The sequence below is a fragment of the Leptodactylus fuscus genome, chromosome 1 (assembly GCF_031893055.1).
Source record: "Leptodactylus fuscus isolate aLepFus1 chromosome 1, aLepFus1.hap2, whole genome shotgun sequence".
Classification (NCBI taxonomy): domain Eukaryota; kingdom Metazoa; phylum Chordata; class Amphibia; order Anura; family Leptodactylidae; genus Leptodactylus; species Leptodactylus fuscus.
Window position 1 is genome coordinate 198,097,080 of NC_134265.1, and position 132,827 is coordinate 198,229,906.

Consider the following 132,827-nt stretch of genomic DNA (forward strand, 5'->3'; position numbering starts at 1 on the left):
ACCTCTGGGCCTCCCTAGTGACATACCTCTGGGCCTCCCTAGTGACATACTTCTGGGCCTCCCTAGTGACATACTTCCGGGCCTACCTAGTGACATACTTCTGGGCCTCCCTAGTGACATACTTCTGGGCCTCCCTAGTGACATACCTCTGGGTCTCCCTAGTGACATACCTCTGGGCCTCCCTAGTGACATACCTCTGGTCCTTCCTAGTGACATACTTCCGGGCCCTCCTAGTGACATATCTCTGGGCCTCCCTAGTGACATACCTCTGGGCCTCCCTAGTGACATACTTCCGGGCCTTCCTAGTGACATACCTCTGGGCCTCCCTAGTGACATACCTCTGGGCCTCCCTAGTGACATACTTCTGGGCCCTCCTAGTGACATACCTCTGGGCCTCCCTAGTGACATACTTCCGGGCCTTCCTAGTGACATACCTCTGGGCCTCCCTAGTGACATACCTCTGGGCCTCCCTAGTGACATACCTCTGGGCCTCCCTAGTGACATACCTCTGGGCCTCCCTAGTGACATACTTCTGGGCCTCCCTAGTGACATACTTCTGGGCCTCCCTAGTGACATACCTCTGGGCCTCCCTAGTGACATACTTCCGGGCCCTCCTAGTGACATACCTCTGGGCCTTCCTAGTGACATACCTCTGGGCCCTCCTAGTGACATACCTCTGGGCCTCCCTAGTGACATACTTCCGGGCCTTCCTAGTGACATACCTCTGGGCCTCCCTAGTGACATACCTCTGGGCCTCCCTAGTGACATACCTCTGGGCCTCCCTAGTGACATACTTCTGGGCCCTCCTAGTGACATACCTCTGGGCCTCCCTAGTGACATACTTCCGGGCCTTCCTAGTGACATACCTCTGGGCCTCCCTAGTGACATACCTCTGGGCCTCCCTAGTGACATACCTCTGGGCCTCCCTAGTGACATACTTCTGGGCCTCCCTAGTGACATACTTCTGGGCCTCCCTAGTGACATACCTCTGGGCCTCCCTAGTGACATACCTCTGGGCCTCCTTAGTGACATACCTCTGGGCCTCCCTAGTGACATACCTCTGGGCCTCCCTAGTGACATACTTCTGGGCCTCCCTAGTGACATACTTCTGGGCCTCCCTAGTGACATACTTCTGGGCCTCCCTAGTGACATACTTCCGGGCCTTCCTAGTGACATACCTCTGGGCCTCCCTAGTGACATACCTCTGGGCCTCCCTAGTGACATACCTCTGGGCCTCCCTAGTGACATACTTCTGGGCCCTCCTAGTGACATACTTCTGGGCCTCCCTAGTGACATACTTCTGGGCCTCCCTAGTGACATACTTCTGGGCCTCCCTAGTGACATACCTCTGGGCCTCCCTAGTGACATACCTCTGGGCCTCCCTAGTGACATACTTCTGGGCCTCCCTAGTGACATACTTCTGGGCCTCCCTAGTGACATACCTCTGGGCCTCCCTAGTGACATACCTCTGGGCCTCCCTAGTGACATACTTCTGGGCCTTCCTAGTGACATACTTCCGGGCCTTCCTAGTGACATACTTCTGGGCCTCCCTAGTGACATACTTCTGGGCCTTCCTAGTGACATACCTCTGGGTCTCCCTAGTGACATACTTCTGGGCCTCCCTAGTGACATACTTCTGGGCCTCCTTAGTGACATACTTCTGGGCCTTCCTAGTGACATACTTCCGGGCCTTCCTAGTGACATACTTCTGGGCCTCCTTAGTGACATACTTCCTTTAAAAGATAATAAAACTGAATGTTTAATTGTTCCTTATACTTTGCACACAACAATAGTGCATTCCAGTATTTCATTATCCGCGGTGACATTTCTGGTTCCGCTAGCTATTCAGGGGTACATGTGAACTATCTGGACCAGCAGTTGTGCCCGGCCTGCGTGTCACCTAAGACCTTTGTACCACCGCTGCACTTTTCTCAGGGCTACACTGTAAATCTTTCTCAATTCTTTTGTTTCATCCAGTATTCCCATAAATCCATGTTAAATCCTCTGCAATCCATTTTAGTAAACCTAACATAACATTACTAATGCAGCCAAAGGATTAGGCTCTCCAGCCCAAAATCCAGGCCAGTGAGCTCACTCCCCCTCCCAATCACTTCCTCCCTGCTCGCACTCCGTTACATGGTTCCACTGACCATACTCATCTAAACCCCGCCCTCTACAATACCACGCCCACTGGACGGATTTGTACGGGTGTGCCCCGCCCCTTTTATTCATAAGCTCCGCCCTTCCAAGCTTTCTGCAGTCTACTCTGTTGCTCTTACTACAGTCAGCCAATCCCGCCCCTTCATGCTGTCACCTTTCGCTGCTCATTGGTTCGCTAGATTTGTTCCCCGCCCCCAGGACTCGACGTCCTATCAGGACTGTTCTGGTAGAGCAGGCTCTCGGTTCAGGCTCAGTCGCTTATTGGTCACCATACCATAGCCGTGAAGCTTTGCGATGGACTGGCATATTTCAGCCATCCGGACGCCTTCGTAGCGTTCATTGGCGTTTAGGACTAATACCCGCCCACTCAAGCCGCCATTGGCTTAGGGTTTAGGTATGACACGCCCACTGGAGTTCCCCCGCCCCGCGGTCCCTCCCTCTGCTCACTCCGCAGGTCCCCGCTGCCATGGACGGGCGGGGAGGCGGCAGCGGCGGCGGTAGTAGTGCTGCGGTGATGAGGGGAGTGGAGGCGGCTGTGACACCCGATGAGCAGCAGCCCCGGACTGCGGGCAGAAGAGGCACTCGCAGCCCATGTAGCTCGGCGGGTACTCCGGGCACCGGGAAGGGCAGCCCGAATGGAGAGTGCAGGCGGGAGCTTTCCGAGGCGCCGCCCCGGGAACACAAGGTGTCCTTCTCTACCGAGCCTCCGCGGGGGTCTTCACCGGGCAAGGACACCGAAGATGGGGAGGCTGGGGAAGACGAGCCCCGCTCCGGGTTCATGCACCGCCAACTCTCTGCCATGCTCCAACCTGGGGTCAACAAGTTCTCTCTCCGGATGTTCGGTAGCCAGAAGGCGGTGGAGAGGGAGCAGGAGAGGGTGAAATCCGCGGGGGCCTGGATCATACACCCCTACAGTGACTTCAGGTAGGGTGCCCGGGGTGGGGGGTGGCACTGAGAGGGTCAGCCCTGCCGTAACAGTGTGCTGTGAGTACTCCTGGCACCGGCATGGAGCGGCTGCCACTCTTACTAGCAAGCACTTCCTTACTCGGGCAGTAATGGTGGTTGGAGTGCGGGTCTGCAGCTTGTACCGCCAAGGATGTACGGGGACACCGGAAGGTCATTGGGCTTGTCTCCTTTGTGTGGGACATGGAGATGCTAGGATTGTACAGTGTGATTGGGATCCTTGTCATGAGCTGGCCTAGATGGCACGGCATGCCTACATTGCATGCCTCATGCCAACTTCCTTCCTAGCATTACTGTCCTTGCCTGCAGATGCTTCTGTTATCATTGCTGAAACATGCCACTAGGCACAGGAGCAAGTTCCCCTACATGAGATTAAATCCTGCCATCACTAAGCAAAGTCATATGCAAGGCAACATCAGTGGGCACAATATGGGCAGTAAAGCCATTGTCTACAGCAGTAACACCTGCTAAAGCAGAGGACAGAGAGGGGTCTGATGAGACATTTAAGGGGTGTGCATCCACCAGGTTCTCTGCTGCAGATAAGGCCTCCTCTACAGGTCTCTCCAGCAGTGAATGGGTTAGCAGCTCTCTCCTCCCTCTCCTGCTGCTGTTCAAGGTTGCAATGTACTTGATGTTTGTGTAGGCTTCAGCCATGTATCACCTGGTCTCCATGCTCCATCCCTTGCTACATCTGCTGATGACCCTTTTGTCATGATAACATTAAACTAATATAGGTTAGTAGGTGGCAGGCTCCTTCATGCCCAAGTCTTTGTAGTGTATGCCAGCACAACAGACACATTATTCTGGGTAGCTTCTCTCAACAGATGACAGCTATATAATCTTGCAGTCAAATTGAGTGAGGTGCTATTGCAATGTGCCTTCTGTTTGCCCCAGTATCCTTGCATTGTATGTTAAATTTGTGTATTACTTATGGGGAGAATTTCACATGCAGTAAGTACAATAAAAATGGGCGCCAGTTACGTTTGTTTGGTTTGGGTAGCATTAGTCATCATTAGGATAATCTTGTGCATGTTGATGCTCAGACATCGTATACAACTACCGGATCTTAATACAAGCACCTTGTAGGAGTGCAGCTAATACTTGCATTAGTGTTCTAGTATTTGATATCCCGTTTCACCCAATATAATGGCTTGTATGTAATGAGGTCCCATGTAACAGGACTGTGCTGCTAATCCCTAGATTCCCAGTAGGTGTAAACAAGTATACATGTATGGGAGCTGTCCATGGTGCTGATGGAAGTTTTACTCCAGAGGTCAACAGCTGAACTTGTCATGTGTGGCCTCCAGGTTTATGAAGAACTATCCATGGTGCTGAAGTGACAGCTTGGTGGAGCCACTTGATATGATATATAGGTGCCCTTAGGGTCCTCTTCCACCCAGGTTAAACCTGTAGCCTTCATATCCATTAGAATAGCACCCATGGCCATATTTATGTCATCATTTAGGTCACTCTCTGTGAATGAAAGAGTAAATATGGTTCCAACCAAAAGACTACTAGTTACGTATAAGCCCCCCCCCCCATACTAAACTCATTTTAAAGATGTTGGCCCACAATCTATTTTGCACCATCTTTGAATTTTTATTTATTTAAATTTTATTTATGTATTTACTTAATACCGTGGTTATAGACTTGCTTAGGTGCCTTTTGGTTCTTTTTATTCTCTCCCAAAATGTCCACCTCATGTTTTCAGCGTTGGTCAGAATTGACATCCAATGCACTGATTGTTAGGGCCCGGTGTGCACAGTAGCAGAAATAACTCCATCACTTGTGTACAACAAAGTCTCTGCATGGAGGGACTGAGCTTGTGAACCAATATACCCACTATCATTAGACTCATTGGGAGGGCGTTCTGAGAGGAAACCAAAAGAACAGCAGGTGACAGAAGACACATTTTATGTAAATAACTGTGATAGAAAAGCGTTATCATTCCTGAGATCTAACAGAATACATATTAATTTGTGGGATATTCCCTTTAATTAGTTTTAGGGCTCTGTGGATCGCCAAGGTGACTATTGATGGATTTCAGTAAGTCTGTAAACATGGATAACACATAACTAGAATTTAGAATTAGCTTCAGTTATGAATGTAAGCAAAAAAAAAACCTACTGCAAGCAAAACATGTAGCCAATAGAAATGACATGTTTCTGATATCACGTATACTTAACAGTACTGCAGAGTGAACGAGCGAATTCTTAAGATGGTCATATACTTTGGATTTATGTTGATAGAACGGCTGATTTTGGTGAGACTGACCATCAAATGTGTATTGAGGCGTCCCAACTCTCCTGGTGACAGATGTTGAGCGAGAAGGGGATTGGGTAGTTGGATTTTAACATCATAACCCTTTTGTTCTCAGGAAGAATTATTCCTCTATTTAGAACAAATACAGACAAGATGAGTATACACGTGTATGGGATTTTGGGAGGAATACCTGTTGGTCAAATGAGCATTTCACTGAACGTTATTGAAGGTATATAGGCGTCTTGAGCCTCCAAAGTGGTCCATGTTAAAAATGTCCTATTATATCTTTTTTATGTATCTTTATGTCACAGCTAGTAACATTTATGTTATATAGATCAATTGTTGATCTAATGTAACTAGTTCATGAGTTCTCGTGACAATGGTAAACCATACACGGTATAGATATACTATGTGCGGTATTACACTTTATTTTTCATGGTTTTTAAGGCTGGCACACAAAGAAATCATGTCAAGGATGACAGGTTGGTAGGCTTATGATGTTTAATGGAGCAATGTGTGCATGAGTCTTCAGTCATCCAGATCTAGGGGACAGCTGCGTGTTACAGTGAGAAAACTGTCTGCTGTGTTTTTACTGTTCGGCCTTAAGGACATATTGTGTGGTAAAGAACGTAAACAGAATCATTCTTTATGTTGAAGGGAGTGTGTGAAGGATATATTACGTCTATCTGTGTGGGGGTGTTTGTCCAGCTATGTGTCAGTCTGACGTAGTGTTACGTATATCTGTCTCTATGTTATACATGTAATGGTTTGTATATTTCTACAGCCATCTGCATCACACTGAGTGACAGTATATTGCTCGATTTCCCATGTCTCACAATTTTTTTCCTTGTGTAATATCAGTTGAATATGTTCTTTCTATGGATGATTGAGCTTATCTGTTATTGACAGTTTTTTTGCAGTGTTTTAATCCTAATATTTTATCGTAAAGGACCACTTGGACCCCAACAGATCACTAACCCTGGGATTCTGTGAAGCAGCTTTAGGCTTGCTTGACTGCTGTTCTGTAATAACTCCTCCTCACCTTGTGTCTTCTAAGAAGGAGAGAGACTCAGTACTGTCTGTACCAGAGATTGGTGTGGTTCCTAGTGGTCATGGTGGTTGACTGTAGGAAAAAGCTCATTATTACTGCTATATCTAAAGAGGTTTTCCCAAATGGGCTCTCCTCCAAAGGGTTGGAACCTTTTTACTGGAAACCATTCACCATTATAACTTTTGCCAGTTTTCTGAGAGTTGAGGTTGGTACTTACTGTAATTGGTAGTTTCTAGTTCGTTTACTTGTTTCAATAGGACATGTTCGCTGAGATTTGAGAGGGCAGTGTACAGGATATTCATGAGGCTTCTACATTATGTAGATTGGTCGGTCAGGTATAGAAGCACAGATCCAAGAATATTTAATCATATTACTGCCTTATTTGACAGTTTGTGGGCCACATTTGGTTCCTAGATAGTTGAATATATCTATCTACATGTGACCAAAAATATCAATACCTAAATGTTGTAGAAATTAATCTACTTTCTGCAGAAATAATCCATTCAGATGTATGGAATTTCTGTAACAAATCTGCAACTATAATCATACCATTATATGGTTCACCTCCTTTGCTGCTTTAGCAAGTTTCTCTGTTACGGGAAGAGCTTCCACCCTAGACGTCCACTCAAATTAGCCATATGTTATTAAATCAGCAGATACAGTCCTATGAAAAAGTTTGGGCCCCCCAATTAATCTTAATCATTTTTAGTTCTAAATATTTTGGTGTTTGCAACAGCCATTTCAGTTTGATATATCTAATAACTGATGGACACAGTAATATTTCAGGATTGAAATGAGGTTTATTGTACTAACAGAAAATGCGCAATATGCATTACACCAAAATTTGACCGGTGCAAAAATATGGGCACCTCAACAGAAAAGTGACATTAATATTTAGTACATCCTCCTTTTGCAAAGATAACAGCCTCCAGTCGCTTCCTGTAGCTTTTAATCAGTTCCTGGATCCTGGATGAAGGTATTTTGGACCATTCCTCTTTACAAAACAATTCAAGTTCAGTTAAGTTAGATGGTCGCCGAACATGGACAGCCCGCTCTCAAATGATCTGAAAACAAAGATTGTTCAACATAGTTGTTCAGGGGAAGGATACAAAATGTTGTCTCAGAGATTTAACCTGTCAGTTTCCACTGTGAGGAACATAGTAAGGAAATGGAAGACCACAGGGACAGTTCTTGTTAAGCCCAGAAGTGGCAGGCCAAGAAAAATATCAGAAAGGCAGAGAAGAAGAATGGTGAGAACAGTCAAGGACAATCCACAGACCACCTCCAAAGAGCTGCAGCATCATCTTGCTGCAGATGGTGTCACTGTGCATCAGTAAGCAATACAGCGCACTTTGCACAAGGAGAAGCTGTATGGGAGAGTGATGAGAAAGAAGCCGTTTCTGCATGTACGCCACAAATAGAGTTGCCTGAGGTATGCAAAAGCACATTTGGAGAAGCCAACTTCATTTTGGAAACAAAGATTGAGTTGTTTGGTTATAAAAAAAGGCGTTATGCATGGCGTCCAAAAAGAAACAGCATTCCAAGAAAAACACTTGCTACCCACTGTAAAATTTGGTGGAGGTTCCATCATGCTTTGGGGCTGTGTGGCCAATGCCGGCATCGGGAATCTTGTTAAAGTTGAGAGTCGCATGGATTCCACTCAGTATCAGCAGATTCTTGAGAATAATGTTCAAGAATCAGTGACGAAGTTGAAGTTACGCCGGGGATGGATATTTCAGCAAGACAATGATCCAAAACACTGCTCCAAATCAACTCAGGCATTCATGCAGAGGAACAATTACAATGTTCTGGAATGGCCATCCCAGTCCCCAGACCTGAATATCATTGAACATCTGTGGGATGATTTGAAGCGGGCTGTCCATGCTCGGGGACCATCTAACTTAACTGAACTTGAATTGTTTGTCCAAAATACCTTTATCCAGGATCCAGGAACTGATTAAAAGCTACAGGAAGCGACTAGAGGCTGTTATCTTTGCAAAAGGAGGATCTATTAAATATTAATGTCACTTTTCTGTTGAGGTGCCCATACTTTTGCACCGGTCAAATCTTGGTTTAATGCATATTGCACATTTTCTGTTAGTACAATAAACCTCATTTCAATCCTGAAATATTACTGTGTCCATCAGTTATTAGATATATCAAACTGAAATGGCTGCTGCAAACACCAAAATATTTAGAACTAAAAATGATTAAGATTAATAGGGGTGCCCAAACTTTTTCATAGGACTGTATATCAAAAGTTTATACCTGATATACCATCTTGGTATATCAGTATGATCAGTCAAAAGGAAAGATCACAAAAATACACATAAGACAACTGACTAGTGCATTTAGCTCAGTAAATCTTTAGATATTGCTCTAGCATCAGATTATCTCTGTATGACCTATTTTATCTTTTCCCTGTTAATTTCAATTTTTACGTTTTTTTTTTTTGTTCTCATTTTCCGTGTTCCATATATAGTTATAAAAAGAAAATTTCCTGAATTCTTTTCCACTGGGACATGACAATTGTAACTCTCTTAAATGGTGGTGGTCCAGCAGATTTTATAACATGTGCATATACATCTGCTTCTAACCCTAGCCCATTCCATCCATGGATCCTGTTCCAGGAGTTTGATGAGTTTGCCAATTACTATCCTAGATGATCCTTGGTGGAGGGGCACTTTAGTTCCCACCCCATTTCTCTCTCCAGTCTGATGGTATCTTCCTTTCCCATTCTTCCCCTTCTTCCTCTCCATCCCTATCCCTACCATTCCCCAGTGTCCCTCCTTATTCCTCCTTTTGTCCCATTGTTTCTCTTCCCTGTAGTGCCTCATTTTCTTGGTCCCTTGGTATCATGATTGTGGCTGGCGAGTGGCTCTCACCATACTTGTTCGCTGGGACTAGGTTTCAGGAACTCCCCTCCAAGGTCTGTTATAGGATTTTTCTACTCCATAGACTATTCCCTGGCTGTGTTCTTTGGTGTTTTGGATCCCAGGGAGTCACTCAATTTAATTTTTTTTTGTTTTACCTTTTTTCTTTCCTGTTTTTGTAACCTTGTCTTTAAAAAAAAAAAAAAAAAAAAAAAACAACCTGATTAAAAATATCCCTCACCCACTCTAGAAATCTCATTTGGGGAGATCCAGATTTCAAAACAAACAATTCTGGGATGTTCTCAATAATTAAAGAACTGGGTTCCCAGTTTCACAATAAAAATTCAGATTTGTTCTCCCAGAGTGGCAGTATCTGTGGCTATCTGCCCAACTCAAAGGGCCTCATCTCTGTATTCTATAAATATCTGCTTGAGAATCCAAAACCACTTACCCATTTTTATATGAATAAATGGCACCAAGACCTAGGTCAGAAATTGAAATGGCTGATTGATGCTCCATCTGGGAGAACTATTTCCCTGCTCAATAAATAGTATGACTTTATAGTCAGTATATAAACTGTTGATGTGGTGGTATATTGTCCCTAACTGGATTGCACGGGCAGTTCCAAATTACCCAGTGGTTTGCTCCTCCTGAGGAGATATCTATCATATATGGTGAACCAGTGTTAAATTTGCTTGGTTTTGGTGCAATTTTTTCAGCTTGATCCACAGCCTGTTTGGAGTGACTACACTGTCTACCAATAAGTATTTGGACACCCATGCAAATGAGGATACAGTATCTGTGGTCATGATGTACGTCACGCCTTCCGCCGTTAAATATCGTGTAGGAAACCGCATTGGCATTAGTCGTATGCAAGATGCCATGAAGTGCAGAGTTGTCTGATTTCGAGAAAGGGGTAATTATCGGGTACCACAGAAATGGTCGATCCTTAAGGGACATAGCAAGCAAATTACCTAAAATTGACAGTGGCCTATATGATTACGAAGTGGAAGGTAAACGGTGATTGTCGGAATGTGCCCCAAATCAGCAGACCCTCAAAACTGGGAGATAGAGATTGACGGGTGCTGGCCAGAGAAATTCAGAAGAACCGCACCCAACCGATGGCTCACATACACCAGGGGTTTCAACAGGCATCCGGGAGTATATATAGATATATATTTTCTTTAATGTAGATTGTGATCCCCATATAAGGATCACAATGTACTGTAGAAAATTACTGTGAAACATACACATTAGGTATCCCTGTATCTGAAAGTGCCCGGTCTACTGAATATAGGGTATCTGCAGTGCTCCTATTCCGTCGGGAAGGGGTTAATAGGAGCACTGCAAATAGCCTATATTCAGCCAGGTTGAGTTCCAAGTAAGGGGAAAAAGCCAGCAAAAAGTAAAGAATATCCAGCGTCTCCAGAAGGTAAAAATTAACTTTTATTTCCGCATTAAAAAAATATAAGCATCACAGGTAAGTACACCCAGCGTACAGAGATTGTTTAAGCTACGCGTTTCAGAACCTTGCTGCTTCCTTCATCATGGCTTACTGCTAGTTTACACACAAGTTCCTTATAAAACAGTCAAAAATAAAATTATTGTATTTTTGACTGTTTTATAAGGAACTTGTGTGTAAGCTAGCAGTAAGCCATGATGAAGGAACCAGCAAGGTTCTGAAACGCGTAGCTTAAACAATCTCTGTACACTGGGTGTACTTACCTGTGATGCTTATATTTTTTTAATGCGGAAATAAAAGTTAATTTTTACCTTCTGGAGACGCTGGATATTCTTTACTTTTTGCTGGCTTTACAAGTGGAACAAGGTCCATCCACATCCGTGCGGCCCAGGATCAGGTGTTCATGATTAAGGGGTGAGCTGAATATACATTGTTTTTTGCTAAGGGGAAAAAGCCCCAGTCCTCAAGCACAGGGAAGAGGCAGCCAGACAACCAAAACAATGCCCTTCCCCAGCATCTACTGCACCCAAAGATTCTGGCCGTTTTAATTTTTGAAATTTTCCAATATCTGCTGCATTTCCCACCCCCTAGGCTTATACTCGAGTCAATAAGTTTTCTCAGTTTTTTGTGGTAAAATTAGGGGTCTCGGCTTATATTCGGGTCGGCTTATACTCCAGTATATATGGTATTTCATGTTATTTGCTGTTCTATCATTGTGTTAATGTAAAAAAAATTATTAAATAAAAATTGAAGGGTTCTACAACTTTTGACCAGTAGTGTATATTCAGTCATTATATAAGGTCTCATGTTAAAGGAGTATTCTGGTCACAACACATGTTCTCCTATTCACAGGATAGGGGGTAATTTGCTGATAAGTGAGGGCTGACCGCTGGGACACATGTTCTGTACTCCAGTTTAAATGAAGAGATGGTTGGAATACAAGGTATCACACTGCTGTACAGGCACTGGCCATTCACACAGAAAGTAATCTGGACAGGAAGAAGACAGGTAAGTATAATGGGATAGGGCTGTGGGCTGAGTTAGTTGGGAAGAGATCCGTTCAGCAGAAGGACCTGAATGTGCCAGGAGGATTCTGAAGCATCAGAGACAGGGGAGTATTTTTTATTTTTTTTCATTGCCCCCGGTTGATTTAAAAGTTAAAGCGGTTATCCATTTTTGCTAGGACAATCCCTTTAACATTTACTTTTTTGTATGTCTCCTTCTATTGCTTGTTTAAAGGGATTCTACCGCTAAAACACTGTTTTGTGTGCTTTAGACATCGGAATAGCCTTTAGAAAGGATATTCGTCTCTTACCTTTAGATGTGGTCTCCGCCACGCCGTTCCTTAGAAATACCAGTTTTTACTGGTAATGAGTTCTCCACAGCAATGAGGGTGGGCCCCAGCGCACAAACGGCGATGGGGGCGTCTCCACTGCTGCCCTAGAACCCGCTCCAGCGACGCCTTCTTTTTCAGCTGCATCCTCCCCTTCTCTGTCTTTTTCCTTCTTCGTCAGCTCTGATGCGTTCGCAGTCTTGCCCTGCGGCCTCAAAAATATGGCCGCCGGCATGCGCAGTCTGCTCTACCAGTGTCTCGCTGGCAGAGCCGACTGCACAGGCGTCACAAATGACGAAGAAGGAAGACGACAGAAAAGGGGAGGATGCAGGTGAAGAAGAAGTCGTCGCTGGAGCGGATTCTCGGGCAGCAGTGGGGACGCCCCCATCGCTGTTTGAGCGCTGGGGCCCGCCCTCATTGCTGCGGAGAACTCATTAGCATACCGGTAAAAAACGGTATTTCTAAGGAACCGCGCGGCGGAGACCACGTCTAAAGGTAAGAGACGAATAGCCTTTCTAAAGGCTATTTCGACGTCTAAAGCACACAAAACAGTGTTTTAGTGGTAGAATCCCTTTAAAAGCCATCTCTTTTACACAGGTTTTAACCACTACTAGACCAAGAATAGTGGTTACTCTGAAGCAAAGTGGCTGTACTAGCTTTTGCTCTGTGCTGTTTCATACAGAAGTACTTGTCTGTGATCAGAGATGACTTTAACCAGGGGCATTTAACCACTCAGATGCGGCTATTTCATCTGAGTGGTTACTTTAACTTTCCCTATCATGTTCAGTAATGGGCAGTGGCGTAACTAGGAATGGCGGGGCCCCGTGGCGAACTTTTGACATGGCCCACCCCTTCCTCACCGACACCAAGACCTCGACCGACCAACCCCCCACCCCCTGCATTCCTGCGCGCTCTATTATGCCCCATAGTGGCCCCTGTACACAGTATTATGCCCCATAGTGGCCCCAGTACACAGTATTATGCCCCATAGTGGCCCAAGTACACAGCATTATGCCCCATAGTGGCCCCAGTACACAGTATTATGCCTCATAGTGGCCCAAGTACACAGCATTATGCCCCATAGTGGCCCCAGTACACAGTATTGTGCCCCGTAATAGTGCTTATGGGGCCCGCGGCATTACTTACCGATCCCGGCCCCTGCCAGGGATGGTAAGCAAATAGGGCCCATTACCGTCTGGAGTTACTCCAGCCAGTAACGGCCTATTAAGAAAAAAAACCCACAAAGGTAGCGGCTGTTGCTGGGCCCGTAATGTCCCGGGCCCTGTGGCAGATGCTACCCCGGTAGTTATGTAATGGGGCACCGCCCTCCACGAGAGCCATCCCAGTTACCATGGCAGCCAGGAGCTTTCTGAAAGCTTCCAGCCCTGCCATAGTTTTGTAACTACTGAAGCCTGCCTGCAGCAAACTTCAATAGTTACATAGTGACTTTGCTATAGGACCATTAAATAAAATAAAAAAAAGTTTTAAAAAATATATATAAAAAATAAAAGTTTAATTCACCCCCCTTTCTTTAGATCACATGTGAATATAAATAAATACAAAGTATACATAATCACATTAGACATTACTACGTCCAAAAATGCCCAAACTATTCAAATAAAAAAACATTTGTCCCATATGATAAATGCCATAGCGGGGGAAAAAATGACGGATTTGATATTTTTTCGCCAATTTGCCTGTCTAACATCAAAAAGTGATCAAATGATCATGCATTCACCAACATGGTATCAATAAAAACTACAAATTGTCTGGCAAAAAAAGACACCTTGAACAGCTCCATAAACTGAAATATAAAAAAGTTACAGGTGTCAATGTGGTGATTCAAAGAAATTTTTTTTTTTCTTAAAACTTTAGAAGTTTTGTAAAGTTTTTAAAACATAAAAAAACAACAATATATATTTGGTATCACAGTCATTGTGTTGACCTGGAGAATAAAGCTAACACAGCAAAGTGGAAGCTGTAAAAACAAAACCTCTAAGAAAATGTTAGTATTGCATTTTTTTCTTAATTCCACCTCATTGTGAATCTTTTGCTCCACTTTGAAGTCATAGCTGATATTTTTTTTATTGAAGCCCTTGCTGCTCAAGTTTAGTTTGGTGATCAACAAGTTGGTGGAGCTTAAAGGGGTTGATCACATTTATACCAATATATAGAAACTAATGTTTATATAATAATAATAAAAAAAAAATTCTTCATCAATTCCTCACATTTTCCTAGGTCTCTGTATGTGGTCATTCATTCATTCTGCTTACTTCCAGTGGATGAAAATCAGTGTATGATCATACAATATACTGTATGTGTATCAGATAATGTAGCATAAGTAAATCCTGTGTGTTGTATATCAACAGTAGCCTATAATTCAGTACAACACAGATCATGTAACAATGAACAACTGCTGTGTTCAACTATACAAATAAGAAAGTAAATTTAAAGTTTAAAAGAGAAAGGAGCGGGTACATGAGACAGAAGGAAGTGGGGGAAGGGGGCACCTCTGCCTGTACATCAGATTATGAGTAATGACTGAAAGTGTGGGTAAAAATATTGGATACATGCCCGCCACATCTTTTCAAATTTAGTATTTCTATCAAGTAGTAGGCAAGTGGATAAATGTTATCCAAAAATGGTTTGACTTCTCAAATTAGGACAATGCTTTTTTCCAGGAATGTGCTATAGCGATTTTAGTTTCAAGAATGACATATCAAGAAGCAATCGTGCAGAGGTCTAAGATGCAGAGGGGCTATTTGCGGGTCCTTGCATATACACGGTCTACTTATAAATATTTGGACACCTATGGTAGAATAGAAAAACAACATTTATTCATATTCAATAGTTGGTAGAACCCAGCAGATGCTTCCTTACAGATGGTATTGATCGACACAATACTCCCAGATGCTTAAGGGGCACCATGGTGGCCCAGTGGTTAGCACTGCAGCCTTGCAGCGCTGGAGTCCTGGGTTTGAATCCTGCCAGGAACAACATCTGCAAGGAGTTTGTATGTTCTCCCCGTGTTTGTGTGTATTTCCTCTCATTCTACAAAGATATACTGATAGGAAAAAAAAAGTACAGCACTTTGAGGGCAGGTTCACAATAGCGCCCGATCTCCATTATACAGGTTTCCATTTCCTGCCTGAGAAACTGGGCAGGAGACGGAAATCGGCAGGCAGTTTTCAAACCCATTCATGGGTTTGAAAAGTGTCCGCCGGTTAGCGTCTTCTGCTCTCCGCGGCGAAACGTTTTTTTTTTTTTTTAACCGGATACAAAGTCGGACATGCAGGATTTTGTGTCCGGTAAAAGAAAAAAACGGTTTCGCCACGGAGAGCAGAAGACACTCACCGACGGACAATGAATGTCGGTTTCTGTCTTCTGCCGACAGAAAACGGAGACCTGCATAAGAGAGATCGGGTGCTGGTGTGAACCAGCCCTTATATGTATTCTAGGGAAAGGGGTGACTTAGAACTTTTATTTATTATATTTTTAAAAACTTTTTTTTTTCACTATTTTATTAGCCCCCCCCAATACAAGTGTATTGCCGTCTATGGGAGATTCTCTACATTACTATTACGGATGGTCATAGACCAGCCGCAATAGTAATAGTAATATAGTATATGTAATATAGCGATAGTATAGTATAGTAATATAGCGATGACAGGCCTGGGAGGCTCCTGGCTGTCATCAAAACAGGTTGGCTCCTGCGATCTCGTCGTGCAGGAGCTGACCTGCAACTTTAAAGGTATGGGGCCGTTGGGAATTGGCCCCGGAGCTAATTTAAATCTTGGAGGGGGGGGGGGCATCTCCAGAGGGCACCTCCGCTGTAACTCTTACAGCGGAGATGCCAAAGCAGCTTCGGCATTACCCACTGTAAGAGCTTATAGCAGAGGTGCCGGTTTCTATGGCGACCTCTCTGCAGCGGTGCTATTAAACTTATGCCCAGTTCACACATACTGATGTGTTCCGTCCGTAAGGTTCCACATGAGGACCCCTACAGACGGAACACAAGCGCAACTGCAAACGCTGTGCAGTTAAAGCGCACGTGCCCCATAGACTATAATGGGGTCTGTGGACTTGCCGCGCACTGCCCGCACAAACCCTTTATAGTCTGTGGGGCCCGTATGCTTGAACTTCAAAGCGCTTGCAGTTGCGCTTGTATTCCATCCGGGAGGGTCCTCATGCGGGCTCCTTATGGACGGAACACATCAGCAAGTGTGAACCGGCCCTTACAGACCCGGCATCCGGACCCGGCATACAGACACCGGGGCGGGTGTCGGGGGCCCACAGCATCACCACGCTCCTGCCAGGAGCGCGGCGATGCTGTACATTTCAATCTGCAGAAGTACTTACGGTACTTCTGCTAGCACACCAGGAAGCAGACACACGCCGGGTGCGGGCCTGAGCTTACGTGGCCACGTCAGTCGGCGTGCGATGGAGCAATGGGGGGGCGGGGTCTGCGTTCCTGGCCTGCTAGCAGAAAATTACCGTAATGACTCTAGTATAAGCAGAGGAGCACTTTTTCAGCACAAAAACTGTGCTAAAAAACTCGGCTTATACTCGAGTATATATGGTAGTTAATAACATAAAAATAACAGAAATTATTAATCTCAAAGGTCCTGAGAGTCAACGGTTTTTGATCGACACCTCACAGCACGAAATTTTCAAGTACAGCGTGATGCAGGAAAAAAATAGTTCTAGTTTAACTGTGAAGAGAAGACATCTGCAGGTTTGACAGGTCGAGTATCAGGAAGAAAGCCACCCCTAAGATTGCAGAAAAAAAAATACCTGGGCTAAGGATTGCCTCTAGAGGGCTACAGAACACGAAGGGTATTTGTATGTCACTGAGTAGGTGAAAGTATGGTTACTCAGTGTGTCATACTAAATGTCAAATATGGAGGTGATGGTCTAGGGCTCTTTTGCTGGTTCCAGAGTTGTCAGCTTGCACAGGGTGACTGTTACGCCACAGCATTTTAATGTGCCATGCCCTCTTATTTATGCCTATTTGGTCAGGGGTTCATATTACAGCAAGATAATGCTCCAAAACATACTTCTAGGTTATGGCAGAAATGCCAAAGACAACCCGAAGAAACTGGAGAGAATTGATGTGAGAATAGAATGGCCTGTGCAGTCTCCCATTGTGTTTGTATGGGATGAACTGGACAGAAAGGTGAAACCTACAACTGCAGCACATTTGTGGGATGTTCTGTAACAATGTTGGGCCGAAATTTCTGAACGATATCTGAAAGCAATTGTAGAAGGAATACTGCAATTATTATTTACTAGCTATAACCCGCGACTTTGGCGGCGGCCCCCTGATGCCTGTGCAAACCACCTGCAGCGCGGGCCGTGGGCCCCAACGCCCCTCTACTTGTGGCCAGAGCGGGCCTGCCCCCAGTATCTTGTCGCCCCCCCCCCATCTCTGCCCCCAGTATCTTGTCCCCCCATCTCAGCCCCCAGTATGTTGTCCCCCCATCTCTGCCCCCAGTTTCTTCCCCCATCTCTGCCCCCAGTTTCTTCCCCCCAGCTTCATGTCCCCCCCATGTCTTCCCCCAGATTCATGTCCCCCCCATGTCTTCCCCCAGATTCATGTCCCCACCATGTCTTCCCCCAGATTCATGTCCCCCCATCTCTGCCCCCAGTATCTTGTCCCCCCCATCTCTGCCCCAGTATCTTGTCTCCCCCATCTCTGCCCCCAGTATCTTGTCTCCCCCATCTCTGCCCCCAGTATCTTGTCTCCCCCATCTCTGCCCCCAGTATCTTGTCCCCCCCATCTCTGCTCCCAGTTTCTTCACCCCCATCTCTGCCCCCAGCTTCATGTCCCCCCTTCTCTGCCCCCAGTTCACTTCATGTGCCCCCAGTGTCTTGCCCCCCCATCTCTGCCCCCCAGTCTCATGTTCCCCCATCCCTGCCCCCACCCCCTACATCGTCCCCCGTGTAGTAGCTCTCACCTTTGTCTCTCTCCTCTGCTCCTGTGTCTGCTGGCTGCCTGCACACACTTCTCGTGCTGCTCCCTGTGGCGTTTATGTAGCAGAGCAGGCCTGGCGTCTTAGCAACCTGACGCTGTGCTTCATACAGGACACAGATAGCAGCACGAGAAGTGTGTGGAGCGGAGGAGACACAGGAGCGGAGGAGAGAGCCAAAGGTGAGAGCTACTACATGGGGGCCAATGTAGGGGGGGGGACTGAAGCTGGGGACACCTCCTCCCCCCCGGGACACCCCCTCCCCCCCGCTGCACTGACCTGTATGTGTAGTGTGGGGTGCAGCAGCCTCCTCCGCGATGTGTGTAGGCAGTGTGGTATAGCTGCGGCTCCAGGACCCTGTGGGCGGCCGCCATCTTCCTCACTGTGTCCCTGATGAATCGGCATGCCCACATTGAGCCCCCAACCTATGGTGCCGCAGTCCTGGCTCTATAGCCCGCCCACAGCCTGTCATGCACCAATAGGAAGAGCGTGGACAGACCAGCGCTGGCAGAATGCCAGCTTCTACAGCCGAGCCTGGAGGGGTGTTTGGAGGGTGACGGTGGCGATTTGGGGTGAGTGACCCACATTTAAAGTAGCCTATTGCACTTTTGTGGGGAATATGTAGGTGTGTGTGAAATTTCCTCAAAATCCATTCAGCCGTTTGGCTGTGATTGAGGAACAAACATACAAACACACAAACCCACAAACTCACAAACATTCACCTTTATAATATTAATAGGATGTAAAGCTGGTATGTCCGCTAGAGATGGCCACAGTGAAAAATGTACATTTCATTTGTGGATACGAAGTTAACCCATTATTTTAATTCCTCTTATTTATTTATTTCTTCTACTCTTTCATTTTAAGGTACATCTGAGACATTAAACTGTAAATCTCAATAAAAATTGGAAAAAAACCCCTTTTCACTGGTAGTGTAATAGGAACATTTGTAGTTCACAGTGAACAGAGTTATATGCGGAAAGTGAGTGTGATTGAGGGTAAGGTCTCACGTAGTGGGACATCAAAAAAAAAACCCTGTGGATACGCATTGCAGTTTTTCTCTGCAGACTTTCTGCTTCCATTATACCTATAGGGAAATCGCCCACGTTTCCGTAGGTGTAATGAACATGCTTCAATTTACAAAACCGCAACAGTTTTGGAAATTGCAGCATTTCCACTGCGCAGATTTTTCATCAATGTGTGGATGGGATATGGTAGAATTCCATCGACTTTGCAGTGACTATAAAATGGTTTCTGCCATGGCCAAACTGCGGCGTTTGCACCACGTGGAGCCCCAGCCATAGCCTACTTTCAGATGATTGAGAGTGAAAACAGATATGAAAAAGGTCTATTTTTCACAGCCACTTTGCACCTAAGATGCACCTATTTTCTTAGATCCCTTATACCTTGCAGTGTATGGAGGGATCCATAAAAATGGACAAAAATAGAAAACTGACCATTAAAATATTGGTCGTGTGATTAGCGTTGATTCAATAATTACATGATATTCACGTGTGAACATAGGGTAACAGTTCCATGAGAGTCCCACAGTTCTATTCATAACAGAAAGTACATTTTTACAACCTCCCTTTACAGAACTACATCTGTTGGCTGTCCTATTTCATATTTGGTTTTGTATACCGTATTTTCCGGACTATAAGCCGCACATAAAAACCTACGATTTCCTCAGAAATCGTAAGTGCGGCTTATAGTCCGTTGTGGCTTATATATGGATGGAAGCGGCGGCAAAGACTGCGTGCCGCTTCCATACATACATAAAAGGCACCGTAAGGGTGCATTCACACTACCGAACGCAGGCGTGTATCACAGCCGTACACGCCGGCGTTACAGCAGGGCTGCCGGACACTTCCTATTCATTTCTATGGGAGCAGGCATGCGAGCGCTCCCCATAGAAATGAATGGACAGACACTTCCCATTCATTTCTATGGGAGCCGGCATGCGAGCGCTCCCTATAGAGATGAATGGAAAAAAGCAGTCCATTCATTTCTATGGGGAGCGCTCGCATGTCGGCTCCCATAGAAATGAATAGGAAGTGTCCGGCAGCCCTGCTGTCACGCCGGCCTGAAACAGAACGTGAAACTTACCCAGCGGTGCAGGGCGGGCGGGCATTCAGGCCTCCTCTGCTTCCGATGTTCCGTCCTTCTCCTCCGGCGCTCGCTGATAATGGCCGGGGCGCATGCGCAATATCATAATGCTTCTACTGCGCATGTGCCCTGGCCATTATCAGCTTGCGAGCGCCGGAGGAGGACGGAACATCGGAGGAAGAGGAGGCCTGAATGCCCGCCCACCCTGCACCGCTCGGTAAGTTTCACATTCTGTTTCAGGCTTTTATTTTAAAACGGGGGGGGGGGGGGGGGGGTAGTTTAACCTAGCGGCTGGCACGCGGGGGGTTAAGCGGCCGCTGGCAAAGTCTGCCTGCCGCCGCTTTCAATAAGATATAATGCGCACCGGACTGCGGCTTATAGTCTGGTGCGCCTTATATATGAACCGAGACGGACTATAAGGCGCTCATGGGCAATGCGGCTTATAGTCCAGTGCGCCTTATAGTCCGTAAAATACGGTATTTATTTTATCAGGCATGAAGTAGGCTAGGGTAATATACTGTATATGATGCATATTTAATATATATCTGATGAACTGGAGGTTTTATGTCATGATATGGATTTTATTGTGTTTTAGGCTGAGATCACACAATTTTTCTGCATTTTTTTTGAGCCAAAGGAAAGAATGGCTACAATAGAAATGGGAAATATATATGAAGTAGTCATACCTCCACCTTCTGCTCAATCTGTTCTAGGCCTTCGCTCAAAAAACCACAGCAAAATCTGCAACAAAAAAGCTGTGTTTCTGCAACGAGGGGCTTCAGCCTAATGATTTTTGAGCAAAGTATTTGCAAGTGGTTTGTTCTTTTGTTCACTTGTATAAGCTTAATTCTCAATGGAGACTTTCAGCGCTAGTTAATACTTTATTTTATACTTTTGTTTCCCTGTAGGATTGTGTAGGGCTATCACACTTGACCTATTGTTGGTTGAGAACTCTAAAATACACGTATTTATTTATAAATGTTTGCCCAGTTTTCCTCCTGTAGAAAACCTATATCTCTACCTCATGCTCCAAGAGTTGTGAAAAATAGTTTACTTGAAAGTGCCTGCTTAGAGGTCTTTACACTACCGTTGTCAATGTCTGTTGCTGTCTTCCATTATAGGATGATACGATGACAGCAATGGACATTAAACTGTCACAGACTGTGTCCGCTCCTATTGACCCTAATGTAAATAAGAGAAGCCTACTTCTGTCATGTTTGTTTACCTTTATAACAAAAGATAAAGTCTTTATCTACCAGTAAAAAAATGAAAAGAACCTAACCTCTGTTTTTTCTATTTTCTGTTTTATAAAAATTTTATCAACAAGCAATGAAAACATCAGAAATTACCCAAAATTGCATAAATATAAAGCAAAACTGGCCCCACAAAAAAAGATGCCTTATGCAGTCCTGTATGCAGAAATAGAAATATAAAAAAAGTTCCAGGTGTCAAAATATGGCCACATCAAGAATTTTTTATTTTTTTTTACAGGTGTTAAAATGTAAGAAAAACTGTATGTTTGGTAGTGCTAAAAACGAAAATTGAATGCTTACTTGTTTTCGGCCCTGTATCAAATCATTGGTTATAATTTGGATTAGTTTAAAGATTTTTGTATAATGTTGGGATCTGAAATATATGGTAAGGTATACTTCATCTATACTTGTTTTGCAGACAAGCTGAGCTAGTAGTATAATCTTAATCTTGATCTCTATTCTGCGTGCTTTGGATAGTGGTAACTTAAAGTTCTATCATTAGATTTTCCGGTTTTTAGATAAACATATGCCTGAATAGCCTTAAAAAGTTAAAATGTATATGCAAGTCAGTCCTGCCATGCACGGAGGGCGTTCCATGCACCCGTTCCCCCCCCACACACACACACACACACACACATCTTAGCTTGTTCACGCCCTTCCCTCTTCTTTGACTTCCTCTTCCTTGCGATTCACCGCCTCCTGCCCAGCAGTTCCGATCGAAATCTCACGCATGCGCAGTAGCTGTCCCTCCAAAGCGCACGCTCCAGTGCCATTTTGCTGTAGAGAACATCGTGACTGTACCGCGCATGCGCAGCACGCTCGTGTAGTTCTCAGGGGAACTGAGCAGTTCTCTACACAAAAATGGTGCAGTAGCATGCGCGAGATTTCAATCAAAACCGCCGGGATGGAGGTGGTGAATTGCAAGGAGGAGGAAGTCAAAGAAGAGAGGAGGGCGTTAACAAGCCATGACGCGGGGGGGGGGGGGAGGGGGGTGTGCATGGAATGCCCACCGTGCATGGTAGGACTGATTTGCATATACGTTTTAACTGTAATTCAGAAAACCGGGGTGGGGAGGTTTTAAAACAATTAGCAGCACCTGAATAGCCTTAAAGGCTATTCAGGCATATGTTTATATAAGAACCGGAAAATCTAATGATAGAGCCCCTTTAACCCAGACAGCTACCTTACCTCTAATACCTCAATTTCAGTGACATCACTGAAGGGGTTATCACGGCTAAAATATTGGTGTTCTCCTTGGTCCAACTGCATTTTATCAAATAACATACACAAACTGTGTACCTGCTGCTAGGGATAAATCCATTCTGATATGGATGAACAAAAAAGATTCTAACTTTTCAGAGCTTCAAAGACTGGGCTTTAGCCTAAATCTTAACATTGTTTTATTGTTTATGATCAGCTTATCTGTTACATTCCTCTGTTTCTCCATATGACTGACTCTACAAATTATTGAGTCTCTTAAGTTTGGATTAGAAGTCTTTGTATAAGAGAGTGTACTTTCCTTTATATATGTATATTGAGATTTTATTTTTAGGCCCTACTTTCACATAAGAAATATGTTAAGTTGGGAAGGATGTATAATTAATCAATTCAGCTTTAAAGGGGTATTCCCATCTACATAATTTTTACATTTGTAGATAATTAAAAGTTAAACATTTTTGCAAATATAAGTAATTAAAAATTCTGCAAAGTTTTAAAGATTTTCTCTAACTTTCTTAGTGGTGACAGTCTGTTGTCTTGATTGGTTGCCATGGATACGACCACTAATGCAGAAACTTCCTAAGGTCAGAAAATAAGCCATGATGTCCTTATTGTGGCCGGGATATCTTCTGATACATGTAGTGTCCCTGTCTGATAACCCAGCGACGATAAGAAAATCATATTGGTAATAAAAAATGGAGGTCCAGCGTGTCTTGAAAATTTCTCTTTTACTTTATTAAATGGCACATAGCCACATTAAAAAGGCATTCCACAGACATAGATGGTATAGAACAAAAAAACTAAAAACCAGCACTAAGCCTGACTGACGCGTTTCGAAAGCATAGCTTTCTTAGTCATAGTCATCTAGCTGACTGAACATGGAGTTTAAATACGTGAGCCATTAGTACTTGTTACAGCTGTGCTTAATAAAATACAATTACAAACAACAAACATACATTCAAGAATAAAAACACTGCTAGCAAAAGCAAATTGCTGGGAAAAGATGTTCACATAACAATCTCGCAACAATAATATACTGATACACATATATGATAAACACAACCATTAGTACAACAACATCATGAATACAAACAGAAAAGAAAACAGATCCCAAAATCCACATCAAATGCAAAGTCCTTATAATGACGACTTCTTACGTATGGATATCCGTGTGTCATAAGTTGATCAGTGATTCAGTCCAAATATTTCTATTTCAACCATTCTGGTATAAAGAAAAAGCAAGAGTTAACAAAAAATATGTAAAAATGTCAAATTCTACAGGTAAGTACCAAAAGAGTATATGACCATTGTATCCAACACGTAGATGTATTAGCTACATCCAACTCGCATCATGAATGCGACGCTTTAACGATTTAATAATGCGTCACATAAAAACTTATTTTGGACAACGATATATACAAATTATGTGGCAACCTCAATGCCCTTACTAAATATGGTGCCCATGTACTCAGGAGCATTGATGCGCATGTGTTAATTGCTAGACTACTTGCATCGAAGCGCACGCGCGACACGTAAGCTCTCACGAATCAGTTGCCCATATTAACTATGGTTCCCGTGCACTCCAAAATGCTAATGCGCATGCGTTTTTCTTTATACCAGAATGGTTGAAATAGAAATATTTGGACTGAATCACTGATCAACTTATGACACACGGATATCCATACGTAAGAAGTCGTCATTATAAGGACTTTGCATTTGATGTGGATTTTGGGATCTGTTTTCTTTTCTGTTTGTATTCATGATGTTGTTGTACTAATGGTTGTGTTTATCATATATGTGTATCAGTATATTATTGTTGCGAGATTGTTATGTGAACATCTTTTCCCAGCAATTTGCTTTTGCTAGCAGTGTTTTTATTCTTGAATGTATGTTTGTTGTTTGTAATTGTATTTTATTAAGCACAGCTGTAACAAGTACTAATGGCTCACGTATTTAAACTCCATGTTCAGTCAGCTAGATGACTATGACTAAGAAAGCTATGCTTTCGAAACGCGTCAGTCAGGCTTGGTGCTGGTTTTTAGTTTTTTTGTTCTATACCATCTATGTCTGTGGAATGCCTTTTTAATGTGGCTATGTGCCATTTAATAAAGTAAAAGAGAAATTTTCAAGACACGCTGGACCTCAATTTTTTATTACCAATATTGTATACAACAGCTTCTTACCGGAGGAGCGGAAAGTCCGTGCGCTAGGTCTGCAAGCATCGGGACACCTTCAGACGGGTCAGTGATTTGATGTCATATATCACAGTAAGAAACTCAATTTTGAAAAATCTGATTCAAGCGAGTTTTATTAATGCATGTAGTTTCATGACAATGACTGTTGGGAGGCTGTGTATCCATATTCCCCTTTCCCCAGTGTGAACAAAATAAGAAAATCATAGCTGGGTTCCTGACAAGTCCCAGACCATAGAAAGGTTCTGCATTAGTGGTCGTAACCATTGGCAACCGATCAAGATAAAAGATTGTCACCACTAAGAAAGTTCGAGAAAATCTTTAAAACTTTGCAGAATTTTTAATTAGTTATATTTGCAAAAATGTTTAACTTTTAATTATCTACAAATATAGATATGATTATGTACATAGGAATACCCCTTTAAGGCTAAGGCTCCACGTGGCGTCCCACAGCAAAAAAGCACTGCGGGAAAAGCTGCGGTGGCAATGCATGATGGTTCTTCTTGCAATGCTTTGCACAGAACGTTTGCAGAGGTTTCCTCTGCTGACTTTCTGCTTCAATTATATCTATAGGGAAACCACCGGTGTTTCCGTAGATATAATTGACATGCTGCGATTTCCAAAACCGTAACCGTTTTGGAAATCGTCGAGTGTCCGCATCGCATATTTTACTGCAAAGTGGGCATGGAATTCGCTAGAATCCCATCCACTTTGCTATGACTGTAAAATGCCGCGTTTTCTGCAGTATTTGCTCTATGTCGGCCCTCAGCCTAAAGGCAGACATAAAGGCCAAATGGGACGCTGAAAGGGTGACACCCTGTGAAAGTCACTTTTAGAGGAGAAGAATCTTGAATTCTATGTCGCTCCGTCATCTATCCAGTTTGGTACACACAGCAGTCATGGTTGTATTATCCTTTTCTCCAAGACAGAATCCTGCAACTCTCATTGTATTCTCTTGAGTTTTGCAGAGATTTTTTAACTTAGATAACTAATTAATAAGAAGCTAATCCAGGCAAATGATTGTAAAATTCAATTAAATCAAGGAAGCCGCAATGAAAGCTAAGGTTGTTTCTCATTGCACTGTATTCTGTTTGCTTTCAATGGAAGACTATTTGGTATACAGTAGTTTGGGTATAATGGTGGAGGCAGTCATACTGTACTTGGTAATGTTAGTATACTCCTAGTCAAATATTCTTTTCTGATCAGCTCAGAAAATGAATGTTGGCAGAAAGCAGTTCAAATCAAAATCGCATGCTCCGGACTGCCTGCCCTATTAAAGTGAATTGCCCTCTCTCTGTGTATGTTTCATTGCCGTTTTGGGGCATTTAAATCTATACTCTCAGCAAGAAGCCCTAGCTGAGGAAAAACTGTGAAGTCCTATTAATAAGTATACTCCTATACTTTTGGTGAAAGGCAGAGGCAGTTACATTGCAGATACACAGCTTTTTTGTTGCATATTTTGCTGTGGGTTTTTTTTTGAGCCAGGAGTGGATTGAGCAGAAGGTAGAAGTATAAGAACTTCCTTTATATTTCCCATTCCTTTTGTAGCCATTCTTGGCATAGGCTCAAAAAACCGCATCAAAATCTCCAAAAAAAAACCTGTTTCCACAAACATGGGGCCTCAATCTTACAGTATGTCAGACAGGGTCAACATTAACACCATCCTGCCATTTGAGGGCTTATTATTTGCAGGACAAATTGTGCTTTGTAATGTTGCCGTTTATATGATGTACTGGGAAGCTGGAACAAAATCATAATGGGTTGGAATTAGAAAAAACGACATCTGCGCTATTTTCTTATGTGTTTAAAGCATTCGCTGTGTAGTGAATGTTATCTATATTCTCTGACGCAGTACAGCCACAGAGATAACAAATTAATGGAGTTTGTTATATAAATTTCTTTGGGTCTTCATATTCTGACACTTGTAACCTTTTTTAAAATATTTTTATGTACAGAGCTGCGTTTTTTCCCCTCTATGGCATTCACTGTATGGCATAAATGTGTTTAGGTAATATGTAGTATTGGCCATTGTCAAATGAAGCTTTTAGACCAGGGCCCGGTGATACGTGATATATGATTTGTGTATACAATACACAAGGAGTCTGAAACTGTCCCCTTAAAGGGGCTCTATCACTAGGAAAAGTCATTTTTAACTAATCACACCTTTGCATAGCCTTTAGAAAGTCTATTTCACACCTACCTATAGTATGTAGATTGCCTCAGTGGTTTCTGAATAAGTCCGTTTTTATTCATATGCTAATTAGACTGGTGCACGATAGATCCGTGCACACCTCTCCTATTGTTTTCTATGGGAGACTGCTGCTGATGATGACTCAGCTTCCTGTTTGCCTCACACACATAGGAGATAATAGCAGAGAGGAGGCTGCTGGGAACTTCCTGTGCTGGCTGGAGGCTCATTAGCATATGAATAAAAAGGGACTTATTCAGAAACCACTGAGGCAATCTACATACTAAAGGTAGGTGTGGAATAGACTTTCTAAAGCCTATGCAAGCATGTGTTTAGATAAAAATGACTTTTCCCAGTGATAGAGCCCCTTTAAGCTCTGTTTAACCAGATGTCAGCTGCCTATTGACTATATGTCTGAGTTGTCGGTATCTAACTCTGCAAGGATGTACCGGTAGCAGATACAAGTGGGTAGATTGTTGGTCATTAGAGATGAGCGAGTAGTATTCGATGCGCTTAACCCCTTGGTGTTCGGCCACTTTCACAAATACCTATGGCGGGGAGGTATTCGATCGAATACTACTCGCTCATCTCTAATGGTTATAGTTCTGGTTATTTAACCCCATCCCACGGCAACCATTTTTCAATTTTTTCATTTATTTCCTGCCTTCCAAGAACCAAAGCTATTTTTCTGTTCACAGAGCCGTATGAGGGATTAATTATTGCCGGACAAATTAAACTTAATATCATTTAATATTCCACACAATGTACTGAGAAGGCGGAAACAAAATTCAGAATGAGGTGGAATTAGAGAAAAACTGGATTTGTGCCATTTTCTGAAGGGTTTTGTTTATAAGGAACTCCCTGTTCAGCCAAATTGTCAGGTTACCTGTATTCTGCCTAATGTTACGATGACATAGATACCGAATTAGTATAGAATTTTTATGTTTTAACACCTTTAAAAAAAAAATCTTTTATTGTGGGGCCAGATGTGATTTCTATTTGTACCATTTTAGAGATGTTTTCATCACTTTTTGTTCAATTTTCTTTGAGAGTCAAAGTGACGTAAAAACAACGGTTTGGCTTTTTCTAGTTTTTTTTTACTTGCTACAGCATTCACTGTTTAGGGACAATATTTTTTAAGTTTGTTCTTCGGGCGTTTTCGGACACGGTAATACCTTATGTGTTACGTGTTTTGTATTTTACTTTATACATAGTGTATTGTTAGACTGTCTAGTCTAATTATATTGCACGTATTAATTTTTATTTCAGGTAGAAAAGACACCAAAATTTTGGTGCATTTTTTGGGAATTCTTAAAGGGATTCTACCATTAAAATAAATTTTTTTCTTGTTGACAAGTAGGAATAGCCTTAAGAAAGGCTATTCTTCTCCTACCTTTAGATGTCTTCTCTGCGTCGCCGTTCGGTATAAATCCCGGTTTCTGTCTGTATGCAAATGAGCTCCCTCACAGCACTGGGGGCGGGCCCCAGCGCTCAAACAGCACTGGGGATGTCCCCAGTGCTGCAAGAGAACTCTCCAGCGCCGCCTCCATCTTCTTCAGGAACGACCACTTCATGTGTCTTCTGGCGCTGGGGGTCAAACTTCTAGGCCTCGGGCAGAGCCAACTGCACATTCCCACAGGCCACAAGAAAATGGCTGCTTACTTACTGTGTAAGCGAGCATTCTTCTTGTGGCCGCTGGCCTGCGCAGTCGGCTCTGTCCGAGGCCTAGAAGTTTGACCGCCCGCGCCGGGAAAAGACGCATGAAGAGGACGCTTCTGAAGAAGTTGGAGGCGGCGCTGGAGAGTTCTCTCGCAGCATTGGGGACGCCCCCAGTGCTGCAAGAGACCTCATTTGCATACCAACAAAAAACGGGATTTATACCGAACAGCGGTGCAGAGAAGACATTTAAAGGTAGGAGAAGAATAGCCTTTCTTAAGGCTATTCCTACGTGTCAACAAGAAAAAATTCAATTGGTAGAATCCCTTTAAGCTTCATCCATTTTTCGGAGAAGCAACACTTATTTTTCATAGAAGTCGTACAAGTGTCTAAATTGCTTCTGGCCCAGTTTCTCCCTCAAAGTGTAAATAATATTACAACATTAGTCACCTCTGTTTTGACCTCTTAGCAGACACAGTATTAGCAGTTGCTTTCTTGTCTGCTGTTGAGTTTTTGACATTTTCCACAGATAAACTGTCAGAGTATATGACAATACAAAAAGCCTATATTTCTTCTTATCATCTCATCTGTTTGTAGGTTTTACTGGGACTTCACAATGCTGCTCTTCATGGTGGGGAACCTCATAATCATCCCTGTGGGAATCACTTTCTTCAAAGATGAGACAACTACGCCATGGATCGTATTTAATGTGGTGTCAGACACCTTCTTTCTTATGGACCTGGTCCTGAACTTCCGCACAGGTATTGTGATTGAGGACAACACTGAAATCATCCTGGATCCACAAAAGATCAAGCGCAAGTATTTGCGCACATGGTTTGTGGTAGACTTTGTATCCTCCATTCCTGTGGACTACATATTTCTCATTGTAGAAAAAGGTATTGACTCTGAAGTCTACAAGACTGCCCGTGCTTTACGAATTGTGAGATTTACTAAAATCCTCAGTCTACTTAGGTTGCTTCGACTTTCCAGGCTTATCCGGTACATTCATCAATGGGAAGAGGTAAGTGCTGTTGGTCTGGTGCTCTGAACACCAGTAAGTTAAAGTAGTAAGGATGGTCTTTGCTTTGGTTTTGTTATGAAGACTGTAGTTCAGTAATATTATTTTTGATGTAGGAATCATCTAATTTGCCTATGGTAGTGTCGTGCTCACATTGTCATATGTAGAATCCTGCGCTCACTGACCACCTTTAAGGGAAAACCATTTTATGTATTTTATATAGATGTAAGCCTGTAAAACAGAAATAATCTCATTGAACTTTTGTTTTAAATCTTGAAGCTTCTTTTATTTTTAGAAAGTTTCCCCAGGGCAGCCATGTTGGAATAAAACATAAACTTCCTATATTGTTTGACTAGAATAGAAGCGGTGAATGTGTACATCAGAAGGTTTGCAAAGAATAAGACTCCATTACCAGAGAAATATTATACCATTATATTGTCCAGGAATTGATGGCGTGCCGATCTACTTAAAGAGACCAAGGAATCTTAGGGAAGATGCACATAGAGACTTATCTGTGTATATTGTGCTGCATTTTTGCCTTATCTAGTTCCCCAGGAGTATACCAGAGCTGTCATTATTCCCTCATTACATGATATTGAGATGGCTCTGCTTATCATGTCCCAAGCTACATAACTTAGGAAACCGCAAGCAACCTTTTGTGACTGTGTTAGTAACTAATATGAAAACTGAAATATTTCTTGTTAATGTTAACAATTTTTTCAAGTATATGTATAATAAAATCTTGATTTGAAGAGGACCTGTCACCACTGAGATGCAGATGCTTACTAAATATATTCACCATGAAATGACAATTCTGGAGTATATTTGCTTATAATGCCATCTTGTTCCTCTGTTACTTCCACTAAAATTTCTGCTCCTTACACTCACTAAACCATTACTCACACTCCAGAATCTGTTTGCTATCCCCTTACATTTTGCAGAACTATCTGGCTATAAACTTAATGCGTCTAAATCTGAAGTTATGGACTGAAATGTCCCTATTGCTACTAAAAATGTATTGCTTTGAATTTTGGTTTTCAAACTCTGACAAATACATTTCATATTTAGGTATTAAACTATGTAAGTTTCTTCTGTATTATTTATGGACTCTGCCAACTCTGCCAGTCAACCATTTGGCATTTGCATTTATTAGACCCACTAGAGGTCTTGAACCCCAGGGGGTTTGATCACTAATGCAATGTATTACAATGCTAATGCACTGAAATGCTTTGCAAAATATCATAACTTCTATTGTAGGCTGCATAGACCATCCTACAATAGAAGGTAATGCCAGGCAAGCCTGGTTTCTTTAAATAGGCTCCCATCTGTCATGGTAACAGGACGTCATCCCTGGAGCTCGCTCCGAGCTATCCCCGGCAAAAGGATTCCTTGGGGAGCTTTGACCGAGGCGCCAGGGGCTTTAGCGCTCGCAATCAGTACGGGTCACTGATCGTAGGCATTAGCGCTGGGTTTCTGCTGTATAATCCTACTAATATTATAAATGTGAAAGTATGTGTGTTTGGATGTTTGTGTGTTTGGATGTTCGCCGCAACGGCCGAACACATTTCACTCAAATTTCGCACATACCTAGAATGGCACCAGGAATAGACAATAGGCGCCTCACAATCACCATATATAGCCGCGTTTGGTCACCGCGAGCACTGAATTTACAGGCAGTGTAGGCAGCAGGACCTGAGATGATGTCACGACCACATACGGCAGAGAATAGAAGCTGGAGGCAGAGATGGAGGGGACATGAAGCTGGGGTCAGACAAGGGGGGTCAAGAAGCTGCATGCAGAGATGGGGGGGACATTAAGCTGGGGTCAGAGATGGGGGGACAAGAAGCTGGAGGCAGAGATAGAGGGGACATGAAGCTGGGGTCAGACATGGGGGGGTCAAGAAGCTGCACGCAGACATGGGGGGACATGAAGCTGGGGCCACAGATGGGGGGACAAGAGGCTGCACGCAGAGATAGGGGGGACAAGAAGCTGGGGGCAGAGATGGGGGGTCAAGAAGCTGCATGCAGAGATGGGGGAAAAGAAGCTGGGAGTAGAGATGGGGGGACAACACATATAAGCGGTTCAGCGCCACCGCCAACCCGCAGACGAAGTTGCGGATAACTGCTAGTCCATCATAAATTGTACAAGAGCGTTGCAATATAAGTTAAAAATAAGCAGTATTAATAATAAGCAATATAGCCAGTGGCTTCTCTCCATCTCCATCTGTGTCATAGAATGGATTTTTTGCTGTCTTCTGGTTCTGTGTGTTTCCAGTTGTTGGGTTATCCAATTGGTGTTGACAGTGCTAGGCTGTGTACATACACCTGGAAACACATCATAAATGTATTCATGAATTTGTAGGAAGGGTAACAGAGAAGCAGAACAATGCAGCAATATAAGATGCCCCAGAATTGTTGTTTAATGGGAAATGTAAATATGTACTAAAACAGGCATGTCAGCTTTGGTGCCAGGTCCTCTTTAAATACTGTATGTTATTTTCCGATGATACATTCACTTAAAAGGCTGCCAAAAGCAGAAAACAAATCTGTCCCATGATGTTTGGCTGTGTGATGAGATGCAGAATATCGTGCTGCATTTCCATTACAGAGGAGTTTTTGCTGTATTGAACTGTAGGGAGCAGAGTTCCGAATAGCTGTCTGCATTCTGATGTATGTATGTGATTCTCCACCAACATTATGCCACTGAATACAACTGATGAGGTTTCCCATTTCTGTAGTAACACTGAGCTGGCAGGCAGTACTATGTTTTAAAGCACCTGCCCAATTTTGTAGGTTTTTTAATGTTATTTTTTGTAGGCCTTTTTTCACACTTTGATTTGTGAAAGTCATAATTGTCACAATACATTTTCCATATATATTTTAACATGGCTTAGGGTCAGAATAACAAGTAATACTGATAATAACATAGGACCAGTAATCCCAACACACAGTCAGATGACAAGACTATTCAATAATGGTCCCCCTGGCAGACCCTTGATTTAGTCTATCAGTGTGATACATTGGGCCCCAAGGTGCCTGCTAGGATGTGTCAGCCAGGACTCTGCAGGGATCTGCAGCATTCAAGTATTTCCTTGAACAAAGCACTTAAAGGGATTCTACCACTAAAACACATTTTTTTCTAGTTAACACGTCGAAATAGCCTTTATAAAGGCTATTCGTCTCCTACCTTTAGAAGTGCTTTCCGCCGCGCCATTCGTTCAAAATACCGGTTTGTACCGGTATGCTAATGAGTTCTCTTGCAGCGATGGGGGCGTCCCCCATCGCAGGAGCAGCGATGGGGGCGTCCCCATTGCAGCTCGAAAACCGACCGCAGCGCCGCCTCTATGGTCTTGCGTATCCTCCCCTTGCTTATTCAGCGTCCTGTCGCACGCCTGCGCAGTACGCTCTGTTCCGCGAAGATTGCCGAACGTACTGCGCATGCGCAAAATTGCAGTGCCCGCACTATGGCTGGGATCACAATTTTGCGCATGCGCAGTACGTTCGGCAATCTTCGCCGAACAGAGCATACTGCGCAGGCGTGCGACAGGATGCTGAAGAAGCAAGGGGAGGATACGCAAGACCATAGAGGCGGCGCTGTGGTCGGTTTTCGAGCTGCAATGGGGACGCCCCCATCGCTGCGAGAGAACTCATTAGCATACCGGTACAAACCGGTATTTTGAACGAACGGCGCGGCGGAGAGCACTTCTAAAGGTAGGAGACGAATAGCCTTTCTAAAGGCTATTCCGACATGTTAACTAGAAAAAAAATGTGTTTTAGTGGTAGAATCCCTTTAATCTGAATCCATTTACTTTTCCTGTAATAAGTTTGTATGGAATTATAAATGGTGAAAAACTTTAATGGACAATATCTAGTCAATACTAAAGTGTCTTTCCACTGATATCTGTACATTCATAGTAGATGAGGTTGGATGAAGACAACAGTCCATCAAGTCCAACCCAAAGGAAGGCAAAAACCCCATGAGGCTGATGCCAATTGCCCCCTGTCAGGGGAAAAAAATTCCTCCTGACTCCAGTCTGGCAATTGGTATAAAACCCTGGATCAACTTGTCTTTAACAAATTCTAGAACCCATAACTTGTATATTTTTCTGTTCAAGAAAGTCATCCAGGCCATCTCTGAACTTGTTTAATGAATCCGCCATCACCACTTCCTGGGGCAGAGAGTTCCAGAGCCGTGTTGTTCTTACTGTGAAGAATCCCCTTCTATGTTGCTGCTGAAACCTTCTCTCCTTCAGACGTAGAGGATGTCCTCTTGTCACTGTCACTGGCCTAGGAGTAAAAAGATCCTTAGAAAGTTCTTTGCATTGTCCCTTCATGTATTTGTACATTGTTATTAGATCTCCCCGTAGACATCTTTTCTCTAAACTGAATAACCCCAAGTTTATCAATCTATTGTTGTACTCCAGTCCACCCATTCCCCTAATAATTTCAGTTGCCCGTCTTTGCACTCTCTCTACTTCAGTTATGTCTTCCTTGTATACTGGGGCCCAAAACTGCACACAATAGTCTAGGTGTGGTCGTATAGAGACATAACTATGTCCTTGTCATGAGAATCTATACCTGTTTTGATGCATCCCATAATTTTATTTGCCTTGGCAGCAGCTGCCTGACACTGGTCACTAAAGGTAAGCTTGCTGTCCAGTAATTTACTATTAAGTAATAATAATAATAATAATAAATTTTATTTCTATAGCGCCAACATATTCCGCAGCGCTGTACAATTTGTAGGGTTCAAATACAGACAGAACGATACATTACAAAGAAAATCATTTCACACAATGGGACTGAGGGCCCTGCTCGCAAAAGCTTACAATCTATGAGGTAGAGGGGATGACACGAGGTAGCAGGGGCGGTATTGCTTATACAGAGGTCAGACACTTTTGTAATAGAGGTGACTGTCATTGCATAAACATAAGACTTTATGAGCCGTCGACAGTCGTGTCCTGTAACATGTGGATGGAGCTTGGACCTATGCAGTTAGCATGAGATGACATCATATCATGTGGGGAAATGTGGGAGCGGGGACAGAGGAGGGTTAAGGGTTTACGTTAGACATTGTGATAGGCCTGTCTGAACAGATGCGTCTTTAGTTTGCGTTTGAAACTGTAGAAATTGGGAGTTAATCTGATTGTCCGGGGTAGAGCATTCCAGAGAAGTGGTGCAACTCGGGAGAAGTCTTGTATACGAGCGTGGGAGGTTCTGATAATAGAGGATGTAAGTGTTAGGTCATTGAGTGAGCGGAGAACACGGGTTGGGCGGTAGACAGAGATGAGGGAGGAAATGTAGGGAGGTGCAGCATTATGGAGAGCCTTGTGGATGAGAGTGATAACTTTATATTTTATTCTATAATGAATAGGCAGCCAGTGTAGTGACCGGCACAGACCAGAGGCATCGCTATAGCGTGTAGACTGATAGATGAGCCTGGCTGCTGCATTCAGAATAGATTGTAGAGGGGAGAGTTTAGTGAGGGGAAGACCGATTAGTAAGGAGTTACAGTAGTCAAGGCGAGAATGAATCAGAGAGACAATAAGTGTCTTTAGTGTATCTCTGGTAAGGAAAGGTCGTATTCTGGAGATGTTTTTGAGGTGGAGGTGACATGAACGTTCGAGTGATTCAATATGAGGGGTGAAGGAAAGGTCTGCGTCAAACGTGACCCCGAGGCAGCGGGCCTGCTGCCTAGGAGTTATAGTAAGGCCTGAGACTGCAATGGATATATCAGGGACAGATCTATTAGATGGTGGAAACAGTAGTAGTTCAGTCTTAGAGAGATTTAGTTTCAGATAGAGCGAGGACATGATATTTGAGACAGCAGAGAGACAGTTGCTGGTGTTCTGTATGAGTGCAGGGGTGATGTCCCGGGAAGATGTGTATAATTGGGTGTCATCAGCATAAAGATGGTACCTGAAGCCAAATCTGGCGATGGTTTGTCCAATGGGGGCTGTGTAGAGAGAAAAGAGCAGGGGGCCTAGGACTGAGCCCTGAGGAACCCCAACAGCAAGGGAAAGCGGGGAGGAAATAGAGCCCGCAAATGATACACTGAAAGTGCGGTCTGAGAGATAAGAGGAGAACCAGGAGAGCGCAGTGTCCTTGAGGCCGACTGAGCGGAGCATAGTGAGGAGGAGTTGATGGTCAACAGTGTCAAAAGCTGCAGAGAGGTCCAGAAGAATAAGGAGAGAGAAGTCACCATTGGATTTAGCCATTAGGAGATCATTGGAGACTTTTGTGAGAGCCGTTTCAGTAGAGTGCAGAGCGCGGAAACCAGATTGTAAGGGGTCAAGCAGAGAGATAGCGGATGAAACGAGAATAGACCAGGCGTTCCAAGAGTTTAGAGATGAAGGGGAGGTTAGAGACGGGTCGATAGTTAGCAGCACAGGATGGGTCCAGGGAGGGTTTTTTCAATAGCGGAGTTATAACAGCATGTTTGAAGGAGGATGGGAAGATTCCAGAAGAGAGAGAGAGGTTAAATATTTTAGTAAGGTAAGTTGTGACAGCAGGGGACAGAGATTGGAGAAGGTGTGAGGGGAAGGGGTCACTACTGCAGGTTGTAGGGCGAGATGAAGAAAGTAGTTGGCAGACTTCCTCTTCTGTAACAGGTTCAAAAGAGAAGAATGGACAGGCTGAAGTGTGGTTGGTGAGGAGATCAATGCCACCTGGGGCTTGGGCAGTAATTTCCTGACAGATCTTATCAATTTTATCATGGAAATACGTGGCCAGGTCATCGGCACTAAGGTCTGTGAATGGCGTCTGCACCTTTGGTGTGAGTAAGGAGTGAAAAGTTTCAAAAAGCCTTTTAGGGTTGCTGGAGAGAGAAGAGATGAGGGCAGTGAAATAGTCTTGTTTGGCAAGGTAAAGGGCAGAACTATATGTTTTAAGCATAAATTTGAAGTGGAGGAAATCTGCAGGTGAACGTGATTTTCTCCAGAGACGTTCGGCAGACCTAGAGCACCGCTGAAGAAATCGTGTCTGTGGCGTGTGCCAGGGTTGCTGCCTCCTATGTGGGACTTTATGAGTGGAGGGGGGAGCCATCTCATCCAATGCATTTTTAAGGGTTTCATTATAGTGACTGGTGGCCAGATTGGGACAGGAGATTGAAGAGATGGGGGACAGAGAGGACTGTAGAGTATCTGAAAGGTGCTGGGTGTCGATAGCACGTAAGTTCCTATATGTGTGTTGGGTAGGTGTATCTTGTGAAGGGGAGAGGGCACTGATGGTGAGAGACAGAAGATTATGATCAGAGAGGGGCAGAGCAGAGTTAGTAAATTTAGAAACTGTGAGGAGTCGATGGAAGACAAGATCAATCGTGTTTCCACCTACATTTTATTACGTCGACCAAAGTGCATTACAAGTGTCAACATTAAACTTCATTTGCCAAGTCTCTGCCCATGCTTCCAGTTTCCTTAGATCCCCTTGTAATATTCTACTATCCTCCTCATTATTGATTACCCTACAAAGTTTAGTATCATCTGCAAATATGGACACCCTGCTTTGTAAACCCTCTACCAAGTCATTAATAAAGATATTAAAGAGGAAAGGACCTAATACTGACCCCTGTGGCACCCCACTGGTGACTGTGGCCCAGTCTGAATATTTACCATTAATAAGTACCCTCTGTTTCCTATCAGTGAGCCAGTTGCTACCCAAATGCATATGTTTTCCCCCAGTCCCAACATTCTCATTTTGCATACCAACTGTTTATGTGGAACAGTATCAGAAGCCTTTGAAAAGTCCATGTACACCACGTCTACTGCATTACTCATGTTCAGATACACCACGTCTACTGCATTACCCATGTCCAGATACACCATGTCTACTGCATTACCCATGTCCAGATACACCACGTCTACTGCATTACCCATGTCCAGATACACCACGTCTACTGCATTACCCATGTCCAGATACACCACGTCTACTGCATTACCCATGTCCAGATACTCAACGTCTACTGCATTACCCATGTCCAGATAACCACGTCTACTGCATCACCCATGTCCAGATACACCACGTCTACTGCATTATCCATGTCCAGATACACCACGTCTACTGCATTACCCATGTCCAGGTACACCACGTCTACTGCATCACCCATGTTCAGATACACCACGTCTACTGCATTACCCATGTCCAGATACACCACGTCTACTGCATTACCCATGTCCAGATACACCACGTCTACTGCATCACCCATGTCCAGATAACCACGTCTACTGCATTACCCATGTCCAGATACTCAACGTCTACTGCATTACCCATGTCCAGATAACCACGTCTACTGCATCACCCATGTCCAGATACACCACGTCTACTGCATTACCCATGTCCAGGTACACCACGTCTACTGCATTACCCATGTCCAGATACACAACGTCTACTGCATTACCCATGTCCAGATACACAACGTCTACTGCATTACCCATGTCCAGATACACCACGTCTACTGCATTACCCATGTCCAGATACACAACGTCTACTGCATTACCCATGTCCAGGTACACCACGTCTACTGCATTACCCATGTCCAGATACACAACGTCTACTGCATTACCCATGTCCAGATACACAACGTCTACTGCATTACCCATGTCCAGATACACCACGTCTACTGCATTACCCATGTCCAGATACACAACGTCTACTGCATTACCCATGTCTAGTCTTGAACTGACCTCTTCATAGAAGCTGATCTGATTAGTCTGACAGGACCGATTAGTCATAAAGTTTATTTACATTGAAATACTCATATAATTTATTTTTCTCCTTATAGTTTTTAATGCTGTCACTACTTTCTTGTTTTAGTAATTTAGATGCTTCCTTTCTATCCCTCATTGCATTCTGTACTGTTTTAGTTAGCCATATCAGTTTTCTATGATTTCTGGCCCACTTTTTCCATAAGGTATGTGTTTTCTAGTGCTCTTATTTAGAATGTTTTTGAAGATATCCCATTTAGTTTGTGTTCCCGTCACGTTGAGGACATTTTCCCAGTTTATGCTGCTGAGCTCCTCTCTCAGCTGGTTAAAATTGGCCTTCCTGAAGTTTAGTGTTTTTGTACCCCCTCTACTGAACATCTTTTTAATGTATATGTTACCGGCAATGTAGGAAAAGCAGGCAATGTATGAAATGTGGCGTTTTTAGGCAATGTATGAAATGTGAGAATCATTACATGCTTTCCCTAGGCACTCTATACAAAACCTAGGCATTCTATAGAATCACAAAAAAAAAAAATATAATTATAAAGATAACTTCCTTCGAAGAGTCGCTGGTTTTTTCAGTTTTCTATATACAATTCTATAGAATGACTAATGCAATTTAGACAAAGTATGAAAAGCTAAAATAAAATGAGTACCTTTCTGCTGGTGTGTATTTTTGCTGGTAAGATGGTTCCCAAAGGTGGATGTACAATTCAATATGATGACATGTAACAGTGTCTTTTGTATTTGGTTGAAAGTTCTTTCAACGTTCTATCATCACTTCCTCCTCCTCCGTGTCCAGTAGCCAATATCATGACATGTAACGTTTTTGTGTTTGGTTGAAAGTTCTTTCAACATTTTAGCACGTCCTCCGTGTCCAATAGCCAAATGAGCTTCATAAAGTATGTGAAATACCTCTGAGTCCGTGACGTAATACCGGATAGTACTGACACGTTCTTTAACAGGATAAATGAGTTCACTTTGTTTTCTACTATCATCACAGTGATCACATCACAAACATCATAGTGATTCAGCAGCCAATAGTCCCTGGGTCCCTTCTTAGTAGTCATTTTGTCTTTTTGGACATCATTGATTAACTTCTGATAAGTAGTTTTGCTTAAGAAAATACTGTTTTTGGCAGCAATCCCTCAAATTTTGGACAGGTCAACGTCGAATCGTTGTTTCATGTCCTTCTCCTACTCTACAGCTTGCGCCTCCTCCCCCATTTTCAAGGACACTTACGAACAACCAACTAATTCTAAGCCTGAGACAGTATGCTCGGGTTCAAAGTCTAAGTCTTTCTCTAAGCTTGTGGCAGCAGTGACTGTCGTGTATTGCGCAGGGGCAGTGGGTTCAAAGTCACGTGCCTTGCTTGCTGGAACGAAACGCAACCGGAGATGCTAGTGCCTTGCTGGGACGAATGAAGCGATTAGAGATGCTAGTGCCTTCCTGGAACGAAGTGATCGGAGAGGCTAGTGCCTTGCCGGAATGAATGAAGTGATCCTCGGAGATTTCACCTATTTCATACTTTGCCGCTTTCTCATTTGGCATTGTATAGAATGCTGGATTTCATACATTGCTGGTAACATATACAACAAAACTTATGTTGTGCTCACCCCCAACCATCATTTTCGACCAGGTTCATTTGCTAAAATTAGTTGAAATCCCCCATAGTAATGACTTTATTATGCTTTGTGGCCTCATCAATTGTTTTTTATATATATATATATATATATATATATATATATATATATATATATATATATTTTCAGCTTCTTCCATTATATTTGGGGATTTAGAACAAATCTCCATCAGTATTTTATTATTCCTTGTTCCTTCCTTACTTTTCACCCATAAAGACTCCACATATTAATTTTTTCCCCAGATGTCCTCTCGCAGGACTTGCTTAAGTCAGGATTTCACTTATATGCCAACCCCTCCTCCTTTACTATTGTTACGCTCCTTTCTGAACATACAGTACCCCTGAATATAAACAGCCCAGTCATAGCTAGAGTCCAGCCATGTCTCACTTATCCGACTCCACTCCCAGTTAAGTTATTAAGCCCTTACAAGCTCACACACACGCGCTTTATAACTTAGCTTTTATAGCTGTTCTCAGATGCACAGAACGCTGCAACTGATTCCTCTGGCTGCAAATTCACAGTAGTTTCTTTGCGTTCCAAATAGATGAAAAACTAAGTCGTAAAGTCAAACAGAAAAATAAGGGTAACATTTTGGCACAGTTCACAGCTGTATTGGAGGCCTTTACCACAGATTCCATCATATTTGTCAGTAAAATAGAGCTGCAGACAGCACAACATTTGCTGTCAAAGCCAGACGTCACACCAGAAGCTGGATTTTATTAGTCAGTACGGTCCCTTGGGCACTTGTGGTTTCTGTCACACAAGCGATCTGGCAGAAGAATTTAGTTTTTATCATGACTAGAGGCCGCAAAAGAAGTGTGACATAATCCTAAATCACCTTGCTGGTATTTGGCCACCAACGCTGTAGTGATGTACAGTTTTATGATGAAGTGCTGTATCTATTGGAATTTGAGCTTTGTCTGCAGTTTTTTTTTTTTTTTCAGTGTTGTGCAGTGTTGTGTCAAACTTTTTAAAGTTTTTGAGACCTTGCACTTTAGGTTGTACTACAGATTGACAGATGGTTGACTTGATAATTGTATTGTTTCCTATACAGAGTGGGGCAGATAAACACTTTTTATTTTATGCTTACTTCTATACCGACCATTACATTCTGCAGCATTATACAAATATTATTAGTCACTGTCCCATACAGGGGTCACAATCTACATTCCCTATCAGTATGTCTTTGGAGTGTGGGAGGAAAACGGAGTACCTGGATGAAACCCATGCAAACACAGGGAGAACATACAAACTCCTTGCAAATGGCAGGATTCAAACCCAGGACTCCAGTGCTGCAAAGCTTCAATGCTAACCACTGAGCCACCGTGTTGCCATAGACTAATAAATATTCTCCAGAATTCTGGCGTAATTTGTGCCAAAAAACTGATGTACATGTTTTCCCCTTCATTTTCTATGTGTTTTAGAAACAGTTTGTGCGTCTCATACGGCATGTGGGTGGGGCTTATTGAAAAGAGGGTGCAGTTTAATATGCTAAACTATGAGCCAGAAATTGCTCCACAATTTCGAGAGCTGTAACAAAATTTCAGAATAAATGGTATAAAGTCAGATTTTCATGCAGCATTGGATACTTAGGGCTCGTTCACACAGGGCAAAAGGGGGCGGATTTTGGCGCTGAATCCACGTCATAATCCACCCCCTCACAATAGAGGTCTATGTAGACCGCTAGCTTACTTTTCTCCGTGAGTGGCATGTTGCCGCTCACAGAAAAAATAATTGATCTGTCCTTTCTTCAGGCGAATTCCATGGCTAATTCAGCCCCGGCGTCTGCCTCACGGCAGCACCATCCGGCCTGGGACCATTCATTTGAGTCTACTTCGGAGCGGGAAGCAGCGACTATTGAAAGCTGCGACAGTCGTGGCAGGCCCATTTGGCCCTATTCTGACGCGGCTTCCCACGTCACAATCAGGACCAAAATACGCCATACTGCGCCCCATGTGAACTAGCCCTTAGTCTTAAACTGTAGCAGATTTTCCGCTCTAATCTAACTCTGCACTGTCTAAAAGGTACACATTTTTTATTTGCCCAAGTTTTCTTATATATTCATATAGTTTTAGCATATAAAAAGCTGTTTTAATGCTGCTAGGACTCCTAGAGAAAGTGAGTCCTGCTTTTGCTGCCCACACAGTGATTGACAGAGCTCCCTGCATAAGGCCCCTTGCAGCCGTATAATTAAATGGCACGGCTGGTGGACGTGAATGTCTCCTTCAATGAATAGGAGTTTCAGAAACCAGACAAGAATAGGACCTGTCCTGAGTTTTGCGGCCCAGACTGTCGGCCCCATTGAAATGAATGGGTGTGCTATAAGTATAAGAGCTTCCTAAATATTTCCCATTTCTTTTGCAGCCGCTCCTGAGTTCAGCTGCAAAAACCATAGAAAAATCTGCAAAAACAAAAATGCAGCTTTTCTGTAATATGGGGCCTCAGGCTAAGGCTGGTGCCCTATATACTGTAAATGCTGCAATTTTGTATGATGGGAATGCCATGGCAAAAACCACTGTGTTTTACTGTACCTGCAAAGTGGAGGCAATACCACACATTGCAGAAAAATATCTGCAGCAGGCATTCTGACATTTGAAAAACACAGCGTGTCAATTATCCCTACAGAAACACGGGTGCTTTCTGTATGTAATTGAGGCAGAATGTCCGCAGAGGAAAATTTTGTAGACTTTCTGTGAAAAACACTATGGGAAAAACTGCAATGTGTTTCTGCCGTAAAAAACACTTTTGCACTTTGGCTTGCAACATGGGACCTTTAGCCTTACAGTGTGAAGTGAGAATGCCTTTATTATTCAGGACTCTTCCCTCCTTTCTATGAGCAATTGTCGCCTACAGCTATTATAGTAACTATGTATTTAACTTGTCCAAAAGTACTGCACTTAATGTTTCCACCCTGATCCTCTGGTTTTCACACTTCACTCTTCCTTCTCTCTCCTGGTCGGCCAAGGTGATTAAGTACCTGGGAGTCAGGGGCGGATCCAGGGCCGGGCAACCGCCCGGGGCCCCGCGGCCCGGCCCTAATAAAATGGTCCCGGTAAGCCTCGGCATAGTCGGGCAAGTGCCGGGGCCCCCAGAGCCTCTGGGGGCCCCCCGGCACTTGCCTGTCACGATTTCATCTCATCGGCGTCCGTCCGCCGATGAGCTGAATACATACGCGATGCAGGAGCTGTGAGGAGGAGCTCCTGCTTTAAAGCTCCGGCCCGGCTTGCGTGTGTAGGCGCGATGACGTCATCACATCACGCTTACACACGCAAGCCGGGCCGCAGCTAAGCAGGAGCTGAGGCCACAGCTCCTGCATCGCGTATGTGACTGGAGTGAGAGAGAGGAGCGTCGGGGGAACGATGGAAGGTGAGTGATAGAAGGTGAGTGTAAGTGTTTGTTTTGTATTAAATATTAAGGTGGAACATAATGAAGGGGGCCCATGAAACTGGGGAGCAAATGAAGGGGAGGGGGGGAACGGCATGAAACTGGGGACAAAGATGGAAGGGGCCCAAAGAAACTGGGGGGCAAATGAAGGGGAGGGGGGAACAGAATGACACTGGGGCAGATAGAGGGGGGAGAACGGCATGACACTGGGGCAGATGGAGGGGGGAGAATGGCATGACACTGGGGCAGATGAAGGGGGGGATGGCATGACACTGGGGCAGATGAAGGGGGGGAGAATGGCATGACACTGGGGCAGATGAAGGGGGGGGAGAATGGCATGACACTGGGGCAGATGAAGGGGGGGATGGCATGACACTGGGGCAGATGAAGGGGGGGAGAATGGCATGACACTGGGGCAGATGAAGGGGGGGAGAATGGCATGACACTGGGGCAGATGAAGGGGGGGATGGCATGACACTGGGGCAGATGAAGGGGGGGAGAATGGCATGACATTGGGGCAGATGAAGGGGGGAGAACGGCATGACACTGGGGCAGAGACGGGGGGGGGGACATGAAACTGTGGGCAGATAAAGGGGGAGAATGGCATGAAACTGGGGACAGAGATAGAGGGGGGGACATGAAACTAGGGGTAGATGAAGGGTGTATATGAAAATGGGGAGAGATGGAGGGGGGACATATAATTTACGGGTGACTGTAGGAGGATTATACTGTGTGGAATCACATGAAAAATGAATGAGAATGGGCGGAGTCAACATAAAAGTGGGCGGGGCCTAATTTGCTGCGGCGCGCTGCGCGTAGGGCCCCGCCAAAGTCAATTGCCCAGGGCCCCGCAAACCCTGGATCCGCCACTGCTGGGAGTGCTCCTTGCCAGCTCTCTGTCTGACATATACGCACTAAACTTCCTCCAGATCTTGTGTGCAGTTCAGTCTGACCTGTCTAAATGGGACATCAAGAAGCTCTCATGACTGGACTGTATCAACCTGCTGAAAAATTAATATCCTCCCCCGATTACTCTGTCTCTTTCAGACAGTTCCTACAGTACTTCCAAGGGAATTTTTTTCCTCCATCCAGAAAACCTTCAATAAATTCATCTGGGCCTCTAAAACCACCAAGAATTGCCAGACATGTTCTTTACCAAACCCAAGCTGTTAGGCAGCCTAGCATTCCCTGATTGCACCTACTCTACTACTTCTAAGCTCTGGGTTGCCCTTGAAAGCTCTTTGAGGCCTGTGCCTCTCACCTCCCTTTCATGACTCCATAGACATCACTGGTTGAGTGAGAGTTCCTTGGACCTTATACATTGCTCAGCAAGTTCTCAGTGTGTGTTGCACATACCATACCATAGCTCATAACTTTATCAATGTTGGCCGACTGACTCCTGTCTCGAGCAACCCAGGCTTTCCTATAGATTTACTCTCTCCCTTTCACGCTCACCCCACCAACCAATCACCTCTTACATTTTCCAACCTCCTTACTGTCCATCAGAAAGTATGGCTACAGTGGTATTCTTTCTACTATTCCACCTTCCATTCCTCATTTTATGCTCCTTCTCTTGGAGCTCCCTCCAGCCTCGGTGATCTTGTCTTGTTCCTGTATCTCGCATTCTTGTATCGATTTTGTTCTGATATACTTTGGCTTACTGTATGTTGCTCTGTATCAGGAGCATTTTCCCTCTCCACCCTTTGTTTTCTCCCCTTGCCTTGTTTCTCCTCCTTCTCCCCCTTTTTCCAGATGTTACAGTAATTGTTTGCTCTATTTTCTTTTACGTTTTATATTTGTACTGTTAACTTTTTGAAAATCTTATTAAAACTTTTTGATGGAAACAAATTGTTCTCATAGAATATAAACTTTCTAGAGCTGGGAGTGGGGAAGCCGTGTGGAGTCCCTGGGACACTTCTCGTTCACCACGACTCATTTTTAATAGTTTTCTCTGAAACACTGCAGCATTTAACAGTAAATTGTAGCTGTTTGTGAGGAGAAGGCCGGATGGTTCAGGCAGCAAGAACCCCCTGATAGGTTCCTTAATATAACTATTCATTATAAATGAGGAGTTCATCAGAAAATGTCACTGTTAAGGAGTAGTCTAGGTGAGAAGTTTATATGGAGATCTAAGGTTTCTATGGCGGGACTAGTCACTCAGTCTATAAACAATGTGAATATACAACTTCCTCTTCGTGTAAATGGAGACAGTCTTTACATAGTTTTCCATCAGGCATGCCTCTGCACTCCTCCACTAACCGGAATCCTATAACTTTTGCTGATGTTTAAATTCACCCCCACACGTGTTTACAGGCAGGAAATTGTAACCTGATTGTCCAAATCATCTTTGAATATTACCATAAATATGTATTGCATTTATTATTTGATTTTATGGTTATGCATCAGGTTGGGGGGGGGTTAAGTATTCTGTATATATACAGTGAAGGAAATAAGTATTTGATCCCTTGATGATTTTGTAAGTTTGCCCACTGACAAAGACATGAACAGTCTATAATTTTAAGGGTAGGTTAATTTTAACAGTGAGAGATAGAATATCAAAAATAAAATCCAGAAAATCGCATTGTATAAATTTATTTGCATTTTGCATAGAGAAATAAGTATTTGGCAAACAAGACTTAATGCTTGATGGGAAAACCCTTGTTGGCGCACAGAGCAGTCTGGTGTTTTGTAGTTGATGGTGAGGATTGTGCACTTGTCAGGAGGAATTTTGGTCCACTCCTCATTGCAGATTATCTCTAAATCATTAGGATTTTGATGCTGTTTCTTGGCAACTTGGAGGTTCAGCTTGCTCCATAAGTTTTCAATGGGATTAAGGTCTGTAGACTGGCTAGGCCACTCCATGATCAGGGTCAATGTCCTGCTGGAAATCCCACCCATGACCCATTTTTAATGTCCTGGCAGAGGGAAGGAGGTTGTCATGGCTCTATCCATTCTCCCATTGATGCGGTGAAGTAGTCCTGTGCCCTTAGCAGAGAAACACCACCAAAACATAATGTTTCCACTTCCATGCTTGACAATGGGCACGGTATTCTTTGGGTCATAGGCAGCATTTCTCTTCCTCCAAACACAGGTTGAGTTAATGCCAAAGAGCAAAATTTTGGTCTCATCTGACCAATCTGGATGATTCTGAGAGTGATTGGGAAATGGTGCAGTGTGTTCAGATGAGACCAGATTTGAGCTCTGTGGCATTAACTCAACTCGCTTTGGAGGAAGAGAAATGCTGCCGATGACCCAAAGAACACCATCCCCACTGTAAAAATGGGTCATGGGTAGGACTTCCAGCTGGACATTGACCCTCAACATACAGCCAAGGCAACAAAGGAGATGGTTCAAAAAGAAGCATATTAAAGTCATGGAGTGGCCTGGACAGTCTTGAACCCTTAATCCCATTGAACATTTATGGAGGGAGCTGAAGCTCCAAGTTGCCAAGGGACAGCCTCAAAATCTTAATGATTTAGAGATGATCTGCAAAGAGGAGTGGACCAAAATTCCTCCTGACGTGTGCAAACCTCATCGTCAACTACAAAAACGTCTGACTGATGTGCTTGCCAAGAATGGTTTTGCCACCAAGTATTAAGTCTTGTATTCCAGAGGGATCAAATACTTATTTATCTGTGCAAAATGCAAATTTATAAAATTTATACAATGTGATTTTCTGGATTTTATTTTTGATACTCTATCTCTCACTGTTAAAATTAACCTACCCTTAAAATTACAGACTGTTCATGTCTTTGTCAGTGGGCAAACTTACAAAATCAGCAAGGGATCAAATAATTATTTCCTTCACTGTACTTTTGCGTATATGTGATTGATCTCTCTCAAAAAAAAATAAAAATAAAATATATACCGTATTTTCCGGACTATAAGGTGCACATAAAAACCTACGATTTCCTCAGAAATCATAAGTGCGGCTTATAGTCCGGTGCGCCTTATATATGGATGGAAGCGGCGGCAAAGTCTGCGTGCCGCTTCCATACATACATAAAAGGCACCGTAAGGGTGCATTCACACTATGGAACGCCGGCGTGTATCACAGCCGTACACGCCGGCGTTACAGCAGGGCTGCCGGTCACTTCCCATTCATTTCTATGGGAGCCGGCATGCGAGCGCTCCCCATAGAAATGAATGGAAAAAAGCAGTCCATTCATTTCTATGGGGAGCGCTCGCATGCCGGCTCCCATAGAAATGAATGGGAAGTGTCCGGCAGCCCTGCTGTCACGCCGGCCTGAAACAGAACGTGAAACTTACCAAGCGGTGCAGGGCGGGCGGGCATTCAGGCCTCCTCTTCCTCCGATGTCCTGACCACTTCCTCCGGCGCTCGCGAACTAATGGCCTGGGCGCATGCGCAATATCATAATGCTTCTACTACTGCGCATGCGCCCAGGCCATTATCAGCGAGCGGCGGAGGAGGAGGACGGAACATCGGAGGAAGAGGAGGCCTGAATGCCCGCCCACCCTGCACCGCTCGGTAAGTTTCACATTCTGTTTCAGGCTTTTATTTTAAAACGGGGGGGGGGTTGTTTAATCTAACTTTTACGGTTGGGCTCTATCAGCATGATTTTGCTGATAGAGCCCCTCCTCGCCTGCCGAGCGCTTCCAATAGCGTCTGGCACGCGGGGGGTTAAGCGGCCGCTGGCAAAGTCTGCCTGCCGCCGCTTTCAGTAACATATAATGCGCACCGGACTGCGGCTTATAGTCCGGTGCGCCTTATATATGAACCGAGACGAACTATAAGGCGCTCATGGGCAATGCGGCTTATAGTCCAGTGCGCCTTATAGTCCGTAAAATACGGTATATGTATATATATTTATATTATATGTACAGTGTGTACATTTTCTGTTATTTCTATATTTATTCATGCACTCCTGTGAACTAGTCCAGCCATTTGTCACAATCTGAGCTGATCATATACAGTAAGATCCAGCAGAATTTCTTGATGACAGATCACATTTCTATGTATTCACTGCTAGCAATAGAGGGGACAGCATTGCTACTGTCTATAGCAGGGAATATAAACTAAGAAAGGAGCTATTAAAACCCTTTTGTCCATTGCTATAAAACCCTTTACCTCTAATAGGCAGCTTCACCCTTATCTTGGGAAAGGTTGTATTCACGGTGTGCAAGGTATATAGTTTTTATATGGTATAAGTATATCTTTCATATATGTGTGTATATATATATCGTCTTTAAAGGTAGTTTTCCTTTAATTCCAATCTTATTTTCTATGGACAGTCTAGCGGATGCTACATAAAACCAAAACTGCATTCTGTAAACTGATACATCTGCATATTTTATACTGTCAAGCTGTTTGTACGTGTTCTTGCTCATCTTAATGTGTCTGACAACTGTTAGTCTATGTGTGACACTTTTTCTACTATGTTTGCAGATTTTCCATATGACCTATGACCTGGCTAGTGCAGTGATGCGAATTTTTAACTTGATTGCCATGATGCTCTTGTTATGCCACTGGGATGGATGCCTTCAGTTCCTTGTCCCAATGCTTCAAGAATTCCCCAGTAATTGTTGGGTGTCCATTAACAAGATGGTTGTAAGTAGCCAATCCAAATCAAGATGTATTTGTGCGTTTCTGACTGGACCACTATTTCTGTCATGATTGTAATTCCTAATGACAATGGGCGACAGATGGTACACTGATGACTTGTCTCAGAAATATGGTCTTCAGGTTCTTTTACTATTCTTTAAAGAATCCTGGTGTACTTCGTCGGCTGTTGAACTATAAGACTAAGGCCCCACGTGGAAAGCCACTGCAAAAAAGAACGCGGCAGAAATGAACCACCGTTTTTTTTTTCTGCAGCGCGTTTCACAGAAAGTCTGTAGAGTTTTTCTCTGCGGAATTACTGCCCCTATTAGGGTGCATTCACACGGAGGAAAATGGTGAGGAATTTGGTGTGGAATTTCAGCGCTGAAAAAAAGCCTCCCATTGACTTCAAGAGATTCCTTTTGCTGCTAGCAGAAAAACAGAACCCATTGAAGTCAATGGGAGGCTTTTTCTTCAGGGCTGAATCTGATGTGGATTCCACACCAAATTCAGCACCATTTTCCTCCGTGTGAATGCACCCTTATAACTATATGTAAAATACCATGTTTACAAATTGAATTTGGCATTTCCACTGCGGCTGTTTTTCTGCAATGTGTGGATGGGATTAGCCACAATTCCCTCCACTTTACAGATATTGTTAAACACCACAGGTTTTGCCACTGCGTTTTCGCAACGTGGGGCCCTGGCCTAAGTCACACTTCTTACTACTACATATACTTATTAAAAGGAAGGAATTTTGCAAACAGTCTTGAAAAACATTCTAGCATTTTTTGTATACAGTTCCTATGTAAATTTTTGACCCTCTCATGGCTGATATTGGGTGCCCATCCGGGATTCAACGACTGAATGGCATTTCTCAGCACTGTGTACTTCTCCTGCATTGTTATGTTATTGGTGACTGATGCAGGAAGCTACCTATAGCAATTGGCAATTGGCCACTTCTGTTAAAGTGATTATCCAAGAAAAATATAAGATCCTGATACCAGGGGATGTCATAGTGGGAAAACATGTGGCTATACCCACTCCTTCATTGCAGAGCGGCAGCTCTGGTTGTCCTCGCTGGCCGCTGTTGTCAGCGCAACGTGATGACGTCACTGACTTTAGCTTCAACCAATCATATAACTCATTGACAGGTTGAAATTGTAGTCTGTGATGATATTTTGCAAAGCCAGCAAAACGCGCCGGCAAGAAATACAGGGTCATCTTTTTGCAATGGAGTAGTAATAAGGGGCGCAAATAACCAGAGGCGTAGATACAAGCTCCTGGGCCTTATTGCAAAATCTGTAACGCTGCCCTTCTTTATCTAGTGACATTAGAATAATGGCATATTTTATGTGTCATGGGGTCCCCTCAGTGCCCAGGGCCTGGTATCAACTGCAACCACAGCACCCCCTATAGCTATGCCTCTATGTATAGCCTTATTTTTGATTATTTTGACTACCCCAGGCACTAAAATACTTTGATTTTCCCTAAATAGTCCCTTTAATGATTATTAAAGAGGAGGAGCTGGTGTGAGTGTTGTTTCTGTGGTACTAGCTGGGAAGGGTTACAATGACTTCTGGTGTAGGCTGGGGAATTAGATAGGAAACCATTTCTCATCATGGGGATACTATGACTCACTACTAGAGATGAGACAACTCCTTAAATGACATGTAAGGTTTAGCTTGCACATCTTTAACTGCAGTGTGTACTTGACCCTACAATGCTGGCTCATAGACCAGGCTAAGGTATGACTCCGTGGTTTCATGGTACATACAAAATGTGTTTAGTCTGATCCTACAGCCATGTGTTACTCAACTCCACGGAATAACATGACTTCAGGAGAAGACTGTACATACAATTTGCATTGTGGTGAATATATGGAGACACAGGCTTGCATAGAAACTGTATACACAAAAGAATTGGATGTTTTTATCAAGATTACCTGAAAAGTTTATTTTATTTTAGAGCAATAAAATGGTTTCAAATGTGTACATAACTTTTATATATGCTGCTCTTGTGGTATATACCCAGGTCTTGTGGTATATACCCAGCTCTTGTGGAATATACCCAGCTCTTTCATCATTTATCACAGGGTTAATCCAATGGCACAACTCCATTATTAATACTGTATATATTTAGGTTCTTATTTCTCATGAAGGGTTAGATCATTTATCATTAACAAATTAGTACAAGGGGTTAAGTCCTTGAAGCTTTCTCTGTAACTCTGCTTGGCACAGAAGGTTGGTGCCAGTTGGCCGCAAAGTGGCACAAGAGAAACCACAGAGGGGCAGGAGAGAGGGATCAGTGACTTGTTTTGTGTGTCAGCTGGAATCGCATGGCTCAGCACAGGAATAATAATAGATTTTTCTCTCTTCTGTCTCTCTGCACTTCACCTCCTTGTTGTGTCCTTTCTGCTGTTATATGTTTCTGTCTCCTATTACTGGACGTTATCTGATTGTATTCCATTTTCTTCCCATTTCTTTCTCATTATAAGATATGCTTGTGTTCCCTTGAGCTTCCATTCCAGACGTCTCTTGTTTCTTTAATTTTAATTTTCCATCCCTGCACCGTTTTATGTTATGTAGTTTTATACTATATTAAATATATATATATATATATATATATATATATATATATATATATATATATATTTTCCATGTTCACCACTATGTCAGATCCTGTTCATCCTCGCATGATCTGCTTACCTCCATCTCACGGTCTCTACTTTCTCTGGCTCTCTCTTCTTTCAGCCCAAGTGAGGGTTCTTCGTTCTGCTACTTGGGGTAAAGTGTATTCTAAGCAGTGTCTGTAGTTGGATCTTTTGGTCTGAATGTGTTTTAGAGGGTTGTTTATGGGACACGGCTTAGAAATGCAATGTAATGGTGCATGAATATGTAGCACAGTGTTTGCACACGTGCGTGGGTGCACTTTATTGATGCTCGCTCCTTGATGGTTGCAGCATGCATCGTTACATGGTTACTTAGGGACATGAAGCTCATGTTCTTGCACAAAACATATATGTACACATCTGTGGCATGCCTCATCCATGCCACCTTTAAGCACGGGCACGAAACAATTGAGATATGCACTGTTACTTTAATTATAAGATGGGGTTTGAAATGCCATATAAAGGCTCATTTTCTGCCTGGTTAGCAGGATGGGGATGGGCAGCACTTAAGAGAGTGTTTAATTTTGCTTTTTATGCTCTTGCACAGAATGACTCGTGGAGTGAGTTGTACTCCTTCGCCCTTTTCAAGGCCATGAGCCACATGCTGTGCATCGGTTATGGGCGCCAGGCTCCAGAAAGCATGTCTGATATCTGGCTCACTATGCTGAGCATGATTGTAGGTGCCACGTGCTATGCCATGTTCATTGGACATGCCACTGCTCTTATCCAGTCACTGGACTCCTCTCGCAGACAATATCAGGAAAAGGTGAGTCTTTCTGTACGGTTTACAAGCGCACACTTCTACATGAATCATTTTGGTATGATGACTTCATTCTTTAAACCTCTATTCTGTGTAAATTCCCACTTCCGTATTTCCAGTGTGCAGTGGAATATAAAGTCTTACTGTTTATTGAACTTTGCCATAGTACAGATTGTCTCTCAGCCATCGCATTTTTCACAGGATCAAATGGAATGGGGTTTCAGTTATTGTACTCCAAAATGGGCGCTTGTAGGAGGTAAATTAAAGACAGGGCATAAGATATCCTGTGAATAGTGTATTAGGGTGAAAGGCTCTATGGATGGACTCACCCGTAGGTCACACTGAAATCACGAAGTTACTTCAGCTTTAATAAAGTCATAAGACAAGAATTAGAAGAAGTCGCAAGAATTCTGGAATGGATACATTTTTGCAATATTTACAAGTATCCTATGACTTTTTTTCCCTAAGCATACAGTTTGCATATGCTGTAGTGAAAACCATGACTCGCAGAAGCCCCCTTATTGCTGTGAATTCCTAGCCTAAGTCCAATTTCAGATGATCCTATTGCAAAGCATGTTACATGCATGTGTCCTTGCCCCAGCTTGGTCTCCAGATAACATTATAGATCCCTGTGACGTTGTGGGTTTGGATCACTACACCCACAAACACTTGTCTGTAATATGCATGCAATACGCTCCTCTTTTTATTGCTATGTTTGCCACTATGACTGACTATTATGGCTGAGTAATTTCATACTAAGCATCCATTGTTACCGCTTCCATTTTCCTGTATTTGTTTGTTATATCTGCATTGTTATGTTGTATTCTGTAATCTGTGAATGGCATGTTACATATTCTTTTATACTAATAAGTTCCTAGCCAGGGCACAGCGCCACGCCAAATGTTCTCTCTTCTCCTGTGCATGATTCTAATAGCATGTACCTTTCTTCTCTTTTTATGTGAGTCTAACAAAGTAAAGTTTAGAATAGGTTGCTGTTCATACAGATCTTTAATATATAAGTAGATTCACCATCTTCACTTAGAGCTGAATGTATACAAATGTTGCTAGAGGACTTTATCCCGTTTAGATAAGATTAGTGAGTCTTTTACATAATTTATAGTCTGAGTCAGGGCCATTCATACTTTTCGGATTCCTATAATCCTGGTGTCTCCTGCTAGCTCTCTAAGGTCAGAGTTGTTGAGTGTTTGATAATCCTCTGACAATACAATAACTGGGAACATGGCCAACTGGAAATAACAATGGGTGGGGACATAATGCTATAAATGGGTCAAACACATTGAATATCATTGCATATGGGGGGCAAAAGATGCCGCAGATACTGACTCCGCAAATGACCACTAAACCCAGAATCCAAGCAAACAAACAAAAAATAATTTCCTAGATGACACCTCACATCATCTCCTGACATTTCTTGTTCTTCTTTTCTCCTATATCATAATTAACAAAGCATGAAAATAAATCAGATAAACAATATATTTTTCTCTATGGCAGCAGCCATGGCTTTGTTTTTTGTCGTTTTTTTTTTTTTTTTTTTGCACAAAGTAGATTAACACTTTCACCGCCAGGGGTTTTCGTATACTTTGCTCCTCTGGTAGCCAGGGCAATTTTCACAGTTTTAAGATGGTCAAATAAAACCTAAATTGCAACATTAAAATTTATACTAATCTAGCATACCTACATATTTTCTGATAATAGACACTTGCAACACTGTCAAAATGGTATCAGGTACTGTATATGGACAGACACTTTCATGTAATTTTGATTTAGGCTAAAACCTAATTCAGCTTTTTTTTATTGCAGATTTTACTGTGGATTTTTCAGCCAAAGCCAAAAGTGGATTGAGCACAAGGTAGACGTATAAGAGCTTCCTAGATAATCCCCATTTCTTATGTAGCCATTCTTGGCTTTGGCTCAAAAAAAAAAAAAAAAAGCAACAAAATCTGCAACAAAAAAACTGTTTCTACAATGTGGTGCCCTTAGCCTTAAAGTATGTTTTATTTAAAAAAAAAAAAAAATGCAAAAAAATTCATAATAGTTGCTAAAAGTGGAAACCAAACAAAAAGTTATATGCAACAAACCTATAATAAGAGTTCAACATGTGCAAAGTGCATTCATATCACTATGGCCTGAACCTGCATGCACATGTCTTCAGATTTTTGTTCCTTCCAGTTCTGGTGTTTTTCTGATTTGAAGCTGGAAATGTTTAAAAAGAATCATCCTATAAAATGTAGGGATTACACACCGTGAAAAGCAAGTGAACCCCTAAACCCTATATATTCCTTGAAAGTAGACAACCTGAAGATTATATGTGTCTCAATGGTTTTTCATTAGCCATGTCCATCTTTTTAAGTAAGTTTGTGACAAACACTATTTTTTTTTTGCACTACACATATATTTGCCCCAAGACTCCTATTCAATCTTACATTTCCTAACAAAACACACATAAAATAATAGAGCCAGGTTTACACAAGTTATATGTACTGCAAGCGTCAACTACAACAAGAGCTCATACTCTGAAAATCACTAATACAGAAGACAAGCAGGATTTTGTTGTTATTTACTAACATGTTAAAAATCTACAAATACATAAGGGTTTACATAAGAATATAATTTTCTACCCCCTTATAAAAATAGTAACTCTAATGAGTTATTGTAAGCTCTATACATAACTAATGAGATAACTAGAGCCGGTTTCAGACTGGCATAACATGGCCGCTTTATTGCTCATATATTATGGATGCAACTTCTGAACTTCGTGTGGTTCATCATTATTGGTGGTAGAGAGTCATAATTCTAGATCCGATGACCTACTGGAAGTCCAAGTGTTTTGTTTGTACTGTGGGTGCAAAAAACCCAGCTATTTTACTCATTTGAAAACTGCCAATATCTGCCTGTGACAGGTGTGTTATACATTCATCTCTAGTGAATCGTTATTGTTATTATTTTAGTGAGAGGCAGTATGCATATTTTACACTGTAAAGATTAGTTATGGACAGGATAATGACAGGGTCAAATGTAAACTTTATTGGTGACTTTGTGTATGTATTGTATAAGTGTTTGGTGCAACTCTTTGGCGCTGTGACCTGCACAATGGTAAACGTCTGGGTCACAGTGCCAATAAACTTACCGGTTATGTTCAAAGGGGTAATACAGAAAAAAATGCTTGTCATTAGGCTCAGAGGGGTATTACATTATCCCTCTATGTGACAATTAGAGAACAAAATATATGCTGTATGATTGATAGGAGAAGGGATAACATGGACAGAAGTCACATACAGGTTATGCACAGACAATGATGATTTATCACGGTCTCTGCAGTCTGCAGCTCTGCTCCTTCCCATCCACACTGCTCCGAGATGCTGCTTGAGGTTGAAGGGGAAGAACACTTTAGAGCCACATATCTCAAGATTCGTTAGGGCTATGAAGATGACATTGGATCCATTTTAAAGATCAGAATCATCATGAGAGCCATTACAGATTCGGAGCGATTCGCTGTTAACCCCTTCCCGACATGCGCCGTAATAGTACGGCGCATGTCGGGTCTGTAACTATGGCGACCGCCCGGGAGCCGCCATAGCCGCCAGGTGTCTACTGCTTTAAGTAGTAGACAACCGGCTCATTAAACCCTCCAGCGCCACGGTCAAAGGTGCCGGAGCCGCCATTTTTCCGGTGATCACCGGCTCCTGGAGCATGCTCCAGGGTCGACGTCACGTTGGCATGACAGCCGGGAGTCTTTACAAGGCTCCCAGGCTTGTCTGCAAATTCTCTCTTTTGCAGGCTGGTCTATGCAGCCTGCAAAAGAAAGGATGATTTTTTACAATGCATTGCAATGAATTAGCATTAGTGATCAGACCCCCTGGGGTTCAACACCCCTAGGGGTCTAATAAATGCAAAAAAAAATTTAAAAAAGTAAATAAATAAATAAAAAGTATTAAAAATTCAAATCACCCCTCTTTCCCTAGAACATATATAAAAGTAGTTAAAAACTGTGAAACACATACATGTTAGGTATCCCCGCGTCCGAAATCACCCGCTCTACAAATCTATAAAAATATTTTTCCTGTTCGGTAAACGCTGTAGCGGGAAAAATAGTCAAAAGTGCCAAACCGCCGTTTTTTCACTGTTTTGATTCTGATAAGAATTTGAATAAAAAGTGATCAAAGCAATAACATTTCCCGAAAATGGTAGAACTAAAAAGTACACCCGGCCCCGCAAAAAACGACGCCCTATGCATCCCCGTACACGAAAGTATAAAAAAGTTACGGCTGTCGGAATATGGCGACTTTTAGAAAAAAAAATTTTTAACACCGTTTTGGATTTTTTTTAAGGGGTCAAAATGTAAATAAAACCATATAAATTTGGTATCCCTGGAACCGTACCGAAACACAGAATACAGGGGACATGTCATTTTGGTTGCACAGTGAACGCCGTAAAACCAAAGCCCATAAGAAAGGCGCAGAAATGCATTTTTTCTTCAAATCCACCCCATTCTGAATTTTTTTCCGGCTTCCCAGTACATTATATAGAATAATTAATGGTGGCATCATGAAGAAAAATTTGTCCCGCAAAAATTAAGACCTCATATGGCTCTGGGAGCGAAGAAATAAAAAAGTTATGGGGTTTAGAAGGAGGGGAGTCAAAAACGAAGTAAAAAGACTGTTGGGAATTGAGACCTGCAGATCTCCATTCTGAACTTCATTTTCACCAACGAATTGCTTTTCATCTGTAAGGTTCTCAGGATGATCTTGGTATCATTTTAAATATGAAATTCTCATGAGATGAGAATCCAAGATCAGCTTCATAGCCGTACCGGATCCTGAGAAATCTGTATTAGTAGCAAAGACGCTCTACATACGTCCTCTGCTATTGAAGTTCCACCCTGTCCAGATGTATAAATACGTGGCTGGCAGGGAAAGCGTTAAAACCAAACATATGTAATCTTCTCTCTGTGCACTGGAATTGCCTTCTTCATTACAATCAATAACACTCCATTGCATCATTAGACTGAATGGGAGCTAAACCTTGCCCACTCTAATCTTCCAGTGATGTTATGCTAGTGTTTGTAGCTGGTCATCAGCTGGTAATGGGACGGTTGAGGCTTGAATGGATTGGTGTAAATCAGGTGTTGCGAATCCCAAGGCCTCAGCATTTTTAGTATTTCATTTATGCCTCTCCTATATGCAACCCTAACCCACCTCATTTGACATGGATACAGCAGGTTGTGCCTTATACTAACAGTCACCGGAGGTAGCGTCACCTACTGGATCCATGACATTGCAGGTAGTACCTGATTTTACTCATTAGCATTTACCGTAATGGGCACTGTACAAAGGCAGGAAGACTGGGCAGTCTGCAAGGTTTTGCTAAACTGCTCAGAGCTGCAGTTTAATAATTACTCCTACAGACAGAGCTAAAGATGAACTATATCATGCATATCTTATTTTATACTTTAGCATCCCTTTAAGTAACTAGCCAATGACTCTAGAAGGATGTTGGAGGTGAAGGTTGTGCTTTAATGACTGCTTTTTTCCCCAGTGTCCCCTATATGATATTGTATCTGATCATATTCACAGTACAAGCAAGTAGAACAGTACATGTCCTTCCATAAACTGCCTGCAGATTTTCGCCAAAGGATACATGATTATTATGAGCACCGATACCAAGGGAAGATGTTTGATGAAGATAGCATCTTGGAGGAACTGAATGAACCGTTAAGAGAGGTGAGAAACTAAAAGGAGAAGGTGATTTTCATAAATGAGGATATGACTCTATACAAAAGTGGAATCCATGTCTATATACCAATTGCATTAGAATATTACCTGCTAGCCAAGACAAATTTTCACATTGTACTTCTTTTGCATACCTGAACTGTGTAAAAAAAAAAAAATATATATATAATATATGTATTATCCCTTAGTCTTATATTTAAAGGGGCTCTATCATTGGGAGAAGTCATTTTTAACTAATCACATCCTTGCATAGCCTTTAGAAAGGCTATTCCACACCTACCTTTTGTATGTAAATCGCCTCAGTAGTTTTTGAGTGAGCCTGTTTTTATTGATATGCTAATTAGCCTCTCGGTGCACCCTGGAAGTCTCATCATGCACTCCTCTCTGCTATTCTTTCCCATGTATGTATACAGCACAGGCTGCTGCTGCTGATGACTTCCTGTTTGACACACAGACAGGAAAGAATAGTAAAGAGGAGGCTGCTGGGAACTTTCTGTGCTGGCTGAAAGCTAATATTAGCATATGAATAAAAACGGGCTCATTCAAAAACTACTGAGGCAATTTACATACAAAAGGTAGGTGTGGAATAGCCTTTCTAAAGTCTATGCAAGTATGTACTTAGTTAAAAATGACTTTTCCAAATGATAAAGCCCCTTTAACTAAAACAGTGTGAAAATGCCGCCCAGGTCTGCATGTTCATGCCTTCATGCATTTTGTGGCCCAATTATGGGGCGATAACATAAAAAAATCATACATGACCTCTCCCCTTTGTTTCTCCTTTCAGCTCCCTTTGTCAATTCCAATCCACTGTACAATACCAAAATTTTTCAACCTGCTACACAACATTAAATAAGTGAATATTGTATATAAAGCTATATAAGGCCCATAGAAAAGAATGGGTCAGTGTGCTATCCAGGAAATACACGGGTAACACACTGACCACGGCCACGGTTGTCTGCAAGGGTCCTCACAGTTGCAGGCTTGAGAACATTCTATCCTTAAAAAAAACAAAAATCTAAATGACAGGCATGACCAAATCATCAGTATGTTATAGAAATATGTTTGGCTATAAACAATCTAAAAATAGATGATGTTTTCACCGCGACAGGGAGCCTGAAAGACATTCAGGATATGCCAAAAACTTCTATTACAGTATTTATAGATTTTGTTTTATTACTTGTTTCTCACACAGCTTTTTTAGCCCTGGCAGGCAGTTTATATTGGGCTGTCATTGCAGGGGAAATAGTACATAGCGTAAAATGGTAACATGCATAGATGTTTTTTTTATTTTTTTACAGAAGGAAGTTGCTCTTACAGAAATGTCCTGAACTGAGAGCCCCTCTATAGTGTCCATATACTTATTCCTATCTATTGTGTCCTTCTGCTTGTACGTGGGAAAGGGGAAGTGTAGGTGCTAATATTTTACGGAGACTGTAATGCAGATGTGAACCTAGCCTGAGATCAATATACAAATTATTGACTTTATTCTTTGTGTAGCTACAGATGAATACTTATGGTAATGTAGCATAAGACACAGACTTATCACAAAGACCTCCATGATTGTTGGAGGCTTTTTATTTATTTTACTTAGCCTCATTCTCCACAAGCTTGAGCGCCTGTATATAGTAGTACAGCAGATTTCATGCAGCTTTATAAGGCGAAAGCTGTCAGCTGCTATGGGACAATGGGGTTTGAATATCATTATACTCTATTTTCAATTAAGAAGCCTCATGGGGCAAGCAGAAAAGAACTTATTTAGGCACTCAAGATGAAGTTGCATTTCTATTTAGTCCTCAGATTGTTATATTTATCAGCTTGCAAAAGTTTTGCCTAGTTGTAAATATATACTCCAAGAAACAATACATGATATGATAATAAATATGAAGAGCAAATAAATATACATGTATAAATATGAAGAGTAAATAAAATGCAGTCCAATGTTACAAGAACCAAGCCATTGTAAGCAGATGGCTGGTCAGGTAATGGAGGGGGTGTACATCTCACCCAGACTACTAAGGTGGGTGAGATGAGAAAACTCCAGAAGGAATGTTTGTTATCAGCAGACAACTTTCGTCTGCTGAGCATTTTGGTAAATGCTCAGTATTAGGCTGGATTTTTAGGAATGGCAGGTGGGTTGGTAATAGGACCTGTTATTCCACCCCCCCTCCAGTCCACACTTTGGGGATGTTCCTGCAGCGACTCAGTTGCAGAGAGTTTTCTCATCAAGGCAGCTTAAGAAGCCAGCTGCAGCAGCAGACTGTGGGCAGAGCTTGGCTGGAGAGCCAACAGACAGGTCATATTTTTGGAGCTGTGTCCTGAATGATTGTACTGGCTTTTGGATTTCTGTTATTCTAGGTGAGGTAACCTATTCTATGTTTAGTTAGAGCCTGGCCGGGCAGGTATTTATTTTTGCATTGTTTCCTTTTGTTGCTGGACTTTTGTGTCTATGCCACCCCACCTAGTAACCCCACACCTTGACAATTGGTGGAGATGTATAGCTGCCGCTATACAGACCCAGACTATAGAGGAGATACTGAAGCATCTTGTACAGTCCAATGTGCAGCAACAACAAAGTAATCGTTTGCTGATGGAGCAAATTGTGCTCCTCAAAGAAACTGTTGTCACTAGCCCGCAAAGACCTGTGAAGTACAGCGATGAGAAGCGGGCTGTGCAAAGAGCTTTGCAAAAGATGACCCCAGATGTTGATGTGGAGGCCTCCCTATGTTTGAGAGAGTGGCCGAACGTGAGAAACTGCCAGCTGCTGACTGGGCAGACGTCATTGCACCCTATTTGACCGGTAAACCCCAGAAGGCCTATTATGACCTCTGCCAGCAAGATGGCCAGGACTATGATAAACTAAAGGCAGAAATTCTTGCTCGGCTGGGGGCAACCACTGCTGTCCGTGCCCGGCGGGTACATACCTGGAGCTACCATATGGACAAGCCTGCCAGATCCTAGATGTACGACCTGATTCAGCTGGTGAAAAAGTGGCTGGAACCAGACACCTGTACCCCTGCAAAGATGGTGGAGGTGGTGGTCCTAGACCGGTTCACCAGAGCTCTTCCTCCTGCGTTGCAGCACTGGGTTGGACATGGAAACACTAAAGATGCCAACCAGCTCGTCAGCCTTCTGGAGAGGTACCTGGCGACCGAGGCAGAACTCCGTGATGACCCTACAGCGCAACCATCCCCCAGGAACACCCGGCGGAGGGCACTTCCCGGTAAGACTGTTCCGTTATTTGAGAGCGGATGGAAAAGAGCTCGAGATGTGTTTTCTAGGAACTCTACCAGTCCAAGAAGGGATTCTCTGCTGGAGAAATCAGGGCTGGTACAGTGTTGGAGATGCGATGAGCGGGGACATATTGCTGCCCAGTGTCCATTCACCTTTGAGCCAATGGACTGTGACACTGGTGGACGTCGATCATTATTTGCCAGACCTGTCTGTGCTGCAGCATCGGGACTAAAGACTAGGCCTCAGGTCTGCCAAGTTGTGGTGAATGGCCATTCTGTCCAAGCGTTGTTGGACTCTGGTAGCCTGGTCACTCTGGTGCATGCCAGCTTGATAGCTGAGGACTTTATCCCGGACAAACGTATGAGTGTTTGTTGCATCCATGGGGAAGTCAAGGACTACCCCATGTCCAAGGTCACAATAGAGACTATATTAGGATCTGTTTACTATGAAGTGGGTGTTGTAAAAAACCTTATGCATAATGTGATTTTGGGACATGATTTCCCTTTGTTCTGGGATTTGTGGGGAAAAGGTACAACCACACAGCCAAAGGTGGAAACCCCACCTACACCCAAAGTGCATGAGGAGGGCGACATCTTTCCGTTACAGGTCCTAGCTGGAGAGGAAGATGATGCCTCTTCCCCAGCCCCTGAGCCTAATATTACCTGAATTGGAAGTCTCACGGGATAATTTTGGTACTGCACAGTTGAGAGTTGATAATTTTGGTACTGCACACTCTTGCTAATGTTCATGATAATGTGACATTTGTTAACAATGTGCCTCAGGAACCTGATGCTGACCACCAATTCCCACATTTTGCTATGAATAATGACCTCTTTTATCGGGTTGCAATAAGTAATGGGAAAATTGTGGAGCAGCTTCTTGTACCAAAGCCATACCGCCGTGTGGTACTTGATATGGCCCATAATCATGTGCTTGGGGGACACCTAGGGGCAGAGAAAACACAGGAGAGGATTCTCCAAAGATTTTATTGGCCAGGTATGTACAGGGAAGTGAAGGACTACTGTGCGTCCTGTCCTGTCGGGTACATGCCCCAGCCCCACATTTCCGTAGTCCCTTGGTTCCCCTGCCCATCATTGAAGTGCCTTTTGAAAGGATTGGTATATACTTGGTCGGTGCAATAGTCAAGTCATCTAGAGGTCACCAACATATTCCAGTTGTCTTAGATTACACTACTCGCTATCCGGAGGCGGTTTCCTTGCGTAATACGACATCAAAGAGTATTGTCCGTGAGTTATTCTATATGTTTTCAAGGACAGGCATACCTAAAGAGATACTGAGTGACCAAGGCACGCCCTTCATGTCAAAGGTGATGAAAGAGCTATGCAAGCTGTTTAAAATTTCCCACATTCGGATCTCTGTGTATCACCCCCAGACAGATGGGTTAGTGGAGCGCTTTAATAAGACTCTCAAGCATATGCTTAAAAAGGTGGTAGAAAAAGATGGTCGTGACTGGGATTGTCTGTTGCCATACCTGATGTTCTCTATTAGAGAGGTTCCACAGGCGTCTACAGGGTTTTCCCCTTTTGAATTAATCTATGGTAGACACCCCAGGGGCTTACTTGATATAGCCAAAGAAACCTGTGAAACGGAGGCTTTCCCATACCGTAGTGTCATAGAGCATGTAGCTCAAATGCAGGACCGCATTGCAACAGTCATGGCAATTGTAAAATAACATCTACAAAGAGCACAAGAGGCCCAATGCAGAATTTACAATCGTTCTTCCAGAGTCCGAGAGTTTAACCCAGGGGACAGAGTCCTTATTTTGGTGCCTATTGTGGAGAGCAAGTTCTTAGTGAAATGGCAAGGCCCATATGAAATTGTGGAAAAAGTAGGGCCAATCAACTATAAGGTTCATCAACCAGGGAAAAGGAAGCCTTGATTCTACTGGCTTTTGATTTCTGTTATTCTAGGTGAGGTAACCTATTCTATGTTTAGCTAGAGCCTAGCCGGGCAGGGATTCTTGTATTGTTTGCTTTTGTTGCTGCACAATACTTTTGAGTGAAAATAAACTCTACCTTTGTTTTGGACTAAAGAAACTGGACTTGAGTGTCTAATGCCACCCCACCTAGCAACCCCAGACCCTAACACCATATATGCACAGGTTATGAGCAGTAGCCATGTTGACCCACCTGGGAAGCCTGTTCAGGAAATAATGCCTTATGTCTAGATTTCTTTGCCACCCTGGTAGCGGCCTAGAACTAGAACTCTAACCTTGGGATTGGGCATCTTCATTCTGGGGAATAAGAGTGGTTTCAAACTTTTTGCCAGATTTTCATTTTAAAGTAACATTCGAAAAGCTAAACTTTAAAATAAATATTTTTCTAATAATATTCGTACTAACCAATTTCCATGTCCTTTTTATATCTCTGTCTCTTGTTTTGTCCCTTTCAATTCTGTTTATTTAGGAGATCGTCAACTTTAATTGTAGGAAACTGGTTGCATCTATGCCGCTGTTCGCCAATGCTGACCCTTGTTTTGTCACTGCAATGCTTACCAAGCTGAAGTTTGAGGTTTTTCAACCTACTGACTATATCATTCGTGAAGGAACCATTGGCAAGAAGATGTACTTTATCCAACATGGTGTGGTTAGTGTGCTTACCAAGGGCAACAAGGAGGTCAAGCTCTCAGATGGATCTTACTTTGGAGGTAAGCAAGGAACATTTTCAAGAAAACCTCCACCAGGGTTACATAGTGAACTATCACATAGTAACTACCAAAAATAAGGAATCCAAATGTATTATGTGATCTGCAATCTTCCCCTCCTAGGCTAGTTGGCTTCTCCAACCCTCGTTCTCTGTGAGTGACAATGCCATACCTCCGTGAGAGCATGTAGGTCAGGTGTAGTCACCCACAGGCTGCATCTTCTGTTGCTAAGCTAAAGCTCAGATAATGTTGATATGCTGAATGAGAAAGACTAATGAATAGTTACTGTCTTCTTTTATTTGTCCTATTGTAATACAGTAGAAGACCTGCACCACAAATGAATTGCATGTGGACTGGTCTATTCTACAGCATCCTACTATATTGAAAATATGCACTGATCCCATTTAGGTGTCTTAATGAATAGGGGGCCTCTTAACAGCCACTTCCAGAAACGAGAACACTGTGTGAGCAAGTAAATTCTGTTGTGAACTACTCTTTGTTTCTTATTCTATATTTTGTATAAGTTCTTTAGACCACTTAGTAATCTTCAGCTCCTGTATGGCAGTTCTATTTGGATGGTCCTTCTGTAGATTAACCATGTGGTCATGGAAAACATGTTTTTAGATATGTCTGCGTACCTTGAAAGATTCTTGCTGGCTGATTTTCTTTATTGCTTTCTCCTTCATGACTGCATGTGCAGCTGCATGTTCAGAGCACAGTGGGCAATCCCTATGAAGCATGCTATATCTCACCTCCATTTTCAGTGCTGTCACCTGTGTTTTTGTCTTCTGTATCACTCTTTTGACACTGAGATAGCTGTGCAGGCTTCTTTGAGAAAATGCAGCTCAGAAGTCAAAAATGGGAATATAAAGCATACTATTTGTGAATAACCTGCTCTCTACAGTGCTCGAAACTAGGTTAATAAGCAGCACAGGGTAGTCTACAACTATGAAGCATCACATGCATCAACCTGGTATATATAGATCCACATGGGAGCAGTATACACAGAAATGGTCGGATAATTAATATTTAATGTCATTGCTTAATTATTCTAGATGTTGCAGAGGTGACCATGGCTTTCAATGCAGCCCAGTCCTTGCATTTTCATGAAAAAGTTTGGGAGTTGTCTTGGCCAAATTCTTTCTAATACATTCTGGACTTGAGTCTGGAAGACTTACTTAACTATCTCTCTTTTTTTTACAGAGATCTGCTTGCTAACACGAGGACGACGCACAGCTAGTGTCCGAGCAGACACATACTGCCGATTGTACTCTCTTTCCGTGGATCATTTCAATGAGGTGCTGGAAGAATATCCCATGATGAGACGTGCATTTGAAACCGTTGCCATAGACAGACTGGACAGAATAGGTGAGAGAACTTCAAACACCTTGTTTGTTGTCAAAAAACCCTCCTTTCATATAGGCCTCATTCACACAGCAGTGCATAGAGTGCAGTCCTCACTGCCACTGTATACTTCTCTTAAAGCAGTTCTACATTTCAGCATTTTCATAGTCAGAGGGGCAGTCTGGTCCCCTTTCTGGCCATTTACAGCACAGTTATTAGACAGCTTGCTGTATACTGGACACTATGGAAGTCAAAGCAAACCTTAGTATACAGTAGTATACAGACAAGTATACAAATGAATTACATATCTTTTTCATAAGTTTTATCATTTTACAAAGCCTGTGCAGGTCCAGTTATCAGATATTGGATTGTTTATTTAGCACATTTTGTGAATTATATGAGAAGAAAGAAGTAATAATTCTGATTCCCCTACCCACCCACTTAAGAAGCTTGTAATAAACTTCCAGCAGATGTGGTTAGAAAATTGGTATTAGGTAGATTGACATGTCTGAGAGAGACATACTGGGCTTTTAATCAAGACCAGCATTTTATATTCTAGTCTTTGCTTTTTTTTTTTTTTTAAACGTAGATTGTGAGCCCCATAAGTCTTTGCAGTATGGGAGGAAATCCACGCAAACAGAGGGAGAACATACAAACTCCTTGCAGATGTTGTCCTTGGCAGCATTCAAACCCAAGACTCCAGAACTGCAAGGCCACCGTGCTGCCCCTCTTATATTCTAGTTTTGATACTACCTATACCACTGATTTGATGCAGGCCTGAAATCTACATCAACTTGTAGCTGAGATAGATTTCAGACATCATAAATGATGGATAGGTAGGGTAACTGTTGGGATCTTCACTGATCACAAAAATGGAGATCCTATATCTCACCATTTGGAGCAAGACTTTAGCATGTACACTTCCTTTCCATTCATCTCTATGAGGATGCCAAAGAGAAGCTGAGTATATTGCTCTGGTCTACTCTGTGGCTTTGGTTTATTTTATTTTTTTTAATAATCTCCAGGAACTGATGAATACAACCACAGAGGCTAGAGAGTGGCAAGGAAGGTGAATACAGAGTGTGTCTCTAGCTGCCCAGATTTATATGGCACTGTCCTGGTGTACAACACCTAAAAAGTTCCTAAATTTTGCACAAAACAACTGGGACCTTTTTCAACTCTATACCACTTTCCTGAAAAGTGGGTGTAGCAGGGCCACCAGCCCTACCAAATTTATCATCATGTATGTCAGAAATCTGGCATAAATTATGTTAGAAATGTATTTCAGCTACACGCTTGCGTATGTCTCTCTCCAGGAGCACAGCGCAGCAGAGGGGGTGCTTTGTTGTATTTGAGGCACACCCTCTGCCAGATTCAGGGGCTATAAAGACTGCCATGAGTAACGCAGTGTTCCTATCGTGCCCTATCTGGGCCTCCAGCAGTTATTATCAGTTTAATCCCTACTCACTTAGAACTAGAGCAACCACAATGTGTCAGTGAGACAGTCCTGGAACACCATACATCTGCCCTGATAGAAGAGATCAATCATAGATAACGTCTGCTAGACATCATTTTCCAGTGCTGATAGGAGGCTGAAAAGATTAAGACAGAGAGAATACCATAGCTGAATGTAAGTTTCCAGATAGAGAACATTGCACGAAGAGTGTGGAGGAGACTTGTATTCTATTAATAGTTGGGCTATATCTGGCACTTTTAAATGAGCACTAAAAAGTGATTATATTATGGACTTTACTATGTACGGTAACTGGCACTGCTTTATAGGTATAGGGTGGTCTTCTACACCTCCATGACTGTGGCTCCTGAATGATGTTGTAGAAATATGGTCCAAACCGGCTAATATTTGTATGGAATCTATATGTTCTTCCTAATTCTGTCTGTGTTGTTCCTCCAGTGTTATCAAAATTCTGAGAAATTGAAATGTGATTCCCACTGGAGTCCAGGTCCATCGTAATGACAATCCACATGTAGTGCTATAGAATATATTGGCAGTGCAGGAGTTGACCACTGGAATTAACACTCATGAGTTAGGCTGTAGCAATGCTTAGCTTTGAATATAGAGTGAAATAGAAGAGTTGTGGGGGTTTTTTTTGTATAGAAGTGTGAAATCCTTAGAACATGTTTACATAGAAACATCTGTTTTTCCTACAGGGAAGAAGAATTCCATATTAATGCACAAAGTTCAGCATGACTTGAACTCGGGTGTCTTTAACAACCAGGAAAATGAAATCATCCAGGAGATCGTGAAATATGATCGTGAGATGGTACATCAAGCTGAGCTAAACCAGCTGAGTGGAGGAATGTATGCCACATGCAATCCTCCCTCTCCACAACCCCAAGTAACATCTGCTATTGCAACCTTACAACAAGCCGTGGCTATGAGTTTTTGCCCTCCAATGGCTAGCCCATTAGTGGGGTCTCCCCGAATCATGAGACGGCTCCAATATGCCCAGGGAGGGCCTGGAGCCTTTTCTGTATCCCCAGCTCTTTTCCAACCACCCCTGCAGCTCTTACAGCATCACCCACCTCCCCATCAAAGTCCACGTCGTCAGTCTGCAGTTGTGCCCAGTCCCCCAAACCAATCACCAAGAGTGTCTCAGAACTTTGCCTACCCAGCCAAACAACAAACAGGCTCCCAACTTTCTCTTGCCCAGTCTGGGGCTTCTGCCTCTCCACAACGGCTCTCTGTACACAAGAGCACACACTCGCTGCATTCTGGTACGCTAACACGTGAGTCTCGCCCTCTTTCTGCTTCGCAGCCCTCACTGCCTCAGGGAGCATCGCAGCTTCGAAGTCCACCAGCTCCCCCTCAAGCAACTGGCAGTTTAACCTCCTCTGCGGCAAAGGGGAGCTTGGGGCCACAGGCAGGCCCAAGGGTGCCTGCCCCTGCTAGACTTGCCCTCTCCCATCAATTGTCCTCTTCTGGTACAGTTGGTGGTGTCTCGGACTCTGCAGTGGGATCGTCATTAGGAGGCAGGAAAGATTCTGTGGTTAGTGCCCCAGACACCGACCCAGTAAGAGGAAGGCTGTCTGCAAACTTGTGACAGAGTGAAAACGCCTAACTTCATCTGTTTTGGGTGGTACATAACTCCGAGAAAGTAAAACGTGCACTTGTAGTCAGTCACTCCTTGTCCTTTGCTAATTTCCTAATATTTTCACTGCTTCATGATGAGCAACATTTTAAGTAGTGGAGGTATTACATTGTGAAAATGTCAAGGAAATTAGTAGCTAACTCAGTAAATGCCGCCTCTGACAGCAGCAGTCTACCACACAACTCCTCTGCTGTTTACAAGAGTAGGAAAATGTGGCACTGTTCCATGTCAGAGATCCGTGAAGAGCTCTGCATGAAGTGGAAGAGTGCGTAAATCTTCAATTAATGGGACCAAGGCAGCTGGCCTGCCTGCCTGTCATTAGGCAAGAGGCTGTTGGATGCAAAATCTAGGGTTCTTGTTTGCTTGATAGATCCTCACTCCGAGAACAAAAATTTCAAAGCTACAAGTTTGTTACTACGTAAGCCCAAAACATACTAAGCCAATAATACTATGCAAGCTGCAGGCAGTTTGTGTCCGCTATAGTCCTCCTGGACTACCTTAATCCAGTGACAGTGTCACCTATGGATATCATGTGAAGCACCTATATTTATATGATCATACATAAGCAATTTAATTTATAATCATTTTTATTTAAAGGTGAGACACCTTTATATGTGATCTAGCAGGTATGAACGCCAGTTAAGCAGAGTCAAACCAACAAAATGTTATTATAAAAGACCAAGTATGGCTAAGTCCTAGAGACAAACACTATACTATAGCAACAATTCTGCAGGTGGCTGGTGTGGTATTAGGTGTATCCCTACAGCAATAATGCAGCCACTGTCTACAGCTAAATGCCAACCAGATCGGCTCTCCCTTCCAATGGTTACACATTATAACTCATGAGGATGTGTCAACACTTGATTTGATATAAAAGATAAAAATTAAAAAAAAATAAAAAAAAAATCCAAACAAACACTGGTAGCCAGTACTGACACGCATGCTATGTAATTGCAGCTGCTAGTTTACAACTTGCTCCTGGTTTATCTGTGGTGCCAAGCAGCCCTTCACCTCTCCTGGGCACTCCAATGACCATGGATCTGCCAGATCCCTTGCACCAAAGGACCTGTGTGTGTTTATCAACTATGTAAAGCTTTTTTTTTTTTTTTCTCCCCTCATTCTCGCCTTTCATTTTGTTTATCTCTCACTGCTGTTTGTCTGTTCCATGGATTGTATTTTAGAAAGCCATATTATGTATATCACAGCTGTATATTAAGATATATATACCTGTATAATCTGTACACTATATGTCCTGTTATAAAACAGGAAAGGGGTTGAGTGTCTATTTATAACTGTAGAGTTGTAGAAGCTACACGTCAGGACTTTTCACGTGTTGTGAAGGAGGAATGCTGTGGCAAAGCACATTTAGGACTTATTCACATCTTGCGATTTATCTGTAGTTTGGTGCCTAGAGATGAAATATAAGGTTTTCCCAGTTACCACTATAGACTGCCATGTCTCAATTTGAAAGTTGGTCAGAGACGGACTACAGTTGTGTTCTTTGACTTGTTTCCACATCGAGACACTAGTGAAAAGCTGCTGACAGCTCTACATTTCTTGTAAGGGACTAAGCTGTGCATATGTATGTGGGCCAGAGGATGTCTCAGGCAAGATGTGACAGTCTTAATCAGCTTTATACTGTGTCCTCCACATCCTAGTACACTGTAGTCCTTTACTTTACTACATGGTCTGCACCTACACTACAGGTAAATAACAATGTGGGAACAAGACCTTAGCACTGGAGTGCTGCTTTAAGAAACATCCTAGTAAGGGGCAGTCCCATCTGGACTAATACCGTTTGTTTCAGTGACTTGATTTTATCGGCAGTAAAAATTCATTCCGCCATCCGCTGGCTTGTGGCTTTAATTGTGACAGAATACAGCAGGTACTACTTACTATAGCAGCTTGTGTCAACATTGCATAGACTGAAAAATATTCCTACATTCCATTTGTCTCGAGACTTAAAATTTTTGAAAACTAAATAGCTAACCAAAAAATTTGTCTGGGGAAGTGACTTGTGATATAAATGGGACTGCCCCTGTAGGATAACACACATAATGCAAAATTAATTCATTTAATGAAAGTTTCCCAATTCCAAGAAAGAAATATACATGTTTATATTATTTGAAGAAATAGGAGTCGCCCCTCTACTCCATGGTGGCAGTGCCACCATGTGTGGCTAGCAATGTCATTAATGAATGTATTTTGGAGGCAGGGGGGTTGATATAAGAGTGCAGGGTCTCCTGTCTCTGCAGAAGCTGCACTTTACTAAGCAAATGATTCCAGCTTCTCTGTGTGTGCAATAAACAGATATTTCTGAATAGTGTCTTGTTTTACTGGTCAGCAAGGAGATAATCTGCAAAATGACTTGGTTATCTCCAGTGTTCCCATAGTGTCTGTACAGACCACTCGTGCCTTTTAACTGCTGCACTGAGCAGTCCTGACGCATGGTTAATGTGTTGCTTGATAGATGAAGGTTATTCAGAGGACACTTGAAGGAATACATTCTGCAGCGAGCTAGAAGATGCACAGACCAGTGGTTGCACAGTAGGTGGCAGATTGACATAGATAGATTGATTATTTACTCAATCCCAAGCCATGGGACTGATAGACATATCTTACATATGATATATTCACAGGTCCACAAGGAATCTCAAATATAAAAAAACAAAACCCCATGATTTATTTATACAGCAGCTCTTCAGACCACAGTATACAAGGCTCTCAGTATGCAAGCTTCCACAGGAAGGATAGACAGACAGGATCTGCTGCGACACACAAAGCATCACATATACAGCTCTAGATCAGGTATTTGTACGTGTCCTTTGCTGTACTCCATCCAGATCACAAGCAGTATTGATCAGCTGAAAAAATAGGTAGAATCCTTTACATGCTCCAAATTAAAGGTTCCTGGAGGAGTAAAAAAAAAAAAGACAAGATTGAAATTGCAATTCCCAAGCTATGTAAACATTACACACGCTGTGTAATATCCATCAAAACTGGTGCCAGAGAAAAAGCAGAGTAGTTGCCTTTATGTAAGGTGATAGGATGCTATGGACAACTGCTCCACTACTTGTGTGCAGCAGATTAATCTTAGGAATTCCTCACCTGTCTCAGGAACATCTCTGAAGAGATTCAGCATTTTCATAGTGTCCGAGTGATGAGCTTGAGTACTGGAAGCCAGAAAGTGAACATATTAGGCACTGGCAAACACAGGAAATGTCAGGTATTGCTGTCCGTATTCTATTCAGTCCCTCGTTTTTCTGTACTTACTTGTGACAGTATTTTTGTACCAAGAATTGCGAGAGATTCTGTAATATGGGCTGACTGTGCAGAGACACAAACTGTTCCCGACAAACCTGTGGACAAACACTATGGTTAGGGTTCTGATTCATCTGCTTTAAGTCCTATGGTGCTAGCACACAAAAGCTTCACTTTCATACATTCAGCTGAAACCATGGTGACGGACCGCAATGAATAAGCAATTCTGAAGTTCAAAAATACAACTAATCAGTAATACAGGTTGTCAGACCAAAACAGCACTTGAAAAGGAAATGGAAAACTAAGCATAGTCCTGGACAGCTTCAATACGTACACATTCACTTCTTCCTCCCTTGGCAGGGAGTGCCAGTGATCCAATAGCAATTTTGTTTGATATTGTTTTATAAAGCAGTCGATTATTTGAAGGAGTCCATGCTGGCATGAGAAAGAATCACCACTTCCCCCTACAAGCTGTCTTGGAGACATGATAGTGTCACAGCCCCAACTCTTATTTGATACAGACAAAATTCTTCATATTTTGTTTCATTAAAGGGGTGGGCCACTTTCAGACCAATATTGAGAGACAAATGTTATTTTTTGTACAATTAAAAGCTACACAAATTTCCAATATACTTTCTGTATCAATTCCTCAGTTTTCTAGATCTCTGCTTGCTGTCAGTCATTCTTCTTCTAGTGGATAAAACTCTGACCATGGTCATGTGATTTACAGTCTATGATCAGGTGAAGGACACACAGATTCACAGTAATCTGACATCTGTGAGCTTATCACATGACCATGGTCAGAATTTTATCCACTAGAAGTAACAGAATGAATGACAGCAAGCAGAGATCTAGAAAACAGTGAGGAATTGATATAGAAAGTATATTGGAAAATTGTACAACTTTTTATTATACAAACCATAACATTTGTCTGTTAATATCTGAAAGTGGACAATCCAAATATGTCTAATTTGCTTCAGCACTGCTATAAAGCCAGAGAAACTAGGCAATATCGGCATATGGGCACAAAGAATCCATATACCATAATAAAAAGAAACCTAACCAATGCTAGGCAGACACAAACTAGTGACCAGTAGTAATTTGATATAATATAGATTTTGTGATATGGATGCATTATTATACATATTACCAAATTCAATTAATGCTACAACCTCTGATGCCAGATGCAGCTTCTGAGATATTTGTATATCATATGGTATATTTTGTAAAATGGTAAGGATGCAGTTATTATTAACAGCATTTGATATGGTTATTAGGAACCATTCAATAAATAGGGGTCCATAATATAAAAATGTCTCACCTTATTCATCACGTCCACAGTATCTGCATGTGTCCAAAAACAGTCATGAACAGACACAAAGGCTATTCCACGCCTGTAATAATAAATGGAGTATAGAAGGATGACATTTGCTGAAGAACTTCAAACCACAACCCCCAATAATACAAATTAGGCTAGGTTCACATCTGAACCTGGCAGACCCTATTATAGACTGTGGGGTCTGTGTGTAACCGCTGTTTCAGCAGTCCGGCTTTCCATCGTTTGAGTGTACTGCTGGACCTGTGTGCAGATGTGAATCTAGCCTTCAGTTATAGTTGGGCCTTAAAATATGTCAGGCCTACCTGTGGCAGTGCAAGGCAGTAAGCATCATATGTGTAGAATCTAGAGAGTGGATGAAATTGGGAGGGAAAGCATTCTTCTGTTTCATTGTATCTGGACGTCTGGAAGTGGGAACATTGATAAGATAAATACATATGACATAACACCAAACAAAATGCTCCTCCCAAAACGCACATAGTACTCTCACCCCATAAAAATATCCACAAGTGTTTCACTTTTTATGGTAATAAGACACACAGTAAAAAGAAAATTAATAGTAAACAAAAAATATATAGTACATAATAGTGATCAATATTATCCATCTAAAGTAAACCTTGCTCAGAATAAGTTAGGGAAGAAAGAAAAAAAAACAAAAAAAAACGGCTGCATTGATTCTCCCATTCCAATGATTACTGGGTACTAGTCTTTACATCCAGATCCCATCTTACCACACAAAAATTGCCTGCTCAGCCAATCACTGGTTTAGGTGGGTTACCACTGTAGTCAGGGGTTGGATAAATGGGCCTTTTCACATATATCGTGCGTCGAGCGAGAACCAGGAAATAGGCCACTTAGTTCCAGTGAAGGGAAATCTTAATGCTTTAGCATATCAAGATATTGTGGACAATTATTCACTTGACGTAGGGAAAGCCCTTTTCTGTTCCAGTAGGACTGAGCCTTCCTGCACAAAGCAAGGTCCATAAAGGCATGACTCGGTGAATTTGGTGTGAAAGAACTTTAACCTGCTCACACAGAGCCCAAACCTCAACACCATGAGCAACCTTTGGTATAAACTAAGATGGAGATTGCCAGATCCTCTAGTCCAGGGGTAGGGAACCTTTGGATCTCCAGCTGCTGTGAAACTACAACTCCCAACATGCTCCATTCACTTCCATGGGAGTTCCCAGAACAGCAGAGCGAGTATGCATGCTGGGAGTTGTAGTTTTGCAACAGCTGGAGAGCCGTACGTTCCCTACCCCTGCTCTAGTCCAACATCAGTCCGATGGTCTATATCTGTATAGTGTGGGTTCCCATCTGAAGGAGGTCACCTTGTTGGGGCAGATAGATGTTCACAATTTGATTGAACAGTATGCTAAGAACATCTCATTTATATGCACTAATAGTGCCTATAGAAATAATGCAGTTTAAAACTTCATATACTTAACAGACTTTGTCCAGAAATGTGTAATTTATGGCCTATCCTTCAATGGGAGCTGTAGTACTGGTAGCAGGCCACTATACATGGAGAAAACCATTTCCAGCCCAGTATTATATACAGCATGTGAATCAGAAAGTGGTCACATACAGTACCTATGTAAATCTATTTTACGATGGAAGTGCTGTCTGACTTTTTGGGGGGAATTAGTATTGAGGTCCTTTGTGCATCATGAATCAGGCGCTTCCCTTTGCCACCGTTGTGCCTGGGGCACAAATCTATGAGGGACCTGGAGCTGCTCTACAGTCTAATGTCATTTACACCACTTTTGTGATGTGTATGATTAAAAAAAAAATGCGTTTGTGTGTGCACATGCAGGGATAGATGGATTAGATAGATTCATGCATACACACACACACATTTACACAAATAGATATACATACAATAAGCTGTTCAGACCTATGTAGGGCAGGATAGCTGCTACAAGTAGTTTTTCACAACTGCCATGGTTAGGAAGGATAAACAGTATGAAAGGGGAAGAGAAAACTCACTCATTAGAATCGTTTTTATTTGCCAAGGACACCGACTGCAGGCTACTCTTGAACTGCAATAAATAATAGCAAATAACAATGAGACAAAAGGTTGACGTAAAGATTGGGGATGGGCAGAAAAAAAAAGTCAGCATGAACCAACAACTGAAATGTTTAGGGTTAAATGTTTAATCTGCTGAATAGAAAAGCACAGCATCCATTCAAGTAAATGTGACTATGTTATAATACATGATTATGGAGAGGGTCCTCTATTACATCCATATGTCCTAAAGGGTATACTGCTTTCTGCAAAGCAAACAACTTACTGAAGAAGCAGAATCTGGTGACCAAATCATCATGCCCAACGTTATTACTATTCAAAATTATGATCAATTATAGCAGAAAAATGGATTTTTGAACTCGTGTAAAATCCTTTTCTTGATGTATTCATTGGGGGGGACAGCAGGACTTTTCACTCTGCAATTTTTTAAGCGGGTTCTGGGACTGAAAACCCAAATGAGCAACATTAGAGGTACAGAACAGAATCCTTGAGTGAGATTGGTTTATCATTCCTGCAGATCACTACACAGCTAGACTGAAATGTCAGCACTGTTCAACGTTGTGTGTCCTGGAGTTTGGGAGAACAATGACAAACTGGAAGGACAGCAAGAGGTGCATGGAGGCGAACCTCTGCAAGGACAGATCATCTGATTGGAAGATTGGTGCGTTAGTGATACATTCTATAATTCAAGAGAAAATGAAAGTCACATCCCAAATCAAACAGTGTTGACAAAAAACATCAGAAGTAGAGATGAGCGAACAGTGTTCTATCGAACTCATGTTCGATCGGATATTAGGCTGTTCGGCATGTTCGAATCGAATCGAACACCGCGTGGTAAAGTGCGCCATTACTCGATTCCCCTCCCACCTTCCCTGGCGCCTTTTTTGCTCCAATAACAGCGCTGGGTAGGTGGGACAGGAACTACGACACCGGTGACGTTGAAAAAAGTAGGCAAAACCCATTGGCTGCCGAAAACATGTGACCTCTAATTTAAAAGAACAGCGACGCCCAGCTTCGCGTCATTCTGAGCTTGCAATTCACCGAGGACGGAGGTTTCCGTCCAGCTAGCTAGGGCTTAGATTCTGGGTAGGCAGGGACAGGCTAGGATAGGAAGGAGAAGACAACCAACAGCTCTTGTAAGAGCTAAATTCCAGGGAGAAGCTTGTCAGTGTAACGTGGCACTGACGGGCTCAATCGCCGCAACCCAGCTTTCCCAGGATCCTGAATGGAATACACTGTCAGTGTATTCCCGTATACCCGATATATACCCCGATACCCGTTCCAACGGTGTGCCCCCCCACCTTCACCCCAGAAATACCCTGCAAGTCCCCTAGCAATAGAATTGGGGCTATATACACCCACAATTTTTACTACTGGTATACAGTGCCATTGTCTGACTGGGAATTCAAAGAATATATTGGGAATACAAATACCCTCATTTCTTGCTACTGCCATATAGTGCCAGTTTCTGACTGGTAATTCAAAGAATATATTGGGGTTACGTGCACCCACAATTTTTACTACTGGTATACAGTGCCATTGTCTGACTGGGAATTCAAAGAATATATTGGGAATACAAATACCCTCATTTCTTGCTACTGCCATATAGTGCCAGTGTCTGACTGGGAATTCAAAGAATATATTGGGGTTACGTGCACCCACAATTTTTACTACTGGTATACAGTGCCATTGTCTGACTGGGAATTCAAAGAGTATATTGGGAATACAAATACCCTCATTTCTTGCTACTGCCATATAGTGCCAGTTTCTGACTGGGAATTCAAAGAATATATTGGGGTTACGTGCACCCACAATTTTTACTACTGGTATACAGTGCCATTGTCTGACTGGGAATTCAAAGAATATATTGGGGTTATAAATACCCTCATTTCTTGCTACTGCCATATAGTGCCAGTTTCTGACTGGTAATTCAAAGAATATATTGGGGTTACGTGCACCCACAATTTTTACTACTGGTATACAGTGCCATTGTCTGACTGGGAATTCAAAGAGTATATTGGGAATACAAATACCCTCATTTCTTGCTACTGCCATATAGTGCCAGTGTCTGACTGGGAATTCAAAGAATATATTGGGGTTACGTGCACCCACAATTTTTACTACTGGTATACAGTGCCATTGTCTGACTGGGAATTCAAAGAGTATATTGGGAATACAAATACCCTCATTTCTTGCTACTGCCATATAGTGCCAGTTTCTGACTGGGAATTCAAAGAATATATTGGGGTTACGTGCACCCACAATTTTTACTACTGGTATACAGTGCCATTGTCTGACTGGGAATTCAAAGAGTATATTGGGAATACAAATACCCTCATTTCTTGCTACTGCCATATAGTGCCAGTTTCTGACTGGGAATTCAAAGAATATATTGGGGTTACGTGCACCCACAATTTTTACTACTGGTATACAGTGCCATTGTCTGACTGGGAATTCAAAGAATATATTGGGGTTATAAATACCCTCATTTCTTGCTACTGCCATATAGTGCCAGTTTCTGACTGGGAATTCAAAGAATATATTGGGGTTACGTGCACCCACAATTTTTACTACTGGTATACAGTGCCATTGTCTGACTGGGAATTCAAAGAATATATTGGGGTTATAAATACCCTCATTTCTTGCTACTGCCATATAGTGCCAGTTTCTGACTGGTAATTCAAAGAATATATTGGGGTTACGTGCACCCACAATTTTTACTACTGGTATACAGTGCCATTGTCTGACTGGGAATTCAAAGAATATATTGGGAATACAAATACCCTCATTTCTTGCTACTGCCATATAGTGCCAGTGTCTGACTGGGAATTCAAAGAATATATTGGGGTTACGTGCACCCACAATTTTTACTACTGGTATACAGTGCCATTGTCTGACTGGGAATTCAAAGAGTATATTGGGAATACAAATACCCTCATTTCTTGCTACTGCCATATAGTGCCAGTTTCTGACTGGGAATTCAAAGAATATATTGGGGTTACGTGCACCCACAATTTTTACTACTGGTATACAGTGCCATTGTCTGACTGGGAATTCAAAGAATATATTGGGGTTATAAATACCCTCATTTCTTGCTACTGCCATATAGTGCCAGTTTCTGACTGGTAATTCAAAGAATATATTGGGGTTACGTGCACCCACAATTTTTACTACTGGTATACAGTGCCATTGTCTGACTGGGAATTCAAAGAGTATATTGGGAATACAAATACCCTCATTTCTTGCTACTGCCATATAGTGCCAGTTTCTGACTGGGAATTCAAAGAATATATTGGGGTTACGTGCACCCACAATTTTTACTACTGGTATACAGTGCCATTGTCTGACTGGGAATTCAAAGAATATATTGGGGTTATAAATACCCTCATTTCTTGCTACTGCCATATAGTGCCAGTTTCTGACTGGTAATTCAAAGAATATATTGGGGTTACGTGCACCCACAATTTTTACTACTGGTATACAGTGCCATTGTCTGACTGGGAATTCAAAGAGTATATTGGGAATACAAATACCCTCATTTCTTGCTACTGCCATATAGTGCCAGTTTCTGACTGGGAATTCAAAGAATATATTGGGGTTACGTGCACCCACAATTTTTACTACTGGTATACAGTGCCAATTTCTAACTAGGAATTCAAAATGCGCAAGGCTCCCGGAAAGGGACGTGGACGAGGCCGTGGGCGAGGTCGGGGGAATGGTTCTGGGGAGCAAGGTAGCAGTGAAGCCACAGGGCGTCCCGTGCCTACTCCTGTGGGGCAGCAAGCATTGCGCCACTCCACAGTGCCAGGGTTGCTTGCCACATTAACTAAACTGCAGGGTACAAACCTTAGTAGGCCCGAGAACCAGGAACAGGTCTTGCAATGGCTGTCAGAGAACGCTTACAGCACATTGTCCAGCAGCCAGTCAGACTCTGCCTCCTCTCCTCCTATTACCCAACAGTCTTGTCTTCCTTCCTCCCAAAATTCCGAAGCTTTACAGAACAATAACCCAAACTGTCCCTGCTCCCCAGAGCTGTTCTCCGCTCCTTTCATTGTCCCTCAACCTGCCTCTCCACGTCACGATTCCACGAACCTAACAGAGGAGCATCTGTATCCAGATGCTCAAACACTAGAGTCTCCTCCATCTCCGTTCGATTTGGTGGTGGATGACCAGCAACCCACCCTCATCGACGATGATGTGACGCAGTTGCCGTCAGGGCATCCAGTTGACCGGCGCATTGTGCGGGAGGAGGAGATGAGACAGGAGTTGGAAGAGGAAGTGGTGGATGATGAGGACACTGACCCGACCTGGACAGGGGGGATGTCAAGCGGGGAAAGTAGTGTGGATGTTGAGGCAGGTGCAGCACCAAAAAGGGTAGCTAGAGGCAGAGGCAGAGGTCAGCAGCTTAGGCGAAGCCAGGCCACACCCGGAATCTCCCAAGATGTTCCAGTTCGTACCCAGCCCCGAAAAACTCCCACCTCGAGGGCACGTTTCTCGAAGGTGTGGAGTTTTTTCAAGGAATGCGCCGAGGACAGATATAGTGTTGTCTGCACAATTTGCCTCTCGAAATTGATTAGGGGCTCTGAGAAGAGCAACCTGTCCACCACTTCAATGCGCCGTCATTTGGAATCCAAGCACTGGAATCAGTGGCAGGCAGCAACGGCAGGACAAAGGCCGACTGCCGTTCACGCCACTGCCACTGCCTCTGCCTCTGCCACTGCCACTGCTGACTGTGCTGGCGATGCACTCCAGAGGACGAGCCAGGACACCACTTCATCTGCCTCCGCCACTTTGTTGACTTCTACCTCATCCTCCCCTGGTCCTGTCTTATCTCCTTCTCCTGCACCATCAAAGGCACCATCAGGCGTTTCTTTACAACAACCCACCATCTCTCAGACATTGGAGCGGCGGCAGAAATACACTGCTAACCACCCACACGCGCAAGCCTTGAACGCCAACATCGCTAAACTGCTGGCCCAGGAGATGTTGGCGTTCCGGCTTGTTGAAACTCCCGCCTTCCTGGACCTGATGGCAACTGCGGCACCTCGCTATGCCGTCCCTAGCCGTCACTACTTCTCCCGGTGTGCCGTCCCCGCCTTGCACCAGCACGTGTCACTCAACATCAGGCGGGCCCTTAGTTCCGCGCTTTGCACAAAGGTCCACTTGACCACCGACGCGTGGACAAGTGCATGCGGACAGGGACGCTACATTTCACTGACGGCACACTGGGTGAATGTAGTTGAGGCTGGGACTGCTTCCCAAACTGGCCCGGTGTACCTCGTCTCCCCGCCTAACATTCCTGGCAGGGACACGAGAAGAACACCCCCCTCCTCCTCCTCCTCTACCGCCTCCTCCTCCGCCACCGCCTCCTCCTCCGCCACCGCCTCCTCCTCCGCTGTTAGATTGACCCCAGCTACGAGTTGGAAACGTTGCAGCACTGGCGTTGGTAGACGTCAGCAGGCTGTGCTGAAGCTGATCAGCTTGGGGGACAGACAGCACACTGCCTCCGAGGTGAGGGATGCCCTCCTCGATGAGACGGCAATATGGTTTGAGCCGCTGCACCTGGGCCCAGGCATGGTCGTTTGTGATAACGGCCGGAACCTGGTAGCAGCTCTGGAGCTTGCCGGACTCCAACATGTTCCATGCCTGGCCCACGTCTTCAACCTAGTGGTGCAACGTTTCCTAAAGAGCTACCCCAATGTTCCAGAGCTACTGGTGAAAGTGCGGCGCATGTGCGCCCACTTTCGCAAGTCGACAGTAGCCGCTGCTAGCTTAAAATCTCTCCAGCAACGCCTGCATGTGCCACAACACCGGCTTTTGTGCGACGTCCCCACACGCTGGAACTCAACGTTTCAGATGTTGAATAGAGTGGTTGAGCAGCAGAGACCTTTGATGGAATACCAGCTACAAAACCCTAGGGTGCCACAAAGTCAGCTGCCTCAGTTTCACATCCATGAGTGGCCATGGATGAGAGACCTTTGTGACATCCTACGGGTCTTTGAGGAGTCCACAAGGAGGGTGAGCTCTGAGGATGCGATGGTGAGCCTTACAATCCCGCTCTTGTGTGTTCTGAGAGAATCCCTGATTGACATCAGGGATAACTCAGATCACACAGAGGAGTTAGGGATAGCATCCGATCCGTCACAGCTGGAGAGTAGGTCCACACATCTGTCCGCTTCACTGCGTTTAATGGAGGAGGAGGAGGAGGAGGAGGAGGAAGAAGAGTTGTCCGATGATGTGATGGTGATACAGGAGGCTTCCGGGCAACTTCGAATCGTCCCATTGTTGCAGCGCGGATGGGTAGACATGGAGGATGAGGAGGAAATGGAGATTGAACTTTCCGGTGGGGCCAGAGGAGTCATGCCAACTAACACTGTGGCAGACATGGCTGAGTTCATGTTGGGGTGCTTTACAACCGACAAGCGTATTGTCAAAATCATGGAGGACAACCAGTACTGGATCTTTGCTATCCTTGACCCCCGGTATAAAAACAACATCTCGTCTTTTATTCCGGTAGAGGGGAGGGCCAATCGCATCAATGCTTGCCACAGGCAATTGGTGCAGAATATGATGGAGATGTTTCCAGCATGTGACGTTGGCGGCAGGGAGGGCAGTTCCTCCAGTAGGCAACCAAGTTCTCACCGGTCCACACAAACGAGGGGCACACTGTCTAAGGTCTGGGACACCTTGATGGCACCCCCTCGCCAAAGTGCCGCCACGGAGGGTCCTAGTGTCACCAGGCGTGAGAAGTATAGGCGCATGTTGCGGGAATACCTTTCCGACCACAGCCCTGTCCTCTCCGACCCCTCTGCGCCCTACACGTATTGGGTGTCGAAGTTGGACCTGTGGCTTGAACTTGCCCTATATGCCTTGGAGGTGCTGTCCTGTCCTGCCGCCAGCGTCCTATCTGAGAGGGTGTTCAGTGCAGCCGGTGGCATCATCACTGACAAGCGCACCCGTCTGTCAGCTGAGAGTGCCGACCGGCTCACTTTGATAAAAATGAACCACCACTGGGTAGAGCCGTCATTTTTGTGCCCACCTGTGTAAAGCACCCCAACATGAAACTCCATGTCTGTACTCAACCTCTCCAATTCCTCCGCATCCTCATACTCATCCACCATAAGCGTTGCACAATTCTGCTAATACTAGGCTCCCTCCACCCTGATTTCCCCCAACTCTGCTGGTTAGAGGCTCCCTCCACCATGAATTTGCCCAAACTGGGCTGTTTAGAGGCTCCCTCCACCATGAATTGGTCCAAACTGGGGTGGTTAGAGGCTCCCTCCACCATGAATTGGTCCAAACTGGGGTGGTTAGAGGCTCCCTCCACCATTAATTGGTCCAAACTGGGCTGGTTAGAGGCTCCCTCCACAATTAATTGGTCCAAACTGGGCTAATTAGAGGCTCCCTCCACCATGAATTGGTCCAAACTGGGTTTTTTAGAGGCTCCCTCCACCATTAATTGGTCCAAACTGGGCTGGTTAGAGGCTCCCTCCACAATTAATTGGTCCAAACTGGGCTAATTAGAGGCTCCCTCCACCATGAATTGGTCCAAACTGGGTTTTTTAGAGGCTCCCTCCACCATGAATTTGCCCAAACTGGGCTGTTTAGAGGCTCCCTCCACCATGAATTGGTCCAAACTGGGCTGGTTAGAGGCTCCCTCCACCATGAATTTCCCAAAACTTGGCTGTTTAGAGGCTCCCTCCACCATGAATTTGCCCAAACTGGGCTGTTTAGAGGCTCCCTCCACCATTAATTGGTCCAAACTGGGCTGGTTAGAGGCTCCCTCCACCATGAATTTGCCCAAACTGGGGTGGTTAGAGGCTCCCTCCACCATTAATTGGTCCAAACTGGGCTGGTTAGAGGCTCCCTCCACCATGAATTTCCCAAAACTTGGCTGTTTAGAGGCTCCCTCCACCATTAATTGGTCCAAACTGGGCTGGTTAGAGGCTCCCTCCACCATGAATTTGCCCAAACTGGGCTGTTTAGAGGCTCCCTCCACCATTAATTGGTCCAAACTGGGCTGGTTAGAGGCTCCCTCCACCATGAATTTGCCCAAACTGGGCTGTTTAGAGGCTCCCTCCACCATGAATTGGTCCAAACTGGGGTGGTTAGAGGCTCCCTCCACCATGAATTGGTCCAAACTGGGGTGGTTAGAGGCTCCCTCCACCATTAATTGGTCCAAACTGGGCTGGTTAGAGGCTCCCTCCACAATTAATTGGTCCAAACTGGGCTAATTAGAGGCTCCCTCCACCATGAATTGGTCCAAACTGGGTTTTTTAGAGGCTCCCTCCACCATTAATTGGTCCAAACTGGGCTGGTTAGAGGCTCCCTCCACCATGAATTTGCCCAAACTGGGCTGTTTAGAGGCTCCCTCCACCATGAATTGGTCCAAACTGGGGTGGTTAGAGGCTCCCTCCACCATGAATTGGTCCAAACTGGGGTGGTTAGAGGCTCCCTCCACCATTAATTGGTCCAAACTGGGCTGGTTAGAGGCTCCCTCCACAATTAATTGGTCCAAACTGGGCTAATTAGAGGCTCCCTCCACCATGAATTGGTCCAAACTGGGTTTTTTAGAGGCTCCCTCCACCATTAATTGGTCCAAACTGGGCTGGTTAGAGGCTCCCTCCACAATTAATTGGTCCAAACTGGGCTAATTAGAGGCTCCCTCCACCATGAATTGGTCCAAACTGGGTTTTTTAGAGGCTCCCTCCACCATGAATTTGCCCAAACTGGGCTGTTTAGAGGCTCCCTCCACCATGAATTGGTCCAAACTGGGCTGGTTAGAGGCTCCCTCCACCATGAATTTCCCAAAACTTGGCTGTTTAGAGGCTCCCTCCACCATTAATTGGTCCAAACTGGGCTGGTTAGAGGCTCCCTCCACCATTAATTGGTCCAAACTGGGCTGGTTAGAGGCTCCCTCCACCATTAATTGGTCCAAACTGGGCTGGTTAGAGGCTCCCTCCACCATGAATTTCCCAAAACTTGGCTGTTTAGAGGCTCCCTCCACCATTAATTGGTCCAAACTGGGCTGGTTAGAGGCTCCCTCCACCATGAATTTGCCCAAACTGGGCTGTTTAGAGGCTCCCTCCACCATGAATTTGCCCAAACTGGGCTGTTTAGAGGCTCCCTCCACCATGAATTGGTCCAAACTGGGCTGGTTAGAGGCTCCCTCCACCATGAATTTCCCAAAACTTGGCTGTTTAGAGGCTCCCTCCACCATTAATTGGTCCAAACTGGGCTGGTTAGAGGCTCCCTCCACCATGAATTTGCCCAAACTGGGGTGGTTAGAGGCTCCCTCCACCATTAATTGGTCCAAACTGGGCTGGTTAGAGGCTCCCTCCACAATTAATTGGTCCAAACTGGGCTAATTAGAGGCTCCCTCCACCATGAATTGGTCCAAACTGGGTTTTTTAGAGGCTCCCTCCACCATGAATTTCCCAAAACTTGGCTGTTTAGAGGCTCCCTCCACCATGAATTGGTCCAAACTGGGCTGGTTAGAGGCTCCCTCCACCATGAATTTCCCAAAACTTGGCTGTTTAGAGGCTCCCTCCACCATTAATTGGTCCAAACTGGGCTGGTTAGAGGCTCCCTCCACCATTAATTGGTCCAAACTGGGCTGGTTAGAGGCTCCCTCCACCATTAATTGGTCCAAACTGGGCTGGTTAGAGGCTCCCTCCACCATGAATTTCCCAAAACTTGGCTGTTTAGAGGCTCCCTCCACCATTAATTGGTCCAAACTGGGCTGGTTAGAGGCTCCCTCCACCATGAATTTGCCCAAACTGGGCTGTTTAGAGGCTCCCTCCACCATGAATTTGCCCAAACTGGGCTGTTTAGAGGCTCCCTCCACCATGAATTGGTCCAAACTGGGCTGGTTAGAGGCTCCCTCCACCATGAATTTCCCAAAACTTGGCTGTTTAGAGGCTCCCTCCACCATTAATTGGTCCAAACTGGGCTGGTTAGAGGCTCCCTCCACCATGAATTTGCCCAAACTGGGGTGGTTAGAGGCTCCCTCCACCATTAATTGGTCCAAACTGGGCTGGTTAGAGGCTCCCTCCACAATTAATTGGTCCAAACTGGGCTAATTAGAGGCTCCCTCCACCATGAATTGGTCCAAACTGGGTTTTTTAGAGGCTCCCTCCACCATGAATTTCCCAAAACTTGGCTGTTTAGAGGCTCCCTCCACCATGAATTGGTCCAAACTGGGCTGGTTAGAGGCTCCCTCCACCATGAATTTCCCAAAACTTGGCTGTTTAGAGGCTCCCTCCACCATTAATTGGTCCAAACTGGGCTGGTTAGAGGCTCCCTCCACCATGAATTTGCCCAAACTGGGCTGTTTAGAGGCTCCCTCCACCATGAATTGGTCCAAACTGGGCTGGTTAGAGGCTCCCTCCACCATGAATTTCCCAAAACTTGGCTGTTTAGAGGCTCCCTCCACCATTAATTGGTCCAAACTGGGCTGGTTAGAGGCTCCCTCCACCATGAATTGGTCCAAACTGGGGTGGTTAGAGGCTCCCTCCACCATTAATTGGTCCAAACTGGGCTGGTTAGAGGCTCCCTCCACAATTAATTGGTCCAAACTGGGCTAATTAGAGGCTCCCTCCACCATGAATTGGTCCAAACTGGGTTTTTTAGAGGCTCCCTCCACCATGAATTTGCCCAAACTGGGCTGTTTAGAGGCTCCCTCCACCATGAATTGGTCCAAACTGGGCTGGTTAGAGGCTCCCTCCACCATGAATTTCCCAAAACTTGGCTGTTTAGAGGCTCCCTCCACCATTAATTGGTCCAAACTGGGCTGGTTAGAGGCTCCCTCCACCATTAATTGGTCCAAACTGGGCTGGTTAGAGGCTCCCTCCACCATGAATTTGCCCAAACTGGGCTGGTTAGAGGCTCCCTCCACCATGAATTTCCCAAAACTTGGCTGTTTAGAGGCTCCCTCCACCATTAATTGGTCCAAACTGGGCTGGTTAGAGGCTCCCTCCACCATGAATTTGCCCAAACTGGGGTGGTTAGAGGCTCCCTCCACCATTAATTGGTCCAAACTGGGCTGGTTAGAGGCTCCCTCCACAATTAATTGGTCCAAACTGGGCTAATTAGAGGCTCCCTCCACCATGAATTGGTCCAAACTGGGTTTTTTAGAGGCTCCCTCCACCATGAATTTGCCCAAACTGGGCTGTTTAGAGGCTCCCTCCACCATGAATTGGTCCAAACTGGGCTGGTTAGAGGCTCCCTCCACCATGAATTTCCCAAAACTTGGCTGTTTAGAGGCTCCCTCCACCATTAATTGGTCCAAACTGGGCTGGTTAGAGGCTCCCTCCACCATTAATTGGTCCAAACTGGGCTGGTTAGAGGCTCCCTCCACCATTAATTGGTCCAAACTGGGCTGGTTAGAGGCTCCCTCCACCATTAATTGGTCCAAACTGGGCTGTTTAGAGGCTCCCTCCACCATTAATTGGTCCAAACTGGGCTGGTTAGAGGCTCCCTCCACCATGAATTTGCCCAAACTGGGCTGTTTAGAGGCTCCCTCCACCATGAATTGGTCCAAACTGGGCTGGTTAGAGGCTCCCTCCACCATGAATTTCCCAAAACTTGGCTGTTTAGAGGCTCCCTCCACCATTAATTGGTCCAAACTGGGCTGGTTAGAGGCTCCCTCCACCATGAATTGGTCCAAACTGGGGTTTTTAGAGGCTCCCTCCACCATGAATTGGTCCAAACTGGGGTTTTTAGAGTCTCCCTCCACCATGAATTGGTCCAAACTGGGGTTTTTAGAGTCTCCCTCCACCATGAATTGGTCCAAACTGGGGTTTTTAGAGGCTCCCTCCACCATGAATTTGCCCAAACTCTGCTGGTTAGAGGCTCAATCCACCCTGATTTTCAAAACAAATGTTGGTGCCAACCTCAACTTACTACAAGGGCCAAATTCACTGCTGGTGACAAGCTCTCCTCACTGCAAGTGCCAAATACACATGTTTCAAGGTGTTTTCCTACTGTCAGAGAGGTGGTATTGAGTGTGTAAAGTGTGTAGTTGTTAGGCTGTGATGTTGGGGTAATAGAGGGTCTTTGGTGTGTTAGATGCCCCCAGACATGCTTCCCCTGCTGTCCCAGTGTCATTCCAGAGGTGTTGGCATCATTTCCTGGGGTGTCATAGTGGACTTGGTGACCCTCCAGACACGGATTTGGGTTTCCCCCTTAACGAGTATCTGTTCCCCATAGACTATAATGGGGTTCGAAACCCGTTCGAACACACGAACATTGAGCGGCTGTTCGAATCGAATTTCGAACCTCGAACATTTTAGTGTTCGCTCATCTCTAATCAGAAGGTGTCTGCATTGCATAGGGTTACAAGCCAAACATCCAACTAGAGGAGAGTGGCTGTGAGAAGCCTTTTCCTGGCACCAGACACCTAGACCGAGTGACGGTACATTAAAACTAACAAATCCAACTAGAGGAGTTAACCTACTGCCACTGCTCTCATGGTGCACAGTAAAAAGGCAACGGAAGTCCATCCTTTTCAGCGATGAGTTCCGTTTGGTCTCTGATGCAATGATAGCCAGAAATTGATCTGTAGGCCATGTGGGCTATGCCAGCAAGAGGCCATCACACTGGTCCTACTCCCAAGATTACGGTGTTGGGTGTCAATGTATTTCAGGTACACTAACAGCTCAATGGTACATTGATTTGGTCGTGAAAAATGGTATGACTATTTCTACAAAGTGATCCATGTTGCTTGTGCTAGTATGCACAGCCTGTGTTGTCAATACGTACTACTATGGCCCGTAGTGTCTTCAAGCCTGTCTCCTACCAAGAACATTTTCAAAGTGAATGGTTGGCAAACACAAAAGGAGCTGTCAGAATCCTATCTTCATGATTTGCGTGCCCAAGTGGATGCAGTGTGCCATAACCTCATTCATAACATAAACCAAGGCTTTTAAGTGCATGTATTTCTGCATGTGGCACTCATAATCAATATTGAATTAATTGAATAGTTTTTAATACTGTTTCAATTTTTTATCATTTGCATAACATTGACATGTCTATATAGCCATCCTGTGATTTCCTTAAGTCCAAGTCTATTCCCGCTTTGTGTTGAAATTTCAATGCCAAAGTGTGTCTGTATACACACATTAGAGGGTTTGTTCTGGTTAGAACAACATGGCTACTTTCTTCCAAAATTATTTTCTTCCAAAATACAAGTTTGGTGTTACAACGTCAGACATAATGTGTTTTGAAGTGTTAAAATTGTAAGAATTTGCTCTATGCATAATCCACTGGCCGAAAAGAATTGTTAGGATACCTACTAGTAGTTTAGAGACTGATGGTTACATGGGCTCATAACATTAATGGTCCAAAGCTTTTTAGATATGTAACAAGCTGTAAAAGAATCCACTTACCGTGATATTCCTGGAACGGTGGTAAGGCTGGATTATAGGCAGTCCTAAGGGTGTCAGCCACTCCACTGTGTTTCCCGACTTAGAGATCATACGAGCACTTTCAGTCAGCCAGTGCTAAGAACAAGAGAAATTGCAGTAACAGAGTGTGGGCCACATTACTTCAATTCTTACACCATTAGCCTATATGCATGCACTGATGGATTTGTCATATAGGTACCCGACCATATAAACTGCCTGACCATCATCTAATTATAAAGTACATATAGATTGATATGCAGACTGCTATCATTTAGATTATGTAGTGTCCAGGGTCATCCCTTACTTATTAACAATGATGAAATACTTGGAATGTTTTTCCTTTAATTTTTGATTGACTTGGAAGATTTGGTTACCTGAATGGATCTAGTGCCAGAAAACATTTCTTTAAGGCTGCTGAACACTTGCTGCACAAGATAATGGGAGGCCTCCCAGACATATTCCTAGTAGAAAAGAAAAACTTTAGTTTACCCATCTGTGAGGAACGTATAGGAAAACTCAGTTACCCAGAGAAGGTAGTTGTACTTAAAACCTTTTATACTCTTGTCCCCCACAAACCTGTGGGAAAGAATCCAACTCTCGTAACCTTTTTTCAATCTGAAGCCTCCCTCCATATCGAGTCACTCCGTACACCACAGTCATTACTGTTTGCTTTACCACTTTACGTCCAATGAACCCTTCAAGAACCTGAGCGATTTTAATTCCTTTCATGGCATCAATCTTACGGAATTCCTCAACCTGAGGGCATGAGGCAGAAATACAATTTGGCATCAACAATTTTATATATACTGTAGCATTCACATCACGCTAGTCAATTGTTATATTACCTGTTGAGCAACCCCACTATATACATCCTGTGGAGTCTCACTGGGCATAAGGTTTACAGATCTGGCTCCAATTTCATCCCTTCCAAGAGCAGCATAATGCTGGAGACCATTACATGATCCATCCTATAGAAAACAGCTGTTTATTAAATTCATCTTTAACCCAATTCCCGATGCAGCCATTTTTTTTATTTCCATTTTTCACTCTCCTGCTTTCAAAAGCTGTTACTTTTTTAACTTTTTTTTTCCATTCCCACTGTAAAATCTTTTTCTTGTTGTATTCACTGGGGGAGACAGCACCACGGGCATAGAATCAACCAATAAGAGGCTGACACTAGGATTATCAAAAGATGTCGGGTCTGCCTCTGGGCTATACCCTCTCACAGATACTGTGCTAGTCCATTTGTACCACAGCAGTAGGAGTGACACAAAAAAACAAAAACAAAAGAGAACACGGAACCAACAGAATGGGCTGAACCTGCTCGAGCAGGAACAACATTTAAGTATAGGATCTGTGTCCTCCAGTAAATATAGAAAATGATTTTACAGTGAGTACTAAATAAATAAAGTAAATAAATTACTTGTTTATTTCACTGGGGAGACAAAGCACCTTAGGATGTCCTAAAGCAGTCCCACAGGGTGGAAATTACATGCCATGCATACAACCTAGCGCACAGCCTCTTGCAAAATCTTATGTCCTAAATTGGCATCAGCAGAGACCACACAATGGATTTGGTAACATTGGTGAAAGTGTGGACAACTTTGAAGACCTGGGCAGTAGATGCCAAACAGCCCAGGAAGCTCCAATGGTTCTTGTGGAGTGATCTGTCACAAGGAGGGGCAGTGCCCTACTCTTAAGCTGATAAGTCTCCCTAGTAGCAGACCCGATCTATTGGCAGATAAAAGCCTTCAGAAGCAGACAGGCTCTTGTAAAGGCCCTCAGGGGGAATAAACAAGGCTTTTGAAGGACAGAAAGGGTACAGACAACATCCAGGCAGTGAATAGAATGTACACATAGGTGCTTGGGGTCTGGACAGAAAGATGGTAAGATGATGTCCTCGTTAACATGGAAAAACCACATAAGACAGAAAAAACAGTGATGGATGACCTTATATTTGTGAAGAACAAGAAAAGGAGGCATCCAGGACAGGGCAGGAAGTTCAGAGACCCTGCGTACAGAGGTAATGGCCACCAAGAAGGCAAAGAAAAATATCCCCCAAAGGCTTGAAGGGGGAAGCCTGACGAACATCAAGGAATAGATTAAGGTCCCACAGGAGGACAGTAAGGAGGAGCACAATGTGCTACTCCCCACAGGAAGGTTTTAGCCTAAGGCCGGAAGGCCAGGGTCTTCTGAAAAAGAATGGAAAAAGCTGAAACCTGTCCTGACCTTGGTCCAGACCAGACCAGAAAAGCCAGGATCCTAGGAAGAGTAAAGGAGAGCGAATGAAAATCATTGACTTCCTGCCACTGGAGTATGAAGACAGTTTGGAAAATAGTGGCCGCTCGAGTGGGGGAAGAAGGCAAAATGGACAGAAAAAAAAAATCTTCCAAATGGATGGAGTAGCCGGTCGAGACACCATCTTTCGGAACCAGAAGCTGGCAAGCCAGATCTTCCTGGAAGGAGAGCAGTTTCCTTCCCACCCAAGAGGCCCAAGTAAGAGGAAGACCTTCATGCACAGGAGGGTTTGGAAGAGGAAGGTTTAGAAGAGTAGGTCTGTGCTTAAAAGACGGCTTCTTGGAGTCGGAGTTCCAGAGATACTGTCCTCTACAGCGAGAGGTAGAGCCATGAAAGGAGCAAAAATGCTGAGAGCATCTGGAGGAGGGTGGCTGGCGCTTAGAACGCTTTTGGGGGAGGAGAGAGCTTTTCCCCCTGTGGATTCCCTTGCCAGCTTTCCACGAATGAATCTAAACAGTACGGCGGATTGCCACTGCATTGGCGGCAATCTTGAAAGAAGGATGAGCTGCTTCCAGGGAAGAATTGTATAGGTACTCGGAAGTGTTCAGGTCGCATTCAGAGACAAGCAGCTGGTTGTCCTGGATGGGAGTCTCATTGGAGGCTCCTGCCTGCAGCTTTTTGGTCCAAGAAGTTCATGCCTTGCTTACCAAAGAAGCAGCGAAGGTAGGTCACAGGGCGGAGCCAGCCTCCGCCTTGACGAAAGTACACCCTCTTATCTAGAGGAATCGCTGAGGGAGATGGAGCCCATTAAGGACAGAATAGTAGTCTTGGAGAGCCTAGATATCACTAGGTTCACCGAGGGAGGCTCTGACCACTTGGAGACACACTGGTCTGGATAGTGAAAAAACGTCCGACTTCTGGGTTGAACACAAGGGACAGTCCTGGTAAAGCCATTGTTCCCTCAAGTGATGGTAAATGTCCTATGTTTGGGGAAGACCAGAGGTGGCCGGTGACTGTGGCGGAAGGAGAGGTCTTATTGAAATGTAGGATCCAGGTCCTCTGACCGGATGTATGGGCTCCCATATAGCAGCAAATATAGATGTGCCTTGCTGATGCTCTGAGTTGGCCAGGGGAGGTTAAAAAATAAATAAAAAAAGAACCATACTCACTTTACCTGGTGCCTCCCAGCATGTTCCTCATGGTCCATTGTTATCTTCCATCGAAAATCCCCTCCACATGTAACCACTGAGGCCAATCAGAGAAGGGCACGTGACGTCACTGCCTGTGACGTCCCAGGATCTCTTCCAAAACGATGCGTTTTGGCTGTGGCGGAAATGTCGCAGAAAGAATTGTGGCATTTTATAGTCTCTGCAAAGTCCCATCAACACATTGTGAAAAAAACATGCGTAGCAAATACAATGCGATTTCGAAAATTGTAGCAGTTTTAGTTTTTTCTTTCTTGTTTTTTTTGTTTTTGTTTGTTTTTCGGTGTCCAACAATAAAACGGTAATTCTTGCAGTGCTTTTTTCACGCTGTAATGTGCAGGTAAAAACACTACAATTGCGCGTATTGCTCAGATCATTACAGATAGGACAACCCTCAGTTTAATGTGTTTTGTTTCTTTTTTTAAATACTATTGTTTAGTCCCCCTAGGGGACTTTAAAGGGGCTCTAATCATTAGCAAAAGTCATTCTTAGCTAAGCACAGACTTGCATAGCCTTTAGAAAGGCTATTCCACACATACCTTTTGTGTATGAGAGCAGAGAGTCTGCTGTGGGGATGACGCCTCTCTCTGCTCTCACACACATAGAGAATAGCAGACACAGACACTTCCAGAGTGCACAGAGAAGCTAATTATCATATAAATAAAAATGGACTTATTCAAAAACTGCTGAGGCAATTTACATACTAAAGGTAGGTGTGAAATAGCATTTCTAAAGGCAATGCAAGGATGTGCTTAGTTGAAAATGACTTTTCCCAATGATAGAGCCCCTTTAACTTTCAATCTTCTGATCGCATGTAAAATAATTACACTACCTATATAGCACAATGTATTATACAGCTTGTCGTATTCTAACAGACAACTTAATGCACAGCCTAATAGAATTATACAGAGGCAACCCTGTGGGATGTCATTAGTCCCCGGGCCATGTAAAAGTGCTGATGCTTACAGGAGGAAGCTCTCTCCTTCCAAAACATCTTAGATGCTGTGGCTTTCTGATCCTGGGTGCTAGGAGCAGGTGCCTGCCACTTGCTTCTTAGAGTGCAGGAGACCTTGCAACATTTCATCACAACTTGCTTAGAAATTCAACTGCAGTGGGATAAAGCCTATTTTTGACTTACGTAGGAAGTCAGGACGAAGTCTACACGTTGTTCACTTATAGGCTAAACTACCTGAATGCCAGTTGTGCAATACTAAGAAGTCACAGACCTAAAGCAAAAATTGTTACAATGCATAATACCAACTATAATTCATGAAGGCAGGGTAATCTAATAAATAAAGGAAATTTAATGTAGAGGTTAATGAAGTCAGCTGGAGGCAATTTCTTTCTTAGTTTCATACAGTATACATCTTGCAGCCTGTGGTACACTGCTTAGCTATTTTTGGCATTTTCAGATCATGGCACTATTAAGACTACATAAGATGACACAAAGGAAGAACAGTCACCCCCAGTAACCACAAACATCGATAGTCATTGTGGTCAACTTTACCTGGTGAACAGGAAAATAAGATATGTATTTAGTAGGATCTGGAGAGCGGGATGCATTTGCAACTTCTATGCAGCATGCCAATGTTTGCCATGGCTCATCTGCTTCCATCCACCATTTCCTACCCTGAGTGAAGAAAAAAAACACAAAAAAAACAAAACAATGAGAGCAATGAAAATTAAAACAGAAATGAGGCGATTGAAAAATAATAATAAGCTCACAGTCAGAGGTTGATCAGCAGAGTCCAGTATTTCATCCATGATTTCGTCTGCATACTGCTTCCTTTCTTGGAGGGAGTTTTTCTTTTTGAGTCCAGTAAGGTTGATGAGATGAGTCTTAAGCCAATCTAAGCCACTTGGACCAAGTGGCCGACCTTCAGCAAACAGCAGTAAAGCCCGTGTCACATCGCTTCCTAAATGGTTAAAATATGGAGGACAAGGATAGGTCCGACCACGGAAGTCCATGTTGTGAGGAAACCAAAAAATCTGATCTCTCAGATGATTGGCAATAGACAGTTTATAAAGAGAGTCCATACGCAGGCTAAACATTTCAGCTGCTTTCTTCCTGCACCGTGCCTGCTCCTTCTGGTATGACATCCTATCCCATGAGCTCAGTGCCCCCGGGTTCTGAACTGGAAGTGCAGGAGCTTCCGATAGAGGTGGAGGAATGTCCAGTTTTTCATTGCCTTTATCATTGAAGATGGACACAATAATATCCAGAACTGGTTGGTTAATCCGCCATGCACATATTCCAAGCTGGTTGAGAGAATCTAGCACTGGAAAAAGTTGGCCTGGGGCACTCTTATCCAGAAGCAATTGATGTTGTACTGCTCCCTCACTGCATCGCATAAGCTTAGCAGGAAAAAGCAAGTAGCCTCCAAAATGGGGAGAAGTCCAAGGCAATGGAGGGCATCGCATTGGCAGTACAGCAGTTTCAAAAGTTAGCAGTGTCTCTCCTGCATCCAACAATAGCTGGCTGTAAACTGGGTGTGGTTTAATGAGACCAATCTGTAAACAGGAACATAAATGAACACAGGTAACTATAGAGGAACAGGGAAAATCAGGAGATCATATGCAGCATGTATGGTATAAAAGAGAAAGTGTTCCAGCAAAACATTGTATATGTACATAACAGTGATCGCATGGACACAGAAGCTGTGCCCATGTGATCACCAACTTAACTGACAACTGGGGTTATGCTGTAAAAACCAGCGCAGAAATAACTCCGTTTAATCTTTTAGAAACTCAGAGCCCCTTTAATGCTACATTGACTATCATTGGGAAATGTCATTTTTAACCAAGCACTTACTTGCATAGCCTTTAGAAAGGCTATTCCACACATACCTTTTGTACGTTATTCCCCTCGGTAGTTTTTGAATGAGCCAGTTATTATTCATATGCTAATTAGGCTTCAGCGTGCACTCCGGAAGTCTAAGGGAGCACCGTCTGCTATGTGTGTGAGAGCAGAGAGATGAGTCATCAGCCGTAGCATCCTGTGCTGTACGCATAGCAGACAGTGCTTGCTGAGAACCTCCTGTGCACGCCGAATTAGCATATGAATAAAAGCAGGCTCATTCAAAAACTACTGAGGCAATTTACATACTAAAGGTAGGTGTGGAATAGCCTTTCTAAAGGCTATGCAAGTTTATGTTTAGTTAAAAATGACTTTTCCCAATGACAGAGCCCCTTTAAATACAATCATGGAAGGGAACTCTTGGGTCTAGCAACTTTATAAGACTCTGCTTGAGGCAGAGTCTAATAGGCAGTATATCAGTATAAGAATGACAAATACACTATAACACAGGTATGCTGTTGTGATAAAATGATAAAGACTAGTATATAAATGAGAATGTTGAGTCTAAGGGAAATATTTGTAAATTGGTTAATAACTAGGACAACAACAATGGTGTTAATTATTCACACACAATCAGATTGGGTCACAAGTGGAGTGCCATAGGGGCCAGTACTGGGACCTCTTTTTAATACTTTTATTAATGATTGTGCGTTACGTAGTCATCACATTTCTATAGGTAAAACGGTTTTATCATCATCATAGACAGGGATTCTTTACTGAGAGTGATAAGACTACGGAACTCGCTTCCATAGGATGTTGTGCTGCTTGATACACAGTACATAGTCAAGCGGGGCTTGGATGTCCTTCTTTCAAAGTAGGGGTACACAATTTTAGTACTAAATGAACAGAACCTAGGGATTTTTGTTTTGAGATGTTGTTTGTTTTGTTTTGTGATATTGGAGAAATTATATTTTTGTTCTCCTAATATGGGGTAGTTATCTTCCTTGGATAGCATGTATAAGGAAAATGTTCGTTCTTGTACCGTGTTAGCCAGTGGGTTGGAAATATAAAAAAATAAAAAAACTTGATAGTCTTCAGTAGTTGATACCTTTTTAATGGCTAACTCCGAATGGCAAATTCCCAAACGTCGTAATTTGTCATCATTATGAGTTAGCCATTAAAAAGGTATCAACTACTGAAGACTATCAAGTTTTTTTATTTTTGGATAGCATGGTAAATATTGTAGCAACTATGGAAGTTATGGTTCTTATTATATGGCGAAAAACACTCTGAATAAAGTAAACATATAATTTACATTGTAAAGTGAACACAAAACAAAATAAAAAAAAACAAACAATGGTAGAATTGCTATTTTTACCAATTCCATCCAGTAAAGAGCGGATAAATTATATGTCTAGTTATTATTCCAAAATGCCAAAATGGTGACAACTTTAAAACATACAACTAATCCCACAAAAAACAAGCCCTCATCCAATTATATTAACAAAAAAAAGAAATCAACATTCTGAAAGGGACAGAAAAAATAAATTTAAAAAAATAGCGTGCCATATAGGCCAAAACTGGCTATGGTGGTATGGGGTTAAAGAGATTGCTCTGCCAGTTAGGTAGGAAGATACTGAGTGAAAAATTGCCAAGATGTATTCTTTAATGTTTTGTGTATTTTTAGTTTTCTCAAACTGAAAAAAAAAAGCCTACCTGTTCATACCATGCTTACCATAATTACTAACCAATCACATAGCAAAACAAAAGTACCTGGCGCGTGCTGCGAAAAGAGTACATGTGGTACAGTACTGGTATGAGTTTTTGTTCACTCCGAGAGCTGGACATGTTATTTTGCAATTTTATAGTTTGGACCATTAACTCTACCAGGTGTGTTCCCAACTGTACTAGAAGAGACCGTGGCCATGAGGAGTGTATACGTGGTGAGCAGGAGCCTCCAAAATTTTCATGTTCCAAGTTCTCCCACAATTCCCTTGGGAGCAGGCAAGAGATCTATATGTGAAACATAGGGATGTCATGAATGCATGTTCCTTATAAAAAGAACAGTAAATCTGACAAAAATTTCCAACATATCATGGAATCAATCTTACCTGTCCCTCTTTGGATAACAATTGACTATAGTTTTTATATAAATAGCGAATTCTGTCCATATGACTACACTGCAATTGTTGGCGGATTGAAAACCTATTATAGATCTTCATTCCAATATCTTGTGACAGCAATAAGAATGATTCTCCAGTAGGTGGAATCTTGGACAAGGTCTATGGGGAGGCAAACAGTAAATTTTAAACAGAAACACAAGGTACAAGACAAAACAAAACAAAAAACACCTGCTGAACTTCATGGGTTTGGCCAACCATCTAATGCAGGGGTGCCCAATACGTCTATCGCGATCTACTGGTAGATCACAAAGGACGTATGGGTCGATCGCGGGTTGCAGGGATCCCCGGTGTCTGCTTGTTCACAGTGCAGAGAGAGTGCACTGAGAGTCATCTCCGGGCACTGGCAGGCGGGGCTGCCACAGCCAGAGCCTGCCAGTGTCCAGAGATAACTCTCAGTCTGTGCTGTGAAGAAGCAGACAGCGGGGATCCCTGGGCAGCCACCGAACGCCGGTGTCTCCTGCTGTCACAATCCGCCTGGCCCTACCCACATTCCCGGCCCTGCCCACAGACACACCCGCAACGCCCACAAGTCCGCCCGGCCCCGCTCATATGCCCGCCCCGGCCCCTCCCTAGTAGATCTTTTGCCTTGGTCAGCTAATAAAGTAGCTCACACGCTGAAAAAGTGTGAGCACCCCTGATCTAATGTGTATGAAGGTGTCCTGACTCTCTCTCGATGTCAGGAAAGATTAATAGTTTAGTATGCAGGGAGATAAGGCACTGAGAGCGGCCTCCTCCTTTCTCGTTGGACAGTACATGCTCAAGTATGGAGCAGTCAGGCAAGATATAAACCAACAGCTTCTACAGAGGGTGGCTAGCATAAAGGTTCATAGGGAGCACAGGTCCTTTATCTAGCCAAACTTAGGCCCCTTTTACATCATGTTTTTCAAGTCAGTTTAACAGATCCTTTATTTTAATAAAAAAAAACTGACGCAAACTGATGTCAATTCATGCATCAAAAAAACTGATCCATTAATGGCTGTGCATACGTTTGCATTCGTTTTTTGCATCACATGACGTCACTCTGTTGGTTCTGTCTTCAGCTGGGTAGTGCTGTGAACCTTCCCACCAAAGATGCAACAAACAGCTATAGGGGACCTGTTAGGACAGGAATATGTTTTGCCCTGGGGTAAAACTCAGGATAGGTCTTTTTCCTGGCCCATACCTACTGAAATGTATGGATCCATGGCGGTCACGGATATCACATGGGTATTATGTGCTGTTCCTGCCATTTTCTCACAGACCCATACATACAAACATTCATGTGCATATAGGCTGAGAGCAATAAGACTTACAGGATATTTCTAAGATAGGATTTATAAATTTACAGAGATAGGCATTTTGTATGTAGTCTATTCTACACAACTTCTCCCTCTCACTCTATCTACACCCATACACATATAGCTATTTCTACGAACCTGTAGCATAATGTCTACATAATGCGCCTCATCCAACAGACATAGATAAGGGTATAAGTTGATTCTACGTGTATTCCTGCTGATTTTTGCCAGGTGATTCTTTGAGTCGCGAAAAGCATGGTGCAGGTCCTTTACCCATCCAGAACGTAGACCATTCAGCACTTCCCTCTGAAAATAGAAAACATTTGTACGATTGTAAATTTTCACCAAAAGTTCAGTATGGATTTGCATGCTGAAACCAAAAGAGAGAGATGTGTAAAAGTACCGATAAACATTCTATAATTAAGTGGATAACAAGAAGCAGAGAATTAAATGGATTTTTGTACTCCCTATAAAATCCTTTTCTCTTTGGGGGACAGCCCTAGGAGTGCTGACTCCTGACTAGGAGTATCAAAAGAAGTCCGCTCTGCCTCTGGGCTATAACCTCTCTACAGACACTGTGCTGCTCAGTTTGTAATGCAACAGTAGGAGAGAAACAAAAGAAACAAAAACAAAAGAACACGGAACCGGGGGCCACACGGTGGCTCAGTGGTTAGCACTGCAGCCTTGCAGAGCTGGAGTCCTGGTGTTCAAATCCCGCCATGGGCAAAAAACCATCTGCAAGGAGTTTGTATGTTCTCCCTGTGTTTGCATGGATTTCCATCCCATATTCCAAAAAAAGACATACTGATAGGGAAAAATGTACATTGTGAGCTCTATGTGGGGCTCACAATCTACATTTAAAAAAAAAAAAGAACACGGAACCAACACCACCAGTCCTAAACCTGAAAACTAAACAAAACAGGCCTGGCAGGAGCAACAAAAAAAAAAAAAAAAACAAGGGTGTATCACTGAGTGAATATAACAAGAAAAGGATTTTACAGCAAGTACCAAAATCCATTTTTCTCGCTTATTTCACTGGGGGACACAGTACCACAGGATGCCCTAAAGTAGTCTCAAAGGATAGGAATTACACAGCCATGCGAGCAACTTAGCGCACAGTCATTTGCAGAACCTTATGACCCAAACTGGCAACAGCAGAGGCCACAGAATGGATCTGGTAAAAATTGGTGAACATGTGGACAGAGGCCCTGGTGGCAGCTTTGCAGACCTGGGCAGTGGAAGCTTGATATGCCAAACAGCCCAGGAGGCTCCAACAGCTCTCGTGGAGTAAGCCATCACACAGAGGGGTGGCATCTTATCCTTAAGCTGATAGGCCTCCTTCATCGCAGATTGAATCCATCGGGAGATAGAAGCCTTGCAAGGAGCCATGTCTTTGCAAAGGCCCTCAGGGAGAATGAACAAGGTGTCCAAACAACAAAAGGGGCCAGCGAGAGACAAATCGACCCAGGTAGCCCATGTCCAGACAGTGAAGGGAAAGTTCAAGTGAGTGCTTGGGGTCCGGGCTGAAAGATGGATGTCCTTGTTCACGTGGATGAAAAGAACCACCTTAAGCAGAATAGACAGAGGCGGACGAAGGACATCCTTGTCCTTGCAGAGAACAAGAAAAGGGACAGGGCAGCCAGTTCAGAGACCCTGCGGATGGAGATAATGATCTCCAGGAAGGCAACCTTCCAGGACAGCGAAAGCGAAGAGGGATAACCCGCAAAGGCTCAAAGAGGGGAGCCTCAAGAACGAGATTAAGATTCCCATGGGAAGACGGTAGGGAAGGACACAGTGTGTTCTACCGAAGAGGGCCTGGGAGGGTCCTGAACTGGCTTAGATGGAAGGATGAGAAAGCAGATGGACTCAATATGGCTGCATGGTAACTTTTTGTTTCAGTGGACACACATATAAAATGTGGCAGCACCAGAGGGGGCCAAGGGATGGGTTGTCTCTTCATGGGAAGACATAGTGGAAGGAAAATAGGGGAAACCCAAAAGGGTTAATCTACCAGACCACCAGAAAAAGATCCAATTGCCAACTGTTACAAAGAGGGTGCACAGAGAAGATATCCATGGTGCTGTAGCCCTCAGAAAGGCAAAAAATTCCTGAGGAGCTTCCAAGCTGCTGGAAAAGCAGAAGTAAAACAGGAAATAAGAAATAGAATTTCCTGAGGAGAACTGAGGGTCCTTCGCCAGGAGTTTCCTGCATGCAGGGGATAGGAAGAAGCAGAGAGACCTCCAAAAAGATGGCGGGCTTAGATGTAGCCTAGTCACCAGCCCATACAGGGAACTAATGTAGAAATTGCGGAAGTCCAGGAGCTCCGTAAGGTTGGAGGAGGCCTAAAAGAATGTACGGACACTAGGTTAAAACTGACAATTATATTGTCTGTGTAGAGGGTATGGCCTGGAGGTGGAACCATCATCTTTTGATACTCCTAGTCTCAGTCTCCTACTGGCCAAGTCTATATCCATGGTGCAGTGGTTACAGTGGGTGAGCAGTTGCTTGTGCCAACTCAGAAAACCTTTTGGGTATATTCACAGTTTTTTGCCTCAAAATTCACCTGCAAAAACGTCTTCCATTCATTTCAAAGGGAGCAGTATTTTTCTGCTAGCAATTTTTTTCAGCTAGCAGAAAAAAAAAAAGTGACATGCCCCATTATCAGCCGGATTACGCAGCTGAGTCAACTGCAGCGTACAAGTGCTAGAAACTTCCTCCTGATTAGGCCCATTCATACAGTGCATCGGTATCCCGATGCGGCTAGCCGTGCGAAAAGTCGCACGGCAGAAACCTTAGTAGACCAGATTCACACAGGTGTCAATGGTGCAGAACTGGATTCACAAGATACCATGCTGTCTACAGCTGCCTGCGTTATCTTTATGCGCCCTCTAGTGGAACCTGTATGTAGCTAGCATGTTAGCTTTCAAATTTTCTTTTGTGCAGAAGATTTAGAGAAGAATTTGAGAAAAATAAAGTTCCCACCACTAGAAAGCTAGAATAAGTAATTCTGGCACAGAATTGTCGGGATCTGTTCAGATTAAAACAAAAAAAGTATATAGAAGGAAAGCAACTCTGTACATCTAATCAGTGCAGGGGCTCCCATCAGCAATCAGGTAGTTATAGCCTATCCTTAGAATAAAGCATAAAAAACCTTAATCCTGGACAACCCCTTTAAAGTAAAATAAAATTTAAAAAATTGAAGGTATGGTCCATTACATTTATTTTTACTCACCTGTCTGTTCTGCACGGTCTTTACTATTTGTCTGTGCACAAATGCTCAGCCCATCACTGAACAAGCTCGGATGCTACATATGAACACTGTATTAAAGGGGTTGTCCCAGCTCAAGGATCCTGTCTATACTGGTAGCTTATGTAAATTGAAGACTTTTCCTAAATGTATTGCTTTAGAAATGCTGCTTTGTTTGGCTGTTATATGAACTTATTCCTCCCATTGTTTACAAAGCGTTGCTATAACCACAGACCTGTGAAATAGAATAAGTGACTTCACTCACTGCTCTGCCAGCAGGACAATCAGTTCAGCTAATTGCGGTTTGCTGATAAAGCCAGTCTGTTGTCTCGATATGTAAACACACAGATAACACTGAGTCCATTCTCTACAAGCATGTGCATATTATCTGATCTGCATAAGTATTGTGATTTCTCATAGTGTAGTTCAGCAAGCTGGGGGGGAAGTGGGAGAAATACAGGAATTGAGAAGAAGAGACTGCAGACAAAGCTGAAACAGTGAGATGGGAAAAACCATTTAATACTCGAACACGGATTTAAACTGCAAAGGAGCATGTCAACCATGGTAAAAAAAAACAAAAAACACCGGGAACCTGAACAAAGACTCTACACTGGATCCCTCGCTGAACAGGTGGACAGGAGGGTATATAAAAGGTACTGGAGCACCCCTTTAAAGGTACCTTCAGTCAGTATTTAACTTTATAGATGAAAAAAGTGCAGCAGTCCGACAGTATGAAACTACCCTTAAAATAAACTGCCTTTATTCTACCTAATGGCTTCCTATAGTGCTACCACAAATTATTTGATAATGGAAAAGCAATATCAACAAACACTGTGCTGCTACCTACTACTATAAATCAGAAAGATCCCACCCAAACCTTGCAATTCTTGACCTATAAAGAGGTGCATACAATTCATATTTTAGGGGAAGGCTTAAAGTGTACCTCCAGTTATAAACAATTTTGCATTAATGAATAATATGTGTTAAGACAAGAAACTTTATAACATATGTTATCAAAGAAAAACATTTTTCTTCTTTACTTTTCAGGCTGAGTTACTTTCTCCTTATTAGTCCATGAAGAGGCTGCTGGAAAACATACTCAAGTAATTGTTGCGTGTTACATCCTGCTGTTCTTTTAACATTGCTAGGATTGTAGATAAGACACTAGGAATGCACATAATGAAGAATTAAATCAATTAACCAGCCAACAGCAGCCTCCTACTTAACCCCTCCCTTCTCCATAGAACACTATGTGTGGAGCTGAATATACAGAGCCAAATCAAGCAGTGAGACTGTAGATAAGGAGCAGGAGACCTGCTTGATGAGCTTCAAGAGGTAGCCACCTGAAATGGTCTTCAATAGAGATGAGCGAGCACTATTCGAAACTCCCATTTCGAATAGCACACACCCATAGGAATGAATGCTCGCTTCCATTCATTTCTATGGGAGCGTGCTATTTGAAACGGCTGTTTCGAATAGTGTTCGCTCATCTCTACTCATTATCAGACATCCCATCTTCAAGATCTGTAACAGAGAGGGACCTAAAGAAAAATGTGTTTGCACACTGCTGACCCAGAAATAGCAACTGTGCAAAGAACCACTTCCCTTGTCCTCTATGAGAAGATAATACCTTTATGATCAGTTCCTGAAATAATAAAAGTACCAGTAGGGTGGTAAATATAGTAGGTGCTTCGGATATAAAAAACAAAAAAAAAACTTTGCAAGTCTTCAGTAGGTGATACCTTTTTTAATGGCTAACTCATAATGATGACAGAATATGACGTTTCGAAGCTTTCCTCTGAGCTTCTTCTTCAGATATAACTAAAAGACACTTTCTAGAGGCTGCATATTTATGTACAACAGGACACAGGGCTAGAATTACAGGAGGGAGGGGGGAAGAGGCTTATTACTATATACTTATAACTTGTTATAAGTATATAGTAATAAGCCTCTTCCCCCCTCCCTCCTGTAATTCTAGCCCTGTGTCCTGTTGTACATAAATATGCAGCCTCTAGAAAGTGTCTTTTAGTTATATCTGAAGAAGAAGCTCAGAGGAAAGCTTCGAAACGTCATATTCTGTCATCATTATGAGTTAGCCATTAAAAAAGGTATCACCTACTGAAGACTTGCAAAGTTTTTTTTTGTTTTTTATATTTTATAACCACTGGCTAACACGGTACCAAAACAAACATTTTCCTTTTACCTAGGTGCTTCGGGAAATTGTCAATTTCCAGGAAGCTGGGTTATCTTACCGCTTTTATTCTCTCCTCGTGCACTGGTTTGACAGCCTCTACCGAGTTTATAGTCACTGCTTCACAGCTCTCAATTTTCAACTGTTCTTCAAATCTTTCTTGCAAATCAGACACTGTGAACCCCATTTTTGGGTAGGAAGGTGGCGACTCCTGACAGAAAATTGAATATTTAGACTTCATATAAAATGACATACATAGCCAACATATCTTTGCGGTCACACAGAAAATGGTCATAAATGGATATTCACATGCACAGGATATACCCTAAATGCCTGACAGGCACAGGACCCACCAACCCCAATTCCACCTAAACTTATAGTAGGTTGAATGTTTTTGTGACTACCATAGAGTTGAATGGAGAGGGCTGCAGACATGCACAGTCACTTCTCCAATCATTCTCTGCCTGGAAGCAGTAAATAACTGCCACCTCACAGGTGAAATAATATACCCACTTAGGTAGGTAGGGGTGCCACACCACATTAATCAGACATTTAAAGCTTATCTTAAGTCCAATGATTGTAGTGAGGATTTTTTAATATACCATATTTTTCGGACTATAAGACACACAAATTTGGGAGGAAAATGGGGGGTGCATCTGATAGTCCAAATGCATCACCCCGCTCCAGGGTGATGCAGTGGCAGGAGTGGGGCAATGATGTGGGCCCTGGACTTGCTTAAGCAGGTTTCCTGGGAGTGCAAACTCATCACTGCTGCAGAGCGGTCGCCAAAGCTACCAAGTCTCCACTGTAATCCTCTCTGATTGTGGGCTTTATTACTTATAACCCCCCCAAACTGCTCCCGGGCTCCTATGTGCCTTTTTCATTTCAGGCCGGCCCCTGCGGAATAGCAGCATCACTCCTGCCGCTGCTGGCTTCCTGCAGGACAGGAGCGTAGTTATGCCGCAGGCCCCGACTTCTAACCCTCCCCAGCATCCGCTGTAAGGCAGATGCCGGGTCTGTATTGGCGGCCGCTCTGCTGAAGAGCGTCTGCCATAGCACCCGGGCTTCCACTATACGCGGAGGCCCGAAGCTAATGCCCACAATCAGAATGCATTCTAATTGCGGGCATAAAAACGGAACCCCCCCTTCCCCCCAAAGTGTAAAAAAAAAAATACACCCCCACACACACACACACACACACTTCTCCTCGGGGCCAGTCCCCACCGGGCCCATACCTGTAAAGTTGCAGGCCGGCTCCCGAGTGGCGATATCGCAGGAGCCGACCTGTTCTGGTGAGAGCCGGGAGCCTACTGAAGGCTCCCAGGCCTGTCACTGCTATATTAGTATTTCGGTTGGTCTGTGACAAGCCGTAATAGTAATATACAGAATGTCCCATAGACGGCAATACAGTTGTATTGCCGTCTATGGGACTTGCAATCAAATGACTGCAGCTTCAAGCCCCCCGGGGGGGGGAGGGGAACTATTAAAATAGTTTTTTAAAAAAGCTTTCAAAATATGTAATAAAAAAATAAAATGAATAAAAGTTCTAAATCACCTCCATTCCCTAGAATACATATAAAAGTAGAAAATTACTGTGAAACACATACACATTAAGTATCCCTGTGTCCGAAAATGCCCGGTCTACTAATATTTTTCCTGTACGGTGAACGTCAAAATCAAATGTGACAAACCGTCGGGGGGGGTTTTCACCGTTTTGCCTCTGATTTAAATAAAAGGTGATCTAAGCAATAGACATTCCCCAAAATGGTATAACTAAAAAGTACATCTGACCCCGCAAAAAAATGCTCTATGCGTTCCCGTACAGCTGCAGGGTCACCTGTCAATGTGGCCTTGCAGCTGTTGCAAAACTACAACTTCCATATCCATATATTAAATATTTTACCATTTTTTGCTTCAAATTTTTTTTCCCCCTATTTTCCTCCTCTAAAACCTAGGTGCGTCTTATAGTCCAGTAAAATACGGTATATACAGCAGTCTGATTTTTTTTTTTTTAATCAAAACAAAAATCTTCTTGCTTACTTTACTATAGAAATTCTCAACCAATTGGGAGGTGCACACAATCTGTACTTTAGTGGGAGGCTTAAAGTCTGGTGTAACTCGTCGAATGGCTTTCAGAACCATATCCCTCTCATCCTCAACATATGTAGGGCCCTGAAAGAGCTCATCAACAGACATCCCATCTTCTTTCATCTGCTTCAAGCATCTATAACAAAACAATGAGAGTAGATCCAGTGATTTATATCCATAGTGGTTTTCAAAACCCTTGGAAACAGAAACCAGTTAAGCTCCACTGTGGGAACTGAGACCACTTGGTTCCACCTGTGTAATGGTTACTGAGCTCACTGAACACACTGCAGTATGGTAATAGCAGAATTTAACATTTAGATACAAACGTAGTTTAAAAATAAAACAATTTACTAAAAACTTTTATAAATTTTATACAATTTCATTTAAAAGGTGACGGGAGGTCTGTCAAATCATGATTAATTGAACATTTTACCTTGATTACAATTAAAGGGGTTGTCCGGGATAAATTAAAACTTTACCACTAAGCTAACAACCCCCCACCCCCAACTAACTTCTAATAAACTAACTTTGAAAAAAAAACAACAATATGCCTGGGATGATTATGGGACCGCCCCAGGCACATTTTCTGATTTCCTGGTGATGTTTCGTTTTGCTGTTTCCGGAGACGGGAGGCCACCAGTACTAATCTCTCCTGCCCCCCTTCTTCTTCCCCCTCATACTCACCAACACTCACTTCCTCTTCTTCTGTTGGGCGTCACTTCCTTGACAAGAGAGCCAGAGCCGATGCCTGTGCAATACAACGTCAGCAGAAGCAAAGAAGCAGCATTCTATTGTGCATTCATGGCTTCTGCGTCTGTTCTACTGCGCAGGCGGTAGTTTCGGATCCCAGGTGCTAGCAGAAGAGGGGACAGCAGAACCGCAAAGCTATCTCCAGGACGAGAAGACAGGTAAGTATGATGGTGTGAGGAGGGGGTCGAGGGGTTGAGTAAATAAGCTAGCTAGGTAGGAAAGGCTTGTAGCTGCAGGCTAGCTACGGAAAGGGGGGGGGAGTGAGGGAGGAAGTGAGAGGGTAGTTGTTGGCTAAGACTGCAGGAAGCTATCCATGTAAACAAATGCAGAGGATACCAGGAGCTCCCAGAGAAACCCAGAAAACACTGCTAAATGTATTTGGGTGCCTTTATTAACCCATTAACACTAACAGACCTTTCTTAAAAAAAAAATTTTTTGCCTGGAAAACCCATTTAATGAAAGATTATTTTGAAGTGGCAGCGGCATTCTGTGAACGCTGCTTCTGCTTCACAGGCCATGTAACATCTTATTAATATGATAAATGGCCTACTGGCACTTCAGTCAAGTGAAATCGGGCTCAGTTGGAATACCGAGCCCAACAGCTATACAACCTACGGTGCTTGGTTTTCAGTAAAAAGGCTTCAGCACTAACAGTGATCTCAGGTGTAAAATTCTCCACCGATCTTCTACTGATGACCAAAGGATAGGTCATCAGACTTATAATGCCAGAAAATTCCTTTAACCCAAGACTTGTGGGATGCAGTATCTGTACCAGAATCTGGGTTTGAAAAGTATCCGGCCGTGAGCGCCGGTGAGCGTTTTGTGCTCTCCGTGGCTAAACCGTTTTTTTTTTTTAACCGGACAAAAAGTCGGACATGCAGAACTTTGTGTCTGGTTTAAAAAAAAAAAAACAAAACAAAAAAAAAAAAACGCTTTCACCGCAGAGAGCATAAAACGTTCACCGACACTCACAGGTGGACCCGGTCTGACAGGTTTCCGTCTTCTGCTGGCAGAAGACGGAAACCTGAGTACGGAGACCGAACGTTGATGTGAACCCAGCGTCAACTTAACTTCAAGCCACACTGAAGCAATCCTGCCCAGTTGCTAGAGTACATCGGTATAAAATATTCTAACAATACTGGTGATAAAAATAAATAAATAAAATACAAACTTTCATGAAAAAGGCACTTCCTTTTTGAAACAAAAACTTTCCCTATCCAATTACAATGGTCCTACTTTGTATTTGTTTAATCAGTGACTATCAACCAATATATGTATTTTCCATTTAGCAAAATAAGAAATACAGAAGAAAGCTTTATAAATACTTGCACAGATCACTATATTAAAACTTCCTGTTTTTTTACCTCTGAATAGCTTTTGTGTTGGATTCAGTGCGACCCATTGCCTCCAAGGCAGCAGCATAGGATCCCAAATTTGGCGTCAAGGAAGCTTCTTTTAACATGGCAAATATGCGCCCAATCTGAGCAAGCGAGGTCTGCCGAGATAAAGATGGGAAAAAAAAAGGAATAAATAGCCATGTTCTAATCTTTTCACTGAGTCCACTCTAGGGACCCCCAAACTTTAGTCCTAATCATACCCGACTCTGTTCTAGATTACATTTTCTTTCGTCGTACTTCCTTCTGTTTCTTACCTCCTTAGCCCAAGCCCTCATTAGCAGGTTGTATGTAGAAATATTAAGAAGACTTCTTCTTGAACTGTGCTGGTGATAATATTGCAAGCAGTTCTGGGCTTTGCTCAATTCTCCCAAGAATATGCATGTCTCCAAGTAGCAGTGAAGGTTTTGCTGGGCTCCACTATGTTTGTTTCCTTCCTTATCCTCTACTAAGTTTTCATTGGTGCTACTTGTCTTTTCTTCAATCTCTATATCTTTGTCTGTTATATGATGTGATGTTGATGGATGCTTTGCTGCTTTAGTTTTCTGATGCTTCTTGGCACTCTTTTCTTGCTTCCCCAGAGCCTGGTTGGCCTCTCTTTTGATTGTAGCAAACTCAGTTCTCTCCAAACTATTTAATGCTTTCTGTTTCTGATGTTTTGTGATCTGCTCATTTTTTAGCTTTTCCAGCCAACGTTTAGGAGTATGCGCCATTTTCTCATTTTCTTTCATCTTCCCTGAGTCTTGAGCTGAATGTACTTTCACGCGTTCATCTTCACGCAAAATTAAACTTTCATCTGCCAGCAGTTGTTGTACTCGGGTCTGCAAGACTTAATAGAGAAAATAAATATATATATATATATATATATATATATATATATATATATATATATATATATATATATATATATATATATTCACACACACATGAGAAATATATATGTAGATGTAAATATGTGGGGACACTTGGCATTTAAGCATACCACTAACTGTTTTAGTCAACTTAGGCCTGTTTCACATCTGTGTTCGGTATTCCATTCGGGGAGTCACGCGGAGAGAAAAGTACTTCAAGCACTTCTTTTCTCTCCGCATGATTCATGCGGACACCGCACAGAAAACACATGGACCCCATTATAGTCTATAGGGGTCCGTGTGCTTTCACTTCTCACCATTTTTTAATGTGTTCGATATTTTGTTCGGGCGATCCGCAAGCGGACTCCCTGAGCAGAATACCGAACGCAGATGTGAATCAGGCCAAAGACAACAGATGCAAAATGTTAAGAATGGAAGGGGTTTCTGACTACACTTACAAACCATTAAAGGGGCTCTATCATTTGGAAAAGTCATTTTTAACTAAGTACTGTAAGCCGATGGCTGGTCAGGTAATGGAGGGGGTGTACATCTCACCCAGACTACTAAAGTGGGTGAAATGAAAAAAACTCCAGAAAGAACGTTTCTCAGCAGATAACTATTGTCTGCTGAGGGTTATTTTAGAGTTCCAGTTACTGGGCTGGATTTTTAGGAATGGCAGGTAGGATGGTAGTGGCACCTGTCATTCCACCCCCCTCCAGCTGCAGAGAGTTTGCTCTTCAAGAGAGCTTAAGAAGCCAGCTCCAGCAGTAGACTGTGGGCAGAGTTTGGCTGGAGAGCCAAAGAAAGAGGTCATATTTTTGGAGCTGTGTCCTGAATGATTCTACGGCGCCAATCGCGCTGTACTGTGGAGCGGGGAGGAACGCCCCCTCCCTCTGCTCACACAGCTTGTCCATAGACCAGCATTATCAGGATGGGAGGGGGCGTTCCTCCCCGCTCCACAGCACAGCGCGATTGGCGCCGCGAGGCAGAAGGATGTCTCTGGCTAATTTTTTTTTGTTTTTTTTTTAAGTGTCTGTTAGTGCTATTAATAGGGTAATAAATGCACCCATATTCCTTTTAGTGTGTTTTGAGTGATTTCTGGGCGTCTCTGGGAGCCCCTGGTATCTCCTGCTTTTGTTTACATGCTTCTGCTTCCTGTCATGTAACTTCCTCACTAACCCATCTCACCTTACTCCGCCGTCCTTCCTTGCTCTCCCCTCCCTGTCAATCTAGTTATACCCTCCTTCCCTACCTACTCAGGCCAACCCAAGACCCATATTATATACGTATCCTCCAAGCTTCTTCCTGTTTGATGGCTCCGCCTCCTCCAGCGATGAGCCACCTCTACTGTGCATGCATGGATGCGCAGTAGAGGTGAATTACCAGCAGCAGTGCACTCCCTACTGAATCATTACAGAGGGAGAAGCTGTCTCGCCAGGAGAGGGACTTAAAGGGGTTGTCCCATCACAAGGATCCTATCTATACTGCTTGTTAATGTGGATGTAAGACTTTTCCTAAATACATTGCTTCAGCAAAACTGCTTTGTTTGTCCACTATCTTACTTTATTCAATTCATTGTGGCCACAGCCCTGACTTATCTGCTCAAAAGTCAAGTGATGTATCTGCTGCTCTGAGGGGGGAGGGAGGAGGGGCTAAGTGCAGGGGAGACAGCCTGTGTATCTAGCTATTCCTGTGTCTACACCACGTGACCTACCTTCCTGCTCTCAGATAGAGGAGAGGAGCTGCTTGAATTTCTAAACTCGTCTTCTGTTCTCCCAGTTATCAGGCTAGCTAATTCAATTGTGTTCATTATGGCAGAGACAGGCAGTCTCTGTATGTAACACAGAATGGAGTTGCTCCTGCCTGTACTTCATAGTCCAATACTGTGCATATAGTGTTTAAGGACCTTTGATGACATCACACGCCCTTCAGCCGCCCCATAGGATCACGCTATGCGTTGGGCGTAGCTACACGATAATTTGGGGGCGGAGCTAAACAGGTTGCATGTCAAATCCCGCCCACCAAATGATGCAAGAAACCAGGAAGAAAAAAGATTTTACAGCAGTGAAGACTGGTGAGTATGCGACGTGGGAATACCCCTTTAAGTATCATGAAGTGGGGGAGAGTGTTTAGACTAGTGTAGATTATGGGGATAATGTCTATTCTTATGGAGAGACCACCTATTAGGTGTGTGGAGACTTATACAGCCATAGTTGCTCCACTGCAAGGGATTATGGGAGGAATATGCAAATCTGTCTCCCAAGATGTAAATAGGGAGACAGTGCCTCTGTTATGCTGCCCTCTATAGGAAGCACCCTGAACATCATGCCCGACTTTCCCAGAAGCCTTTACTGCATAATGTGGGTTTTATACCAAGACAGTATAGTATAGCCTAGTGTAGGGATTTCAAGTTATCCCGGACAACCCCTTTAATATGCCCACTTTCAATATGTTGGATGAAATCTAGATGGGTCCCATTGTATTGAAAGTGGACATATTAAGACATAACTGGACGGTTCTCTACTATTAAGCAAATACAGCTGTAACGTTGACTGTTATTTACATGCTGACATCCAAGAACCTGTTACAGACCTTCAACGAGTTCCAACCGGCATCGCTCACTGGCACTGTTCTCATCTTTAGGCTTGGCAGAAGACGAACATCTGTATGTGCTTTCCAGAACGCAGCCTTTTGTTGTTAAAGAGAAAAAAGGGGAGAAATACAAATCAGTCATATTAATAAATAACTTTGCTTTTATTTTCAACATCACATAGAATGTTCTTTCAAGGACAACTCTACAGAAATTTACAGGTTCTGCTATGAAGGTCTAAGACCCCCACGGGGCGTCCTGTTGCAAAAAAAGGCTGCTGGAAAAACAGTGGTGGCAACGCATCGAGGTTCTTCCCACAGCGCTTCAGACAGAAAGTTTGCCGTGGTGTCCTCTGCGGACTTTCTGTTTCAATTATACCTATGGTGAAACCGACAACGTCTCCTTAGGTATAATTGACATACTGTGATCTCCAAAATCATGCTGATTTTGGAAATCGAGGCGTGACTGCACCGCAGATTTTACCGCAAAGTGGGCTTAGAATTCCCTAGAATCCCATCTACTTTGCTCTGACTGTAAAATGCCGCCCAGGGACTTTCTGATAATTTGGTGATGTTCGTGTCACCACTTCCGAAAATGATGTCACCATTACTCTTACAGATTCTTCAGAAATTGGCATATTTTTCTGTTCGGGTTGTAGCCACAAATTTTTCCAGAAAGAACCTCCAAAAAAACTATTGTGGTAAACCATTATCACAATATTGTGATAAAACAGTGAGGGGTTTGTGAGCATGGAGCACACTACTGCACAGTGTCTCAGAGAAACAAGGCCAACGGGGGTTACAGGCATGAGGTGACACATAGAACTATCATTATGTATACTTCTTAGTGACATACACATGGAGTCAGCTCAGAGACGCCATCACAGTAATACAACCAGTGTACGCCATGGCACTCACACCTTCAATATGATAGGAGAGGTAAAGGTTAGAGGTCACAGGCTCACGTGTCTCTGTCCTTATAACACTCACCTCTGCCAAGGACTCGGCGACAAGTGAGACACAGCCCTGTCCTCGGAGCTGCCTGTTCCCGAAATAGCCGGGACAGGGAACCGAGTCTTACTACCGACATCCCGATGCCCCGTGCTTGTCTACACCGCCGCCATTACCACCCGGAAGTGTGAGGTCAGGACGAGTTGTACTGCATCATGGGAAACGTAGTTCCGTCCATCGCTCCCCTGCAGAGAGATAGGTCTCCTGACCATCATGGCGACAAGAAAAGGGGCTGCTGGGAATTGTCGGTTATGAGCAAAACTGACTTTTTGACCGCCGAGCTCATGTTCCGAGTTGGTTGTCACAGATATGGCCGGCATGCTAGCTAGCGTACACAGCAGAGAGATATGTTCTATGGCAGAGCACCAGGGGCTTTCCGCTGACAAGAAATGGGACAGTTCTGAAAGTATAGTAATACAATGGTTTAATCTCATGGTCTTATATGTATAAGTGGTGAATCCTACAAGATATAGAATAGGGGCAGGTAGTGGGGGTCAGACCCCTGGGTACCCTAATGGCCATACATGAGACTATGGGACATGTATGTGTGATCTTTGGCGGATGGTTCAGGTATAACAAGGGTCAAATGAAGGTGGGTTGAGGTTTTGGATGAAACAGTTATGTAGGGTAGCTTATCCCACCTGACCCCTTAGCACCAGTAATATAACTTGAGAGAATGTGGTCGTACCCGTGTCATGGGGCCCAAAGAGGTCACTTCCTAATATGAGGAGACCAGTACTATAAGTTTTTTAGTTGGGCGTCTGCGAAGATTTTGCCCTGGAGCTGGAGGGACCCTCTTCACTGAAGTTATGGAGATAGCAGTGACCTAGGCTTCAGAAGTGTGTATGTGTCTCGGCCTCTTCTTGATGGAATGGCATTGCCATCTGCCATTTTCCCAAGGCACTGAGGTAAATGGTGTATACGTTACCAATATAAAGCAGAACTACAAGACAACGGTCCTGGAAGATGTGAATGCCCCCTGCCCTTTGTCTTGTGGAACACTTCAAAGTCCTTTCTTATCCGTGTACAGCTCTAATTCAGAAATACATACTTATCAGAGTAATAGTAGTATTATATAATAGTAGCAAGTATATAGGTGAATGGTAGATGGTGGAGACCTTCTACGTCCCCAGTAAAACTGAAGCCCCCTGGTCACTTGCCTCATGATCTGTGATAATTATGTTTTGTCATAAGCCACATCTGTTTCATGATAATTCTCTGTTTTTTGTCATTAACCATGGTAGAATTCTGACTTGTCAACATGGTTAGCTATGGTATGTTTTGGTTATATGTTTTTTGGGCAAAAACTGTTATCAATAGCTCTTTCGGTTTCCAGAAACTTTCTTCATCTTGTAAGCTAGGTGTCTTTATACATTGGGCTTTTCAGATTCAGTTATTTAAGCCAAAGTCAGAAATCAATTGGAAAAAGAAGAGTGGTTGGATCGGTCCTTTACACTTTCGCTCTGTATGTACGGTAATCTACGCTTGGTTTTGGGTTAACAACTGCATCTGAAGACCTGAACATGTACACAAATCATTAGCGGTTATAAGTACATCCAGACGTTCCATTGCATTTGAAAGATAACTACTGGGACTGTTGTAGTAAGCACTAAAAGGGGCATATGGCAAAATACAAAGAGGAAGGAGGGTTCTCTAGTCCAGCAGTTATCTAAAGGGCTTGCCAAAGAGGCCAGGTATAAAGTTGTAGGGAAGGGTCTGAAGTGCAAAATCAAATTTCTTACACAGATTTCAGTGGGGCAGCTCTGCAGTACCTACAGTCCCTGCTACAGTTCTCCCATGCTGCCTCAATACCTGTGATCTACAGATCTAATATACTGTAGATGGTGTATCCTAAGGATAAATCATAAATCTTAGAAACTGGATAACCCCTTAAGGGTGCATTCACACTTTGGATACGCTGACTGATTCTGAACGTTAAAACACGTTCAGAATCAGCGTGTATAAAGCAGATCCCATTCATTTCAATGGGAGCCGGCATACGAGCGCTCCCCATTGAAATGAATGGGCTGCTTTTTTCTCTACAAGCGCTCCCATTGAAGTGAATGTGAAGCGCTCGCATGTATGGCTCAGAATGAGCCGAGCGCTTACGCCGTGTGAAATGGCCCTATCATTCCGAGCCGTACACACGAGCGCTTCACATTCACTTCAATGGGAGCACTCGTAGAGAAAAAAGCAGCCCATTCATTTCAATGGGGAGCGCTCATATGCCGGCTCCCATTGAAATGAATGGGATCTGCTTTATACACGCTGATTCTGAACGTGTTTTAACGTTCAGAATCAGTCAGCGTATCCGAAGTGTGAATGCACCCTTAGGCTGCGGCCCCACATTGTAGAAACACAGCTTCTTTTATTGCAGATTTTGCTGCGTTTTTTTGAGCCAAAAGGAATGGAAAATATATAGTAAGTTATTTTACTTCTCCATTCTGCTCAAACCACTCCTGGCTTTGGTTCAAAAAAACGCAACAAAAAAAGCAGCTTTTCCGCAACCTGGGGCCTTAGCCTTAAAGGAGCTCTATCATTGGGAAATGTCATTTTTAGATAAGCACATCCTTTAGAAAGGCTATTTAACACCTACAGTTAGGGCCAGAAATATTTGGACAGTGACACAATTTTCGCGAGTTGGGCTCTGCATGCCACCACATTGGTTTTGAAATGAAACCTCTACAACAGAATTCAAGTGCAGATTGTAACATTTAATTTGAAGGGTTGAACAAAAATATCTGACAGAAAATGTAGGAATTGTACACATTTCTTTACAAACACTCCACATTTTAGGAGCTCAAAAGTAATTGGACAAATAAACATAACCCAAACAAAATATTTTTTTTTTCAATATTTTGTTGCGAATCCTTTGGAGGCAATCACTGCCTTAAGTCTGGAACCCATGGACATCACCAAACGCTGGGTTTCCTCCTTCTTAATGCTTTGCCAGGCCTTTACAGCCGCAGACTTCAGGTCTTGCTTGTTTGTGGGTCTTTCCGCCTTAAGTCTGGATTTGAGCAAGTGAAATGCATGCTCAATTGGGTTAAGATCTGGTGATTGACTTGGCCATTGCAGAATGTTCCACTTTTTTGCACTCATGAACTCCTGGGTAGCTTTGGCTGTATGCTTGGGGTCATTGTCCATCTGTACTATGAAGCGCCGTCCGATCAACTTGGCAGCATTTGGCTGAATCTGGGCTGAAAGTATATCCCGGTACACTTCAGAATTCATCCGGCTACTCTTGTCTGCTGTTATGTCATCAATAAACACAAGTGACCCAGTGCCATTGAAAGCCATGCATGCCCATGCCATCACGTTGCCTCCACCATGTTTTACAGAGGATGTGGTGTGCCTTGGATCATGTGCCGTTCCCTTTCTTCTCCAAACTTTTTTCTTCCCATCATTCTGGTACAGGTTGATCTTTGTCTCATCTGTCCATAGAATACTTTTCCAGAACTGAGCTGGCTTCTTGAGTTGTTTTTCAGCAAATTTAACTCTAGCCTGTCTATTTTTGGAATTGATGAATGGTTTGCATCTAGATGTGAACCCTTTGTATTTACTTTCATGGAGTCTTCTCTTTACTGTTGACTTAGAGACAGATACACCTACTTCACTGAGAGTGTTCTGGACTTCAGTTGATGTTGTGAACGGGTTCTTCTTGACCAAAGAAAGTATGCGGCGATCATCCACCACTGTTGTCATCCGTGGACGCCCAGGCCTTTTTGAGTTCCCAAGCTCACCAGTCAATTCCTTTTTTCTTAGAATGTACCCGACTGTTGATTTTGCTACTCCAAGCATGTCTGCTATCTCTCTGATGGATTTTTTCTTTTTTTTCAGCCTCAGGATGTTCTGCTTCACCTCAATTGAGAGTTCCTTTGACCGCATGTTGTCTGGTCACAGCAACAGCTTCCAAATGCAAAACCACACACCTGGAATCAACCCCAGACCTTTTAACTACTTAATTGATTACAGGTTTACGAGGGAGACGCCTTCAGAGTTAATTGCAGCCCTTAGAGTCCATTGTCCAATTACTTTTGGTCCCTTGAAAAAGAGGAGGCTATGCATTACAGAGCTATGATTCCTAAACCCTTTCTCCGATTTGGATGTGGAAACTCTCATATTGCAGCTGGGAGTGTGCACTTTCAGCCCATATTATATATATAATTGTATTTCTGAACATGTTTTAGTAAACAGCTAAAATAACAAAACTTGTGTCACTGTCCAAATATTTCTGGCCCTAACTGTACCTTTAGTAAATGTAAATTGCCTCAGTAGATTTTGAATAAGTCAGTCTTTATTCATATGGTACTGAGCTTAGACCATGCACCAGAAGTGTCTATGTGCATTGTCTTCTCTGTGTATGCACATCAGAGGCAGCTGTGCTGATGACTAGATATGAGCGAGTACTATTTGAAACTCCCGTTTCGAATAGCACGCACCCATAGGAATGAATGGACGCAGGAGGTTAAGTGGCCGGCCAAGTCTGCGTGCCGACTGCTTCCATTCATTCCTATGGGTGCGTGCTATTTGAAACGGCCATTTTAAATAGTACTCTCTCATCTATACTGATGACTCATCTCTGCTATACATACACATAGTGTAGACAGTGCACACAGACACTTCCTGTGCAAGGTCCAAGCTCATTAGCATATGAATAAAAACAGACTTTGTCAAAAATCTGCTGAGGCAATTTACATACAAAAGGTAGGTGTGAAATAGCCTTTCTAAAGGCTATGCAAGGATGTGCTTATCTAAAAATGACTTTTCCCAATGATAGAGCCCTCTTTAATGAGTTTTATGAGAGATGTGTTTTACTGTTGCAATGAAGAAGTGTGTGGTTGGAATGCATAGCATCATTCCATACTATGCAACCTTTAATACACTAGCATGGGCCCATTCCTGCTTTGTTTTATGGAGATGCAGATATACAATAACAGCTGTCTGTGCATTTTTTCTCATTTAAAGGGGTTTAAAAGCCTTTATACAAAAGTTGACTCCTATTGAAAGCATGAGGCACTAAGTAAAAATCAGTGAACTTGTAAAGTACTAATGTTAGAAAAAAAATGTTCCTCATAGAAATATTGTGATTATCTGCTTGTTATACAAACCCGCGTACCCCTGCAGTTCAGAATAAAATGTATTGGCCTGTTCATGCCATTCTAGTTAAAGGGGTTGTCCCATCACAAGGATCCTATCTATACTGCTTGTTAATGTGGATGTAAGACTTTTCCAAAATACATTGCTTCAGCAAAACTGCTTTGTTTGGCCACTATCTTACTTTATTCAATTCATTGTTGACACAGCCCTTGACTTATCTGCTCAAAAGTCAAGTGATGTATCTGCCTGCTCTCAGGGGGGAGGGAGTGGCTAAGTGCACGGGAGAAAGCCTGTGTATCTAGCTAGTCCTGTGTCTGCACCACATGTGACCTAGCTTCCTGCTCTCAGATAGAGGAGAGGAGCTGCTTTCATTTCTGAACTCGTCTTCTGTTCTCCCAGTTATCAGGCTAGCTAATTCAATTGTGTTCAATATGGCAGAGACAGGCAGTCTCTGTATGTAACACAGAATGCAGTTGCTCCTGCCTGTACTTCATAGTCCAATATTGTGCATATAGTGTTGTTTGAGGACCTTTGATGACATCACAGGCCCTTCAGCCGCCCCATAGGATCACGCTATGTGGTGGGTGGAGCTACATGCTAATTTGGGGGTGGAGCTAAACAGCAGGTTGCACGTGAAACTCCGCCCACCAAATGATGCAAAAACCAGTAAGAAAGAAGATTTTACAGCAGTGAAGACTGGTGAGTATGCTACGTGGGAATACCCCTTTAAGATCTGTTAGTCATGCATGCTGTATCTTCAGTGATAAAAGCAGGAATCTAATTTAGGAAGGACATTAACCCCTTCCCGCCAATGGCATTTTTTTATTTTCATTTTTCGTTTTTGACTCCCCTCCTTCTAAACCCCATAACTTTTTTATTTCTCCGCTCCCAGAGCTATATGAGGTCTTAATTTTTGCAGGACAAATTTTTCTTCATGATGCCACCATTAATTATTCTATATAATGTACTGGGAAGCAGGAAAAAAATTCAGAATGGGGTGGATTTGAAGAAAAAATGCATTTCTGCGACTTTCTTACGGGCTTTGGTTTTACGGCGTTCACTGTGCAGCCAAAATGACATGTCCCCTATATTCTGTGTTTCGGTACGATTCCGGGGATACCAAATTTATATGGTTTTATTTACATTTTGACCCCTTAAAAAAAATCCAAAACTGTGTTCAAAAATTTTTTTTCTAAAAGTCGCCATATTCCGACGGCCGTAACTTTTTTATACGTAAGTGTACGGGGATGCATAGGGCGTCTTTTTTTGCGGGGCCAGGTGTACTTTTCAATTCTACCATTTTCGGGAAATGTTATTGCTTTGATCACTTTTTATTCAAATTTTTATCAGAATCAAAACAGTGAAAAAACGGCGGTTTGGCACTTTTGACTATTTTTCCCACTGTGGCGTTTACCGAACAGGAAAAATATTTTTATAGATTTGTAGAGCGGGTGATTTCGGACACGGGGATACCTAACATGTATATGTTTCACAGTTTTTATCTACTTTTATATGTGTTCTAGGGAAAGGGGGGTGATTTGAACTTTTCAACATTAGAAGTTTTATTGAAAGTTTTTCCAAAATTTTTTCACAAAACCGGAGGGGAAAAAGGGGGGTTTGAAGGGTTGGGGGGGGGGGAATAATGTATAGAAGCATCAAATAATGGCAAAACTTGGGGGGAAAAGAAGGGGGTGGAGAAGGGAGGGGGAAAGGTGGGAGATGGGCATAAAACAGATAAATGCTCTGGCGCAGCAGAGCTGAGAAACAGACCATATGCGAGAACCTTAGAACATATGAATAACAGTAGACAGAGGAAATAAGGAAGAATTTAACAAACAAACCGCACAGGGGGACATTACACAGGGGACACAGAAGGAATGAGGGAACGGAAGTCGGCAGAATAATAAAAATGGTTCCAAAGAAGCCAGGTTTGTTGATGCTTGGTATCATCTTGACGGAGTTCAGCCACCAGGGTCTCCATAGTTCGCAAGGCAAGAACCTCATTCAGCCAACAAATGAGCGAGGGAGGGGTCGTGGACTTCCATAACCTAGGAATGACAGAGCGAGCTGCCACCAATAAAAATCCAAGAAGTCTACGGGTGGGTTTACGGAACATCCGGGAGAATAGTGAAAGAAGTAGCGGGGCCGGGTCATCTTCCAGGTCAATCCCCGTCACCCGCCGAATAACCTGTCTGACCCCAGTCCAAAAGGGACGAAGGAGAGGACATCCCCACCAAATGTGGGCCATCGTGCCGCGGTCGGAGAGACATCTCCAGCATCTATCAGAGGTGGAGGGATAAATATCATGTAGGAGGGCCGGAACCCTATACCATCTGGAAAGTATCTTAAAGTTGGTCTCCTGCGCCCGACATGATATGGAGAAAGTATGACACGCACGAAAGGCCGATGACCACACACCTGGAGGGAACGAGACCAATTCCCTCTCCCACCCGTTAATAAATGACGGAGGCGAATCCTCAGCCCCAACCAGTAAAAGACCATAGAGAAGGGAGACAGAGGGAGGGGAGGGAGAGATACAGAGACGTTCGAATGGTGACAGAGGCCTATGAAGGTCCCGGGAGGACCATGAAGAGGAGTAAAAATGGGAGAGCTGGGAGTATTGCCAAGAAAAGAGTGGTGTATCCGAGCATGAGGCTTGGGTCAGAATCTCAGAGCGGGAGAGAAGTGAGGAAGATGAAGTGACCTGCTTAAAGCGGAGGGTGGGAGAGCCCACACGGTAAAACAGAAAGGGAGAGCCCAGGGTTGCAGGAAAGTACGGATTACCCGATACGGGGGTCATGGGGCCATCATTCGTGTAGAGAAGGCGCATGGCACTATACCTGCGACACACTCCCATGGTCTGGCGCGCTACGTAGGGAAGCGGATACCGTTTGTCGTCGGACCAGTATTTCTCATGGAGCCAGGGGAGTGCAGTAAGGGGGATGGGGCTCGACGAGTCTTCTAGAGAAACCCAGAGCTTAGTCTGAGCTGAGTGGTGCCAATCAAGGATGCGTGTAGCGACCGCTGCCAAATAGTATTTGGCGCAATCCGGGGCCGCCAGGCCTCCTCTCCGTTTGGATCGTATCAACTTGTTACGGGCAACACGAGGGGGTTTCGAGGCCCAGATGAATTTGGTAAAGGCTTTGTTAACTACCAAGAAAAAACACGAGGGCAGGACCACCGGGACAGTTTGAAAGAGATACAACAACCTAGGAAGAACATTCATCTTCAATAAATTGATGCGTCCCAGCCACGAAAGGCCCTTGGTGTCCCATCGCTCAAGATCAGACCGCAAGGTACGCAGTATTGGAAGAAAATTCAGAGTATACGTGTCACCCAAGTTACGGGGTAGTTGCACTCCCAGGTACTTAATAGATCTAGGGGACCACGAAAATGGAAAGGAAGAGCGCAAGGAACCAAGGGCCGATGGCAGCAGCGAAACATCTAGGGCTGTGCTTTTCGTCGATTTGAACTTTTAATACTTTTTATATTTTTTTTATATTTTTTTTTACTTTTTTTTTTGCATTTATTAGACCCCCTAGGGGTGTTGAACCCCAGGGGATCTGATCACTAATGCAATGCATTACAATGCTAATGCATTGCAAAAAATCATCCTCTCTTTTGCAGTCTGCATAGACCAGCCTGCAAAAGAGAGAATTTGCAGACAAGCCTGGGAGCCTTGTACAGGCTCGCGGCTGTCATGGCAACATGACGTCGGCCCTGGAGCATGCTCCAGGAGCCGGCGAGCCCGGGCAAAATGGCGGCGCCTTTGACCGCGGCGCCGGAGGGGTTAATGCCTCCGATCGGTCCGGGGACCGATTGGAGGCATTAGAGCCAGTTGTCTACTGCTTAGAGTAGTAGACACCCGGCGGCCGCCCGGCTCCCGGGCGGTCGCCATAGTTACAGACCCGACATGTGCCGTACTATTACGGCGCATGTCGGGAAGGGGTTAAACTTTCTTTCTGCTTCTCAGAGAGAAAGATGAACATGGGCAGCAGCATTTAGAACCATAAAAACTGGACATCCTGATATAGACACCATGAAGTGGGGTAGAAATCATTAAGTAAGCACCTCACCACTCTGTGCTGTGATATCCTGGAAGGTGATTCTTATCTTTGTCTCTGATAAGGAAACAGAATTATATCACATTATATTGTTTCCTTTTTAAAACTAATGCCCCACATAGTGGACTGCAGCAAAAACGCTTTCTGGGAAAATCCTCAGCGGAAACACGTTGTAGTTTTTCCTGCAATGCTTTGTAGTGCAGGTTTCCTCTGCGGTCTTTTTTTCTTCAATTATACCTACTAGTGCATCTCAATAAATTAGAATATCATCAAAAAGTTCTGGACTGTTGCTCAGAGGTCAAAGGTTGTTTTCAGATGAACGTAAATTTTGCATTTCATTTGGAAATCGCGGTCCCAGAGTCTGGAGGAAGAGCGGAGAGGCTGCTGTACACAATCCAAGCTTCTTGAGGCCCAGTGGTGGTTTGGTCAGCCATGTCATCTACTGGTGTCAGTCCACTGTGTTTTATAAAGACCAAAGTCAGTGCAGCCGTCTACTAGAAAATTCTAGAGCACTTCATGCTTCCCTCTGCCAAGTTTTCTGGAGATGGAATTGTCATTTTCCAACAGGACTTGGCACCTGTCTATGCTGCCAAACGTACCAAGACCTGGTGTAATAACCACAGTATCACTGGGCTTGGTTGGCCAGCAAACTTGCCTGACCTTAACCCCATAGAGAATCTAGGGGTATTATCAAGAGGAAGATGAGAGACCCAACCCAACAATGCAGACGAGCTGAAGGCTGCTATCATACAACCTGGGCTTCCATAACACCAAAGCAGTACCACAGGCTGATCGTCTCCATGCCACATTGATGCAGTCATTCATGCAAAAGGAATCCCGACAAAGTATTGAGGGCATTTACTGGACAGACTTTTCATTTGGCCAACTTTTACAGTTGGTCATATATAATATTCTAATTTTCTGAGATAACTTTTGGGTTTTCCTTGGCTGTAAGCTAAAATCATCAACATTAACAGAAAGAAATACTTGTTCACTTTGTAATGACTCAATATAATATATGGGTTTCACTTTTTCAATTTAACCCCTTAGCGACTCATGATGTACTATTACTTCATGGTCGCTAGGTACTTCACGCACCATGAAGTAATGCTACGTCATGGAGCTCTTGCCTGCTCCCTAGCTGAGTGGGCGGAAGCGGGTGATAGCTGTTACTGACAGCTATCACCCTTTTCCATAACCTTCGGTTGGTGCTTTCACCAATCGAAGGTTTTAACCCCTTGATTGCCGTGATCAAATATGATCACGGCAAACAAGTGGTTGCGCGGCGTTTCTGTCCCCCCCCCGCGGCGAGATTGGGGGGTGCCGGTATGTCTTCTATGCAGTCTGGGGTCTGGCCAGTGACCCCAGGCTGCCCTGAGCCCCCGTTACCTGGTTGATCCTGCCAGATCTTCTGGAAGTGAGTCTGTGCTCACTTCCTGTTATACTCTGTGAGACACATGCAGCCTGTGTCTCACAGAGCATAATATAGGATCAAAGATAAAAACATCACTGATCCAAGTGTCCCATAGGGACACATGAAAAAGTTTTTTAAAAAGTAGAAAAAAAAATAGTATTTTAAAACAATTAATAAAGTTACAAAGCCCCAAAATTTCCCTTCTTTCTATAGAAATTGAATTACATAAAAAAACCTAAAAATTACTAAAAAACAATGCATATTTGGTATCGCCGCGTCCGTAACAATCTGTACAATAAAACTGAAGCAATATTTAATGTACACGGTGAATGACGGGGAAAAAAAAGAAACAGAAAAAACCCGCTGGAAGTAGTGGTTTTTCGCCATCTCACCTTACAAAATATGCTATAAAAAGTGATCAAAAAGTCATATGCACCCCGCAACAGTAGCAATAAAAAACACAGGTTGTCCCGCAAAAAATAAGCCCTCAACCAACACGGTCAACTGAAAAATAAAAATGTTACGCCTCTCAGAATATGGTGATGCAAAAATCACTGATTTATGTCCCCAAATGTGTTTTTGTTCTGCAGAATTAGTATCACATAAAAAAATACTATAAATGAGGTATCGCCGTAACCGTACCGACCCGCAGAATAAAGGTCACATGTTACTTATACTGTACGCTGCATGGCAAAAAATGTAAAAGATAAAACACGAGTCCACCAAAAAAAAGTTAAAAAAATGTAGTCAGTAAGTTATAGGCACCCCAAAAATGGTGTCATTACAAAATACATCTCATCCCACAAACAAGCCCTTATATGGCCACGTTACCAGAAAAATAAAGAAAATATAGCATCTAGCAATGTGAAGACAAAAACCCCAAAATCATCAAATTATTAGAATACAACTGGCTGCGGCAGGAAAGGAATATATAAGCTGTGCGAGCGTATATCAGGGGACACCCCAAATTGACAGATTATGAGAGAAAAGACACCAGAAGTGACCCCCAGAGTGACTCCCCCAATCATAGGAGCTACTGGGACATAGTAGGGAATGTGGTGTTTGCAATGTTCTCCGCACAGCTTACATATCCCCTCTTCACCATCCACTATGCAGTCACATCTGGGATACTAATACTCCACTACACCACCTGATAAATTCTTTGAGGGGTTCAGTTTTCAAAATGGGGTCACTCTTTTGGGGAATCCACTTTTCTGGTACCTTAAAGGCTCTACAAACATGACATGGCGTTCATATACCAAACATCTGAATCTGTGCTCCAAAAGCCGCATCGCGCTCCTTCCCTTCTGCGCCCTGCTGTGCGCCCAAACTGAAGTTTATGCCCCATGTATTACACTGTTGTACCCCGGATAACATACGTAATGTCATATGTGAGTTTAAACTGATATTAGGGTACATATATGACATTGGTGTACCCCGGATAACGTACGTAATGTCATATGTGGGTATAAACTGACTTAAACGGTTTGGTTTTTGGATGCCATGACACTTTTGCAGAGACCCTAAAATTGCCCTTACAAAATGGGGTCACTTCTTGGGGAATTCCAGTTTACTGGAACCTCCAGGGCTCTACAAAAACAACATAACGCTCAGAAAGTGCCTCTAAATCTGTACCCAAAAGTTAAAAAGTGCAGTGCTCCTTCCCTCCTGAGCCCTGCTCTGTCCCCAAGCAGCAGTTTACACCTACATATATAATTTTTGCCCCTCATGATGGCCCCTTAATAGTTTTAGGAGTGCAGGTCTCTGACAACACAAAGTGGGTGCAATGTATTGGGCACTGAAATGGCAGATTTCTTTAAAAATTTAAATTTTCAATTTTTGGGAAGCATTTTTAGTCTCAAAATGATAATACCCCTTGATATATTCCTTGACGGGTGTAGTTTCTAAAATTGGTCACTTTTGAGGGGTTTCCATTGTATTGATACTTTAGGGGCTCAGCAAATGCGACATGGCACCTGAAAACTATTCTAGCAACATCTGCCCTCCAAAAGCCAAATAGCGCTCTTTCCATTCTGAGCCCCAACATGTTCCCATACAGCAGATTATGGCCACATATGGGGTATTTCCGTGTTCAGGAGAAATTGTTCAACAAATTGTTGGGGGCTTTTTCTCCTTTAACCCCTTATGATAATAAAACTTTGGGGATAAAGTGACATTTTAGTCATTTTTCATTTACACATTCAAATGTTAGTAAAATCTGTGTAACAGCTGCAGTGTCAAAATGCTCACTATACCTCTTGATGAATTCTGTGATGGGTGTAGTTTCTAAAATGGGGTCACTTTTGGGGGGTTTCCATTGTTTTGGTACTTTAGGGGCTCTGCAAATGAGGCATGGCGCATTAAAACTATTCCAGCACAATCTGCTTTTCGTACCTCCAGTGTCGCTCCTTTCCTTTCGTGCACTGCTGTCTGCCCAAAAATCAGTTTACACCCACATGTGGGGTATTTCTGTGCACAGGAGAAATTGTATAACAAACTGCCAGATGCATTTTCTCCTTTAACCCTTTGTGAATGTGTTAATTTTAGGTCTAAATGAATGTATTAGTGAAAAAAAATGAAATGTCTAAATTTCACCTCCATGTTATTTTTATTCTTATGAAATGCTTAAAGAGTTAAAAAAAACAACATCCCAAATGCTGTTTTGAATTATTTGAAGGGTGTAGTTTTGAAAATGGGGTAATCTATGGAGGTTTCTATTATATAGGCCTTTATAATTCCTTTCAGAACTGAAGCAGTCCCTAAAAAATTAGTTTGGGGAATTTTCTTGTAAATCTGGAAAATCGCTGTTACACTTGAAAGCCTTGTGACGTCCAAAATAAATTAAAAGACAATCAAAAGATGATGCCAATATAAAGCAGAGATATTGGAGATAATATTTATTCATGTATTTGGGTGCTATGACAATCTGCCTGAAAAGCAAAGAATTTCACATTTTGAAAATTGCAATTTTTTTCAAATTTCCAACAAATTTCCTGTTTTTTTTTTTTATAAATAAATACAAAAATATTGATTAGTGTTTACCACTAACATGAAGTATAATGTGTTACGAGAAAACAATCTCAAAATCACTTGTGTAAGTTAAAGCGTCTCAAAGTTATTGCCATTTAAAGGAATTCTACCATTAAAAATCTGTTTTAATTTTTTCTGTGGCTCTTACCTTTAGACGTGGTCTCCGCTGCGCCGTTCCTTAGTAATACCGGTTTTTACCGGTATGTAAATTAGTTCTTTGGCAGCGATGGGGGCGGGCCCCAGGGCTGAAAATGCGATGAGGGCGTCCCCACCGCTGCCTGAGAATAGGATCCTGAGCCGTCTCTATCTTCTGCTGGATCCTCCCCTTCTTTCTTCGGCGGCGACACTAGTAGAGCCGACTGCGCATGCGCGGCCATAGTTCCAAGCCCGCAATTGTGCGCATGCGCAGTCGGCTCTACTAGTGTCTCAGTGGCAGAGCCAACTGCGCAGGCGTCAGAAGAAAGAAGGGGAGGATCCATTAGAAGATAGAGGCGGCGCAGGATCCTATTCTCAGGCAGCGGTGGGGACGCCCTCATCGCATTTTCAGCACTGGGGCCCGCCCCCATGAGCCCGCGCGGCTTCCGCCTGAAGATAGGGCAGGTCGCTTCTTTTCTCCGCTAGCGGAAAAAAAAAAGCCCGGTGGTCTACATAGACCACCATTGTAAAGGGGCAGATTTTGAAGCGAAATCCACTGTCAAAATCCGCCCCTTTGCCCACGTGTGAACTAGCCCTAAAGGTAAGAGACGAATAGCCTTTCTAAAGGCTATTCCGACGTGTTAGCCACAGAAAAAAGATTTTTAATGGTAGAATCCCTTTAAAGTGACACATGTCAGATTTGAAAAAAGAGGCCTGGTCCTTAAAACACTTTTGGGCTGTGTCTCTAAGGGGTTAATTACTAAAAAAAATTATAACTTTTTGATGATATTCTAATTTATTGAGATGCACTTGTATATGGAAACCGCCAGCGTTTCCATAGGTATAACTGACATGCTGTGATTTCCAAAACTGTGACAAAAGTTTTAGTTATGCAGTTTTTAAAATAAGCAAGGAAACAGCAACTGCAGCGCCACGGACATGTAAAAAATGAGGGTAATCAACCCCATGGTGTGCAGGACCTACATTCAGTACTTAATTCAATACTTAAAATAGCAGGGCATAACAAAATGCTAGGAAAAAGCTCCATCTGCTGCATACAACAAGCAACTGAGCAGTCACACCCCAATCATACTGCAGCCCATCCTAAGTGGAGTGGTCTCAGACATTTCTAACCAATGCACATATATGTTTTCAAATTTATGAGGGCATTTAATACTTAAAGGGGTTGTCAGGATAAATCTAGAATCTCTTATTAACGCCCCGTATGCCCCCCCCAGCCTCTTAATGTATCTTTTTTTTCAATATTTTATTGTTTTTCAGTAATATATGTAGGTCACGTGACCTACATATATTCCATTTTTTGCCTTTCCACTGACATAACGGGTCTTCAGTCTGATCAATAACCTGAGTCATTACTTCAGTGTAAAGGATGTACACTGGTGTTTTGCGGGAACTATTTAAAGGGATCCTATCACTCACACACAATTTTTTTCTAGGTACCATGTCGGAATAGCCTTAAGAAATGCTATTCTTCTCCTACCTTTCGTCGTCTTCTCCGCGCCGCCGTTCGCATACGATCCCGTTTTTTCTCGGTATGCAAATTAGCTCTCTCGCAACACTGGGGACGGGCCCCAGCGCTTAAACAGCACTGGGGGCGTCCCCAATGCTGCGAGAGAACTCTATCCAGCACCACCTCCATCTTCATCAGCATCGCCCTCTTCATCCTCTTCTTCCGGCGGTGGCTTGTAACTTCTAGGCCTCAGGCCTTAGGCAGAGTAGACTGCGCATGCCCACAGGCCACGAGAAAATGGCCACTTGCACAGTATTGTTATTTTTCAACACTTCCCCTGGACCTCTGATTTTTATACCCTAGGGTCAGAGGAGACCCCAGAGTATAATAACAGCACCAGCTCTGTGGGGGGTCTTGGGAGCATATAACACTATGTGGGGCCACAGTAGCTCATATAATACTGTGAGGGAAGCACTGAGAGCATATAATACTGTGTGGGGGTCACTGTGGGCATATAATACTGGGGGGGCCACTGTGCAGCATATAATACTGTACGAGGGCCACTGAGGAGCATATGATGGTGTGTGGGGGCCACTGTGGAACATATGATGCTGTGTGGGGGCCACTTTGAGAATATAATACTGTGTGAGGACCACTGTGGGCATATGATGCTGTGTGGGGGCCACTGTGGGCATATAATACTGTGTGGGAGCCACTGTGGGGCATATAATGCTGTGTGGCGGCCACTGTGGGGCATATGATGCTGTGTGGGGGCCACTGCGGAACATATGATGCTATGTGGGGGCCACTGTGAGCATATAATATTGTGTGAGGGCCACTGTGGGCACATAATACTGTGTGGGGGCCACTGAGGAGTACATAAAGCTGTTTAGGGGCCACTGTAGGCATATAATATTGTGTGGGAGCCACTGTGCAGCTTATGATGCTGTGTGGGGGCCACTGTGGGGCATATGATGCTGTGTGGGGGCCACTGCGGGGCATATGATGCTGTGTGGGGACCACTGCGGAGGATATGATGCTGTGTGGGGGCCACTGTGGGCATATAATACTGTGTGGGGGCCACTGAGGAGTACATAATGCTGTGTGGCGGCCACTGTGGAGTATATAATACTGTGTGGGGCCACTGGGGGATGGCACTATTAACAGCATCAGTCACTGTTCACATGGTGGAATCTTCTGGCACTGATTTTGCACTTAAATCAGCAGCAGATTTCTCCCTCATTCTGCCTCCTATTGAAACTACTTGGAGCAGTAAGCTGGAAAAAAAAAAGTGTCCTGCTGGATTTTGCTGCAAATTCTGCAGCTGATTCGGAGATTGCGGCTTGAGACACTTCACTGGTTAGACTCATTCATTTGGGTCTAATTAGTGGTGGAAAACCGCAACAGAATGCTGATGTTCTGCATTGTGAGCCGGGGCAGAAAATAAAGAAGAATCCAAGGTAGATGTCTGCCTCAAATTCTTCTTTACTTTCTGATATCCAAACAGATTGTATCTACTTCTACTGGAGTGGTCTGCAATACAGTGCATTCCATACTTCTCACTCAGCATAAAACGCCAAATTTCAATAGTTTTTTTTTTTTTTTTGCTGCAGCATGTATGAGTTACTCCTAAAGGATCCACACAAACCTGGAGCCAGCCATGTTCTTACCTAAAAACAGCTATTTTGATATCAGAACAATATTATAGAGCAGGGGTAGGGAACGTACGGCTCTCCAGCTGTTGCAAAACTACAACTCCCAGCATGCATACTTGCTCTGCTGTTCTTGGAACTCCCATGAGAGTGAATGGAGCATGATGGGAGTTGTAGTTTCACAGCAGCTGGAGAGCCGAAGGTTCCCTATCCCTGTTATAGAGTATGGTATAGAATGATGTACCTTCTAAATGTTTCACTGTGCTCTGCTCTATTAAAGAGTGGGGTCACACTACTGTTAGCCATGTCCATTGCTCTAATCTGTCAGAGGATGAGAGCAATGGACATTAAATCACAGATGGAGACCCCTCTGTCAGGTGTTCATCTGTATTCACCCCCACATGACAGAAGATTTCTTCCTCTGTTTTCCTCACTTCTCTAAAGGATGAGAAAGTCGTGCATGAAGGACTTTTTTACCATTCAAAAAGTAAACAAACACGGCAGAAGTTTCATTAGCGTCAATGGGAACAGACACAGACGAGGGGGCTCACCTGTGTCTGTTATTCTGCTAGCGTAATGTCCGTAGCAAGAAACACATTGATGATATTCATTGCTTTTATGTGTAGAAGTGGTGCACTTTGTGTAATTATCAAATTCATATGCATAGCAAGTCTGAATCAAAACAATTATGTGATCACACCCAAATTTTAACACACACAGTCACAACTCTTGTAAAAAGGTTTATGCAAGTTGATTTTCTGCATGTGTAGTGTTCTAACTATGGCCAAGCTCCGGTCTTTAAGGATCTGGACAGCTCATGGCATAGCTATGACTTGAGGTCAGGTGACACCAAGTGTAGGAAGCAGGAATGTTGCATTTCAGGATAAACTATGCATCACACCACATCTCTCAATCTACTAGACTTGGCTGTTCAGTTTATAAAATGTAACTGTCTGATGAGAGATAAAAACACAGGGCGAGAATTTATTTACAATACGGCAGATTTATCTGAACTATAAGGGGCTCAGGCATAACATTGCTTCATCTTTGAAGATTCCAAGTACATGATGGAGAAACTAAAGCTAAAGCTTGAAGTACTGGACACCAAAGAACAAACTAGGAGGACTTAAGGTTCAAGGGAAAAGTTACAAGTAAGTCTACTGCACTTATTCTATTCAAGCCTATATTACTGTTTATTCTTAAGATATAAAACCACCATAGATGTAACATTCATTCATTAAACGTTCTTACTCTAGAAATGATTGTAAAAGATAATCATTACATCTATGGTACTAAGGCAATTAACTAAAAAAATTAAGAACTTCACATTTGTATCCAATTTATTTTTGTTTTACTAAAATGATGGTGTGCACTTTATACATGCTGGTCTTTAATTCAGTTTTTTTATGGGACATTTCTTTATCCGCACAATTTAATTCCCCAGTGAAATTTGGCCTTCTATATCTGATGCCTCCTTTGTAATCAGTTGGTTGCTACAGATTCCACTACTTCCATCCTCGTCATTCAGTTATCATTGGTAGATGTTACAGGGAAATATGGTCATACACAGTGGTGATTAAAATGAATGGTCCATCTAATACATTGGTCACCCCAGGTCAGCCAGTGGTAGCTGTTCTTGGTAAATGTTTTACTCTAACATATAGAGGGATGTGCTGTGTTGGGGACCCCTCTATTACATCTGTATGCCCTAACTGGACATACTCTATAGACAACAACTGTAATAGTTATAATATTTCAATTGCAGGTCCTGCTTGTGAAGAGGCTCCAATAATAGTAATAATAATCTATAAAACTATATTTAGATATATAAACACTTGGACAATACTGTTGGTACCCCTCATTTAATGAAAGAAAAACCCACAATGGTCACAGAAATAACTTGTATCTGACAAAAGTAATAATAACCAAACTACATGTTGACAAGCCACAAAGCTTCTGGGAGAATGTCCTATGGACAGATGAGACAAAAATCTAACATTTTGGCAAGACACATCAGCTCTATGTTCACAGACGGAAACATGAAGCATATCTTGAAAAGAACACTGTGCCTACTGTGAAACATGGAGGAGGCTCTGTTATGTTCTGGGGCTGCTTTGCTGCATCTGGCACAGAGTGTCTTGAATCTGTGCAGGGTACAATGAAATCTCAAAACTATCAAGGGATTCTAGAGAGAAAGGTGCTGCCCAGTGTCAGAAAGCTTGGTCTCAGTCGCAGGTCATGGATCATGCAACAGGATAATGACCCAAAACACACAGCTAAAAACACCCAAGAATGGCTAAGAGGAAAACATTGGACTATTCTGAAGTGGCCTTCTAAGAGCCCGGACCTAAATCCTATTGAGCATCTTTGGAAGGAGCTGAAATATGCCGTCTGGAAAAGGCACCCTTCAAACCTGAGACAACTGGAGCAGTTTGCTCATCAGGAGTGGGCCAAAATATCTGCTGAGAGGAGCAGAAATCTCATTGACAGTTAGGGTCCATTCACACATAGGAAAATGGTAAGGAATTTGGTGTGGAATTTTCCATGCAAAAAAAAAAAAAAAAAAAGCTAGTTGAAAATTCCACAAGTGGAAAAAAGAAAACTAGCAGAACCCATTGAAATCAATAGGAGGCTTTTTTTCAGCGTGGAAAATTCCACAACAAATTCCTCACCATTTTCCTCCGTGTGAATGGACCCTTACAGGAATCGTCTGATTGCAGTGATTGCCTCAAAAGGTTGTTCAACAAAATATTAAGTTAAGGGAACCAGGCCAGTTTCATGAGTTTTATTTTAAAAAATTCTGTTGAAGCATGGTTGAAAAGCAATGTCTGACTTTTATTTGTTCATTTTCATAGAATTTTTATATATTACTTTTGTGAGATTCAAGTTATTTCTGTAACCTTTGTGGGATTTTCTTTTATTAAATGAGAGACAGAATAAAAAAAATCCAGAAAAATCACATTGCATGATTTTTAAATAATGTATTTGTATTTTATTCCATGAAATAAGTATTTCATACAATAGAAAAACAGAACTTAATATTTGGTACAGAAACCTTTTTTTGCAATTACAGAGAACAGAGGTTTCCTGAATTTTTTTGACCAAGCTTGCACATACTGCAGAAGGGATTTTGGCCCACTCTTACATACAGATCTGTAGATCTTTCAGGTTTCAGGGCTGTTGCTGGGATACATTGAGTTTCAGCTCCCTCCAAAGATTTTCGGTTGCGTTCAGGTCTGGAAGACTGGCAAGGCCACTCCAGGACCTTGAAATGCTTCTTAAAGAGCCACTTCTTAGTTGTCCTGACTGTGTATTTCTGGTTATTATCATGCTGGAAAACCCAACCACGACCCATCTTCAATGCTCTTCATGCCCCAGTGTCATGCCGTTCTCCCCCCCCTTCATCTGCCCCAGTGTCATGCCGTTCTCCCCCCCCTTCATCTGCCCCAGTGTCATGCCGTTTTCCCCCCTTCATCTGCCCCAGTGTCATGCCGTTCCCCCCCCTTCATCTTCCCCAGTGTCATGCCGTTCTCCCCCCCTTCATCTGCCCCCAGTTTCATGGGCCCCCTTCATTCTGTTCCATCTT

At 43.3% G+C, this 132,827-nt stretch overlaps 2 protein-coding genes across 2 annotated transcripts; one reads left to right on the forward strand and one right to left on the reverse strand.

Moving 5' to 3' along the window:
* Positions 1-2,620: 2,620 nt before the first annotated feature.
* On the forward strand, positions 2,621-70,964 carry HCN2 (hyperpolarization activated cyclic nucleotide gated potassium and sodium channel 2). Its single transcript, XM_075281236.1, has 8 exons — positions 2,621-3,084; positions 29,284-29,707; positions 48,840-49,001; positions 52,211-52,429; positions 58,018-58,164; positions 63,831-64,071; positions 65,272-65,436; positions 67,582-70,964. Exons 1-8 carry the CDS (start codon positions 2,627-2,629, stop codon positions 68,472-68,474), a joined length of 2,709 nt encoding a protein of 902 aa, XP_075137337.1. The 5' UTR covers positions 2,621-2,626; the 3' UTR covers positions 68,475-70,964.
* A 211-nt stretch (positions 70,965-71,175) lies between these two features.
* Positions 71,176-112,485, reverse strand: POLRMT (RNA polymerase mitochondrial). The gene is made up of 21 exons (XM_075281086.1): positions 112,355-112,485; positions 111,368-111,463; positions 108,182-108,753; positions 107,895-108,025; positions 105,733-105,916; positions 103,754-103,903; positions 98,393-98,560; positions 96,906-97,076; positions 96,568-96,807; positions 93,723-94,508; positions 93,505-93,627; positions 89,400-89,522; positions 89,131-89,310; positions 88,929-89,015; positions 88,537-88,650; positions 75,109-75,161; positions 73,425-73,523; positions 73,105-73,177; positions 71,796-71,881; positions 71,631-71,695; positions 71,176-71,432 (listed from the first exon to the last, which is right to left on the reverse strand). The coding sequence occupies exons 1-21, from the start codon at positions 112,452-112,454 to the stop codon at positions 71,383-71,385; spliced, it is 3,651 nt and encodes a 1,216-aa protein (XP_075137187.1). The 5' UTR covers positions 112,455-112,485; the 3' UTR covers positions 71,176-71,382.
* Positions 112,486-132,827: the final 20,342 nt, after the last annotated feature.

Excerpts from the sequence above, each read along its gene's own strand:
- HCN2 (XM_075281236.1), top strand. The coding sequence starts at position 2,627 with ATGGACGGGCGGGGAGGCGGCAGCGGCGGCGGTAGTAGTGCTGCGGTG. Across the intron at positions 29,708-48,839 it reads ACATTCATCAATGGGAAGAG|ATTTTCCATATGACCTATGA; the intron begins GTAAGTGCTGTT and ends CTATGTTTGCAG. Across the intron at positions 58,165-63,830 it reads TGAATGAACCGTTAAGAGAG|GAGATCGTCAACTTTAATTG; the intron begins GTGAGAAACTAA and ends CTGTTTATTTAG.
- POLRMT (XM_075281086.1), bottom strand. The coding sequence starts at position 112,454 with ATGTCGGTAGTAAGACTCGGTTCCCTGTCCCGGCTATTTCGGGAACAG. Across the intron at positions 111,464-112,354 it reads TCGCCGAGTCCTTGGCAGAG|GCTGCGTTCTGGAAAGCACA; the intron begins GTGAGTGTTATA and ends TAACAACAAAAG. Across the intron at positions 97,077-98,392 it reads ATGTAGACATTATGCTACAG|ACCTTGTCCAAGATTCCACC; the intron begins GTTCGTAGAAAT and ends GCCTCCCCATAG.